Consider the following 137,086-nt stretch of genomic DNA (forward strand, 5'->3'; position numbering starts at 1 on the left):
TGGCACAGCACGATCTTGGCTCACTGCAACCTCCGCCTCCCAGGTTCAAGCAATTCTCCTGCCTCAGCCTCCTGAGTACCTGGGACAGGCATGCACCACCACGTGCAGCTAATTTTTGTATTTTTAGTAGAGACAGGGTTTCTCCATGTTGGTCAGGCTGGTCTCGAACTCCCGACCTCAGGTGATTCACCCACCTCAGTCTCCCAAAGTGCTGGGATTACAGGCATGAGCCACTGTGCCTGGAGGGAGTCTCTTTTTTAAAAAAGAAATTTTGCAATAATGCAGAGTTTAACAATTACCGTTTTAAATAGCCTTGCCTGTCTCAAGTTTACTCCACTCTACTTTCTCCTTAACTTCATGCTTCGAAGAAATAGGCTTCAGGGGCTTCAGCCTTTGCTTCCAACTCATCATCATCCTCTGGGGACCTACATCTAATATCTTTCAGTCCATCTTTTTTTCATTGCTTTGAGAAATAAGTGACTGTTACCCTTCCAATAGAAATTAACTTTAATAGAAATGCAGACTTAAGCTAGAAGAGTTGTAAACATTGGCCAATGGGGGTGAGAGTTTTCAAGGGTTTTTAAATACCCAGCTAAGGCCAAATGACACCTTTTGTGCAAGGTAGACAGCCAAGCACCTTGAGCACAAAGACTTCATCTTTGTAACAGTTGCTCACAAAGACATAGTACTTATTATATGCTGGATTCTGTTCCCTATGCTTTCCATGTGTTAACTTGTTCTTACAATAAGCCTAAGATAAAGGCATAATTATCCCCGTTTCACAGATGGGAAAACCAAGGTACAGAAAGTATCATTAGCTCAGGTTGCCATAACAAATACCATAGACTGGGAGGCTTAACAACAGAAATTTATTTCTCATAGTTCTAGAGGCTGGAAAGTTCAAGATTATGGTATGGCATTGTTCGGTTTCTGATGAGGGCTCTCTTCTGGGCTTGCAGATGGCTGCCTTGCCACTGTGTCTTCGTATGACAGAGAGATAGCTAGCTTTGGTTTCCCTTCTTCTTATAAGGGCACGAATCCTATTGGATTAGGGCTCCATCCTAATGACTTCATGTAATCTTAATACCTCCTAGAGACTCTGTCTCCAAATACAGTCTTATTGGGGATTAGGCTCTCAATATATGAATTTTGGGTGAACATATGCTGTTCATAACATTCTGCCCCTAGCCCTTCCCCCAAATTCATTTTCTTATCACATGCAAAATATATGCATTCCACCCCAACAGCCCCCAGAATCTAAACTCATTCTCACATTAAAGTAGAAAGTCTCATCTAAATATCTTCTAAATCAGGTATGGGTGAGACGAGCTATGATTCCTATCTTTCTCTAGCTGTAAACCTCTGAAACCAGACAAGTTATATGTGTCCCAAACACAGTAGTGAGACAGGTGTAGGATTGACATTCCTATTCCAAAAAGGAAAAATAGGAAACAAAGGGTTGATGGGTCCCAAGCAAGTCCAAAACCTATTGAAGCAAATCCCATTATATCTTAAGCCTCAAGAATAAATCCTCTTTGCTTTGATGTAGTGTCATCCTTGTGGCTTGGCAGGGTGACCTGCCCTCAGAAACTGAGGAGGAGCTCAGCTCTTCTCCTCCCCGTGTCCCCCCGCCCCGGCCTCACCAAAACACACACACACGCACTGAGTGGCAGCCCTGATCTCTGAATTGCCTTTGGGGTCATTTCTTTCTTTTGCTTAAATAGTGCATGTTTATAGCCAAAGAGTGATATGGTCTAGTCCTATAGAATCTGAGAAGGCTGACAGCTTACCTTTATTCTTTCCCACTTTCTCTGTCCTCTTTCTTTCCAGGTATCAGTGTCTTTCTGGTATAATCCTGTCGGTATTCCTGGCTTCAGCTGAGATGGCTAATTAGGTATACGAGTCACACTCATGATCTGTTTATCAAATGGTTGCTCAGCCACACCCTTAGTGATCTCTTAGAGTAAGCTTTCTCAATTTTTGCAATATGGATAGGTTAAGAAATTTTCCAAGTCCCCAAGTTCTGTTTATTTTATTTTATTTTATTTTTTATTTTTTATTTTTAAGACAGTCTCTATCACCCAGGCTGGAGTGCAGTGGCACAGTCCTGGCTCTCTGCAACCTCCACCTCCTGGGTTCAAGTGATTCTCATGCCTCAGCCTCCCAAGTAGCTGCGATTGCAGGCATGCATCACCACACCCAGCTAATTTTTGTATTTTTAGTACAGATAGGGTCTCAGCTGGTCTTGAACTTCTGGCCTCAAGTGATCCACCCACCTCAGCCTCTCAAAGTGCTGGGATTGCAGGCATGATCCACCACACTCAGCCTCTGATTCCTTTTTGCTTTTGATTTCTTCAGTTCATCTCATGTCTCCTGAATTTTACTATAAGCAGTAAGGAGGACCCAAATCTCACCTTTAATACTTTGTTTAGAAATCACTTCTGCTAAATATTTAATTTTATCACTTGCAAATTCTACCTTCCCAAAAGTGCTAGAATGCTATTCAGCCAGATTGTTTGCCACTTTATAGCAGGATCACTTTTTTTTTTTTTTTTTTTTTGAGATGGAGCCTCAATCTGTCACCCAGGCTGGAGTGCAATGGCACAATCTTAGTGCACTATAACTTCTGCCTCCCAAGTTCAAGCAATTCTCATGCCTCAGCCTTATTTCTACCAACATTCTGTTCCTGATTATTCTCTGAGAAGATGAATGCTTCTCTCCAGCTCTCCTGTTTTCTTTCTGAATGCTTACCAGAAATATCTTTAACATCCATATTTCTACCAACAGTCCCTTTATGGCAATCTAGGCTTTTTCTAGCATAAATCTTAAAACTCTTCCATTTTCTATCAATTACCCAGTTCCAAAGCCACTTCTAGATTGTTAGGTATTTCTTACAGCAATATCCCACCCTTGGTACCAAAATCTGTATTGGTGGTCTCCAGAGAAAAAGAACCAACAAGAGATTATATATTTATTGTAAGAAATTGGCTAATGCCTTTATGGAAGCTGAGAAGTATCGAGATCTGCAGTGAGCAAGTTGGAGATTCAGGAGAGCCAATGGGATGGTTGCAGCTTGAGTCCAAAGGTCTGAAAACCAGGAGAGCCAATGGTTTAAGTTGGAGTCCAGAAGCTGCCCACATTAGGGAGGACAATCTGCCTTACTTGGTCTGCTCAGTCAAATGTTAATCTCATCCAGAAATAACCTCACAGATACACTGGGATATTTGATCACAGCCTTTTCCTTTCCCCCACCTTAAAGAGTAGCTTTGTTGGCTTGTCTACTGGGCTTTGGGTCCCTTGTCTTCATCGGGGGAATGGTGTAAATGAAGAGAAGGAAGGAGAACAGAAGGCGAGACTAGCTGTATTAGTTTGTTCTCATGCTGCTAATAAAGACATACCCAAGACTGGGTAATTTATAAAGGAAAAGAGGTTTAATGGACTCACAGTCCTGGCCCAAAATGGAGGAAGAGCAAAGGGACGTTTTACGTGGTAGCAGGCAAGAAAAGAATGAGAACCAAGCAAAGGGGGAAACCCGTTATAAAACCATCAGATCTCATGGGACTTATTTACTACCACGAGAACAGTATTGGGGAAACCACTCTCATGATTCAATTATCTCCCATTGGGTCTCTCCCACAACACGTGGCAATTATGGGAGCTACAATTCAGGATGAGATTTGGGTGGGGACACAGCCAAACCATATCACCATCTTTATTAGAGAGGAAAGAGAGCTACCTACAGAAGAAAAGCTCTGGAAGGTAGGAGAAGGGTTAGGAATTCCTAGGATAACTTCCACTGGTGTAGGACTACATTGAACAAAGAGGATGAGAGAGAATTTCCCCTGCTCCCTCTCCTTTCCATCTATTCAGTGACTTGCAGAACTTTTCAAGGCATTGGCAGTGGGATTATTTCTTTTGAATGTGGCATTGTATGGAACTGGGTCTTGGGGTAAGGATGAGGAAGCCCTTACTGATGTGAGTTGTACACGCCCTAAGCGGAATTCCTCAGAATCAGAATGAGAGCCATCTACTGGTCTAGTTGCCTGAGGGGCATTGGGTAGTAAGAGAGTCATGGTACCAGAAACAAATCCCTGGGTCTATCTGAGGTATCAGCTTCAAGTTTCAAGACAGACTCTGAAAGCTTTAGCACATTCTAGGAATAACAACTCCAGAATAATAAGTCCTGCTGGGCAAGTGGCGATCATAAAAAAAATTGTGGGCTGGTAGGAGGAACTAGTGCACTTAACATCTGGGTCCATGAAGTCCTGCCCCAGAGGGACTTACTTGTTATCAGGGCTCAGCATGGTTCTATCCACAGCTCTCCAGGTCTGGACTTAATGTGATGGTGGGAACTGGAGTCTGGGGCTCTCTGTCTCTGGAACTACTCTGGTTATTTTCTGGTGTGGCTGGGGTTACACTGTCTGGTTGTCTCAATAAGTAATAAGACCATAAGTGCTTTCACTTGACGTCCCATTTTGTCTACATGACAACCTTGGCCACGTGGAGGATGTATTAGTTTTCTGGGGCTCCCATAACAAAGCATCCCAGATGGTAATGGTAAACCAGAGAAATGTGTGGTCTTACCATTCTAGAGGCTCAAAGTCTGAGATTAAGGTGTAGGCAGATATGATTTCTTCTTGGAGTGTAGATGGCTGCCTTCTTGCTGTGTCCTCATATGGTCATCCCTTTATGCCAGTTTGTGTCCAAATTTCTTACAAGGACATCAATCATACTGGATTAGGGCCCACACATATGACATCATTTTACCTTAATTACTTTTTTAAAGGACTTAGCTCCAAATCCAGTCACATTGTGAAGCACTGGGGGTTAGGGCTTCAACACATAAATTTGAGGGGGATGCGATTCAGCCCATAACAGAGGGCAAGTGCTGTTACCCTCACTTTATAGCTGGGTAAGGGAGAATAAGGGGTCAGGGTCTTTCCTAAGTCCACATGCTCCCTGGGACTGAGATTGGAGCCCCAGGCCCTGGACTTCCAATTCAGTTCTCTTTCCAGAGCAGCATCAGCCATAGAGGTGAACTTTCATTTATTGGGTATCTTCAGAACATCTAGACTTACGATTTATCAGTGGTCTTCCTTTGAAAGCACTATCTTCCCTTCCCTGCCCCATCTTAAAGTGGGTTCCCCTAAAAGTAGATTACGATTTGAGTGTAAGTTGGGAAGCAAGCCCGGGAAGCACCTGAAAGGGAGTGGGAAAGTGATATAGGGAAGAAAAGTCCACAAAAGATGCATGAGTGAGCAGGTAAGTTGCTGTTGTGGGCAGCTGGGGCTCAATCCTGCTGAGGCTCTCTGGGAGACAATGGAGACCATTGAGGTATTCTCCCAACTCTCAGGGATGAGTGAGCCAGGCTGTTTATCCACAAACTCCTAATGGTCATTGGTTGAGGGCTGATCCCAGGGGTGTTAATTTCTCCAGTATTTCCAGCATGCCCTAGAAAAGGTCACTGATAAGCATGCCTGGGCCTATAGAGTGCTAAGCTCCCGTATTAGTTATCTATTGCTGTGTAACAAATTAATGCAAACCAAGCAACTTAAAACAACACATTTATTATCTCATGGTTTCTGTGGCCAGGAGTTGAGTCTGGTTTTACTTAACTGAGTCCTCTGCTTCAGTGTCTCTCACAAGGCAGAAATCAAGGTGTCAGCAGGGCTGGGTTCTCAGTGGAAGGCTTAACTGGGGAAGGATCTGCCTCTAAACTTATGTGATGGTTAGTGGAATTCATTTCCTCTAGGACTTTTTTGGACTGAGGGTCTCAGTTTCCAGCTGGCTATTGGCTGGATGTCACCCTCAGTTCCTTGCCATGTAGATCTTCCAAACATGGCTACTAATGAAAGCATGCAGGTCAAGAAGCCAACTGAGGCAGTCTGCTAGCAAGACAAAGAATCTTATGTGATATAATCACAGAAGTGAACATCCCATTACCTTTGGCTTATCCTGTTGGTAAGAAGTGAGCCACAGTCGTGCCAGCACCTAAGGAGAGGGTAATACACAGGGCATGGATACCAAGAGGTAGGGCTCACTGGGGCACTGCCAGTGTCTGTTGCACTGCCAGCTTCTCTGTCTACTAGTTATTCTTGGCCAGCTTCTCTCTCTACTAGTTATTCTACATTTTTGTCAGAAGACTTGGAAGATGAGAAATTTTACTGCAAATCAGTCAGAAAGTCTAATTTTAAACTATCTGGCCATGGAAGGTTAGCCAGCTGTGATTTTCCTGGGTCTGACATGGGGGTCTCATGTTTTTCTGGCCCCAGTTAAGGGCCAGGCATCTTGGGCTTGTTGCAGTGGAAGCTCTGAAGTCTCGTGGTCTTCCAGTGAGAGTTGGAGCCAATTACAGTTGTGATTCCTTTTCTTGGATTTTGAAGTGAATTTGAAATTTAGAATTTCTGGAACTTCAATTAAAATTTCTTATAGGCTATGAATGTGGGAATTAATGAAGTCTTATTTCCTGTCTGACATTTGGACAATTCCGAAGTCCCAGGATGGCACCACTTTCTCAGTATGCAGTATCAGATGGACCCTGGGAGAGGCCAGACATATATATATAAATATATGTAATATATAATATATATTGTGTATATATAATATATAACATACATGTATAGTGTATATGTCATATATAATATACACATATATAGTGTATGTCATACATAATATATACCTATATAGTGTATATTTCATATATAATATATACCTATATAGTGTATATGTCATATAATACATACCTATATTGTGTATATGTCATATATAATATATACCTATATTGTACACGTCATATATAATATATACATATATTGTACATGTCATATATAATATATACATATATTGTATATATTTCATATGTAATATATACATATATTGTGTATATGTCATATATAATATATACATATATTGTGTATATGTCATATATTATACATAATATATACATACATATATACACACATACATATATGTATGTCATATATACATACATATATGTATATATATGATATATATATATATAAATACAAGGCAGTTTATTTTCGGCCTGGCGTGGTGGCTCATGCCTGTAATCCCAGCACTTTGGGAGGCCGAGACGGGCAGATCACCTGAGGTCAGGAGTTCCAGACCAGCCTGGCCAACATGGTGAAAACCCATCTCTACTAAAAATACAGAAATCAGCTGGGTGTGGTGGTGCATGCCTATAATCCTGGCTACTCGGGAGGCTGAGGCAGGAGAATCGCTTGAACCTACGGAGAGGAGGTTGCAGTGAGCCGAGATTGTGCCACTGCACTCCAGCCTGGGTGACAGAATGAGACTCTGTTTCAAAAGAAAAAAAAGTTTCTTTTCTTGTCCCCTCTGGGAGGCCATGCAGTGTAGTGTTTAGGGCCCACAAACTCTGGAGTCACAGCACTTGAGTTTGATTCCTTGCTCAGTCACCTATTAGCTGTGTGACCTAGGGCAAGCGACTTAACATCTCTGGGCCTCAGTCTCTTCATCTATAAAATGGGGATGATAATAGTACCGCCCTCACAGAGGTTTTGTAAGGATTATGTGAAAATGCATGTAAAGCCCTCAGAACAGTGCCAGGAACCAACAAGGGTTTGCTAGGATTCGTGTGAGAAAACAAAATAACACACTAGGAAGAGAAATTTGGAGGGATGGAAACGACTGGGATGACTTATGAAACCTGCTATTTCTAACAAAAATTCTCCATTCTCTTTGGGGGTTCTATTAAGATACGTATTATCTATTAAGATATAGAGCCCACCTTACCTGTGACTTCTGAGCTCTGGAGAAGGGGTTCCCTGTTTCTCAGATCTCATCACCCATTGGCACCAAAAGAGCTATGGCTGCCAGGAATGTCTCAATAAACATAACACTTCCTGGCTTCCTTGACCAGACAGACCTAGGACCTGGGGTGAGGAGGGGAAGGGGTTTCATCTTGTGTGGCTGAGCTTGTTACAATTCTTCTAGCAGGTTTTGACAGGAGAATGGGGAGAAGGCTTGTGGCATCAGTGATTCTGAATGAGAATGAGTGAGAAGCTCTGAGTATGGAAGGAGGGTGCAGGGACCAGGTGTGCATGTGTGTTTCTTGTAAGGGAAGAGGGGCTGGAGCAGAAAGACAAGTTTATCCTGGCATCTGAAACAGAAGTTCTAGGGTTGTCATGGGCATTTTCTTTTCTAAATCAGTAGTATCTCTCAGAGTGGTGTTTCTGAAGTGTTAGTATGCAAAGGAATCACTAGGGTTGCTTGTTAAAATTACCAAATCCTGAGCCTACCTCCAGAGATTCTGGTTCCACAGCAGCACTGTGATGGGGGCCAGTGACTTTTGTGAGGGTGTCTGAGGGCTGTGGTGCCCCAGAACCTGGAAGGGCAGAGGGGCCATGATTAGGTTTTGGATCAGTGGCCAGAGGCTTTTCTGGAAGCTGTACGTTTTCACAAGCACATTTTCAAAAGCCCTTGGAGAGGATGTTGATTGAGGGGAGTTTTGGGGACTGGTGGAGATTATGGGGATGAAAAGTCCAGAGCTACCTCTTAATACCCCTACTCTCTGAGGGCCAGGCCTTGAAAGTATTGGAAATGCGAGGTGCCTTAGGTACACTGTCATTTTACAGAGGAAGACGACGAGGCCCAGAGAGGTTAAGTGGGTTGATTAAGGTCACACAGCTGATTAAGAGCAGCTCTAAGACGGCAACCGAAGTATTCTGGTTCCCTATCAGTTCCCCACTCACTACACACCTGTTCCTTCTGGGGCCGGAGACCTGAGGAAGGAAAGGAGTGGGAGGAGAATGTAGTGAGAGTTGGAGAGAGTTGGGTCCACAGCCCCCAAGGGCAGGGCCACAACAAAAATTTTGTCCTAGTTGAAAAGGAAGTGAGAATCAGGACAGAGAGAATTTTGGTTTGGAATTCAGTCAAATAATTGCTATTAAAATCACTAACAGAATTATCTTCCGAAGGCTAGTTGTCCTTTCCAGACGAAAAGAAATATTCCAAGTGTAAGACTTTTGCTTTCTCCCTTCCAGGGAGGATACATTCCCCCAAGAGAGCTCTGTTTCAGATTTTCTCCCTAGTAACAGACTCCCCTGCTGAGCTCTGGCCATCCCGGGCAGTAAGTGGTGTGGGGCCAGGGTGGAAGGAGGCTGGAAGCCTGGCTAGGGGGGTCTGCGGCGGCGCTGCGGCGAGGGGGCGCTGCCGGGCGGAGGGGGGCGCTGCGGGGCGGGGCCGCTGCGGGACGGTGGGGGGCGCTGCGGGCGGGGGCACTGCAGCACCGCGGCCCTCGGGCGGCCGGCTCGGCCCGCTGGAGGGGGCGCTGTGGGCACCGCGCAGCGGCCTTTTGTCAGCGCGCAGGGCCGGGAGAGCTCTCATTTCCTCCCAGCCTCGTGCGGGAAATGGCTTTAATTCTGACGGCAGGGCTGTGAGGAACTAGCGGGAACCCGAGCCTTTTGTCAAGGAACTGCGGCGTCCGTGGCCAGTCATCCCCGCCGCCGCGGAGCCGCTGCACTGCTGGGTTATCTCCCAGCAGCTCTGACGAGCGCGGGCTGCAGCATGGGCAGAAAACGCTGCTCTGCAAATTAGCTGGGTGGATTTTTTAAGCGCAACCCCCCCGCCCCCAAACCCATAAAATAACAAAACCAACCCGCAGTGGCCGACTGGAGAGAGCTAAGATGCCACTCAGGAGGTAAGGGTCTGGGGAGTGGGCTTGGTGGGCTGCCTGGGGTCGCTGGTGTCCTGGCGCGGAGACCCTGGCATCCCTCGGCCGGGCGGGAGCCGCTCGGCCCAGGTGGGGCGCTCTGTTGCCGAGCGCGTCGGTGCTGCAGCCCTGGCCGGCGCCAGTGTGTTTTGCGCCTAAAGGTTTCTGGTGATGATGTAGCATCGGAGGCTCCTAGGAAATCGGGGCTGCAAGCACTGGCCCCTGCTTGGGGATGGTGGGACCCTCGCCTGGAGCGTAACGCCTGACAGGTGGGGCTTTCTTTTGGGTCCGAATGGAACGGCGGCGAGCCTTGCCTCGCCTAGCCGGGCGGGGCCGCCCCTCCTCTCCCCTCTCTTTCCTTCCCGCTCGGCCGCCGCCCTCCGGGAGAGCCGTGCGGGGCGGGCTTGGCGGGGCTGGGCGCGTCCCCCGGGGCCTCGCGATCGCCGGCGGCGCGGCGCTCAGCCGCATTGGCGGGCCGAGCAGGTGCGGCGTCGGCAGCCGCCCACATTGAGATCGGGGCAACCGGCACGTGAGCGGGCCTCGTGGGTTTGGATTTTATGCGGCTCCACCACTTTGGAGGGAAAAAACCCCCACTGTCCCCGAGGGGATCTTGCCAGTCTGTTCCCCTCTTCCATCTTCCCTCTCCTCTCCCTGCCTTCCCTCCCTTTCTGTTGCCGGGGCGGAGGCCATCCCGGTCCTAGAGGCGGGAGTCGGCGTCTGCTTGTTTTGAAATCACACCACAGCCTACCTGGTGTTGGGGGGAAGGGAGGGAGGGGCAGACTGCTTTAGGATGCAGATCAGGCTCTCGGGTCTGGCCTATTGTCTTGCCTTTTCTCTTCCTTCCTTTTCTCACCCCTAATCTCCATCTCCTGCCCAAAAATAAAAATAGAGAATAGGAAACAGAAATAGAAAATAAAAAAGCAAGCTCCAGCCCACACCCTATAAAATTCTTTAAAAAACTGTCATTTATCTCTGACACACGGTTATTACCCATCTGTTTCCTTACACCCACTCTTCCCTCTTGCCGTTTGTCGTCCAAGATTCAACGGACTCATATGAGCTTTATCGATAATAGAAATCGAATCTCAGTTTCCTAAATGCACATTTCGTGCTTTCTGAGTAACCCAAAAGGAGTGGTTGGTCTGGCATCCTGGCGGAAGCAAAGGGATTGGATAGGGTGCAAGCAACTGCTTTCACTTCTAGTTTGTGGGTCTAGCTGGGATTCCTGAGATGTTTAACTTGTTCAGTGAGGGGTGTTCTCATTAATGGGATTAGAAAATTATGTTCTGTTTTTTTAAGAGAAAAATAGCAAGTCAGCATTTTAAGTGCTTTAAATGAATCTGACCAAAGACGAGAACTATGACGTTTCAGACTTGCAAATAATATCTCCATTAGCATATGAATAATATATGTTAGAGACTTAAAAGGGGGGTTTAGACCATTTAATATTTTTACTTTATAATGTTCTACTTGTGTAAGGTGATCAAACTTTTCTTTGTAGAGACTTTTCTCCTATAGATCAGGATCTTGCCCAGCCCTCCTCCCCCACTCCTCCGTGCATAGGGCACAAGTAAAAGCAAAGTTTTCATTATTAGTATGATGTCAACACATTTTGAAAAACCACTAAAGATGAATTATTCTTTGATCCAAAATCCATAAGAATTTTGTAGTAAGCCCTATGTTCTTTCTTGTCCACAAGAAAGTAGCCTTATTAGAAACATGCTTGTCACATACACAACGTACAACAATGCCTGACATGATATGCTGTGGTTTCTAGGCTTGGGTTGAATTTGTTTTAAATATTAGTATAGTGCTGGAATTAGCAGATCTCAGCTATTCTTAAGGTTAACAGATGAGCAAATGTGTTTGCTGGCAGCGGGTTTAGCGTTAAGATTTTAAATACATATAAAAAAGACTAGCAGATATATTTATTTATTACCACCTGTTCCACAAGGGATTTAAGATAGTTTACAGGGATTCGTAAATATGGCAAGGCAGCCTAACTTGGAAGTAGTTGGGAAAGAAAAAAGGACACTAAGGGTGGAGTCATAAAATGGTCTTAAGCATGAGGCTTATACAAAAACATGAGCATGATACCTTCTACAATGGCTACAGGCAGGAAACAAATCCAGCTCTAAACTTTCTTGCAGCATAAGGAAAAAAGAAATTGATGAACCCATGGCTTATATGTTTTATTCATTTGTTAAACTCATTCACACACTTCACTCAACAAACATTCAGTGAGGACTTACTACGTGCCGGGTGCTGTGAGACGTACTGGGAACAAAGGGATAAAGCAGATAGACGTGGTCTCTGCCCTGATGGGCACTTAAAGACAAATGTAAGAAATGGACATTCGTCAAGAAATCTCTCAGATGAATATATAATTACAAATTGTGATAACAGCTGTGTGGGAAAAACACAAAACACAAAATAATATATGGCCAGAACATAAAAACACAACAATTATTTTTTTATTTTTTACGTTTTGTATTTTTTTGAGACACAATCTCACTCTGTCGCCCAGGCTGGAGTGCAGTGGCATGATCTCAGCTCACTGCAACATCCACCTCCTGGGTTCGAGTGATTCTCATGCCTCAGCCTCCCAAATAGCATGCCACCACACCCGGCTAATTTTTGTATTTTTAGTAGAGACAGGGTTTCACCATGTTGGCCAGGCTGGTCTCAAACTCTTGGCCTCAAGTGATCCACCTGCTTCTGCCTACCGGAGTGCTGGGATTACAGGTGTGAGCCACTTTGCCCAGCCGACAGTTCTTGATTCCCAGACCAGAAAGGAACTTTTTCCTAATATGACATAGTGTTTGAAATGATGCCTTCAATCACCTCCTCGCCAGACACAAGGACAAATTTCACAGGGTTGTTTTTTTACAGGGGCCCTCAGCGTGAGCTAATGATACCAGGCCACAGGTCTCTCAGCCCCCTGGGGTTCTGAAGATATCTTGAAGGCTCTGTGTATTCTCTGACATTAGTGGTTTTATTCCAGTGATAATCTTTGTTTTTGCAGAGTCTCGCTCTGTCACCCAGACTGTTTGAGTAGGGATCTTGCTCTGTTGCCCAGGCTGGAATGCAGTGGCATGATCATAGTTCACTGCAACCTGGACCTCCTGGGCTCAAGTGGTTCTCCCACCTCTCCCTCCTGAGTAGCTGTGACTACAGGCAGGAGCCACCATGCCTGGCATATTCCAGTGCTAATCATAAATAATTAGCAATAAAAACGTGTTCTGGATCATCTTGATGGCAAGGCTGAAACCGATGCTGGAGTCTGTGTTTGCCTTTGTATCTTTCCATTGGAGCCATGGACAGGACTGATGGCTCCAGCCACAGCCCATGGGAAGGGAAGGGGAGTTTGAATAGTGGAGAGAGTGAGTCTACACAGGGCACACACAGCTTGCCAACTCCAAAAGAACAGCTCCTGGCGACCACTGCTCTATTGGCAGGGATTGAAGATCTCATGCCAGTTCTACCTGTGTGTGGATCAAGTGTGCAGCAATTTATTAGCAGCAGATGTAGTAAAAACACAACAGAAAAGTAGCTGTTGTGGATTTTAACAATATTTGAATTAGATCTTCATTTAATGCATATTTAGTAACTCTCCAATAGGTACCTTACATCTAAGAAAATGAGACGGGGCCGGGCACTGTGGCTCACGCCTGTAATTCCAGCACTTTGGGAGGCTGAGGCAGGTGGATCACCTGAGGTCAGGAGTTCGAGACCAGGCTGACCAACATAGTGAAACCCCGTCTCTACTAAAAATACAAAAATTAGCTGGGCATGGTGGTGGGCAACTGTAATCTCAGCTACTCAGGAGGCTGAGGCAGGAGAATCACTTGAACCCTGGAGGCAGAGGTTGCAGTGAGCCGAGATCACGCCACTGCACTCCAGCCTGGGCAACAGAGCGAGACTCCATCTCAAAAAAAAAAAAAAAAAAAGAAAATGAGACGGGTAATTTGTTCTGATGGTTGAGTGATAGCAGACTGTCTGACTTCAAAAATTATTTTTCTACTTACTAGCTGTGAGACTTTAGGCAAGTTACTCAACCTCTCTGCTGCTCAGTTTCTTATGATAATATAGGAATAAATATATGGCATTGATTGCATGGCGATATTATAAGAATGAGTTGTTACATGTGAAAGACTTACCTATTGCAACAAATTAATTTTACTAATTTGATATTTTAAAGTTGATGGTTGTGTTTATATATTGTTTTGGCATTTTAATAATATAAAGCTGTAAAGCATAGGTGCTTAGAACTGGTATTTATGAGTATACATATTTAACTTACATTTTAATAAAAGTGACTTAGGTCAACCACGAGGTCTATGAGAAATTTTTTCCTCCAAAAGGGATTTTTATATAGTTTAAGCATTTTGAACTATGTACAGGGACACACATAGATTCTTGGAATAGAATTTGAATCTTTAGAAGAGATTGCAGCCACAATATTTGACTCCATATACCTTGGCTGCTACAGTTTTAGCCTGAAAGAATTTTAAAGCAGTAATACAAAAAACTGCCTGTCTTCAATGACAACCACCACTAAATCTTCCAAACTCGAAGAGCACTCATGGAATGGCAAGCTTCTAGTAAAGATTCCATCCTGGTCTGTCTTCCAAGATAAACTACATAGGAAAGCTTTGCCAATGTTACTGAAAGAGATGAAGAGAAAGTATATCCTCTGTGGAGGCTAAACTTCAGTTGTATAGATTTAAACAAATTTATTGATTACATTATTCAAATTTATTTTACACTTTTCTTTGTACCTAAGTAATCTGTCAAAGAATACAAAAGATGTTAGTCTCAAATGATATTTTTGGCTGGGTGCGGTGGCTTACGCCTATAATCCCAGCACTTTGGGAGGCCGAGGCAGGGTGGATCACCTGAGGTCAGGAGTTCCAGACCAGCCTGGCCAACATTGTGAAACCCTGTTTCTACTAAAAATACAAAAATTAGCTGGGTGTGGTGGCGGGCGCCTGTAATCCCAGCTACTCTAGAGGCTGAGGCAGGAGAATTGCTTGAACCCAGGAGGTGGAGGTTGCAGTGAGCCGAGATCACGGCAACAAGAGTGAAACTCCATCTCCAAAAAAAGAAAATGATATTTTTGACCGCTTTCCTTTTGCTATGTCCTTTAGCATATCCCTACACCTTTAAATCCATATATATTATATACAGTTATATTTATATATTTATTTGATATATAATTATGTAATTATATGCTATAGATATGTATTCGTGTATATTTTATGTGTTTTTACATAGTTACATTTGATGCTGTATTACTTAGGGCCCTGATTGCCTAGGACTGATGGGTTTTCTGGGATGAGGGATTTTCAGTGCTGAAGCTAGGACAGTGCCAGGCAAATGGGGATGACTGGTTATCCTCTGTGACACAGACGTTGTGACCCTTGACTCTCCATTGTGGGGTGAATCTTCCGTATTTCCAGACCTTCTTTGTCTCGTTGTATTTTCATTTTTGTCTTAAATTTTACTGTGTGATAAGAAATCTGGTCCTGCCTTCTTTCTGTTTTCATTTCCCTGGTGTGATGCTCATTCTCTTTCTTCTTAAGCTTTCTTCTTTTATGTCATTTTGATTTTTGTCTATTTTAAGCATCATAATTGGATGTTTAATCCAATTGTGACTAAATTTACATTTATTGTATGTGATACAGTCACAGATCTTCTAAAATTTTATTTTACATTAAAAAAATTCCAAGCTATTTTCCCATCCCGTTTCTTAACTTAAATGTAGTGTAAGAGTCCCTTGTTCTTTAGATAAAAGGGAAATTTTCTGCCCATTTTTTCTACTTGTCTTCATTAACATTAAAAAATATAGTTGTGTCTATTTGTTCTTTCATAAATAATGAGAGATTTAGTATACTTTAATTCCTTCCTTCTTTTTTTCTGTCACCCAGGCTGGAGTTCAGTGGTACGATCTTATCTCACTGCAACCTCTGTCTCCTGGGTTCAAGTGATTCTCATGCCTCAGCCTCCCAAGTAGCTGGGATTACAGGCACCAGACCATGCCCGGCTAATTTTGTATTTTTAGTAGAGACTGGGTTTCACCACGTTGGCCAGGCTGGTCTCAAACTCCTGATCTCAGGTGATCCACCCGCCTAGGCCTCCCAGAGTACTGGGATTACAGGTGTAAGCCACCATGCCCAGCTTTAATTTCTTTTTTGTTGCCCATCTATTGCCACTAACTTTTTGCCTTAAAAACATTTTGGCTTGCCAGGTGTGGTGGCTTACGCCTGTAATCCCAGCACTTGGGGAGGCTGAGATGGGTGGATCACGAGGTCAGGAGATCGAGATAATCTTGGCTAACGCGGTGAAACCCCGTCTCTACTAAAAATACAAAACATTAGCCGGGCGTGGAGGCGGGTGCCTGTAGTCCCAGCTACTCGTCTGAGGCTGAGGCAGGTGTATGGCGAGAACCCAGGAGGCGGAGCTTGCAGTGAGCCGGAATCGCGCCACTGCACTCCATCCAGCCTGGGCGACAGAGCGAGAGACTTCGTTTCAAAAAAAAAAAAAAATTTGGCTTTTAGATCCAGATTATTTTCTTAAAAAAAAAAAAGCAGTGCATGCTTTTGCTTTCCAGAATTATTTTTGACATTTATATTATGTTTCCTAACCATACTAACAGCTGCTATCTAGACTGAGAGTTATATAGGTTACAACACTCAGTCCATTTCCTATGCTCAATCTTCATTTTCACTTATTCCTTGATTAGCTGGAATCTTTTTCAGGAAAGGTAGTATGTTCCGGTAGTTCTTGCTTGCCCTCTAACTTCTTTATGTTGCCCTCTCACGGTAACATCATCCTTTTGGGGCATACACTTCTTCATCATAATCTTTTTACCTAAAAACTCCAAATATTCTTCTTTTGTCTTCTGGCATTTTGTATGATGGAAGATAAGTTTGTTGCCAACTTTATCAAAATAACTGTATGAAAGCCCACGGAAGTTTTGTTTCTTTCCCTTGTAGTGACTACTTTATTTTAAAAAACCTTAAAATATATAAAACATAACAGATATAAGAAACGACATGAAACAAATGTGCAGTTTAGCAAAATATAAAGTGAATGCCTGTGTGACCACCATGCAGATCGAGAAGCAGGACACAGCCAGCTCCCGGAGCCCAGTGTACCCTCGGACCACACCCTGCTTCCCCCTGGAGGTACACTCACCTTCCTTTTATGGTGACCATTTTCTTGCTTTCTTTTTATAATTTTATAATCTAAATTTGTATCCTCAAACAAAGTACATCAGACTTGTTTCTCAGAAACTTTAAAAAATTAGAATTGTACCATTTGTATCTTATTCATTGTTATAACATCTCCATGGTGACTACTTTGATGCTTCAAAAAATATACATCAAATTTATTCCAAGAGTATTTGGAGCCCTGCTTTGCTTGGTGCTCTAAGACTCACTTTGTCTGATTATTGGGGAATCCAGCACAGCCAAGAAGGAAGTGGTTTGTGCAAGACAGTGGTCAGTTTTAGACAAGATGAGTTTGAGGTGGGGATGGCCAGTAGAGAGGCAGATGTATGCATGTGTCAGGGCTGGGACCCAAGGTCCGAGTTGCAGGTACAGGGTTATAAACACACATATGTAGGTTTCAAGATGGCACCATTGGCCTAAATATTTGCCTTCCTTTTCTTCAAAATGAACAAAGACAAATATAGTAAGGAAAACATCGATTTGAGTTTTAGAGAAGAGAACAAACACTGGGCCTAGATTCTTTAAGGACTCTGTAAAAGTTAGAGTACAGATGGTGCCAGCCAATATCAACCAGCCCATGAGCATCAAGGGGCTTTCGTGGGAAGAAGCAGTGATGTCCTCTCAGCTGAGTGCTAGTATCCCCAGGCTTAATGCAATAGGGCTAGGTGGGCTGTGGTATGGTTAGTGGGGTGGGGATGAGGGATATAAATCCAAGGGCCCTGGGAAATCTATCAGCACTGCCACCTTGAGTGGCAGACCCCCATCTTAGTCTGCCTGTGTTGCTATGAAGGCATATCCAAGGCTAGGTAATTTATAGAGAAAAGGTTTACTTGGCTCATGATTCTACTGGCTGGAAGACTGGGCAGCTTGTGGAAGCCTCAGGCTGCTTCCACTCCTGACAGAAAGCAAAGGGGAGCTGGTGTGTGCAGAGATCACATGGCAAGAGAGGAAGCAAGAGAGAGGGGAGGGAGATGCCAGGCTCTTCTTAACAACCAGCTGTCATGGGAATGAAAAGAGTGAGATCTCACTCACTACTGCAAGAATGGCTCCAAGCCATTCATGAGGGATCCACCACCGTGACCCAAACACCTCCCAAGAGGCACCCCCTCCTTCAACATGAGCTTTGGAGGGATCAAATATCCAAATCATAGCACCCTCAGTTCCTCAGACATGTGCTGAGGGAGCTCCCAGTAAAGTGGGGATATAATATATCCAGCTTCAATCAAGATTGATTCTGATCACTTCACCAGATGCAGCTAAAAATGAAGATACAAAATTACGTAAATAAATGCTACTCCACCCAGCAGTAAATACCCGTAATGTATAGGGCCTCATCCTGCAAGCTTCCAGGGCAGAATCTGGAGGCCAGAGAGCTTAGGATCTAGGTACCTGAAAACAAATTTCTCTGCTCCATTTAATATCAGGAATGTTTATCTGTGCCTTTTTTCCTGTCTTGAAGTGGCTTCAAAAACTTACTAGGCCAAGTAGTAAATCCCTGTGGCTTCTATCAGTAGCAGCTCTAAGGACCATTTGACATCCTTCACCCCATCCCCATGGCTCCCTGAATTGATTACAATTCTAGTAGTTTCCATGAGTCCAGGCTAGACTTTGGTTTCCATGTCGATGTTGCCTTCCATTCTGCCTGGGCTACTTTGCTTGGGTTTCTGTTTCATATGAACACACTGCTCCTGGCTGAAACCCTGGATTACTTTAGAGTCCCCCCACCTTCTTCCCTGCTTCCAGTCCAGTCTTCCTCCATCCATAGTTTATCTTTTTTTTTTTTTTTTTGAGACAGGGTCTTGCTCTGTTGCTCAGGCTGGAGTGCAGCGGTGCAGTCACGGCTCACTGCAGCCTTGACCTCCTGGGCTCAAGCAATCCTCCCATCTCAACTTCCCAAGCAGCTGGGACTACAGTGTATGCCAACATGCCTGGCTAATTTTTTTTTATATCTAGTAGAGATGAGGTCTCACTGTGTTGCATAGATGATCTCTTTAAAACAAAAATCTAATCTCATTATTTCTCTACCTTCTGGATAAAGCCCAAACTCCTTACCTGCCTCAACTGCTTTTCTTCTTCTTCCTTTATGCTCTACCCCCTAGGTAGGCTGAACCATTCCATCTTTCTGAACATGCTTTCCCACCCTCCCAACACTTCCAAAAGCAACTCTTTCTACCTCCTTATATGCCCTCTCCCCACCTTTTATCTAGCCAGTTAGTTCTTTTAGAAAGCCAATAAAATAGACAAACTTCCAGAAAGCCTAATTAAGATGAAAAGGCAAAAAACATTCACAAAGCTAGAAATGACATATGGAAGAGCATGGAGAAAAGATGTGAAATCTCAAGAACACTGTGCATTATTGCATCCCAACATCTGTGAAAATCTTGATGAAATGGACTATTTCCACAGAAAATATGCATTACCAATATTTACTCAAGAAATAGAATGTCATGTTCCCGGATGGGAAGAACCAGTGTTATAAAGATGTCGATCCCTCACAGTTCCTGCCGCGTGGATGGCAGCCTCCCTGGTAACCAAAAGTGATGGAGATTTGTTCCTATTTTTACATTCCTTTGGTAATTTTCTGTGGAATTTTGAAAGGGTTGTTAAATGTTTGTGCTTGATTGTGAATCATTTTATTGAAGGCAAAATCAATACAAGGGCATTTGAATGTTATTTTTAAATTGTTTTTCTCAAAGAACAAATGAAGTTATTAAACTTTGAAATGCATGGAGGCTTTATGAAACACAATTTCATTTAACAATGGACGTGATTTTCTGCCTGTGTTATTTTATTGAGTATGAATTTTATCTTGTTTGCTTTCTTTACTCGGCATGGAGTCCCCATAAGAATATCTAGGGGTTTACTTTGAAAAATCTACTGTGAAAAGACAGGAAAAGTGAGGGCGGATTCGGTTCTTTCCTCCTTTCCTCATGTCAGATGGCATAGCATCCATACTGATTATCTCAGCATCCCTTTTTTTAGAATTTATTCTCCTTCCCTCTTAACACCATATTTCTCTTAGATCTTTCCAACACCCTCATTTGTGTCTTAAATTAGCTACATCTGTTACCATAGTTATGCAGTATCCAGCTTAACCGTTCCACACTCTTTCCTACCATACTGTGTGTGACTTCCTCTCTCTTATTTCATAAAATATACCACTATTTTTCTTTATTCTTCTCCTGTCCCCAAACTTTTAGTTTTTAAGGCAACACTTGTTCATACTTAATGAATCAAATAGGACTGAAGGCCTTCTAATAAAAGGCAACAATCCCTGCCCAAATCCCGCCCCAAATCCCTTATCCACAGGCAAACCAATTTTAGCTGTGCTTTTTTGTTCTGCTGTAGATATCTCTGTATCTCAAAATAATATGCATGTACTGCTGTTTCTGAATGTATCAACTGTGATCGTTGTCTAGTGACTTTCTGCCATAAATATTAAGGTTGAATCAGCCAGGCGCGGTGGCTTATGCTTGTAATCCCAGCACTTTGGGAGGCTGAGGCAGGTGGATCACTTGAGGTCAGGAATTCAAGATCAGCCTGACCAACACGGTGAAACCCTGTCTCTACTAAAAGTACAAAATTAGCCAGGTGTGGTGGGGCATGCCTGTAACCCCAGCTGCTTGGGAGGCTGAGGCAGGAGAATCACTTGAACCTGGGAAGTGGAGTTTGCAGTGAGCCAAGATCGCGCCGTTGCACTCCAGCCTGGGTAACAAGAGCTAAACTCTGTCACAGAAAAAAAAAAAAAAAACAACTCAAGGTTGAAGCTTACTTGCACCACACCTCCATTTCCTCACCTCTCTTCTAGACATCCGGCAACTCCAGACAATACATTCATTACAACCAGATTTCCCATTCCATTCACCGTTGATCGTGTCACCTGACTCTCTACACCATAAATAAGGCTATTACCACCACATCTGCTTGCCCGCTCCCTCCTTCTCTAGCTGTACACTTACTTTTGTACTATCAAAGTTGATAAAATATTCTGTTCCCTAGCCATGGTTGGTTTCTATGATTTGTCAATAAGGTAATTAAAACAGCTGAAAACTCTTAAAAGTGTTCAGTGTCTGACTGGGTTGATATTGTTTACTGCATAATAAGTAGCGTGCTAGGATTTCATCTTTCCTTTTTTTTTTTTTGTCTTTTTTTTTTTTTTTTTCCTTTTTGTGGAGAACGGGGTCTCGCTATATTACCCAGGCAGGTCTCGAACTCCTGGGCTCAAGCTATCCTCCCGCCTCTGCCTCCCTGAGAGCTGGGATTACAGGCATGAGCCACCGCGCCTGGCCTAGGATTTCATCTTCTTAGGACTCCAGTGTCTCAATCCAGGGAGGAGTTCACATGAATTGTTATCTGGGGCCCCGTAAGTGACCCCCTGAGATGGGCTTTACTCTGGGGGCACCAATACCATCATAGTATGGCTCTAGCTCTCTCCTGCAGTGTGTGCAGTTTCTCTAAGAAGACCCATCTAGTGATTGAGGCTAATAAATCCAGCAAGAACAGTTTATGCATGCTATTTTGAGATAAAGAGATAACTGAGTGACTGGCTGGGGACCGCTGTATGTTGGGGGAGGAGAAGGGATGGGCAGGATCTGCTGCTCTTTATGGAGACCTGCAGTTTACCCCATGTTCAGCCTCTTTTCTTTTCTCTTTCTTTTTTTTTTTTTTTTTTTTTTTTCTGAGACGGAGTTTCACTCTTGTTGCCCAGGCTGGAGTGCAACAGTGCAATCTCGGCTCACTGCAACCTCCACCTCCCAGGTTCAAGCAATTCTCCTACCTCAGTCTCCCAAGTAGCTGGGGTTATAGGCATGTGCCACCATGCCCAGCTAATTTTTGTATTTTTAGTAGAGACAGAGTTTCACCATGTTGGCCAGGCTGGTCTCGAACTCCTGACCTCAGGTGATCCACCCACCTTGGCCTCCCAAAGTGCTGGGATTACAGGCATGAGCCACCATGCCCAGCCCAGCCTCTTTTTCTCTTTTTTTTCCTGCCCTCCACAGTACTTGCCATCTCAGAGTCCAGGACGTCTTTGGGGCTCTGCTAGACAACTTGGCTGCCTCCCTGCCTTAGTTACCTCTGCCTGAAATCTAGGGTGTGGTTTCTTTCATCCTCAAACGTTAATCACCAGTCCCCCACTAGCTTTTTGTCTTCCAGAAATTTGTTGAAATCTGTCCTCTGGTTATGACCTGATTTACTTTGTCCTTGTGGGGTAATATATTTTTCTTTCCTTATTAGTATGGCCACAATTTATATTCAAAGTCTGGTGAACTTTGCTTTTCTTTGTTACAAAAATGCCTTCAAGTAGCTGCAGTCCTTATCCACTCAATTCCAGTATCTTCTCCCATCTAGAACGGTCCAGACAGATGAAAACATGCTTCCTCCCTACTAAAAGATGATTGACTTTTAGTTTACAAACCATTCTAACAAGTTCAGTTATTTCTCCTCAAGAGACTCAGAAAACTAGAAGTGGCATTAGAAAGAATAGTTTGGCTAATAGTTTGAAAGGGATTAGGATAAAAATGAGGACTAAGAGAAGATGTAAACTTTCCTTAGGAACCTGGGTGCCAGTTATTTTCCAAGTGCTGTGGAAGGTTACTGGTCAGGGTCGCCAGTATATACTTGACTTAGACCTGGAAAGTAAGGAAGTAACTAAGTGAACTAACAGAGTAGATCCTCACAGAGGAAGGTGCTGCTGGCTTTTTTTCACCTGGGTGAGAAGGAGGGATTTGTGGGTGCCAAGGCTCTTGTTCAGCAGTAAATATGGAGTTACAATGCATACAACATTTCAATTGCCATTATGTTTTCATCTCTTTGGAGAGTATTGCCTCATTTTTCAGTCTTAGCGATGATCATGAAGACAGTTTTTGGAATCCTGCTGTGTATCTTAACTGTTGAAGTTACAAGTTGTAAAGTTACAGTTGGAACCTGTAGTTGTGGGTTCAAGCGATTCTCCTGCCTCAGCCTCCTGAGTAGCTGAGATTACAGGCACGTGCCACCATGCCCAGCTAATTTTTTGTATCTTTGGTAGAGATGAGGCTGGCCAGGCTGGTCTCGAACTCCTGACCTTGTGATCCGCCCGCCTCGGCCTCCCAAGGCCGATTACAGGCATCAGCCACCGCGCCTGGCTGTAAACATTTTTTAAAATAGATAAATTTGACCTGGATAGCAGCCCCACTGTTCATTTTTATGAGGAGAGGGAGGGAGGGCTAAATAAAAAATGTTTAAGAAAATGTGCATTTACATTTGCTGGAGGTGTACTAGATGATGTGTAGTTGGTCACAGTGGTAGGTAAGTGTGTGGTTCAACCCAGTTCATCAGTCAGTCAACAGGTGTTTACTGAACACCTTCTATGTGTGGTTACTGTGCAGTGCTGGGGATGCCACGAGCCAGGAGTTTACACTGTAGTGAGTAGAGACAGACACTAAGCATAAAAACAAACAGTGTCAAGCATTGATACCTATTATGCAGAAGGTAAACTCATTTTAACATGAGGGAGGAGGCTGCTTTTGCCAGAGTGGTCAGAGAGGCTCTTTTGGGGAGGTAGCAGTGAGCTGTTTCAGGTGGGTTCGTGAGACTGGATCAGAGGATGAGCTAGTGCTGGCTGACTGCAGGTATTTTCATTATGCCATTTGAGGCCACATTCTTGGCTGAGAGTGGAGTGAAGAGGGAGTCAGGGAGATTTGAGATGAGAAGGTGGGAAATAATCCTGTTGAAGAGTCTGTACTTTGAGGGAAGGGCAGGTTGCTTGGCAATGTTAAGAAATTTGAAAGGTGTAGAGGGTAATTTGAAGTGAGTCCAGTCTGCAGAGTTTTGTGCAAGGGTCAATGGCTCAGATGCAGGCAGGGGCAAGGTCACATAGGGTTTAACTAAGGGTGGGGCTCTGTGAGGCAGAAACAGTGGTGGGTGAGAGGGCAGAGGAGTTAGAGGTGTTTTGCAGGGGAATGGTTACTTACACAGCTGGATGGTTTAATTTAAGCTACACTAGAAGATATGGGAAAAGTAGAGTTTGGAGGTAGATAATTAAAAAGTGATTAGCAGGTATCAGAGATGTTGGAGAATTGCTAGGAGGTGGGGTGCCAGAGTAGGTGAGCTGGAAGGGGATGGTCAAAGAGCAGGATGTTGACATCCACACATTGAAGGTTGTGATCTTGGTGGCGGCAAGATCTAGGGTATGACCATGGGAGAGGGTGACTGAGGCTGGGGTGGAAGGAGAGATAAGTGGCATTGGAGGCCATGAAGATGTGATGGTGGGTGTCAGGTAGATCACTGTGTAGATGTCAACATCAACAGGAATGAGTAAGGAGAGTGGTGGAGGGGAAGATGGTTAGCCAGGAGCTGGAGTCCTCGGAGAATGAGGGGAGTGGCTGGGAGAGCAGTAGAGGAGAGTCAGTCACAAGGAGGAGTGACAGGAAGTCAAGTTGGAAGACTGTGCTTCCAAGGTGATGGGGTTTTTGAAGGAGTGGAAATAGTTGGAGGTGACTATAGGGCTCGAGGAGATGTGCACCCAGGCCTTAAGTACCTGGGGTGTAGAAGAGAGGGCTGTGGGGCAACAGTGTGCTGGGGGAGAGCCACACTTTAGCTTCTTGGTTTGTGGATCACAGAAGTGGGCTTTATGTAGCTGAATTTGGAAGTGCTGCGAAGAATTATGTGATTGTTCAATTCGATTGGTTTCCAAGCAGGAAGGAAGGTAACCAAGGAGGGATTATTGACTTTGGGCTTGTTCAAAACTCAATTAAAGGCAATTAACAGTACTTGGTGTTGTTTACCAAAGCACTTGTCTCAGGAGGGATCTCCTAGCAGTTCTTGTGAATTGTAAGAACTCCCTCCCTTGAGGCATCTTGTGTTTTCATGTCATTAATTCCAGCCTCACCCTTCAGCCATAAATCTCATGGAGGGGACAGAAGGCTTCTGTCCTTTTGTGTCATCATCTTGCTGTGGCTCTATGATGACTCCCTTGTCTAGCCTTGTTCTGCTGACGGTGACCTTTAATGTAATAAAATGCTTACAGGAATAATGAGAATTGATGGGGAAGATGCACTTTCTTGTGATTTATGCCTCTATGCATTAGAATATGAGGACATGTTGGAAGAATGAAGCATTTTGTGGGAGAGCGTAGGGTTTTTCAAATGCATGGCCGAAAATCTCAAAAAAGCATCCTGTGCTACCTGGCAATTCTAAGGCATTTACTTTCCCACTTTCCAGAATGACGAATTCACTCTTCTTTTCTCTAAATTTCCTTTCCTCTCCACCCCACCCACCTTTCTAGGTGCCTCCAACTTCATTGAGAAACACAAACAGTGAGCCCGGAGCTCCGCCATCTTCTCACCCCCCAGCCCCCGACACACATCCCTGACATGCTGCTATGGGTTGAGTGGCCCCTGCTTCTATCAGAGGCCATCTTTCCTTCTGGGCTCTGGGACTTTTTCCCTCTCGCCATCTCAAAAACACCACCATAGCAATTGGCCTTTCTCTTTTCTGCATCATCAGGCTCTTTCTTCCCTCCTCCCTCCTCCCATTTCTCCCTTTATGTTCTCCTTGAAAAAGTTGCCTTTGCTCCATATCTCTTCCTGTTCCCCACTGTTTATACTTGTCCTCTTATGGCACTGAGGCTATTCTTGTCAAGGTCATTGAAGATGACCTCCATATTGCCAAATCTAATAGCCTCTTCTCTGTTCTTATCTTACTTGACATGTCAGCAGCATTCAACACAGTTGACCAGTTCTTGAAACATTTGGATTATCTGGCCTGGAATACTACCCTTTCCTGGTTTTCCCTTGCCTTTCTTCTGTGCAGTTCCTTTTCCTCCACCAGACCTCTAAGTGTGAGAGAGCTTTGCCTTGCGCCACTTTGTCTTCCTTATACACTCTCTGGTGAGCTCTTTTGGGCCTTGGCTTTAGACTTCATTTATGTGCTGATGAATCCAAAGTCCCTATCTCCCCAGAACTCTAATTCATTGCTTCTGGAACTTTACTGTGCACACTGATCACCTGGGGATCCTGTTCAAATGTAGATTCCAGTCTTATTTGTCTGGAGTGGGGCCAGAGACTTTGCATTTCCAATAGGCTCCCAGCAATGCTAATGTTGCTGGTCTCCAGATCTTGCTTTGGGTAGTGAGGCTGAAAACCTGTATACCTAAGTGCTCCCCTGACATTTCTGCATGCATGTCTTACAGGCATCTCAGACCAAACCTAAATGACCCTGTTAGAGCTCTTTATTTCTTTACTCAAACCCATTTCTCTCTGCATTTTCCTTATGTCATCATCCCAGTTGCACAAGCCAAAGATTTTGGAGTTGTCTTTGGTTTCTCTTTCCTTCACTTTTTCATTCATTCTATCAGCAAATTCTGTTGGCTCAATCCTCCAAAACATATCCCAAATCTTTCTACTTGGCTCCATTATAATAGTAGTAGCTGATATTTATCCAGTACTTCCTACATACCAGGCTGTGTTAATGACATATATTTATATTTATAAATATTTAAAGTCTAATCATCACAATAACCCTATGAGGTAGATGGTATTATTATTCTCATTTCTTGGATAAGAAAAGTGGACACATAAAAGGCAATAAATAATTGTTTGCGGATTGAATACATGAATATACTTTATAACTTATAACTAGGTAACCCTACGTAGACCTGCAGTTTATGACCTAAAAAACCCCAATTTATTCTCTTGGTTATTTTTCTCCCTTGTTGTAAATATAATACTCAATAATGCTATTGATATGCTTAGAGAATTAGGGTTTCTGTGTCCTTGGTAGGCACCAGTGACATTGCAAATGTCCATTGGCAAATGTCCAAAGGGTGTGTGTGTTACAGAATTTGTAGCGTCTTTGGCTTTAAACCATTTTTGACAAAGGCTATATGCATTTAAGGTACTAAAAATGTTTATGGCTAATAATTACAATGTCATGATGTGCCTTTCTAAGATATTTTGTCTTGTGTGTCCTTGTGAAAAGCGGGGACTCTTATATTTCCCATCATATCTTCGCATTTTCTGGAACTTCGCATCTTGAGAGAATGACTTCAAGCTCCAAGATGTGTTCCTTTTCATAAGTTTCCTTTGTCTTGATTGATTTTGAGAATATTGTGCTCTGTGCTGGTTATCACAGTTACAGTGTATGATGATAAATGATTGGTGCTCTGGATAAAACAACCAAAATAGTCAAGTAGATGGAAACAAGCTCGTATGACCAAAGCCTAAAAGAATCGAGTTGTTTAGATTAGAGAAGAGCAGTTAAGCAACTACTTTGTTATGACATTTATTGTAAAGGAAATCTTTAGTAAGCTTGTTCATAAAATAAAGACGTCTTTTGTAATGTGAATAATTAACCTAGTTTTAGGAGTGTAAGTTTCTTTTAAGAATCGGAAAGGGAGATAAATTCATTTTTGTCCTAGTAATTTCTATCACAGCCCTCTAAAAGAATCTTCTCTTTTAGGACTTTTAAGACGCTAAGGCAAACATAACACCAAACATAATACTGTATTCCTTTTTCTAGTTTAGTTCAAAGAGACATCCTAGGAAGTAAGATTTTTCTGTATAAGTGAACTCAGAAAAGCTAACAAGGTACCCTAAGTGTTAGTAAGGGCCTGCTGCTCCGACCTCATCTCATCCAGCCCTGCCTGTCTTTAGGTTTCTGAGTAACAAGCGTCAACTGTTATACATCTGAAACATTCCCACTGGAATTCCAGGGTGTCAAAGTGGAAGAGATCAAACAGATCTTCCAGTCTAAGCTCTTCATTATAGAAATCAGACACATGAAGCCGAGAAAAGATAAGGCACTGATCCAAAGTGAGGCAGATAATTAATGGCAAATTCAAGGTTCCTGAAAAGTTTTTCTTTAGGGCATTTCTATTCAAATGTCAGCGTCTCCTCCCATTTTTAATGTCAGAGTTTTCAAGATGCTATTTGATTTCAAGGAAAAGTGACAGGAAGAATATCAATTTTTTATAGGAATGTAAAATATGGTAGAGGAGCTGGGGGTGCAGGGAGGCAGTTTCTCTACATGGCCAGGTCTCAGTGTTGACCCTTAATTCTCATCCCTAGACACAGGAAAACCGTAATTTAGACATGGTTATAATGCTATAGAGTATATTAGTTTCCCAGGGCTGCCTTTACAAAGTACCACAAATGGAGATGGCTTGACATAACAGAAATGTATTCTCTCTCAATTCTGAAGGCTAGAGGTCTGAAATCAAACTGCTGACAAGGCCGTGCTCCCTCTGAAGGCTCTAGGGTACTCCTTCCCTGTTTCTTCCTACCTTTGGATGGTGGCAGTAATTCTTGGCATTCCTTGGCTTGCAGCTACATCAATCCAGTCTCTGCCTCTGCCATCACATGGTCTTTCCTCTCTGTGTGTGTCTTCTCTATGACTTTGATGACTAAATTTTCCCATTCCTTATAAGGATGCTGACTGTTGGATTTAGGACCTACCCTAATCCACTATGACTTCATCTTCACTTGATTGCATCTGCAAAGATCCTGTTTCTGAATAAAGACAAATTCACAGGTTTCAGGTGGATGTGAATTGTTGGGAGACACTTTGGGGACATGAATTTTGGGAGACTTTTCTGTTTCAACATTTGCTAAGAATCTATGTTTGTACCTCTTGGAAAGGTATGATGTTTCCCTGGTTGAGAGAAAGAAAAAGAAAGAGCAAGCTTGAGCATGTGCACACCTGGAGCATTGTTTCCTAAGATATATTTGGTGGAACATTATTCCCAAGAGATGTAACATGAAATAAAAGTGTCCATGGCCAATAGAATTTGGGAGACACTGTACTCTGCCCCCCTCTCAAGAGCATCATCCGGCACCTACGATATAAAAGGCTCAGAAATGTCCTGTAACAAGGATCTGTGTTTACCCTACTGATCCCCAAACTGATTGGACAGGAAAATCTTTTGTCTGTGTAACACTCTATTGGTTAAGAATTGCCTCCAGCTGCATGAAGCAGAAACCTAGCCATCGTGGCTTAGCCAAATAGGGACTTATTTCCATTCCCTAGAAAGTCCAGAGGTTGGCAAACCAGGGCTGGTGCAGTGACTCCTTATGGCACCAACATGCCAGGCTCCCGTCAGTCTGCTCTGCCATGCTTAGCAGGTGGTATTTTTTATCCTGAAAGTTTGCAGCTACTCCATTTCCAGCCTTTTAACTACCTTCTAGAAAGGGAGAAGGAGGAGGAAGAGGTGAGAGAAAAGGATAGTATTTCCATCAGGAAATTAGACTCTCTTAGAAATTCCCAGAAGAGTTCTGCTAACACATTATTGACCAGGGCTGTATCAAATGGTGGTTTCTAGCTTCGGGGAAGACTGGGAAATGCGTTTTTTTTTTGTTTTTTTGTTTTTTTTTAGCTGGCCATATTGTTTCCTGATAGGGAGGAAGAAGGGGAGGTAAATATTGCCTAACTAGCAGTGACTGCCACACATATAACTTCCCCTGGCATTAGTGACCAGGAAGTTGCCCTTGTTAAACATTTGTCCTAACTGTCCTTCACAAGAGAGTGCTTCCTATGCAATTCTAGGTTTTTAGCATTAGCCTCTGATGTGGTTTGGCTTTGTGTCCCCACCCAAATCTCATCTTGAATTATAATCCGCTGTTCCCCATGTGTCATGGGAGGGATCCCGTGGGAGGTAATTGAATCATGGAGGTGGTTTCCCCCACGCTATTCTCCTGACAGTGAGTGAATTCTCACGAGATCTAATGGTTTTATAAGCGCCTGGCATTTCCCCTGCTGGCTCTCATTCTCTCTCCTGCTGCCTTGTGAAGAGGTGTCTTCTGCCATGATTGTAAGTTTCCTGAGGCCTCACCACCCATGCAGAACTGTGAGTTGGTTAAACCTCTTATCTCTATAAATTACCCAGTCTCAGGTATTCCTTCATAGCAACATGAGAATGGACTACTGCAGCCTCCAAGTTTGATCCTGCCAAACAGGATCTGTACTGAGTTAGTTCAGTACAGCTCAAGCAGTTTAAGTGTGCCCATACTCATATAGCTCAGTGCTGCACTAAGTGCCTTTTACATTATTTAATGGCTTGAACTGTGTTGCACTCCTAAGCTAATTTCATTTTCTTTAATGTGCTATAATGGCATTTGGGACTTACCTCTCTACAAACCTCCAAAATCCTTTGGACATATAGCTGCCACGTTTAAAGTAATATACTTGAAATGCATTGTAGAAGCAATGCTTTCTTCTGGCCAGCATTTTAAGTGGTGAAAAGACAGAAGCTTTCACCTTCTCAAAGACAATGGATGCTATAGAGTGGCTCAGAGGACCTTGTCAGTGGCAGCGGTTTTCAATGATCACTTCTGTGGTCACACATTCTAGTCACCAGGGGAGCCAGAGAAAGCCTCCATTCCCAGGTAGGAAGTGCTCTGCTTTGGATCCGGATAAAATGGACCTGCTTTGAGGAGCCTATTGTGGCAGGAGAAGCCATAAAGATCTTTGTCTTTTAGTTCTCCTTGTTTTATTTACCTTAAGTGGTCAGAGAGGCCACACAAGACCAGAGGGAAGGAGTCTAGTTACTTCAGCATAACTCAGCTTACTTTGATGAATAATAATGTCAATGATAGTTATACAGAGACACAGAATAGATTCCAAAAAAGGATTCCTTTTTTATCAGTGTTTGAATATGTGACATTCTAATTTTACCTCTAAATACTTGGAGTGAGGAGGAGGGCAGGACCCATATGATAAGGCAATCATGTCTTCAAACTTAAGAACAGAAATTTTCTTCACAAGTGAGGGCATGGTGTCCCAGGAGAAAAACTATATGGAGGTTGTGCCATCTCCATACCCTGCTGTGACCACAGACTCTTTTTTTCGTTCTGGGTGCAAAGATTTAAAAAAACATTTGTTTTTCCTATCAGCAATAATATGTAAAGATTAAAAAAAAAACATTAAAAATGTATGCCATTATACATTTTCAAGGAAGTACAGGTCACATAAAGCCTCATATCCAAAGGTGGCAGTTGAAAAGAGCAAATGCCTTTGTACCATTTCGATTGTTGACCTACTATACAAAAAACAATTGAATTTCAAATTATAATCCCATTGGGTGCAAAGGAAACAGTTTGTTTTCAAATTTCCACTGAGTAATGTTTCAGAAAGGTCAATCTGAGATTATAAGTGACTCCCAAGTCACTGGCCCATAAAAAGAAACTGTCCCTGGACACAAAATGTGTGCAGAAGATGTAAAGAAAAGGGTAATGTAGCAGAAGACAGGATGGGTTTCTCTTGCCTGAGTGACTATGCTGTGGCATGATGGGAAAGCATGATGCGTAATGGGTGAACACATAGCATGATAGGAAGGCACATAGCATGATGGGAGAGCATGTGGCATGATAGAGCATGTGGCATGATGGGAGAACACATGGCATGATGGGAGAGCATGCGGCATGATGGGAGAGCATATGAAATCATGGGAGAGCACATGCATGATGGGAAAGCATGTGGCATGATGGGAGAGCATGTGACATGATGGGAGAGCACATGGTCTGATGGGAGAGCATGTGGCATGATGGGAGAACACTTATCATACAACTCTGGATTGTAATCTTGAGGTTCAGCTTTCTTGTTTAAATCCATATTGGACTCTTAGGCTGGGCGCGGTGGCTCATGCCTGTAATCCCAGCACTTTGGGAGGCCAAGGCAGGCGGATCGCGAGGTCAGGAGATCAAGACCATCCTGGCTAACATGTTGAAACCCTGTCTCTACTAAAATATACAAAAAAATTAGCCAGGCGTGGTGGTGGGCGCCTGTAGTCCCAGCTACTCAGGAGGCTGAGGCAGGAGAATGGCATAGACTCGGGAAGCGGAGCTTATACAGTGAGTCAAGATCGGCGCCACTGCACTCCAGCCTGGGCAACAGAGCGAGACTCCATCTCAAAAAAAAAAAGAAAAAATCCATATTGGACTCAGCTCCTGGAGTGCAGGGACCATTTGCTAAATCTTTGCTGTCTCTCAGCACTTAGCCCAGTTTTCAAAAACTGTGAGAAGAGTAGACATTTGGAGAACAATGATGCTTAAGTAAATCTATCCAAAAATATTTGTCCCATCAAAAACATTTGGCTCAGATGCTAGCCTGGCAGGCCCAGGCTGTGGGTCAGTGGTGGGAAGGCCAGGCATGGGGGCTGTTGCTATCTTGCCAAAGTGTGGAGCAGACTTGAATTCTGAGGCGGCAGAGAAATCCCAGAGGCCAGTGGACTCAGTGAGTATCCTAGGGCTACACAGCTGACAAACTAATAAATACAAACTTGACTCCAAGTGTTTTCTCTCCCGGCCCAGTGTTTTCCCATCCTACCCTATTGGGGAAGTGGTAGAGTCAGACTCCGTGAGTTAGAATCCTAATTGCCTCCAATTACTAGCAATGGGAACTTGCGCATGTTTACTCACCTCTCCTACTGTTTCCTCATCTTGGTGGTACCTACTTCATTAAGGTTATTGTGGGGACTAAAGGGTTAATGCTTGGAGTTAGTGCCTGGTCCCATGAATGTTCCATAAGTATTAGCAGCTGCAAGCTGTACTACTGCTGATGCTTTTAATGTTTTCATTTTCTTTAAAGCTCCAAAAAGAAAAGGAAGCTGAGTAGTATGCTAGGTACTGTAATCAAAGAGAACTATTCGAGAGAGTTTTATCATGGTAAATAATTCCACCCCCCACTGATGAGCGCCCTCAGAGCTCATAGGAGAGGCCTATTAATTCTGCTCCAGAGATCAGAGAAAAATCTCACAAAGGGGTTGACATTTGAGCTGGGCCTTACAAAGCAAGTTGGAATATTCTTGCTTGGTTCGATTCCTTCTTGGAAGAATCCCTTTAATCACAAAAGCTATTTTATTTATTGGGTGCTATTATACAAGTCATTATCACAACGACAGTCTCACTAGCTCATTATTGAGTTCTGAAAAAGGGATATCTATTATTTACAACTTTTCCCTATCATTTACATAACCTGTAGGTTTTAAAAATAGATTTGTTTCGCAGTGAATTTAGATAAAAACAGTCCTTATTTTAACAATAACTCACATTGAATGATATTTATGTAATATACACAGTTAATCTGTTTCTCTAACTATTGGCTACAGGGCTTGGACTCAATTTATCTCCTCTCTGCAGGGTCTTTTGTTGCCCTTGGATACCATTTCACATATGTCCCTGAGTATATAAACTGATTAATCATAAAGATGGTGACATTTCTTGGAGTAATTGGACATTATATAAAAAGCATCTGCTGCGCTTTCTCGAGAAAGAGCGGCAAGCAATCTACTGTTTCCAGCTGCTCTCCTGGGAGGGTTTTGGTAAGGCTGTGTAGTCTGGCTTTGGATGGAGATCTCCTGCCCCTCCCGCTCTCCCAGCACATGCCATTTTTCTGTTTTGTGTGGGGATGTTAGAAACACTGTGAACTTCAGAAAGGCGGCCTGCGTCTCAGGAGGAGACCAACCCTTTCACATCTGAGTACAACGTTCACACTCTGAAGGCCTCCTCTCACATCTTAACTTGTTCCATCTCCTCTGATTCTGTACTTTGTGGCACTGTCCAGAAAGGAGTGTGGGAATAAGAAACAAAACCAACAACAACCCTGCAGCAAGAATGGGGTTGGGGCACTTCAAAAATAGTTCACCTTGAAATCTTAAGTTTAGTTCCATTAACTGATCCAATGCTCGAAAGAAGACAACTAGAGGTACATTCAGGTCACCACCAAGTCCTGTGTTTTGTTTTGTTTTGTCTCCTAAACATCCCAAGCCTATCCACTGTTCTCCAGCTCCCCCAGGCCCTGAGCTCAAGCCCCATCTTCCCCACCTGAACATCTGCTGCTGCCTCTAACTGACCCCCACACTCCCACTAGTGACCCATCCCCTATTCTATTTTTCAGTGTGAGCATTCAATATGCAAATGGGTCCTTGCTATCCTCCAATTTAAAGCCCATTAATGCTTCCCATTATTCTTAGAAAAAAGGCAGAATTCCTCTGTGCTTGAATCTCATACCCTTTGCCACTCAGCTTCAGCCACAATGGACTTCTTTCTACTCCTTCAACTCATCAAGTGCTGTCTGGCCTTCAAGCCTTAGCATTAGCTGTTCCCTGCACTAGCAGTGCCCTTTCATGTCATTTATATCTCAACCTTTGACTTCTTCAGAGGGCATTTTCCCTTTTTCTCCCTGTCCTAGTATGTCTATATGTATTGTACATACATACAGCTATACAAACACATACACACAATTTAGTTCAGAACCGTTTGAATAAAGTACAGATATAATGCTATAATAAATACTTCAATGTGTGTTTCCTGAAAACAAAGACATTCTGTTACATAATAACCCAATACAATTTTTGGTAATTGTAAACTATACAATTAACCTCGACAAACCCTTCATAAACCAGGCAATTAACATTGATACAATCCTATTATCTAATCTATAGGGTTTATTCAAATTTTGCCACTTCCAATTATTTCCATGGTGGTTACCAAATGGTGAATATGTTGCCCTATTTTAATTCTCTTCATAGTTCTTATTACTCTGAGTTTTAAGAGTGTGGGATGTATTATCCGTTTAGGATGTAAACACTAAAAATAAGCTCCTTACCTGGCCTGTTTACTACTGTATCTCCCCTGGCACCAGGAAGAGTGTCTGACACATAGAAGGTAAATATTTGATTGATGAACGAATGAGTAAATGGCTGACTGGATGGCTATGACCTAGCATGATTTGGCTGCCATGTGTCATCCCTGCTGCCCCCTCTAGGCTTTTCAGCTCTGCTCTAGCCACACTAGCCTTCCTTTAATTCCTCATGCTCGCTATGCTCTGATCTACCACAGGACCTTTGTATATGCTATAGTACTCTGGCCTGGAACACTTTTTTCTTCCTATTTCATTGTTGACTCTTATTTTTCCTTACAAGACTTGATGACTTTAAATATGGTATAGCCACAGCTTCCAGGAAGCCTCTACTCTGGGTTTTTCAAACCAAATTTATTTTAAAATAGACCTGGCAAGTATCTCAGAATTTTACAAACTTCTTTGAAATGTTACACACTTGTCGAGAAGAAAGAAGCATTTTCTTCTCTTCTTCTACCAGTGTTAAGTATTTTGAAGCAGATATTGTCCCTTATAAATTACCTAACTGATTGTAACATACAAAGCAGCCTGGAGAGAGGAGACAGCCATAAGATGCCACCTCTTCCTCTGTGAAATGCTGAACTTTTCCTTTAGACCAGAGGTGCCTTATGCTCACATTTCTTTCATGGTAATCCAGCTCCCAGAGAAGTGGAGTAAAAATACGACCAAATTATATTTTGCACATGTCCTTTTATGAGTCATATGCTACTGTATGTATTATCCAATTACACATGCATAGTACTGTGTGGGGTGATATATGGAGAACCACGCCCTATTCCTGACATCCGCTAAGGAGATGTTCGAGGATAATTTTGACTCCAGCCAATATTGAGCGTACTGACAGACTATGGACTCTGACCCATCTGTCATAAGATGTGACTTTGCTGTGATAATGTTGACCTCCTTAGCTAATTCATTAAATAGTCTTGGATTCTTGAGTGCACTGTGCTATCCAACAGCAGTACTAATATTTTTGAAGCAAGATTCTTACTTAACACATCTATAACATAGGATCCATAGGATAGGATTTAATAAGATTTTCAAAGAGAGTGTATGTTTTTCTCTCGTGGACAAAGTTAAACTTACTTTGACAAAATTAAATAATATCACATAACTTAAAAAAAATAACATTAAGATGTATGTAAGTATAGCCAGGGACCTCGTTTGTAGGCTCCCTAGGTGCTGTTCAAATGATGTTCTATGACAGGGAACACAGAACTCTTTTGCCAGATTTATACATACAGAGCACATCAAGGACTTGAGTGGACTGTACTGCCCTAAAAGGTCAGCCCCAAAGATAGATAATGGCTACTGTACTTTGTTTTCTTTGCGGCATTCCTCTTATTTCATTCACTGTTGTTCTTTTTTTTTTTTTTTTTGAGATGGAGTCTCGCTCGGTCGCCTAGGCTGGAGTGCAGTGGCACGATCTCGGCTCACTGCAAGCTCTGCCTCCCGGGTTCACGCCATTCTCCTGCCTCAGCCTCCCGAGTAGCTGGGACTGCAGGCGCCCGCCACCTCGTTCGGCTAATTTTTTTTTTTTTTTGTATTTTCGGTAGAAACAGGGTTTCACCGTGTTAGCCAGGATGGTCTCGATCTCCTGACCTCGTGATCCGCCCGTCTCAGCCTCCCAAAGTGCTAGGATTACAGGCGTGAGCCACTGCACCCGGCCCATTCACTGTTGTTCTATAGGCAACAAGAGTTGAAGAATCAATAGGTACCAGTTGAGCCTGACTTGATGTTTCACCTTGAACTCCATCACTTTGATTGCAGACATCGTCATATTTTCTTTTAAAATTCCCTCTCTTCAACCAGCAGTCCATTTCTTTTTTTAAGGGAAATGATTTCACTTCATCTAAAATAAATAATATGTTTAAATATTAAAATTTAGCTAAGAACACCTACAACTTAGTTCTGCCTTGTCAAGAGCTGATTCTAAGCAGCTGTAGCTGAGCTGTTTCTGGTGTCACTGGGCCCAGTGAATATTTTCTCTGGTGATGTACTTGATTATACATTTTCATGTGAGCAGACATAAATGGGCTTTACTCTCTGAAAAATAACTAGCTCAGAAATAGCACTTTCTTAACTAAAAACATGTTTTGGGTAGTTCTTAAATCCGCACAGGCAGGGAAGCTTTATTCTGAAGTCAGGGAAAAGAAGAATTAGCACAAGGTATTGGTAGTCTCAGATGTATTTGAATTAGGAACATTAAAGGTGTAGTGTATAATGGTCTTTTAAATAGTTAAAACAGATTGGATCAAATGCTTGGAGAACCCCTGATGTACCTCTTGGAAACTTCCAGGTTCTTGGAACACAGTTTGAAAACTTCCAATCCAGTCCAACATCTTCATTTTATTGTTGATTAGATAAATGTCAAAATTGGTTAATGGATTTGCCTGGGAGCCCACAGCTGGGTGGGATGTGTAGCGGGGGGAGCTGGTATTATGACGAAAGCTGCGATCACAACAGGCCAAGCTACACCGCAGTACCAAGACACCATATGATTTCAGTGGCTGAACACAACAGAAATTTATCTCTTGCTCCTGTTGCATGTCCATTCAGTTTCAGTGGGTGTGTGGATCCTGTCCCATGTCTTCCTTACTCAGAGATTTAGCTGATGGAGTTGTCATCATCTGGAAATTGCTGGTGACTGCAGCAGGAGGAAGACTTTAACATGCTCTTCCCAAAAGAACGTGTGTTCATATTTTATTGACTAGAAAAAGACATATGGGAATGCTGACCTGGAATATGGTGGGGAAATGCCATCTTCTCCTGTACGCCAAAGCAGAGAGGAAACACGTACTGGTGAACAATAGCATCCATCACACTTAAAAGCTTGACTCCCAAAGGAGCTGCCCTCTTTGTTAATACATTTGCCCTCACTGTCCTTTCTCCTTTATTCTCCCAAAGCACCACTAACACAAAGCTCTTCTGCACGTCAGACTCTTAATCAAAGGATTGGGCATATCAGAAGGTAATTATAGTGTAAGACTATAAACAACTTTTAAATTCAGTGTCAGATGTCAGTGATTCTCAAAATTTATTGATCATTCACCGTTACAGGGAGTTTCTCACTGGCTGTTTCTTTCTATGAGCCACTGTTCTTTGCCGTGTTCTTGTCTTGATGCTCCTGACTCTCTTTCCGTCTCCCATTATTTTCCCACTGCTGATCTTTGGCAACTTTCTCTGCAGGGCAATTTCTCTTTTTTTTTTTTTTTTTTTTTTTTTTTTGAGACGGAGTCTCGCTCTGTCGCCCAGGCTGGAGTGCAGTGGCCGGATCTCAGCTCACTGCAAGCTCCGCCTCCCGGGTTCACGCCATTCTCCGGCCTCAGCCTCCCGAGTAGCTGGGACTACAGGCGCCCGCCACCTCGCCCGGCTAGTTTTTTGTATTTCTTAATAGAGACGGGGTTTCACCGTGTTAGCCAGGATGGTTTCGATCTCCTGACCTCGTGATCCGCCCGTCTCGGCCTCCCAAAGTGCTGGGATTACAGGCTTGAGCCACCGCGCCCGGCCTTTTTTTTTTTTTTTTTTTTTTTTTTTTTTTTTTTTTATCATCCTCTCCCACATCAAGATTTGTGAAATTTGACAAAGGAGGCAGGAACTCACTTTTCACATTTTAAAGGACCCTTCAAAAAATTTCTTAGAGCAAGGCCGGGTGCAGTGGCTCACACCTATAATCCCAGCACTCTGGGAGGCCAAGGAGGGTGGATCACTTGAGGCCAGGAGTTCGAGACCAGCCTGGCCAACATGGTGAAACCCCATCTCTACTGAAAATACAAAGATTAGCCAGGCATAGTGGCCTGTACTCCCAGCTACTTAGGAGGTTGAGGTGGGAGAATCACTTGAACCCGGGAGGCAGAGGTTGCAGTGAGCTGTGATTGTGCCAGTGCACTCCAGCCTAGGCAACAGAGTGAGACCCTGTATCAATAAAATAAATAAATAAAAATAAAAATAAAAAAATTCTTAGACAAAAAAAAAAAAAAAGCAAGCAAACAAAAAAACCCCCACGAAAAACAAGACAACAAAAACTCTGCCATCTCCCTGAGGATAAATGATGCTTCTCCTAGAATGAAGAAATTGTTAGCTGAGGTGTTTTGTTTTTAACTAGCATTTTACTCTGTTCTGCATACTTGCAGTGAAATTGCTTACTGTAATGTAATTTTTGCCACCCAAATGTATTAGGTTTCTGAGTTTGTATTGTGAGATTGTGGATAGTGAGGAGGGATACCTTTAAGTCTAATTTAGTCAACTGATTCAGGTTTCTGGTATTTTCCTATCCTCTTTTTTAAGCATCTTTGTCAAGGACTGAAAAGCATATTAAGATAATCCATTATTATTATGATCCTGTTATTTTCTTACTGATTCTTAACAGTTTTTGCTTTACATATATAGTCCAGCGCTATGTTATTTAGTGCATAATAGTTCAATATGATAGTTTCATTATGGGATTTACTTTTTTCAAATATAAAAATATTTTGAATCATTTAGCGCTTTTAACTTTGACTTTTGTTGTCTCTGATATAAATACCATAAGCCATAATTTGTTTATTTTTTTCCTGGGGCATATTTATTGAGCTAATGATTTTATTATTTATTTATTTTAGTTTTTTTTTTTTAACTTTTATTTTAGGTTCAAGGGTACATGTGCAGGTTTGTGACATAGGTAAAGTTGTTTCATGGGGATTTATTGTGCAGATTATTCCACCACCCAGGTACTAGACCTAGTATGCAATAGTTATTTTTTCTGATCTCTCCCTTCTCCCACTCTCCACCCTCAAGTAGGCCCCAGTGTTTGTTCTTCCTTTCTTTGTGTCTATGTGTTCTCATCATTTAGCTCCCACTTATAAGTGAGAACGTGCAGTATTTGGTTTTCTGTTCCTGTGTTAGTTTGCTAAGGATAATGGCCTCCAGCTTCATCCATGTCCCTGTGAAGGACGTGAGCTTATTCTTTTTCATGGCCACATAGTATTCCATAGTGTATATATGCCACATTTTCTTTGTCCAATCTGCCATTGATGGGGATTTAGGTCTTTGCTATCGTGAAAAGTGCTGCAATGAACATATGTGTGCATGTGTCTTTATGGTAGAATGATTTATGTTCCTTTGGGTACATACCAGTAATAAGATTGCTGGGTCAAATGGTAATTCTGCTTTTAGCTCTTTGAGGAATCACCACACTGCTTTCCACAATGGTTGGACAAATTTACACTTCCACCAACACTGTATAAGTGTTTTCTTTTTTTCTGCAACCTTGCCAGTATCTGTAATTTTTTTGACTTCTTAATAATAACCATTCTGACCTGGTGTGAGATGGTATCTCATTGTGGTTTTGATTTGCATCTCTCTAATGATCAGTAATATTGAGCTTTTTTTCATATGCTTGTTGGCCACATGTATATTTTCTTTTTAAAAGTGTCTTCATGTTCTTTGCTCACTTTTTAATTTTTTTTTTCTTGTAAATTTGTTTAAGTTTCTTATAGATGCTGGATATTAGACCTTTGTCAGATACACTGTTTGCAAATATTTCTGCCCATTCTGTAGGTTGTCTGTTTACTCTCCTAATAGTTTCTTTGGTTGTGCAGAAGCTCTTAAGTTTAATTAGATCCCATTTGTCAATTTTTGCTTTTGTTGCAATTGCTCTTGGTGCCTTTGTCATGAAATCTTTGCCTATTCCTATGTCCAGCATGGTATTACCTAGGTCGTCTTCCAGGGTTTTTTTTAATAGTTTTGTGTTTTACATTTAAGTCTTTAATGCATCTTGAGTTGATTTTTGTATATGGCATAAGGAAGGGGTCCAGTTTCAATCTTCTGCTTATGGCTTAGCTAATTATTTTAAGTAATATTTTATGACTTCATCATAGATATATCTCTTTACCAGTAGCCTAGAGGGGGATTTTGTCTGACTCCCACACCCATCCTGTCACAGGCACTTTTTATGTGTCTCTCCAAATCTCTGGCTGCAATACAGCATTGGAATCCACATCTGTCCCTGGCCATGTTGCATGACCAGCACTGCAGTCCTGGTACAGATTAAGCATGAGGCAATACGTGTGTGAAATGGCTCTGGCCTCTCAAGGAGTAGCTTCCATATCACAGTGGGAAGATTGCTCAGTTTTCTGGAGGGTACAGACCCTGAGCTAGCAGGCAGGCAATGAGGGTGGAATAAAGCTTTATTATCTTTCAGCTGATTAGCTTTCTGTCCTCCAAGTAGCAAAGACAAGTGCCTATATCAATCCCTCTTCATGCTTCTCTTTTCAGTCTCATTGGTCTCGATGAGTAAATGATCATCCATCATTCTGGTCCTAGGCTAATTGTCAGTTTTCATTTTTGTAGTTCTTATGGGTTATGATCTAATTTTGTGTGTGAACTGACACTAGTTTTTAGTGAAAAGTTAGGCGAGGTTGACTCACGGATCACTAACCAGACAGCATCTTAAACAGGAATTTCTTAGGATATTTGTAATCATTTGAACATTCTGTTCTTCCCTTATTGGATTTTTGTTTTGTTTATAGATATGTCTCCCAAGTAGTGTTTAATTTATTTTAAAAATTAAACAAGCTGCAGAAACAACAGGAGACCTCATAGTGTACTGGGCTTTGGAATCAGATGAACCCAGATCCAGTGTTCAGCTCTGCCACTTATTGGCTGTGTGCTCCTGAGCAAGTTGCTGAAACTCACTGGGTCTCAGTTTGCTTTTCTATAAAAGGGGGATAGTAATTTCCACTCTAAAGAGTGGTAGTGAAGATCAGAGGCAGGCTGTAGTGTTTTACACTGGATTCGCGCTCCTTTGGCCTCATGTGAATGTGAGAAGCTGAATCACAATCAGAAGAATTTTTCAGGAGATGGAATCAGGACAGGGGGACTTGGATGAATTGAATGTTTCAAAATGGTATCAAGCCTTTTTATAATAGATGCTCCCTCCTTCTCTCCTGGACTAATGATTCTGCTTACCTCCAAGCTCATATTATTTGAGCATTCATTCAACTTAAACAACAACAACAACAACAACAACACAGCAACACAGTGGGGAGAAATAGATTCACATTATGTCCCATACAGTGTGAGGAAAAATAGATTTCTCTTCAGAAACTATTACTAAGATTTTCTGAACTAGGCAGCTTCTTGAAAAGTATATGAAAAGTTCTAGAAGTTATATAGTAAGCTAAATAACTTATCTCAGTACATAGCACTGTGTCCTGTGTCATGTCTTATTTGGTTTAGAAATTTCAACTGAATGTTGTTGCAGACTTCAGGGGACTTTCATGCTTATACCATGAAACCTGGAGGGTCATTTTGCAAAAATACTTAAAAATTCTAAGTCAGTACAGGTGAGGAGCTATTAAAAGTTTTCTGTCTATTCAATAGGAACAGAACCAGTTTAAATGTCACCACTATGTGAGGAGTCATATCCAGAAATTCAAGTTAACCGGTGCTGTGTTTCTCCTTTATGCTGATGACATTTTAACACTACTTGATGATTAGGATAGGACTCTAGGCATCTGCCCGGCTGGCTCAGCCCTTAATCTAGTGCCAATCCAACTAGTACCTCTTTGACTCTCTCCTTTATGCCATCATACCTGTCCAGTTCTCCTTCGTGACATAGTCTTTATGTGATGGGAGACAAATCATACCCTCTATCTGATTGTTCTCAGCCTTTCTGCCCCTCTGGCAGTTAGAGACTCTGGTTTTGAATATAGGGCTTCTTCCCTTGCCCTGTCATGCCCTCCTGATGGGGGAAAGGCACGACTGCCTGGTCAGGCTTGTGCGATGGAAAGTGGGGGAATATGGGCTGGGCGTGGCGGCTCATGCCTGTAATCCCAGCACTTTGGGAGGCCAGGGTGGGCAGATTATGTGAGGTCAGGAGTTCAAAACCAGCCTGGCCAACGTGGTAAAACCCCATCTCTACTTAAAAAAAAAAAAATATATATATATATATATATAAAAGCCGGGCGTGGCTGCGGGCGCCTGAGGCAGAATTGTTTGACCCAGGAGGCCGGGTTGCAGTGAGCCCAGATCACGCCACTGCACTCCAGCCTGGGTGACAGAGTGAGATTCCATCTCAAAAAAAAAAAAAAAAAAAAAAAAAAAAAAAAAAAAAAAAAAGAAAGAAAGAAAGCGGGGTAATAGAGACTGGACTTGGAAGGAGAGGTGAGCAGGGGCGTGGGGATCAAGGAAGGATATGTGGAATGAGGTTTTACATTTGCACAATGACACTGAGTTTGTTGGGAAAGAGGGAGGAGGGAAAGAAGGCAGAGCAAGTGGGCTAGGGCAGAGGAAATTTTAGGGGTGGGGAGGTCGATGTTTGAGGAAAAAGGCACGGAGGTAGCTGTGTATGTGGGTGCAGCAAATCAGAGAGGAAAAGGGAAAATTTTAAAAGCTCCTTTGGGGACTCTATTCTTCACAGTGTTTGAGAAATTCTAGCAAAACATTTGAGATATTTTAAATTTGGGTTGTGTGGACTGTGCCCCCCATGCCTGTGATATCCCTCCAGGGCCGACCCAGGTGTGTGATGGAATTTTGATACACTAATACACTGTCAGGTTAACATCTAGTCCGAGTGGCTGAGGAGTCATTTTCTTTTCAGTTAATCATTATGCAAATCTCTGCCCCCAAACATCCTGTGTGTTCTCAGGGTTTCATTCAGAGGGCACTCTTTTGTTTTCCCTTCTTTTCTCTGTTTGGGTGTCTCACTGTACCTTTCCTGTGCTGACAAGAAATGATCACCATCATCATTAATAATAATAAGGCAATCATAATAACTGCGACAGTTGGAAAAAACACTAGGAGAAGTAAAAATCGAACTAATATTGTTTGAAATTTTAGAGATAACAGTTTAACATTTTTTCTCATAATTATTTCAAAATTCTGAACCCTTTCTGTAGGTGATTTCACAGTGTCTAAAATAAGGATTCACTCATGAAGGCAAATCCTCACTAGCCCCTAGTACACGCAGGTTCTTCCAGGGCTATGGGAAATAGAAAGATGGGTCAGAACTTGATCTTTCAGGGCTCTTGGTTTAAACAGACAGATCACACAGTTACTCAAATGGGTGCAATGCAAGCTAGATGCTGCTAAATTCAGAAAGGGTACAGACATGGTTGGCTTGGGGAATTCAGAGAATTAAGCACATGGTTGCTTCCTGGGTAAGACTGTCCTGAATGGGTATCATGTCCGAGCTTTCTTTAATTTTGTACCCACCCTTTTCCACAGAGCATATATCCAAAGATACTGGTCATCCTTTCTCCTCTCCTGCCAGTGGCTGGTTCACTCCTCTGTCTTTCTGTTTCCTTTCCATTTCAGTTTTCCCTTCCTCGGTAGTAGTGACATTGGGGTCCTGTCTTCCCTCCTTCCAGACCAGTGTGCTACCCCTGACTCTCTAAGTGCCCTGACCTGGGAGCATTTTACCAACACCTTTTACCCCAAAAGGCTTCCCTGGGGCAGTCCAGAGTGCCAGGTCTGGTCCACTGGTGATGCCAGTGGGCTACCTGTGTCATCTAGAGCAACATGTGTGTGTGAGGGGGTGAGGGGTGGGGGTAGATGCTTTAGAGGGAGAAAGTGCTGGGCCAGCACTGAGTGGCCACTCCTGCTTCCCTAAGCCATTCCATATAACATGGCTCAATCACTTGGCGGTTGTCCTAGATCCTTGCCAATTGTCCTTTCCTTTTCTATGTAGATAAACTCATTTTACCCCCATGTGTCTGTTCATCTGGCCTGTGCACCCACCCGATGGTTGATTTGAGCTGCTAATAGAGCCCCCAACTCCAGTGATGTGCTAGAGATTTTGCTAGAGAAAGGGTCTTCAGTGTCCCCGGGGAGAGGGGGGTAGAGATAGCAGGTCCCGGCAGGAGAAGTGGGTGGAAGGCACTGCTGAGGCCAGACCCAGGCTTTCTAATTCTAGAGCTAAGAACAGACTGGTTTCCTTGACAACAGAGATGAAGTCTGCTCATCTGCTGCCGGGGGTGGGCTTTTGTGTGTCTGTGGAAAGCACTGGGACTTGGGGACAAGAAAGGCAATCCTTTCTTTATCAATACAGCAAGCCATTTCTGAAAACTCGCCAGCTCTTACTGTATTATTAACAATATTAAAACCCTCCCAGGTGGCACAGTGACATCAGTTATGTAATCTGCAAATTGGGAATCCAGATATAGAATCTTCCGTTCCCTTCTACCACATTGATATATTTTACCAGACCCAGAACACCTTTTTGATAACATGTTTTGTTAGCCAACATGTTCAGCCAAATCTGCATTCACCCTTACCACTTTCAATGGCTACATCAAAAGCATTCCTTCCTTCCTTCCTTCCTTCCTCAAGCAATGATTTGTGTGGCCTGGCTGCTGCGAGGAAATTAAACTCAGCACTTGATAAGCTGATGTTGGCTCAAACCTGCACTTGTCAGATGGCATCTTCAGGAAAGGCTCTGCAATCCAAACCCTCATGCTTGGTGCAAACCAGAAAACTTCCTCTAAAAACTGGCCCATTTTCTTTAACCACCAGGCCTGATTTCAAGGCAGCACGTCCTGATAGTGGCATGGCGTTTTATGCATGCACCGCCTTTCCTTCCTATGCATTATTAAAGCCTCCTTAAAAAGCAGCCGAGGGATCACTGGGGAGAAGACGAGCCAGCAGTGATTTCGCATCTCTCTGCAAGAGGCAACATCTGCCACCAGAAAAACTCAGGGAAAACATTCTGCAAAATTGTAGCCTATGCCAAATCTAATAGAGATGGCCCTTGGACGCCGGGCTTATAAAAGTAGCTAATTTACTCAAACGTGGCTAATTTTTGTAGCATGTAATCCTTGAATGCTAAATAACCTAGATGGGAAACTGTGAGAGAGACTTATGAGCCAAGAGTGGCTGTGATGAGATGGGAATTAATTAGCAGGGTAAGGCGGATCAAACAGATGTGTGAACAGACAGATGGAGGCCAGAACCCTACACTGTTTCCCCCAGGCGTTTCGGCAACTCTTTCCCCTTGTGAAGTTCACAGCACTGGGGCTCAAATTTAGCTCCTGCACATCCCCCTTCCCCAATAACCTGCGGTGAGCTGTGGCATTCTAAAACCCTCTGAAAAGTTCCTTTGTCTCCCTCATCTCCGCAAAGGAAAGACACTGACTTCCCCAGGCAAGCAGTGGGTTTGGTTCAGAGGAAACATTAGCTGGCCGAGTTCTTTGTGTAGAGGCAAAAACCTCCCAGCCCCCGGGGACCTTACTGCTTTGGCTCTAGACAGACAGGATCCTCGTCTCCATGCCCACCTCTGACATCCCTGAAGGCCATCTGAGGATGGCTCAGGGAGATCTGGGACCAGACCCTGGTCTCGTAGTCTGTCCAGTGCTTTTCCCTCATGATGCAGTGCCCAGGATGCCAGCTTAGTGCCTTGCCTTCTCTGTATAGTGCAGGGGTCAAGTCCATACCCAGGAATTGGGAGAAGCTTTCTATTTCACATATATGTGATCTCAGTTGGTGCAGATATCATTGCATTCAAATGTTTCTCAGTTGGACAGGAATTAGTTGATGACTTACTGTAAGCTCAGCATTCAGCAAGGGGCATACATCTGGATCTGTGTAGATGAACTTTAGGAAGGAGTGTCGCTGGCTACATCCAGAGCTGTTTTTGGTTGATTGACAAAATGGTTTTGCAAACTGTGAAGACCCAAATGCTTCATACTATATATTTTCGTACAACTTCATGCCGTGGTTCCAGCCCATTCACTTTGTCCTGCCTTCCTTCAGAATCATGGCTGGGTTCTCCCCTGCTGCCTGTGCCACTTCATCCTCTCAACTCAATGAGAAGGGAGGGGAAAATTGAAAATATGACCATAAACATTACCTTGGGGCATCAGGTCCCACAGAATATCAGCGGTTTCATTTTTCTTGTGGTGCCTCAAAAATGAAAGGTGGGAGGTACCCCAAAGAATTTCCGTTTGTTGTCTTCTGGTGCAGACACTGTCACTCATTGGAAGATTTGGTTAAGGGAAACTTAAGGCTGGTTGGTGCAGTGTCTACCTCCTCTTGTGGGACTGCCTGACATGATACATATGGGCTGGCCATATAGCAGGTGCTGCCTAATGAAGGCTGTGTCCCTGGGGAACAGCAGAACTCAGCAGTGCATCTCTGTGGGGTCTGTAGAGGGATTTGTCTTTTCTCAAGCAGCCCATTTATAACTCCAGCAAGAGACCGTGCAGCCACACATGGTCACTGGGCCTTGAGAAATGAGGGGATTAGAAGGGTCTTGAGGTGTCCTCTGCTTGCACTTTGGTGTGTACCATCTCATGCGCTGAACCAATTCCCGCTGAGCGCACCTTTTAATGAACGCTATTCTGGGTGCTGGGGATATGGTGGTGTGCAAAGTCAGACAAGGCTCTGTCTGCTTAAAACTTCCAGTCTAGTGACAGGTGAAAGCACAGTCTAGTTCTTTGCTATTTTTAGGATTTCAATAAAGAAGTTTCCGCAGTGAACTTTCTCCTAATTGCACATAGTCTTTGCCATTACCTTTGTCCTCTGCTTTAGTGTCAGCTTTCTGCTCATGTCTCCTTTACCTTAAAGAGGAAGCAATCCTGAGACAGTAGTAGGTGTGGACAGTGGCGTCCTGTCCAGGCAAGGTAGTCCTGGGCAGAGCCTGGGTAAGCAGACATTTCTTCCTCCTTTTCTCTTTGGTGCCCCATCAATTTCTAAATACCCCTTTTCCCCACTTGCCCAGGTGTCCAGGACCCCCCATTACAATAAAGCAAGGCAGCCTGTATCCTCCTAGTATATTCCCCTAAGCACTCCATATTTTCTTTGGGTTCTCCAACCTGTCAGCCCCTGATGTCTGCAAAGCACCAGGAAGAAAGCTGTCTCATTCGGCCACATTGATGTATGAAGGATTAAAAATTTAATCACATGTTGCTTAATGACAGGACTGTGTTCTGAGAAATGCATTATGAGGTGATTTCATCATTGTGGGAAAATCAGAGAGTGTATTATACAAACCTAGCCTGCTACACACCTAGGCAATATGGTCTAGCCTATTGCTCCTAGGCTACAAACCTTGCAGTGTGTGACCGTACTGAATACTGTAGGCAATTACAACACAATGGTAAGTATTTGTGTATCTAGACATAGAAAAAGTACAGTAAAAATATAGTGTTATAATCTTATGGGACCACCATCATATATGTGGTCTGTCATTGACCAAATCATGCAGCATGTGACTGTATCTGATCAACTCTTCCAGGAGCACTGACTTTTAAAAAGAGGAGACATATTAGTCAAATCAATCTTTAAATGATTGAACTTCAGGCAAAGAGGAGTAGGGGAGGATATGTAAGTGGCCTGGTGAGATTTGGGGCAGAGAGGCCAGCCTCACTTCATGCCCGTACATTAGCTTGCCTTGCCTCTCAGGCTCACGTAGACTGTGGCTATTTTGTCCTCCAAACACAGGACACAACAGGTGTGTGTAAATGTGTGCATGTGTATCCATGTCTTCTTGTTAGGTCGCTGTTTAACTTGCATGCGTCTGTGTAACTAATTTTGGCCCATAAGCCCATGACGGGCGGAGGGGATCTGCCTTTTGAAGAACCTCTGTGTGCAGAGGCCCGATGTGGTATCACGTTCACATGTTCCCAGCATCCAACTCCAGAGCAGTCACTTTCATCTTCTCACCCCTCCATTAACACAGTGGGGAAGGGCTGAGACATCTCACGTAAACCCTCCCAGGGCTGCAATTTGGGAGCAAAATAGGATTCATTTTCTTGACACTATATTTCACCATTTACAAATGGTAACTATTGCCTGTGGGACTCTTGAGAAATCATGAAGTGTTAATTAGCAGAAGCACTGTGTATTTAAAATATATGGCACGCTTAAATAACTATTACTTTAAACCTACTTTGCAGAGTTGAGAAACCATCTGGTCCAAAAATGTGTGGATTTGAATTTTGCTGCACATATTAAAAGAAAGTTTTAAATACTTTTAGAAATGGTCATTTTGTATTACGTTAGTTTCCTTAAGTATGAAAATAGAGGCTGGAAACGGAAGCGTGGAAGCGGGCAGTGACCTGGCTGTGGTCACAGTCTGGGCTACTCTAGTTGACGTCTCCATCTCTCAGAAACAAGGTTTAAATAGCTCCTGATAGTCCAAGGGGGTATTTAGAAAGTGAAAGGACTGGAACTGCAACTGTGGTTGTTCCTTAGAAGCCACACATTTCAAAACTGTTGACCCCAATAACTCTGGATTCTTTTGGATTAAAACTAAAAAGGAAGCATGTCCTGCCATATTTTGCAGAGGTGTGGAGTACAGAAACTGAGAAACCCAGGCCAGTCACTGACAACTAAGTGTCCATGAGTCTTTTTTGGACAAAGCACACCGCTCTTGGCCTTGGTTTCTTCATAAGTTCCATGAAGGGGTGGGGAGAGGTTGGGCCATGTTTCAGTCAGGGCCTAACAAGGTAAATAGAAATTTCTTCAAGTGTTTCAACAGAGGAAATTTAATGCAGAAAATTTACACAGGTAATGAAGGAGCTGAAAACCAACCAACCAACAAACAAGGCTTGGGGAGGTGACCCAGAGACCTACCCTGAGGCAGAGGGAGGAAGGAGATAGTGTTATTCCAGCCCAGGGGCCAGGGTCACCCTGCAGAAACTAGAAGAAACATGGTGGGCCTCTGGCAGAAGCTGGGGCCATGGAGGAGATATTTCTTGAGACAGTGCGTGAGGGGAGGAATGCCCTGGCATCTTCTCTCATCTTCAGGCAGTGGCTCTAATCGCCCCCAACCCAGCATGGAGCCAGCTGCCATGGGAGCCTGCAGGGGTCAGCAGGAAAGGCTGAGGAATGGGTAGGCCAGTGAAGGCCCAGCCCAGGCTGCCTTCAAAGTCTCTGTAACTCTGACATTCAATGAGAGCTGGAAGCTCAGCGTATCTTTGAGAGTATGCCAGTGGAAAACCATGCCGACAGGCCCGAGTGATCTTCATGAGGCTTCCCTACTTCCCCACCATCAAAAATAAACATTGCCAAGGTGACTTTTCTGCACTGGACTTGCCTGTGTGGGAGTAAAACAAGGCAAGTCCTCAAGGAACGTGTCTGTGTGTGGGTAGGAGGAGGATGAGAAGGAGGAGTTAGAAGAGGGTTTATGCCTGTGGGTGGAAAGGGACACACGAAGCCAGACCCAAAGGCACAGACATCAAAGGGCTTCTCCCATGAGCGGGGATGGTTACTGTCTGTGCAAAAAGTATATATCCCATCATAAACTAACTCACAAAAGGGCAATATCCATAGCATGTTTTTCTAGAACGTTTAATGTATTTTCACACACAATACCTTTTCAGAGAGTGTCTTCAATCAATACCTGTCAAACTGGATTGATTTGGTATCCACTCACCTAATGCACCTCTTCTCAAAGGAGGACAAGTGGTATTGGCAGGCACACTCTGACATCAGCCCAGGACTGACTCCTCACACATGTGTCTCAGCCGTGGTGAAATTTGAGGTGCAGACTGACCCCCACTGTGGGCTTCAGGCTCTTTATCTGTAAAGCGAGGGAGTCGGGTATATGCTAAGGGCCATCTCGACTCTGTCACACTAGAGCCCAGCCCAGAAACCCTGGCAGACAGATACTGGAAATGGCCCTTTAAGGCACTGGGAAAGAGAGCACATACAGGCCATGCCCTATGAGGTCCAGACAGAGGGCACTGCAGTGGCCTCAGGGACAGACAAGAGTGACCAGCAGAAGCTCCAGGCATTTACTTGCCTTTCTTGAATATGACATGGGAAGAATGCAGAGCACAGCAGTGTTTCTTCTGAATTCGCTTTTCTCTGCTATGCCCTTGCCCTTGAACCTCACAAAGCTTCTCCTCTCTCAGCAAAAGGCCCCTACAAATCCACGGACGTCCTCGAAGGTCCCATCCTCCTGTTCTTATCCTGTCTCCCTTGCCTGGCAATTCTGCATTCTATAGAGACAGAGTCTCCCTCTGTCGCCCAGGCTGGAGTACAGTGGCACGATCTCGGCTTGCTGCAACCTCCACCTCCTGGGTTCAAGCAATTCTCCTGCTTCAGCCTCCCGAGTAGCTGGGATTACAGGCGTGCATCACCACGCCCAGCTAACTTTTGTATATTTTAGTAGACAGGGTTTCACCATGTTGGCCAGGCTGGTCTCGAACTCCTGACTGCAAGTGATCTGCCCGCCTCAGCGTCCCAAAGTGCGGGGATTATAGGCATGAGCCACCACACCTGGCCAATTCTGCATTCTAAAGATCCAAGGAGCCAGTGAGTCAAGGCAGGCTTTTCTGGGAGTTCAGGGAAGAAAAGGGTCTGAGGGAGTGGAAAATCTGGGAATACTCATACAGGAGTCATTTTTGTCCTGACTCATCTACAGAGATGAGTAATAGCAGGAAAAGAAGGCAGTTTAGTGATAAATGGGAGGCACTAGAGCCCAGGAGAGGGAGAGGGAATTAGGCGTTGGGGATTGGAGGGATGGATGAGGAAGGGGAAAGTTCTGCTGGACCCCAGCCACAAAGGGGAGTGTTATCACATATTGGGGAGTGTTGGGCTGGTGTGGGCTTTGTCTGGAGTGAGCATTTCATGTAAAAGAGTGGGAGATGATTTAATGGTAGCCCAAGGAGCTTGAAAGCCATGAGATAACTTTATCCTATTGTCCTGAAAGAAACGGCAGGGTCCCAGTCTTCCTGCTCTGAGTCTATGGCAGACACTGGAAATCAATCCTAGCATTCTTCCCACGGAGTGAAGAAGGACTGAAGCCCTTCAAAGGTAGCCACTACCGGTTGATCAGAGCCTGTACGTGGTATAAAGCTTTGTGACCATTTGGCTGTGGACCACAAGAAGTCACAGATGGTTTTTCTGGAGCATTTTGAAATATAACCCTGTGTGTGGGATGCATTGTGGGGTGGGGGCTGGAGAGAGAGCAGTGGGAGAATCCAGTGAGAATGTAGGCTAAGGGCTGTCTGTATCTCCTACCGATTCCTGTGTTGGGTTTGGTAGACCAGCTTTTTTAAAATGTTGTTGACGTAGGCTTTTTTAGTGGGTAAAGCTACCTCCCCCATCCTGGGGCATGCATGCCAGGGGCCTCTCCTCTCTTGTCTACCAAAATGAGCGTCTCAGTACCCAGTCACAGAAGAGCACAAGCTACATTAGAGGTGAGCTCTTGTCTTCTTTTTGGATCAAGTGTTTTTTGCCCATAAAAGCATTAACACAAAAGTCTTGATTTATACATTTCCATCAAGTTCATTGAAATTAGGAAACTGGAATTCTGTCACCAACATTTCCATTCTCCCAGGAATTATTCTGGGTCCTCCATAAGGCAGGGATCATAAAACCTTTTTCCCCCGCCCTAGCAAAAAGGATGCGACTACTTCTTGGTTGACCCTGTTAGGGAGTGATGAACTAGAGCAGTCAAAACCCATTAGCATTGCCCGGGTGAGCTGCTATTCAATTCAGAAGCATTGATTGAGCCCAGGGACAAATGCCACTAAAGGTCAATGGCTTGCTTCTGCTCTTTATCCCGCAGCTGAAAGCTGGGCTCTCATATGCTGTCACAGGGGCCCAGCATTGTTGTGGCTCACTGGATCTACAACCTCTGCCCCTTTGTTTCCAGTGGTTTCGTTTGTCATCATGGTACTGCTGATGACAATACATTCTTAAACCTTGCTACTCAAAGTGTGGTTTGTGGACCAGCAACATGGGCATCACTGGGGGCCTTTGAGACATGCAAACTCTCAGCCCTCATCCCAGACCTGCTGAATCCGAGTCTGCAGGTTAGCAAAATCCTCAGGTGGTTTGCATGTACATCGTGGTTGGAGAAGCGCCATGACAGTTTTGGAGGCCAGAAGTCCAAAATTATGGTGTCAGCAGGGCTGTGCTCCATCCAGAAGTTCTGGGGGAGAATCTTTCCATGCCTCTCCCAGCTTCTGATGGCTCCTGGTGTTCCTTGGCTTGTGGCTGCCTCACTCCATTCTCTACCTCCATCTTCACATGGCCATCTCCTCTGTGTCTGTGTCTTATAAGGATACTTGTGAAGGGATTTAGGGCTTACCTGGATGATCCAGGATGATTTCATCTTCAGATGCTTAACTTTATTATGTCTGTGAAGATCCATTTTCTAAATAAGATCACATTCACAGGGTCTGGGAGTTAGAACACACACACACATATATATTTTTGGCAGGGAGTTGGGGAGGAATATTCAACCCAATACAGATTCCCTTGGAACATTCCCAGGCAACATTCTTCCCAGGTCCTCACTTGTACTCACCTTCTTCAGCTAGTGCAACCGAGTTTTCTGATTTACCCACACTGACTGTAAACTGTCAGATAAGACCAGCATTATTGAATGCTTCTTCTGTGACAGGCATTATCCTAAGTGTTTTACATGGATGAACCCATTTAATTGCAACAGCCCCTTGGGGTGGCTACCATAATTACCACTCTACTTTACAGATGAGGAAACTGAGGTACAGGGTGGTTCAGTAACGCTTGCAGCTTGTGAAAGTACACCCAAGATATAAACTAGGCAGACTGCACCGTCTTTGTTCTTCACCCTTATGGGATAATGCTTCTGAGATTACAAAGGGTTTAAAAGGTTATCTTCCCAACAGAAAGAAGAGGCAATAGAGGAGAGAGATGACATCAGAGGACTTTGTTCCACTTTCTGGAGAGACTTGGGCACAAAGAAAGCCAAGATACAGTGTGGACGTCTGTCCTGTCCACACCCAACACTGCATAAAGTTTGGGGCCCCCCAGCTGTTGGCACGTGGAGGATGTAGAGCACATCTCCCTCACCACTGAGTGGCTGGCACCTAGTACAGTGCCTCGCTTCTGTCAGAGGAGCACAAGCACGGCTGTGGCCGGCAGCAACCCTGAGTCCTGCAGCCTTGAGGGGGGCCCAAGTCAAGGAGACCCCAAAGCAAAAGCAGAGAGCCTGGCAGGGGGGCCAAAAGCCACAAGAGAGATGACAGCAGGCCTCCTTGTGGGGAGCTTGGGGGAGCAGCCCAGGGAGCCATGCAACCTGGCCTGAGCTCCAGAAAACCCACATGCATGGTATGTGTGGGGGAGCAGTGTGGGGCTAGGTGAGGGTAGAGACATACCTGCCCTGGGCAGGTGCACTGCTTCATTAGGAAGCTGGCAGCTGAGCCAAGTTCTGAAGCCCTCATGAAGAGGCTACCCAGAAATGCAGGGGGAACATTTTTATGGCAGAGGTACTGCAATGGCCGCCATTTAGAAATGAGCACACAGTGGTGGAGGGGCTCACCCAAGGCAGCACAGCTGCTGAGGCCCTCATTCCACAGCATGGGGTGGGCCCTGGAATGACAGGCGCATGGCAGAACAGTGCCTGGCACAGTGCTTGGACAGAGAAGGCACTTGAAAGTATGTATATTGAGTCCACCCCAACACCTTTTTCATTTAATACCACGAAGGTACATGTTTCCACAAGACAGCTTTTAAGGCCTATGCCATGTGTACATCATGCAAGGAGGTCTTTAGGTGGATATTCACTGTGGCCTCATCACTGGGCACTTTTGGTCCATACGCTGCCTTGGGCTAATATATTCCATTTGTTTGCTAACCAGTATATGAATCCTCATTGAATGTGCTTGAAATGCCTTAAGTGGTGAGAGGTGGGGTCTCCCCTTGCATTTACCCTCCTTATACCATTCATGATTTTTGGCCTTTGTTTGTAGCCCTTTGCCATTTTTTTCCCTCCAGGCCAAAAATCTGACCCCATTCTTTGAGTTCCAAGCTCAAAGAAGATCCTCCTGAGGTGCAAGTGTGTCAGGAGACGGCTGGGCACAGCATTTTGTGCTTGTAATTAATGGCTGTGTCAAGGGGGTCAGGGAATTAGCTGAAAAAACCTGTAACCCAGTCCAGACATTCTCACCAGGCATGCAAGCAGTGTTGTCACCAACACCGTGGGCTGCAGATTACCTGCTCAGATGGAAAAGCAGAGCCCACCATTTAGAGTGCGTATCAGCTAAAAATCTACCTATGTCTTGTAGTGCAGAAATTCAGCAGCAGACATAACCTGCCTGATTTTATTCAGCTCGTTTCAGATTCGTTGATGTTCCCTTGAGAACATTTGATGGAGCAGTCAGCCCAGATGTGTGCTTGCTGACTAGATAAAATCCAGACTGTGATAAAGAAAAAAAAAAATTCAGTTGTTGCAGTGTTAAGAGTAGCACCTAACATTTATGGAGTCCTTAGTATTTGTCAGACCCTGTGCAAAGCCTGTGCTTTCATATATTATCTTATATAATCCTCTGAGGAGGGACTGTTCTTCTCCACATTGGACAAAGAACCTGGGGTTTAGAAAAATTAAGCAACTTGTTCAAGGTCACAGAACTAGAAACAGGCAGAGCTGGGATTCATTCCTAGGCCCTTCGTGCCATTCAGAGCCTGGATTTGTAGCCATGGTGCTATATGGTGGAACCAATTCCCTGGGTCCTTCATGTAGAGAAATAGTTTGGGGCCTCTATGGAGTTATTTACCCCCTCCCCACCATAGTTCTTAATTTTCTCTCTACTCCCAACTTTGGAAAAACACAGGGCAGAATCAAATGGCAGATTTGGGAATGTTCTTGTAGAGAGAATATAGGGGATGGGAACTAGCATTGATCGAGCACCTACTATGTGCTATGTCCCTCTGGAGAACAAAAGCCCTTGTGGTTTTCATGGACTGAGCCTAATCAGAAATATAGGTGGTGGGTCAATTGCCATTTTTATCTCATCTTGTTGCCTCTCATCTTAGTCTGGTCTTGCCTTATGACATTAAGCTCTTATTTCACAGTAGAAGAAGATGCTTCCTCAGCAGATGTACTGAGATATACACTGAGTGAAAACCTGTTTGGGGGCCATGCACATCAGTGCCTTGTCGTAGCTCTCAGGACACTGTACTGGGCAGAAGCATGGATTGACAGCCAACAAATCTGGTCTACTGATAAGCCCTGAATCCACGTGTCAAGGGGCTCTCCCAAGGCCCTCATGGCCTGTTTCTCTTGTCTCATCCTTCAGCTCCCTGACCCAGTAGATGATATGCCATCCACCATGTAAAAGGCAGTCCCAAAGTAGTGACACCAGTTTCTAAGTTGAGTTCCTTACTTCATTGATTCTAAGACACACATTTTCCCCCACATTTCAACATCTTTGAAGTTGGGATGTGTCCCCCAATCAATGATGACTTATAATTATAGTTAGCAATGTTTTTTTTTCTTTCTCAGTAATATTTAAAATAATTGGTGTGCCAATCAATCAAGGATGTCTTATAATTGAAGAATACAGTCATGCCAATGCTCATTTTATTTTTACCCCTCTATCAAATCAACACCTGGGCTTCGATCTCTCAGCCTTCACTTCTGAGACCTACATCAAAGAAAGGTGTTCTTTATGCTCATCTGTGTGACTCACCTCCCATGCCATTCCTTTAAGCAGGAGATGTCCTAGAAGTGAGGCTGGCCTGGGTCTCCAGGATCTGATAGTCCTGTTATTAAATTGCTATCATGATGTTTATTTTTCATTCCCTCCTTCCTCTATCTTATTAATAGTTTTATGGCATGACAGGAAATTGCAAAGCAGGGGGTCATATTTTAAGATTTGTGGGCTCACCTAAGTATTTATTTCCTTGAGTCTGATGTTAGTCACCAATCACTCCACCATCCAGAAATGAGTTTGATTGAATTTTAAGTTTTCTCTAAATGGACTACCCATTTAAAAAATCTGCATGTGGGAATGGGCTGGTTTCCTTGATAATTGTCCTTTTGTATCTCTAATTTTAATTGGACTAATCATTAAGGTAATTTCTTTGTTCATGTTAGTACAGAAATTGCCTGGACATATTAAAAGTCACTATTAATTATGTGTGCATCACACTTGATTTCCAGAAAACATGTGGCTTTCTCATCACATTTTGCCAGAAGCTATTTTCCCTGAAGGTTGTATCTTAGGGGACTTGATTTCACCTTATTTGAGAATAAAGGAAAACAATTAGAAATATCTTGAGAAAATACATTTCAGGGGAAGATAAATTATCTGGAGGACTCAAAAGGAGCATTTACCTCTTATAATAACCTGCTATAGGAACCAGAAGAATGTTAGAAAGCTGGTATCCTTAGTATATATGGCTCAAAAAGACATGGTTTCTAAGAAATAGAGTCATGGGGGGAGAATAGACTAAGATGAAAGATTTGAGGTGAAAATGGAGATAAAGTAAGGATAGTATGCAAAATGATAAAATGTTTAATATCAGCATTAAAATCCACATGAATTTTGCTGAATTAAAATCAGTGAAGTGGGAAATACCGACAGACCGTCAGAATGTAAGGAAAATTTCAACAACAGAATCAGTGAGACGATAACAATAGATTTAGAGAGCAGAGATCCAACATATGGATAACTGGTGATCCTGCAGGAGACACTAGAATAAGACTATTCTGACCTAAAGGCAGGTGGGAATGTGTTTTTCAGGGTAGGTGACCTGCCATAACAACAGCCTCAGAAACTCCAATCAAATAGATGCTCAGTGGGCTGCTTGCAGTGACTTCCCGTTTTCTTCCATTTGGTGGCTGCGTCATTTCCTAGAGCCTGGAAGTTTCCACTGCATCCTCTGCCTCCAGCAGGGAGGCAAGGGAGGAGTAAGGGAGTGGAGAAGGCATCTCTGCTCTTAATTGCCTTGGCTTGGCTGCTGGGGATGACATTATTTCTGCTTACTTTCCACTGGCTTACATTCCCTAGGGTCCTGTCCAGACAGAAGCGGGGCTGGGAAACATGGGCTCCCAGGAAGAAGAGGAAATGGGTTTGGGGAGCACATAGCATTGTCTCTGACACATGGATACGCAAACATACACACAGAAATATACAGAAGGTGAAATAGCTCTTTCCTTAATATCCCCATAATAAAATCCAATAAGTGAAGTGGAAAATACTGACAAACTGTCAGAATGTAAGGAAAATGTCAACAACAGAATCAGTGAGACGATAACAATAGATTTAGAGAACAGAGATCCAACATATGGATAACTGGTGATCCTGCAGGAGACACTTAGAATACAGAATCATCAGAGAGAGGAGTGAACAGTCAAACAACATCTCTCCTATTTTCGCTATCCTAGGAATGGACAGTCAACATCTCTCCTATTTTTGCCATCCTATTCTTAACACCCTGTCATGGCCTGAGCCTCACTGCTCAGGCTTTTGAGATGTCTCCACATGGATGTTCCAGAGGCCAGCAGTTCCCCATGTGAGCCTTTTGACCTCCTACCCTTAACATACTCCCTCTGCTTCCCACCATCTCCTCTCTCTGGGCCTACTAACTTTCCTCCTTCCCCTCCTCCACACCAGCACTCCCAAGTCTCATTTCAGTTTTGAATGTTCACAGCTTCCCCAGTCTGGAGAGGGGAGAGATAGTGCAGGATTACCCTCCAGTTTAGATGCAAAATGTTCCTATTTTCTCTTGCCCAAACAGTGGGGGGAAATGCCCAATAAAAAGAACCCACAAAACAACTTCAACCTTAATGTGCCAAATGAGCATTTATTCCCACCTCTTATGGCTTAGGATATGGCTTATTCTATTAGACAAAAAAGGATACATACCCGATAGCTGTTTCCTGGATTTCTTGACGGGGGGTGGTTGGGGATGGGGACAAGACAATCCTGTCACATGATCCAATGAGTTACACTTTACCTTCCTATTGAAGGACAGGTGCTCTCAGATTGGGCCAAGGAGCAGAATCAACTGTTTCATGTTTGAATTTGATTGAGGTGAAACTTTTCAAAATATAGCTCCACTGAGTTGCCTGAAGGCAAAAGGCAGGCAAGGTGACTGCTTAAAAGTATCTGTGACTGGATTCCAGGACAGCCTGAGGTGCAACAGTAAATCAGGACAGTCAGCTCAATTAGACAGCCTTTTTGATGGGCTTTTATCTGCATAGTCTCCCAGTTCGACCTTTTTACTGAAGGCACTGAGTATGGGAAGACTGAGCCCAGCCATCCTGCTAGCTCAGCACTGTCTCTGCATCACCAGGGCTTTCCCAACAACCCTTTCTTTACTTTCATGAAGGCATGAGGTCCACATGGTTTTGTGATCAGTGGCACAGGCTGCTGATGAGTGAGTTAAAGCCCAGTGCTGGAGCCTCGAGGTTAGGACCCCCTGGTCACTTTCATGAACCTCCACCAGATCACTGTGCCCCAGTATTGTAATCATCTCTCTGTGAGCCGCCCCCCACGCCCCTGTCCTGGGCCTTTTGAGAAATGGGATTGCAGTTGCATCCCTTTGTGTCCCCAGTGGCGAGCCAGGTCCTGACCCATGGCAGATCTTTTAGTGGAAGGATTGTATTGAGTCCATATGAAGCAAGTCTCATAGGTGGCTGTACCCACACTGCAGTGACTGGCAGCCCTGGAAGTGCAGGTGGGTGACCCACCACCAGCTGTCACCACTGCAGCCCATCTGTCCTCTTGAGGGGCCAGTGGATCTTCTATACCTAAAAGCTCAGCTCACTTTGTCAGAGCGAGTCCCAGAGGTGCCTACTCTCTCCCTTGCCTCCTAATCCCCATTGCTGTGCTGGGAAAGAGCTTGGTTCTGAGCCCTGCATGCCAGAAATAGGAAGTAGAATCATCTTTTCTGGTGCTGGCCAAGTCCTCAGGGCTTCCACCAGGAATATAGAACTTGGGCTCTGGCCATTTGCTGATGTCCATTCCCCTCCCCGCCCCACTTCCTACCAGGCCCCTGGCATCTGCTCACCTTTGTTTGAATGAGGGGCAGAAAGTGTGGTGAAGTAAAAGGAGAACAGGCTCTGGAACTAGAGGGGTTCAAACCCAAGCTCTGTCGTTCACCAACTCTGCAGCCTGAATCAAGTCACCCAGGTTCCTGCAGTCTCAATTTCCTCTCCCGAAAAACCGGGATGCTGGGTCCTTCACTGCAGGGCTGGGCATAGCACTGGGCACTTATTGGAGTTTCACAGCTTTTGTGGATGGAATAATGTCTTTCTTCAGGATCTAACTCAGGACCTTGGTCCTCATAATGTGCACCCAAGGTTTCCAGTCTCCCTTCCCAAAAAGCGTTGAACCCATTCATTTCTGATCACCTCGGCGTTCATTGTCAGGGCCCTGTAGTGTGTTGGCCTTAATAGTGAATTACATATCTGCGTATATGTGCATGTATCTGTGCATGTTTCATTTACGTGCATGTTTTTCATGAATACAAACATGACTGTGGGCCTCTAGCAGGCAGGGCCATGTCTCGTTTCTCCCAGCCATCTTCCCTCTCACATCAATTCCAGTTCTTGCTCATTCCTGGGCAACAACAGATACTTGACAAATTAACTGTTGATTTAGTTAGCGGGTATGGGAATGATTCCAAGTCTGTAAGAAAGAATACTCAGTCCATTCATTCCCCAACAGTCTAATTCCTGGATAGAAGAACAGAAAAACATTGCCTACCGACTATTAGGTTTGAGGCTGTTTGCTGGAGGGCTTTTAAAATTCACTGGACTTCACTAGGAATGTTTGCACCAGGGATGCCCAGAAATAAGTAACTTACGGGGCCTGCAGCAGTGAAGGGGTTAAAGGATTCTTCCAACTAAGATGGACATAGACTTTACCCTCGCTGTCCTGCCTCTTTCTTTCTTCTTTACAACTATTTTTGGCTTAAATGATCACAGCAGTTAATACATAATTTAGAACTTTGTAAAACTCAGAAGTATTTGAAGAAATGATGATAAGCTTTCCCTATAATCCCACTGGCCAGAGGCATGAGCTTTCTCTCTATCTGAACACATCAGGCAGGGTGTGGTCCAGTCCCTTATTCAACCGTCTTCATTTATTCTGCAAAAGTAGCAGCAGCTCAGCCCTGAGCGTCTCCTGTCTCACTTGTGGGAGTCTCATTCAGGGATCGGTGAGTCTGGCTTCTGACTTCAAGCCTAAGTCCTGGAACAAATGCTACACTGTCCTTGTTGGGAGCTGACCCGTAGGACCAGGGCCTGGGGCTTTCAGAGGCCAGGACAGCTGACAGACCCATAGCCATGGCTGTTGGGGAGCACCTGGGAAGTGGCAGCTTGCGTCTTTCCACTTTGAGCTCTGGGTGCTGAGCCACACAGACTGTCTCTTCCTGTCTGGAGACTCCCCCACTGAAGTGGCAGGAGACAGCGCCTGCCTCTGCTCAGGGCACATGAAGCTTAAGTTGATTTTAACAAAAAGTCAGACAACTCGGGCATCTGTTACTCCCCTTATAGACCTTTGTTTCTCTTATAGCCACAAGGAACGATCCATAGAAATGCGATTTCATACTCCAGTGGTTACATGTACTTGGTCTTCAGTGGGACGGGGAAGAAGATGCTTGGTGACAGGAAGCGCGTCTCATGATGTGTAGTCTCCAGCTGCCATCCTACCAGGGCGAATCCCAAGCAGGGACCCTGCTGAGAGGCTGCAGAGGTGTGAGGAAGTGAGCTGGCCAGGCTGAGAGGGAGCTCCTGGGCTCCTCTGTGCACAGAGGAGGGTCCCAGGCAAGAGAGGTGAGGGGGTGCTCAAGGGAGGAGGTGAGAGAGAGAGAGAGAGGGCAGGGCTGAACATGGGAGAGCCAAAGGGGTTGCTGTGTGTGTTGTATGGTATGTAATATTACCTTCTTCTCTTCTCTCCATAATTAATGTCGGATTTGTTAATGTAAGAGTTGCAATCTGTTGCTGGGTTCTGCCTCAAGTTAGGCAAGAAGGGTGGCTGAGGGGCCAGCCACTGGGTTATATACCAAGACAAGAGGTGATCTGGGCACTGAGGCACCTGCCATGCACTCCTCCATGAACACTCAGCACCTTAGCCTTCAGGGTCTGTCTCCTCACACTGTATCATGAGCTCCCCTCAGGCCTCACTTGCTGCTGGGACCTCAGGGCTGGACAGGGCTGCTTTGTTAAGCGGGCCCAGCTCTTCCCAATTTACCTTCAACTAACATTTGTTCAGCACCTAACTGGCACCAGGCTTTATTGCAACAGGGAGGATAGAGAAATGCAGAGACACAGGCCGCCTACCAGGAGCTCACGGTAATAGATTGTTGCTGCTGGGCTGCAAGTGGAATGGAAGAGGCAAGTAAAAGTGATGTGAGAGCCCAGGGCGGGGGTGTAGGGGACAGGCTTCCAGAGGAGAGGACACCTGAGCTGCAGGGAGGAGGTGAAGAGAGGAGGGTGTTCCTGGCAGACTCCAGCCCCAACCAAGAATCTGCTTTGTGCCTCTTGGGTCCTGGGAATAGCCCCTGGAGAGCGAGGCAAATGCAGAGAGGTCAGGGGGCTGGGAGTAGAGGTGTCATCTGAGTCTCAGCCTCATCCTACAGGGTAGCTGTCCTCAAGGAGAAGGGGCTGGGCAGAGGGAAAAATGCACAGCTCCCAGCTGGGCATCAATGGGCTTGGATTGTTAACATGGGGTGTGCATTTGGTTTGACAAAGCCCGTTCAGATTTAACATTTTATATTTGGAAAATGTGAAAAGTATACCTGCCATTTTGGTAATAAAGGCTAAATTTGATTAGGTTTTGGTTGGAAAAGCAGGGCTTTAAAGAACAACAACAAAAAAAAGTTCAGGAACACTGCCCCTGGCGACAGAGATGGATTTTTAGCAGGGCAGTGTCAGGCATGGGCCAGGAAAGACTGTGGGCCAGAGATCATTAAAGGATGGAGAGATGGAGGCATGATTCAGGGCCTGGCACTGTGGGTGGAGAGATATTTAGGACATAAAACCAGAGACCTTAGTGACCAATTAAATGTGCAGGGCAAATTGAGGGAGTCAAGGTGGGATCCCATGGTGGGATGCCTGGTTGGTAGGGGGCAGAGAGGAGGGGGTGGGGGAGGCTGTGGTGTGGGGTGGGCAGGAGTGATGGTCCGTTTGCAGGTTGACTTTTAAAGAGGCTGCAGGACACAGGAGTAGGCAAAGTTCCCTGAGTGTTTTATGTCCGGGCTTACAATCCAGAGCAGCCAACAAGGACTAGAATGCACTGCCCTAACTCCTGCTGCCTCACAGCCCAGCGTGATTGCACACCAAGAGCAGGGGGCCGGTGGCTCTGAGGGGGCTGTGCCTCTGGTGCTCTCTGAACCACCCAGGGGATGTCAGGCATCTGTTTTCACTACATGGGGCACCGTGGCTCACACTGTCCCTTGCATCTCCGCTCTGCCTGAGGGATGTGGGGGCTGGAAGCTGGAGAGAGCTAGGTTCTCAAAGCATGTGCTGGGAAGCTGAAGGCTGCACAAGGGGTGATGCTGTGCTTGGTACAGCAGCTTCAGCAGGCTCAGAGGGTTCTGTCTGGCCAGGATTATCTAAATTCCCCCAGGACAGCAGCTGGGGCCTCACTAGAGCAGCCCTGGCATTAGGCCTCTTTCTCTTCCTTCTCTCATTAAAGCTTGCTGATCTGGTGCCTGTCTTGCCTGCTCAGCCCAACTCCACGATCAGAGATTTGACAGTTTCATTGCCACAGGACAATGGTTTCTAGATAATACACTTGCCTCAAATACCTCTCAGGACTATTTTCATTTTAATCAGGGGCATAACACCATAACCCAAGGAATGTGCTCTGATGGGGAATTTCAGCAGCAGTGGGGGTTGGGGTGGGAATTATTTTGTTCACTGGATATTTACGTTGGGGATAAATGTTTGCTTTCTTACAGGAATGGTGCAGGCTACTTCTGGGGGCAAAGGATTAATTCTATTAGTAAACACAAAAAATAGCTGAGATTCTGAAAATTCAAATCTTAGCAGGTTATGGCCACAGGGCAGCCTCAGACCTTCTGGGGAAGGGGAGGAAGCTGGTGCTTGAGGCTGCAAGATTGGTCCTTAAGGAGGGCAGTGGAGATACATCAGCAAACCCCACCATTGGAGAGAGGCAGCATCAAGTGGTGGCTGGGACCCTGTTCTAGTTAAAAATAGAACCTTTGGGAGAAAGACCTTAGTCGGCACTGGATGTGCAGCGCGCAGAGTCTCGCTCTTAGAAGCAACTTACAAGTTCCTAAGTAGAATCATGAGCATCAGGACTGGGCTCAGGGACCATCCAGGCACTGAAACACTGAGCCCCAGGCCCCCTGGCTGGATTGAGGAGGAGGCTGAGCCTTAGTGGGTGTGCAGGTGTCCTGGATTCCCACAGGCACATTGTACCTACCAAGATGAGTTTTCCTTGTCCCTCATTGGTGGGACGAGTCTCTCCGAATGGCTCCACTCTGGACAGCACTGGGTCAGGGATGGACCTGAGCTGCCAGTGAGCCAGAGCCATGGGCAGGCAGCAGTAGGGTGGGGGTGGTCAGGGATGCTGCCAGCCCTGGATGAGACAGCCCCCAGCAGCTCTGGGTCAGAACAACAGGATGTCCAAGTGAAAATGGAAAATGATCACTTGTCATCACTTGTCTTTATTTTTAAACATTTTGACAATTAATGCTTTGAAGACCTTGATTCCTAGGAGTTTTAGACTAGTAACTCACCCTAGTTTGTAAGGTATTAACAACTTTATATTCCTCCTTAGTAGTACTTTAGGATCTATTATGCAGGTATTCGCTGGGGCCTTTCTTCCCCTCGAACTCTAGGTGAAATGGCCTTGAATTCACCCATGGACAGCCTGTGCAAATCTAAAACTCTCCCATTTTCCTGGGATGCAGTATTCTTCAGGCTGCTTCTGCGTCTTGGGCTGCATCCAAACATCACTCACATTAGCATCTGTGAGTTTAGCAGCTGTTAGTGAAGTGTTTTGGGGGTCTTAAGAATGGAGATCCTCCCAGCTCAGCAACTAGCAACCCCGTCTGGGCTCGTGCAGGAGTTCCACATTCTGCACCCTCCACTAGGCCAGCGCAACTACTGTCCCTGGAGGCCTTGCCAGCCAGGACTCAGCAAAGAGATTATCCAATTCTTTTCTTTAAAAGGAATTTTTATCCCAATTGTAAAGATAATGCAGCTTTCTTTACCTTTTTTTTTGAGACAGAGTCTCTCTCTGTCCCCCAGGCTGGAGTGTAGTGGCGTGATCTCGGCTCACTGCAACCTCCACCTCCCGGGTTCAAGCAATTCTCCTGCCTCAGCCTCCTGAGTAGCTGGGAGTATAGGCACCCACCACGATGCCCGACTAATTTTTGTACTTTTGGTAGAATGGGGTTTCACCATGTTGGCCAGGATGGTCCCGATCTCTTGACCTCGTGATCCCCCCACCTTGGCCTCCCAAAGTGCTGGGATTACAGACATGAGCTACTGCACCCGGCCTCTTTACCTTTTTAAAGGCATAATTTGCTTTTAAAATAAAAATTCGTTTCAAGTTCATTTTAAGGAATTTCCCAGAAGCTCTTATAAATCAGGTAAAGAGTCATGGTGGTGCAGGCAAGGCCCTGACACTTGTCGTGTTTGTGTGTTGCAGTTTCCACCTGGATGTTTGAGGTTGTGTAGATGTGGCCGGCACCCTTGAGAGTGGAACTGGGGGGTGCAGACTGAACACTGAACGGAAGGAGCCTTGGACAGGGCTGGGCCAGTCTCCCGGTAAGTAAGCAGCAGTTTCTGGCGGTGATGGGGGTGACGCACACTTTTTGGTTGGGCCCATCACATGAGGTGCAGACAAGGCCCTTTGCATGAGGATGAGCTTCCAGACACTCAGGTCATTGCCATGAACTCCCCTTATCCTGCTGACTCAAGACCTACCACAGAACCTGAAGGACCTTAGAAGTCACTAGTCCTCCCCCTGCCTGTGACTCAGCAAAGACAGAAGCCCCTTTACAGCATCCTGTGCTCACTCTGACTCCCAGCAGAGACAACTCCCCACCTGACAAGACAGCCTGTTCCACCTTCCCATTACTGAGCAGCTCCTGCCCTTAGGAAGTTCTCCCCTGTGCCCTCAGCTGCAATCTGCCTGTCTGTAAAAACCACCTGGTTTCCTAGTTCTGGCCTCTGAGGTTCTAGAGAACCAGCCTAATCCTTCTTCCACATGGCAGCCCAGCAGATGTTCTGGGGCAGAATGATGGAGTGGAGAAGTACAGGATGTGGGGCTAGAGACAAACCTGGTTGAAATCCTGACTCCACTGTTATCTGTGTGACCTTGAGCAAGTTTGTTCATCACTTTGTGATTCAGTTTCTTTATCTTTATCTTTTTTTTTTTTTTGAGACAGGGTCTCCCTCTTTCACCTAGGTTGGAGTGCAGTGGTGTGATCTCAGCTCATTGCAACCTCTGCCTCCCAGGTTCTCCTGCCTCAGCCTCCCGAGTAGCTGGGACTACAGATGCACATGACCACGCCCAGTTAATTTTTGTATTTTTAATAGAGATGGGGTTTCACCATGTTGGCCAGGCTGGTCTCCCACTCCTGACCTCAGATGATCCACCTGCCTCGGCCTCCCAAAATGCTGGGATTACAGACATGAGCCACTGCGCCCGGCCTATCTTTATTTTGTTTAAGCAAAACTGGAACAATAATATCGACCTCATAGATTGGTCCTGGGGGCGAAAATACATCATGAATAAAAAGTTGCTTGGTAATATTATGTCACCAATTCCCTGTCATCAGCTGGCTGTCCTACAATTCAATTCAATTCTGACATGCACTACCCCAAGTTGAAGGGCACACAAGCTAACTACTACAAGGTAAAGGACAAGGTCACGAATATGACCATCCCCACCTCAGGCACCAGCCACAAGTGGGGTCCCCAGGTCACCCACACTTCCAACTGACTTGGCTGTAAATTTAGGAGTTCCCGTGACCCCTCTTCAGGTTCAATAATTCATTAGAATGAGTCACAGAACTCACCGAAAGCATGGTACTTGCAATCATATTTCAAAGGGTCCAACTCTGGAACACCCACATGGAAGAGATGCATCCATAGGTCAGGGTGTAAGGTGAGGCGTACAGAGCTTCTGTGCTCTCTCCTGTGGAATCCAGGCACACCACTTGCCCAGCACATCAATGTGTTCACCAACCAGGAAGTTCCCCAACACCTTGGAGTCCAGAGATTTTTTTTAAAAATCAAGGGGCGTTTGTTACAGAGGCATGAGTGGTTAAATCATTTGCCACTTGTCTGGACTCAATCTCTAGCCCCTCTCCCTGCTTTGGAAGTGGTGGGGTGGGGGGGCAGTGGGGGTGGAGCTGATGCTACAGGCTTCTAATCATGTGCTTGGATTTTCTGAGGTGGCTAGACACTTCCTTGAAACTAAGGGCCTATTATACGTCACCTTATTAGTATAAACTCAGGTTCAGTTGAAAGGCGCTCGTGATGAATAACAAAAGACATTCCTACTGTCTTTTGGGCATTTTAGGAATTCCAAAGGTTTTTGAATCTCTGTGCCAGGAACCAGGGACAAAGACCAGATATAGTCTTTCTTATATCACACCTGGCTCATCACACACTGGTCTCTGATCTCCAGCATCCTGCTTAGCTTCTTTTTTGTGATACCGAGGTTGACCTGTTCCCACTATCTGGTTGGGAAACTGGACATTCTCAGTCTTTTTCTGAATGTTCTTCTTTTTGTCAATATAGCTCAAGATTGAATTAGTTTTTTAGACTAAAACACATAATTACAGTTATTTAGTGTGCACCTGTTTATAATTGAATCACAAGCCTCTCATTACTTGAATTCCTAATGCTAAGATGACTTAAGCCCTGAAATCACACATAATAAGAGTAAATAGTTAATAGCACTTGCTATATGTATCAAGCCCTGTTTTAAATACTCTACATACCTTAAGTTCACTAATCCTCACAAGTACCTTTCAAGGTAGTTAATTTACTACAGTCCCCATTTTATATGTGGGGAAACAGAGGCACAGAGCAGTTAAGTAACTAGCTCAGGATTACACAGATAATAAGTGGCACAGCTGAGATTTGAACCCAGATGGTCTTGTTCCAGAGTCTCTGCTTTTAATTGCTAAGCCATTCTGCACATAACTTTGTGGAGACAGAAGGAAGGAGCACAAGAGGATGCCTCTGATTCACAAAGCCAAAGGCTTGACCCAGGCCCCTGTTGTGATGGTGATGGAGTCAGGGCTTCCATGTCCTACACCACCCCCATCGGAGTACCTCTGGAGCAACCCTCTGGGGCTGGGCTCTAAGAAGGGAAGGCAGGCCCTGGGGCATAGTGGTGTGAGCTCCTGTCCATCAGGCCCGGAGCTTCTTGGTTGTTTGCACTTCAGAGAGGGCAGAGCTACTTCACAGCCTTCACAGACCAGTTGCTGGGAAATGGAACCGCTCCATGGGGAAGGGGAGATGGTCAACCTTTTCCTGCCTGGATGAAAAAGGGTTTATGCCAGGAAGGCTCAGTACAAGGCTGTGCTGGCCAAAATGATCCCAGTCCCAGAGAAGCTGAGAGTTCAGTTGGCTTGGAGCCTGGAGTCCTAGGGAGCTCAGGGGGCTCACATGCCTATGCTCACATCCAGTGTACTCGCTGGGGAAGGGGAGTTGCTTGTTGCTGTTTTAAAAATAACATCAAAGGTTCAGGGCTTTGAAAGCGCCAGAGAGAATTAATTTACTATGATGAGTCAGTAAACAGAGAAGGAATGGGGTTCGATGAGGTGATGTCTCTGGAAGAGTTTTGTTCTGCAGTACTGCCTGCCCAGAAGAATCTGGGTGGGGGCCACATGTCTGTGTGGCTCCGATGCAGTCCCATTATGTTTGACTTTGTCATCCCTTCTTATCTTCAAGGTCCAGGGATGAGGTTGGGTGTGAGCATGAGAGAGGTGAAATATTCTTAACTAACCCCATGCACATGGGATTGACTGGAATCCACAAAGCCAATGTGCGTTCTTTTCTGATGTTTCTCTATTGGCATCTGACTTGTGGGAGAGGCTCTGGGGGAAAGCAGGAAGGTCTCTTGCTCCAGGAAACCCAGATCCTCCATCCTTCTGCCTTTATTACATGAATGTATCTGTCTCCAACTCAGATAAATCATAGTGTCAGAGCTGGAAGGGACCCCAGAGGTTATTCGGTTCATTTTCTCATTTAGAGCTGGGCAAAGTGAGACCCAGAGAGAGGCAATGACTTGCCCAAGCCCATGCAGCTACTGAGTGACACATAGGGGCAAGACTGTGGGTCCCTGGACTTCTAGTCTAGAGCTCAGTCCACCAGCAACATCCCTGACTCAATCACTCTTTTTCCATTCAGATGAAAGGAAAGGGTCTGGATTTAAATGTTGCTAAGTATAACAACTATTCTAGCAGCCTGCCAAATCTGTTCCAAAATCTTTCTTTACAGAATCTTTTTTTTTTTTGGCTGCCACTCCCAGCAGACCCCTTCCCCTACCTCCAACCCTTCATCTCCATCTCCTATTACCAAATATTTTGTCAACACTGCTGGTAAGTGTGGTGCTGGTTGGGGGAAATCAGGTAAGGGCTTTCATAAGAAGATGACTAACTAGTGGAATGATTAAGATCATAGGTCCTGGTTTGGCAGCTTTGCAGAAGCGGGCCATGGTGGCATTTGGAGCACTCCCACTGCCTGTTAAGAGAAAAATTTTAGGCAAATTAAACTTAACAGAGTTTGAGCAAAGCATGATTCAGGAACTGGGGAGCCCTCAGAACCAGAATGGTTTCTGAGTGCCTCTGAGACTGCCACATGATTGGATACATTTATGGACAGAAAAAGGAAAGTGACCTACAGAAAATGGAAGTGAGATACAGACATGGCTGGATTGGTTCAGACATGGCTGGATTGGTTACGGCTCTGTGTTTGCTTTATTGGAACAGTGTTTGAATAGTTGGCTACCTGTGATTGGTGGAAACTCAGCTGCTGTGGTTGGCTGAGACTCAGCTACTTGTCACAAGAGTAGGTTACAGTCTATTACACATCAGTTTATTATACGTGGAAAAGCCCTTAGGCTACACTTAAAATATGTAAGGAGGCAGCTTTAGGCCAAACTTAATGTAACATGTTCCAGGCCAAGTGTATCATGGGAGGTGGTGGTTTGAATGAGAGGAGGGGCCAAGACAGCTATGGGAAGTGGCCTGTGGTGTGGCAGTCAGACATGTGAGGTTTTGTGCCATCTTATGTCCAACTGGCTAGAAATGGCCAACACCTGGAATGGACACCTTCCATTACATGTTGCAACCAGTAACATCTAAACTATAGCTATTTCAACCCTGGCTGCTCATTAGGGATTAGGGAGCTTCTGAAAATCCTGATGTCCAGGTCACACCTCAGACTAATTATATTAGAATATCTGGTATCAATAGTTTTTAAAGTTCCCAAGGTGATGCTATTGTGCACTCTAGGTTGAGAACCACTGCTCTAGGCTGAGGGCTCAGGCCATCAGCTGATCCTTGAGGAACTCTGTCCATGTGCCTTCCCTTGAATGAACTTTTTGCCTTTTCCCTAAAGGAAGAATGCAAACAAGAACAACAAAAACCATCTGTGTATTCTGGGCTGATGGAATGGCCTCCCACTGTCCTCCAAGCTTATCTATGGCATCATTCTCCCCTCACCCCACCCAGAGAGATTGCAAGGGTAGAGGGTGGAGTTCTGATAGAATATGGAAGAAGAGGTTACAGGCAGCTCAGGGACAACAAGAATATGCTTTACTGGACATCAGCAAAGTCTCCTTTGTAATGAGTTTCTGACCAGAATCAAGGGTAGGCTGGGGCCAATAGGACTGCTGGAGCAAGGCTGGAGGGAGTCAGGACCGGCCAGCCACAGGCAAAGGGCAGATCAGGACCCGGGAGGCCAGGAGCCTTCTCCCAAAGAACAAGAGAGCACGCCATCTCCTCATGGAATGGGAGCCCATGGAGGTAAAGCAAGGGAGTGGCAGGTTATGGATGAGAACCCAGGTGTCCTGGTCCCTTGTAATGCTCTTTTATTTGTATCTCCACATGTATGTTAAAAAGCTAATTATTGTTCAGCCAAAGTACATGCTGCCTTCTGCTGAGAAGAGAATCGGCCAGCAGGGAGAAGGCCAACGCTCTATAAGGCCACCCTGTGTGTTGAAGGGGCAGAGCACTGACTTAAAGGCCTTGCAGTGCTGACACAGGAAGGGAGATGGGCTTGACCAAACTCCCACAGCCGGGAAGTGAAGCCCGGAACTGCAGGCTTACTCTTCAGAAGGGCTCCAAGATAGCAACAGAAAACATTTCTTCATTCATCATTCACACATTTTAAAAAGCATGCTTGATTAGAAAAAATCCACGGCTTTCCCGCAGCTTGACTCTCCAGAGGCTGTCATCGTCCGTGCTCTGGGGAGTAGGTTTACACACAGCATGTGGGGATCTGGCAGCCGGGCAGCACGGCACCCTGCAAACCTTAGTTGTTGTTTCTCAACGTGAGTTGAGTGGGATTGAAGAGAAAATAATTTTCCATTAATAAAGTTGCATACCTCTTTTTAAACTTGAAATGAGAATCTGATTCTGCATTAAGACAAGTTTCACAGAAACAGATTCACCGATAAATTCCTTTCCAGGGGCCAGAGCGAAGTTTAAGTTGTAAAGAAAAGCACTGGGCGAAGTGCTTCCCACATGTTAGTAGTTCCCATGCTCTTGTAGTAGTAGTCTCAGTAGGCCCTGTTTAATACTAATGTTCTTTTGTGAATTTCCCACCATAACTTTTTTTCTTTTTAGTTCTGGGGTACGTGTGCAGGATGTGCAGGTTTGATACATAGGTAAATGTGTGCCACGGTGGTTTGCTGCGCCTGTCAACCCATCACCTAGGTATTAAGCCCAGCATGCAGTAGCTATTTCCACCATAATTTTTGAGGGGCCTTCTTAGAGGGTTTCCATTTTAGATGAAGTACTAATTTCCAGTAAGTAGCTTACCACTACATAGGTGTGCATCACAGAAATGCTCAACAAGGTCTGCAGGTCATGTTTGCATTCGGGGAACTCTCTACTCCAAGCCAAGTGGAACCATTTAAGCGCTGGCTAGTTGGGGAAGGGAGTGGATACCTGAACCCATGTTTTTGCTTAGTCTCATGGCACAGCAGCGCTCCTATAGATGGATATATGGGGCCGCTGCCGGCGTCCTGCCCTCCTCCCCAGGCTCTGCCTCTACTATCCTGGGAATAGCCGCACCCCACTGAGAATCCAACCGAACCCAGTCCTGTTCTCTGGGAAGCGGGTACCCCGATGGGGAGCACCAACCAACTGCATACCCTCTCTGCTTCTCTGTAGGGTTCCAGGAGCGGATTGCAAACCCACCGGGAAAATGAGCGAAGAGACGGTCCCTGAGGCTGCCTCGCCGCCGCCCCCGCAGGGGCAGCCTTACTTTGACCGCTTCTCAGAGGATGACCCCGAGTACATGCGTCTTCGCAACCAGGCAGCAGACCTGCGGCAGGACTTCAACCTAATGGAGCAGAAGAAGCGCGTCACCATGATCCTGCAGAGTCCCGTGAGTGGGGCTGACCCGGACGGGAGAGGGCGCAGGGGGCGCTGGCTCTTCAGGGCATATACCTACGCGAAAGATGAGTAACTCCTCTTCCCCTTGCTCAGGGTCGGTAGAAATGTAAGCCCACTGAGCAAGACGGATCTGGTCACCAGGGGCCTTGAATTTCCCTTGTGGATGACAGAAACTGGCTTGTATGCGGCAGTTTGGCTGTGTGCGGGGCGGGGGGGGGGGCCGGGGGGCAGGGGGAGGTGGGACGGAGACAGAAGTCCCCCTCAGTTTCCTGTGCCCCTTCGGAGCCTCAGTTCCCAGTCTTCCCTCCTCACTGAAAGCTATGACAGTGAATGGAAAAATCCATGTAAATTGGAGACCAGCAGGGTACCAGAAGGAGGGGTTGGGGCTCCCTTTACTGAACACCACAAAGTAAGAACTTTCTGTCGGGACAAATGAAGCTTTGACATGAATGGGATGGGGCTGAGGAGGGCCTGGAAGCCCCAGGAGGTGGGGAGAGTGGAGGACTCAGCAGGGCTATGGGATGTGGTGTGGGAAGGGAAGGCAAGTTGAGATCACTCACCTCCCTCCTTACTTGGGGCCTGTTGATTCCTGCCTGGCGTGGACACAGAGCTCCTCCTTGAGACAGGTAGTGCCTTTTGAGAAGGCAGAAGCATGGGCCCTGTGGACCACTGAAGACAGAGGGAGATCAGTGTGGAGGAGGCAAGAGGGATCTGACTGTGTAGAGTTTGGGGGTCCTCAGGAATCAGCCCATGATCCTAAGGATCGGGAAGCCCAGGGACAGAGTTGGCGTCTCCAGTTGCTTGCCAGGATGGGCTCAGGAGGTGGGAGCCGCTCTGCCTTGGCCTTCTGGGCTCCAGAGAGCCAGGGCCTGTGCAGGGGCTGTGTGAGGCCCTGGCTGGGAGCCATGGTGCCTACTCAGGCTTCACAGAGCAGCTCCAGGGAATGGACCCAGGTCTGGGTGATATTGTGTTGGGGAGCCTGGAGAAATATGGCAGATGCTGAAAGCACTGGGGTGAGGAGCCCCTGGGAAAACCCCAGAGTGTGGCTAGGAGGGGTGACAAGGGGGTTAGGAGAGGTGGCAGAGTTAGCACCAGTCCAGATTTCAGGGCTCAGGCAGGAAATAGGGATTGGAGGAGGGTCTGCTTCCTTCTGTCCTTTTATAGGTTGGCCAACACACCTAAGTGGCCCCCCATTTCCTCTTGAGTGTTTTCTCCTGCCACCTGGTGGGCGGGATTCCTTGCTTATGGCCCCATGGTCTGAAAAGCCAGGCTTGGAGTTGAACATCAGGAGTGGAAGCGACCTCAGAGGCCATCAAATCCTCCTGTTCTGGCTCCTACCCTTTCATTAAGCACATGAGGAAACTGAGGCCGGAAAGAATCACAGGCATCGCTAATGGAGAGGGATGGTGGCTCTCTCCATTCAGTTCTGCCTAAAAAAATGTCCTTCATTACTAAAGTGAAGTCCTACCATGTCTGATGGTGGGGAGGGGTCTTGGCCCTCATTTAGACACAGAAAGGATCTGGAATCTGGATTACTGCCCAGAGGGCAAGGGAACACAAGATCCATTCCCAGCATTTCTTTGTTGCTTCCCATACAGCAATTCCTGAGGTCCTAGTGGAACTGCTCCGTGTCCCTTGTGGCCAGGGATCCTGAGCATGGCCCTGACCTAGCTGACCCAGGGGCAAGGGGTGGGCACTTGGAAGAGCTCATTGTTCGGCAGCTGTGTGAGAGGCTATGGGGAGACCAGCACCTCGGGGCCTACTTTAGTCTTTCAGGGAGGAGCTGGAAGGCCTCATCCAGGAGCAGATGAAGAAGGGGAACAACTCCTCCAACATCTGGGCCCTGCGGCAGATCGCGGACTTCATGGCCAGCACCTCCCACGCAGTCTTCCCAACATCTTCCATGAGTATGTGGTGTCTGGGGAGCTGCCAGGAGCAGAGGTGGAGGGGAGGGTGGGGTGGGGAAGAGAGGGAGGAGCAGCAAGAAGCATCTGGTTGCCAGGCAATGGAGCAAGCAGCCTATTGTGTTATCAGGCCTTGGGGAGCTCAGCAGCAGCCAGAGAGGTACCTGGCTCTGCTTCTGATGTTGATACAAATTAAACATCCACAGAAGAATTACCCCTGATGCCAGGAATGAGAAGGCGGAGGTGACTTCAGCGGATGGGAGGAGACCACTGAAGCGTGTGTTTCCATGCCCCACTAGACAGGCCCACCTGACTCCACAGATGAGGGCTGAGAGGAGCCAGCCAGGGCTATGCAGGAAGCCACCCTCCTGGGCTGTTATGGTCTGCCCATAACGTTTAAAAAACAAGCATAAAAAAATACTCCCCCTCAATAAGATTATTGCAGGATTATGGCTGAAAACTGTGAAAATAACCAAGAAAGGGAAACAGAAATCATTCTACTGTGTTCTTAAAGCCCTCAAATTACTATTCTTAATATTTTGGTACACATATATCCTTCCAGTCCTTTTTTTCTTAACATATGTAGATTATGCAAACACAAATGTAATTACATAAAATATGGTTCTATAATATAATTTTTGGTGGATACATGCTATTTAATCAATTTCCCATTGTTGGACTTTTAGGTTATTTCCAACTTTTTCTATTAGGAACAACAATGCAATAAACATCCTTGTAAATAAACCTGAGATTATATCCATGATTATTTTCTTAAGATAAATTACTAGTAGAATTGCTGAATTGAAGTACATGCATGCATGTTTTAAAGATTTTAATGCATAATGGCAGATTACATCCTTTCTCCAAATGGATCCAATTTACGTTCCCAACAGCAATTCGGTAGAGTGCCCATTTCCTCTACCCTGGTCCATAGTGTATATTACCATTTGTTTCATCCTTCCAATTCAGTAGGTGACAAATAATACCTTATTTGTGTTTTAATGTGCATTTATTTGACTACTGATGAGGTTGGATATATTATGTATTTTCACATACATATTGGACATGATTTTCTTTCCTTCCTTCCTTCCTTCCTTCCTTCCTTCCTTCCTTCCTTTCCTCCCGCCCTCCCTCCCGCCCTCCTTCCTTCCTTCCTTCCTTCCTTCCTTTCTCTTTCTCTCTTTCCTTTTCTTCTTCCTTTCCTTTCCTTCTTCTTTTCTTCTTCCTTTCCTTTTCCTTTTCTTTCCTTTTCTTTCTTCTTCCTTTCCTTTCCTTCTTCTTTTCTTCTTCCTTTCCTTTTCCTTTCTTTCTCACAGAATCTCACTCTGTTGCCCAGGCTAGAGTGCAATGGTGCAATCTCAGCCCACTGCAACCTTCCAGGCTCAAGTGATCCTCCCACTTCAGCCTGCCAAGTAGCTGGGACCACAGGCATGCACCACACGCCCAGCTAATTTTTGTGTTTTTTGTGGAGACAGGGTTTCACCATGTTGCCCAGGCTGGTTTGGAACTTCTGGGTTCAAGTGATCCGCCCACCTTGGCCTCCCAAAGTGTTAGCATTACAGACGTGAGCCACTGTGCCCGGCCCTGACTTTCTTTTTATAGTAAATTGCCTTTTTAAATCCTTTGCCTATTTTCCTGTTAGTGTGTTATTTTCTTATAGATTTTTACATTTTTATAAAGTAAAGCTATTTCTCTATTATAGTCAAATATATTGCATTTTTTTTCCCAGTTTCTCCTTTGTCTTTTAGTTTTGTTCATGGCATTTTTTTTTTTTTTTTTTTTTTGTCGTATAGAATTCTTTAGTTTCTGTGTAGTGGAAACCATTGTAATTTTCCTTTGTGTGTTCTGCATTTGATTGCATGCTTAGAAATATCTTTCCCATGTTTTATCATCCGATGGAACAAATACACTTAATTATGCATTTGTCAATTTTTCTCAACTGTTTGTACAAGTTTATTCTTTACAATAACTTTAGGCCAGGTACAATGGTTCATGCCTGTAATTCCAACATTTTGGGAGGCCAAACCAGGTGGATCACCTGAGGTCAGGAGTTTGAGACCAGCCCGGCCAACATGGTGAAACCCTGGCTTCACTAAAAATATAAAAATTAGCCAGGCATGGTGGTACAAGCCTGTAATCCCAACTGCTTGGGAGACTGAGGCGGGAGAATTGTTTGAACCCCAGAGGTGGAGGGTGCAGTGAGCCGAGATCGCACCACTGCACTCCAGCCTGAGTGACAGAGCAAGATTCCATCTCAAATAAGCAAAAACAAAAATCAAACAAACTTTAGAATTATTTTGTCAAGTCCCCCCATTGACCTTAAAAATTCCTTTTGGGATTTGATTGGGATTACATTAAATGAATAAGTTGATTTGGTGAAGAATTTATAAATTTATAATTTTATATTAGAATGTAAGCTCTGTAGGGGAAATTTGTATGTTTGGTTCACCGCTATATCCTTTGATTTAGAATGTATCTGGCACATAGTAGGTACTTAAAAATATTTACATGAGTGAATTGTAAATCTTTTCAGAAATGAGATATGTCTTTTATTTATTTAAGTCTTCTTTCATATTCATCAGAAAAGTTTAGTAATTAGTTTCATGTAGTTCTTACTAATTTCTTATGAAGTTTATTCTGGAATTTTTAAATAACTTTGTTATTTTAAATGAATCTTTATCCATTCTATTTTCTTTCTGGTTATAGTTCTCATTTAAGATAAATTGTTAGATATATATATATACATAAAAGTGTGTGTATGCGTGTGTGTGTATACATTAGCCCCTTATTGAACTCTTATTTAAATTTTAATATCATCTCAGTTAATTCTTTTGGGTGTTGTATATACAAAAATCACATAATCTGCAAATCATAATCATTTTGTTTCCTTCATTTTAACATTTACCCATTGGTTTATTTTTCCAGTTTTCTCTTTGAATCTGTTAGAACTTTCAGAACAATGTTTAATAATAGATTATAGTTATCCTTGTCTTATTTCTGACTTTAATGAAAGTTGTTTCACCACAAGAGTTTGAGATAATTATTTTTTGTCATGTTGAGGAAGTATTTTTTTATTCTAGTTCACTACGAGTTTTTCTCAGGAATGGATGCTGAATGTCATAAAATACATTGTGGCCATTTATTGATTTTTTTTTTCCTTGAACTATTGACGTGATGAGTTATAGTAACAGATTTCTGAATATTGAACTCCTTTTTCATTACTGAAATAAATCATTCCTGGTCTTGATGCATTCTTTTAAAAATACCCTTCTGGATTTGATTTTCCAGAATTTTATTAAAGATTTTTGCATTCATATTCACATATGAGATTGGTTAGCAGTTCACTTTTTGGGCAGTCTTTACCTAGTATTGACATTACGGCTGTAATTTCATAACATGAATCAAGGTGATTTCACTCTCTTTTTTACCCTGATATAGTTTAAATAAGATAGGAAATCTCTGTTCCTTGAGATTTATTATTCACTTAGAAAGTCATCTAGATCTGGAGTATTTTTAGGGATTTTTGATGTTTTTGTCTTCAGTTTCATCTGGAGTTTTAAAATTTATTTTGCTGCTTCTTGGTTAAATTTTGGTCATATATTTTGTGTAAAATAATACATTTCATGGAGCTTTTCAAAATTATTAGAGTCATTTACAATATTATTTTTATCATTTAAATTTCCTGCTAAAGTAGATGAGATAACATCCCATTCTCATTCCTGGTGCTATGTAAATTTTTACTTTCTCTTTATTGACCAATCTAGGTATTTGTTTATTCATCGATCTTCTCATATAAGCCAATTCTTGGATTTACTTATTGGTCCTGTTATTCTTTCTGCTTCTTGATTCATTACTTTTGTTTCTATATTCATTAATTCTTTTCCATAATTCTGTTTATTTTGTTGTTTATGTATTTTCTAGAGTAGCATAAAATTGATTTTTTAAAAAATTAATTCAATAATAAAGATATTTAAGGCTATACATTTTTTTCTATGAGTATGTGTTTGGCCTTATCTCAGGAATGTGACACATAGTGTTTCTTTTATTGTTAATTTCTAAATAGCTTGCAGTTGCTGTTTGGACTTTATTTTTCTTCTAAGAGCTATCTGGGAGTGTTTTCTCATTTCCAAGTGGTCGAATGCTTAGTCTTTTACAGGTTTGCTAATAGCATTGGATTTTATTGCATTATGTTTAGAAAATGTAGCCTATTTAATTTCTGTGTTGGAGATTTATTGAGATATTCTTTGTGGCCTAATATCATTTTAGAATGATAATGGGTATACACCATCTCTATAGCATGGTATTTAATCTATATTTTTGTTTTAATTTGATTTTGTCAAAAATTTTCTCCCATTATATTTGATTTCTCTTCATTTCTCTTGGTATTTATGATAGTTTTTGCTTTCTCTATCTTGAAATATTCACGGCATAAGCATGACTGATAGTTACAGCTTCACTATTGATTGTACGTTTAATTCATATAAAATGACCTACAAAAATAGCTTCTTTGTATAAGAGAATATTGTTTTGCCCAACTTCTGTTTTGATAATAATGTGATGACCTCTGCTTAGTTTTTGTTTATATTTGCCTGGTGTACTTTTGTACTTCCTTTTATTTTTACCTCTTTTGGGCCACTTTATTTTAGTGGGGTTTTTTTTGTTTTGTTTTGTTTTTGAGACAGGGTCTTGCTCTGTCTCCTAGGCTGGACAGCAGTGGTGCAAACACAGCTCACTGCAGCCTCAACCTCCTGGGCTCAATGATCTTCCTAACTTAGCCTCCCAAGTAGCTGGGACTACAGGCATGTGCCACCATGCCTGGGCAATTTTTAAATTTTTTATAGAGACGAGGTCTCACTATGTTGCCCAGGCTGGTCTCAAACTCCTAGGCTCAGGCAATTTTTCTGCATTAGCTTCCCAGAGTGCTGGGATTACAATTGTGAGCCACTGTGCCTGGCCTGTATTTATTTTTTGTAAACTTCCTATAGCATTGCCATCTGACATTCTGTGGCTGTAACAGAGAAATCAGCCAATTTTTTTTGTTTCCTTTTTAGGTAGCCAAATATTTTTTTTTTCTAGATGCTTATGGATATTTTCCCCTTATCCCTATATTTCAGAAATGTTACCAGGAAGCATATAATTGTAGGTTTTTTTCTTTATATGAACTTTTCCCATAATCAATGAGTACTCGCATATCTATAGCCTTGCTCTTTGGTTTTTGTCTCCCAAATCTGTCATATTCTCTACCATCCTTTCCATGTCTGTCCTTATACTCTTCCTCCTGAGAAAGGAATAGGGCTGACCAGCATTCCCATTGCCTCACCAATCAGCATCTGTCAGGAAGACAGATGGATGCCTGGAAATCTGCTTAGTACACATCCGGGATATCTGAGTCCGGGATGTGGAGAGGGGAAGTTTCAAGTATCAGAAGTTCAAGCCCAGATAGGTTGTTATCTGTCTAGCTCCATTTGCCTTAGAAATTGGAGTTTTGCACATCAGTGTGCCCTTAAGTCTTAGCTTTCAGGGACCGTGGTGAGTTTTCATCTTTTTCTGTGTTTTCTTAGTTACTTTGACTTAATGGCTCAGTTAGATCTGATTTATAAACGTGACATTTAGCCATCCTAACCTTTGTGAGGCCATTTAGAATAAGCTTTTAAAAACTTGTTGTAATATTATTTTATTTTAAAAATGGATACATAATAGTTGTACATATTTATGGGGTACATGTGACTTTTTATATATAAATATAATGTAATGATCAAATCAGGGTGATTGGAATAACCATCACCTCAAACACTTATTTCTTTATTGGGAACATTCCACATCTTTTCTTCTAGCTGTTTTGAAATGCACTATGAATTCTTGTTAACTGTAGTTGCCCTATTGTATTTTCAAATTCCAGAATTTCTTCAGTCTGTCTGTGTTTTTGTACTCATTAATCAACCTCTCTTCATCCCCCTTCTCTTGAGACTCAGAGCAGGGGATCGGGAGCTCCTTTTGAGCCCTCCTGTTCTCTTCTTCTTCTGCCACTTGTACCTGTGGGTGAGGTAATCCTCTTAGTTGAACCTCCAAGGGGTTGGGGAGGGAGACTGTCTTTGATACAGACACAGAGGATGTGATGGGGTGAGTGTTTTCAGACCTATTCTGGCCCCCTGGCCATCACTGGGGCCCCATGGTTATTTGTGGGAGAAGTATTCAAAGAACTGTGGTATAGACTGTATAGACCTCCCAACATCAGCCCCACCTGCCCGCCTTTGCCTGGAGCCCTGTGCTTTTGACATGCCCTCCTTACTGCTAGACATGAAGCAGAGAGGTAATTTCTTGTCTGGGGAACTCACAGAGGGAGGAGGCAATCCCAGACGGGTCAATTTGAATTAGAAATCCTTAACTTTGGAAGTTTGTTGTTGTCCTTGGCAGTTAACTAGGCTTTTGGACCACTGCTGTCCCCGCTATCTGTGTTTGCAGGGCACCTGCCCTGGAGGTGTATCACCTCTGGTTGGCACAGGCCCTTGTGTGCGTTTCCTGACATGGATGATTCAAGGCCTGCTCTGCTCGCTGGATGTTGGCCCAGCACCCAGTCCGCCCTCACTTTTGTAGACCACGTCATCACTTCCACTAATAGCACACTCGATGCAGGACATACATTGTACCGCAGCAAGGTTCACAGAGGTGGTAAAAGCTTCCAAAGAGCATCCCGATCCATTAAAATCTTTGGTGGGAGCTGGGAGAGGCAGCATCAGGAGGCTCCCAGCCAGAAACCATTTTAAGCCAGAACCTTTCCTATTGATTCTCTTATTGGTTCCTAGATGCTGATTCAGGCGCTAGAGTTCAGATGCCCTCTGCTCCCTTCCTGAGGCATGTAGGCAGTGGTCATCATAGTTAACGGGATAGACTGGATGTCATCTCCTAGACCCTTGCATGCCCTGAGGACAAGACTATCAAACCCTCTAGGCCCATTTCCAAATCCCTTCCACATCCCCCCAGATTCCCAGAAAGAACCACCATATAGCTAAGGGACTGCATGCCCAGAGAGGAGCCTAGGTATCCTGCCTGAGCCAGCCTTTCAGCCAGCCACAGCTGCACCCACTTCCAGAAGTTTATGACTTTTTAGAAAAACTTGAAGAAGTTACTTCCAGGCTGATCTGGCTTTCTTTTCTTTTTTTTTTTTTTTTGAGATGGAGTCTTACTCTGTCCCCAGGCTGGTGTGCAGTGGTGCACTGCAACCTCCACCTCCCAGGTTCAAGCGATTCTCCTGCCTCAGCCTCCTGAGTAGCTGGGATTACAGGCATGTGCCACCACGCCTAGCTAATTTTTGTATTTTTAGTAGAGACGGGGTTCGACTGTGTTGGCCAGGATGGTCTCGATCTCTTGACCTTGTGATCCGCCGGCCTTGACCTCCCAAAATGCTGGGAGCCACCGCACCCATCCCTGATCTGGCTTTCTATTTTCCCTGTTTCTAAATCACAGAAAATGTTATTACATGGTGTCGTTAAAAACAATGTAATAGTTGGTTTAATGACTAGTAACTTCTTCATTAATAATAACTGATGAAATATACCCCTGTTTCCACTCAGATTTACTCTTGCTTTGATTCAGTGCCCATCTTCAGAGTTTATGGTAAGCTTGGCATTCCCAGAACCTGTGCGGCATTTCCAGAACCCTTCATTCTGTGGCCTTGAGACTTGCCATGATTTTTGAGCAAAAGCTTATCTGAATGAGCAGACTTTATTGGGCACAAATGTCAATTTTGTGGACTCCTTCCCCAGGTAAGGGTCAAAGAATGTTTAATTCCCTGCCTGGGGAAGTCTCCTGTGCAGTTTTAGTGCCAGTGAGAATTTGGAGAACACTGGAGCAAGGAAGGGGAGGGCAGATGGGCCCTGGCCCTGAGAGAACTGCACTGTTCCTGCAGATGTCTCCATGATGACACCCATTAATGACCTCCACACCGCTGACTCCCTGAACCTGGCCAAAGGGGAGCGGCTCATGCGGTGCAAGATCAGCAGTGTCTACCGACTCCTGGACCTCTATGGCTGGGCCCAGCTGAGCGACACCTATGTCACGGTGAGCAGAACACCCTGGAGTTGGGTGGGGCACCGCGTGTGGTCCCACAAAACTCAAAGGGAGAACTCCTGACCCTTGGCATGGCCATGGCACTGCTGGTGACCTTTGGCCAAAATGCACTGAGCCCTGCCGAGGTTTTTAGCCACTGTGGTCATTGGTAAGGCAGCCTGCCCAGCGGGCACTTCTTTGGATGGGAAGGAACTCCTGGATCGTATACTAGAGTTACCCTTGATCATAGTAAGTTTCCTTTTGTAGCTTCCTTTCCCCTGCTCCAAATAAAGGCTGAGTCCTTTTTATCTCTCATGGCTAGGGGGAGAGATAAGAGTTCATTAGAGGAAGACTTGGGTGCAGTGGATTCAGGGGAAGAGGGGATTCAAGCACAGTGTCCTTGGAAATGTCCCCTCTCCCTCCTTGCCTCCTGAGAACGTGTGTCTTTCCTCCAGTTGAGAGTCAGCAAGGAGCAGGACCACTTCCTGATCAGCCCTAAGGGAGTTTCTTGCAGTGAAGTCACAGCGTCCAGCCTGGTGAGTACAGTCCAGCATCACTGCCCACTCCTTATTGAAATGACAGCACTCTGTCTGTTCCCACAGTGCTAGGTCATCTCCAAATTGGTCACTATTGCGCTGTGGAGCTCACAATCTGGTAGGGCAGAGAAGACACATGGAACAAACTAAGTGCCAGAGCATGATGCGACCAAGAGACCAATTGCCAGGAGGAGGCGGCAAGTGCAGTGAGAGGGAGGAGGGAGCAGAGATGGGCCTGGCATCCTCTCAGCAGACTCATGGGATGGCTACGCCTGGGATTAGACCGCAATAGTTGGGAGTGGGGGGCCTTTCTGGATAGGGGGTACATTAGAGTAAGAACCAAAGCAGCACGAGATTTGTCCAGCACTGGCACCATTAGAGATGCTTCTGGGTCCCCTTTCAGTGTTGCTCCTTTTAGATGAGGTAGAGGCTTTCAAAAGTTACTTTAGTTCAGGAAATATTTCTGGATGGGAGGAGGAAAGTGTAGAAAGGACTGTCTTAGAAGCAGAAAAGGCCCAATCCTTCTCAGATACATGGGCTGCGGCTGCTGTGCCATGTACCTCGGAGAGGAGGATACCACCTTGGGGGCCTCTGCCAGGCTTGAGACATGCTTAGGTGTAGAGCCCAGCTACTCAGTCAAAAGTCCAGGCTCAGCAAGTCATAGAATATCTAGGTAGGGTAGGACTTCTACCATGGCCAAGGCCACTTGAGAGGCAGGAACGGAAACTGGTGCCCAGGGAGGGTAAGCAACGTGCACAAGGCTACCCAAGGAGGTGATGGCCAAGTCAGAGCTGGAACCACAGAGACAAGGATGACACAGGCTCTGTCTGTAACGTGTTCATGGTCTGGTTGGAGGAGAGAGGCGAGGTAATCAGCTATTTAAGCTCAGGGTAGAGAGTGTTCCAGTAGAGGTGAAGGAAGCTTGGGGAGCCTGGAAAGGGGCACCCTACCCCACCAGGAGCTGTAGGAGGAGGAGGGAATGAGGGAGGAGGCTTCTAGCTGAAACCATGGTACAGGAGTGGAGTCAGTGGGATGTGAACCAGTGGGGTAAGCAGACTTAGACCATGGTGGCAAGGAGAGGTTTGGCGGAGGTGACTCTGTCCTCAGCAGGAGTGCAGCATGCATCAAGCCCAGGTGCATATAAGAGCCCTGTGCATGCATTTGGGAGGACAGGTGAGTGGCCGAGTCTGACTCAAGTGTTCAGTATCTGGAGGTGATCTTGGAAGGGGATAGGGTCCAGGTGATAAATGGCATGGAAGATCTTGTTATGGTGTTTTGGCTTTATTCTGCTGGACACGCAGAGCCACTGAAGTGCAAGCAGGGGAGTAATGCAAGCAGGTTTCTATTGTAGAAAGATCACTCTGAAAGCTGTGTGGAGGCCAACTGACACCTAGGTGGGGTTATTACAGCAAGCTGGGAAGGAAATTCCAGGCTTCTGTGCTTAGTAGGCCTGGTGATCAGTTGGGTTGGGAGTATGGAATTGAATTTGAGGAGCTGGTGGGACATTCAAGAGATGTCAGTTGGCATTTGGTTATTCTAGGTTCAGAAGAGATGCAGGCTAGAGATACAGGTTTGAGGCATGGGCATGAGATGTTTATGGAGCGTGTGTAGACGTAGGGCTGCTGTGTGTGGTTGTACAGTTTGTGCACTGCACAAGGGAGCCTGGCTAATAAGAGAAGAGAGAGTGAAATCCAACCTGTACTCCACTCACTAAGTGTGTCCTAGCATTGGGCTTCTGTTTTGAATTTGCACAAAGGCAATACCCACACATCAAGCCCTATGTCCCTGGGCTGTCCTCAAGAAGGAGTACCTGCTTTCCCATTTGTACAAAGGCACTATATGGGAGGGTGGCTGTTGTATTAGGCTGTGGAGATTCTTGAGTGACAACAGATCACACATCCAATGATGAGATATAAAATATGTAAGATCAGAGAGAAATCATCTGAGAGAGGGAATTCTAAACAGGCCACATGTCCGAGGAAGTAGGGGAGCTGGGCTAAAGGAAACTGGAGGCCAGCACTCCATACTCGGGTTTAAATACCTGAGGTGGGAGAGTTGCTGCAGCTTTTAGGGGTCATGCTGCCTTGACGTCTGTGAGATTCACTTAAAATAGGATATTGTAAGTGAAGATTTGTTGAACATCTTCCTGATGCTTCTGTATAAGCAAACGCCAGCAGCACATCCCTCCGCCCACATTAGTGTCGGTCTCCCTGCTTTGATGCCCATCTTGTCTGCCTGGGCTTTCTGGAGTGGGAGTGATGGGCAATTTGAGGAACTGCTCTGTGTGCCACATTCAGAATGTCATGGCTGCCTCAGTTTTAAGGGCTAAATTTGTGGTGAGTTTTAGAGACTATCATCTGACTTGTTAACAGGTCCAGGGAACAACTGCAGTCAGTGAAGTTAGGTTAACTCCTAGCTGCCGGGAGATTGCACTCTGGGAAGCTGGGGAGGTGTTCAGTGAGAGTGCACTGGGAGGGGCTGGCTTCAGGATTTGGATTTGTGCTGGGTGATTTGAGAGAGAGTTCTGTTTACCTTGGATTGTGGGCTTTCAGGACATGGGAAATTCTGTGATTAAATATTTTACTGCTTTTTATCCAGGAGGCAGGGGAGTGAGGGCGCAGAGTGAGGCTAGAGCTGTCATTGGTAAAGCAGCCGCAGCCTCTTTGCGCCTTATTGAGAAAGGGCTCAATGTAGACATTACTCCCCCGGAAGGCCTCTCAGATGCTCTGCTGGGATGAAAGACTCCCCCTGTCTCTGTCTAGAGAATTCTGTGCATGACTCTTTTCTAGCACTTTGCTACCACATGTGTGGTCTGTGGATCACTTGAGAACTTGTTAGAAATGCAGGCTCTCAGGCCCCTCTCAGCCTCTGAATCAGAACCTGCATTTGACTGGGCTTTGGGTGATTCTCATGCACAGTCAAACCTGAGAAACTCTGCTCTCGCATTTCTCCTGCTGAATTACAATCGTCTGTGTTCCTGTTAGACTATGCGCTCACTGAGGGCAGGAACTGGTTTGTTTTCTTCCAACACCAAGTCCATCATTGCTCATGGTGTTTGGAATGTGTGAAGATAGGTGGGTGGCACATGCTGGGCCCACCAGCTGGGAGAGGAGTGAGGGGCCTCCGCCACCCTGTTGCCATAAGTCTCTCTTCTTCCCTGGCGCAGATTAAGGTGAACATTCTGGGAGAGGTGGTGGAGAAGGGCAGCAGCTGCTTCCCAGTGGACACCACGGGCTTCTGTCTGCACTCGGCCATCTATGCAGCCAGGCCCGACGTGCGCTGCATCATCCACCTGCACACACCGGCCACAGCAGCGGTGAGTGGGCTCCTTCTCAGCCACCCAGGGAAAGACATAAGGCAGCCGAGGTTGTAGCAATCTCGTCACTTTAAACAGTCTGCAAAGATCTAGAACTCAGGCCAAGGTGAAGCGAGAGACCTCCCAACGTGGAAACGCCCAGCCTCTCCCCCTTTCTGACTACTAAAGTCATAGCATAACGTGAAGATGTGGAATGTCTGTTCCATTGTGTCCCCACCCTGCTGCATACACAAGCTGGGACCCCTTGCCCAGGGGACAGTGCCTTCTAAGTTTCTACTCAGGTCAGTCCTGTTGGACCAAGGGGTGGGGCCTGCCCCCACGAAGCCAGGCTCTGGTGAGGAGATATATTGACAGAGGACAACCAGTTGGTGGGAACCTGGACTGTGTCCACTTTCCCATAGCTCAGCGTAGGCTGAGAGTAGGGGACATTGCAAACAAAACTGAGAGGGAATAGAAAGAAGAGCCTCAAGGAGCAGGTTGTCCCCCCCGGTCATTTCTCCATGTGTGCCTAAGGCACTGCGATGTCACTTAGAAAGACGGCAGACAACCAGTTCTGGGCACTCCCCCCGAACCACACCCTACCCTGCTGACCCCTAGGCCACACACCTACAGGGACAGAGTAGGCTGACTTGTTATCAGCCCGTTTTCTCAGCAAAGTACACTGGTTATGAGCACTCAGACCTTCCAGAATTTGGACTAAGATGTGAAGATGTATTTGTGCCGAGTATGCATCTTTGCAGAGCTCAGGGCTGAGTCAGGGCAGAATGAGTGAAGGAGGGCAAGGGTTCTTCTAAACCCCTCCATGCTCCTTGCTTAAAAAAAAAATATTGCACACTCTATCCACCATGAGCAGCTCACTTTTAATAAGTGGTGGGGCAATGGGTTACAACCTGTGTTTCAACCCTGGTCCCCAGCACTTGTATTATCCCAGTCCCAGGAGCAAGAGATTGCTTTTGAGGTGGGACCTTTGTATTGGGTAGCTAATAATTTCATTCCTTTTAACATGGGACTTTTCAGTGGGCCTCTCTCTTTGTCAAAAGTCATAATCTTGTCTGCACTGAAACCAAAGCTGAGGGTCTCCAGCCTACCCCAAGAGATCTGGGCTCTGCTTACCCTAGCCTGGTGCAAACTCCACCACAGCCTACCCCTTCCCAGAGTTATATGACAAAAGCAAAGCTGTGTGAGGCAGGGGAAGTGGGAGGGGCAGCAATAGGTCTCTGGAGTGCATTCTTTCTAGCAGTTCTAAAAGGTGATATGTTGACGTGGCGCTGTGAAAGCAGTGATGGAAAGATGCTAGAGCAAGCCACGTGACAGCACACCCAAGCCAGGTGGTGGAGGAGCCCAGGCCTTTCTTGTGCCTCCTCCCCACCCTCACCCTTCACCAGCCCCCAGAGTGGAGCTGGACCGTGCTGCTCTGAGGAAAGGGCTGGGAGGGCTGCAGGTGCTAACCACGCCATTGTCTCTCTAAGGTGTCGGCCATGAAGTGGGGCCTCCTGCCTGTCTCCCACAACGCCCTGCTGGTGGGGGACATGGCCTATTATGACTTCAATGGGGAAATGGAGCAGGAAGCCGATCGGATCAACCTGCAGAAGTGCCTTGGACCCACCTGCAAGGTTAGCTTAGCTCTTCTGGGACAATAATCTGGAGTGGCATTATCAAAAGCCATCATCACAAAAGTGACATGTGTTCATTGGACAATAAGGGAGGAAGAGAGGGGGGAAAAAAAGAAAGATCTCCCTATCCCACTACCCTGAGATTTTGCTGTGCACCCCAAATATATTCAAATTTATATTTGCAAAACTAGGATCATAAAATAAGTTGTTTTTCCCTCAGCAATATATAGTAATTACCTGGGTATGTTATTAAATATTTTCTCTAACACCATTTTAAATTATTAAATTTAATTAAATTATAGTACAACTACTCACAGACTTCATTATGTGAATAGTTGTGCTATACTTTACCTGAATACTCTTCTGTGGTTGAAGATGAGAAGGTATTTTCCAGCTAGGTGCAGGGCTCACACCTGTAATCCCAACACTTTGGGAGGCCAAGGCGGGTGGATCACCTGAGCCTAGGAGTTCAAGACAAGCCTGTGCAACATGGCCAAACCCTGTCTCAACAAAAAATACAAAAATGAGTGAGGCTTTGTGGTATGCACCTGTGGTCCCAGCTACTTAGGAGGCTGAGGTGGGAGGATTGATTGACCCCAGAAGGTGAAGGCTGCAGTGAGCTGTGATCACACTGCTATATTCCAGCCTTGGCAACAGAGTTAGACCCCGTCTAAAAAAAAAAAAAAAAAAAAAAAAAAAAAAAAAAAAAAGATTTTTTTCTTTCTGAGTTTCTTCTTTATAAAAACAACACATTGATGAAAATCCTCTCAGCTAAATCTTTGTGTGAGCTTGGGATGAGTTTCTTAGGACAAGTTCCTAGGGCTGCACGGGCTAGAACTCTTACTTCATGTCGCCAAATTGCCTCACATGGTTTGTTCACTGTCCCACCCCATGTCTAGGATATGAGAGTGCCACTTCCCTGCAGTCTCCCCAAACTTGAGTGTTGTTGCCTTTATTTTTCCACCAACTTGCAAGAGAAAAATGGAATCTTATTGTTGCTTGACTGAACTCTTGAGCCCAGTTTTATAACAGCACATAATTGGGGGTGGTTAGCTCAGTATGGCACAGCCATGGAGCTAGTCTGGGTTGATGGGTGCTTTGCCACTGTCCTGGCAAGGAATGCACTGCCCGAGTCATTTCCCACGAGTCCCTGTCTTCTCTAACACAGTGAGGCATCCCGCCTCTGTCTTCTGACGTCCTCCAGAGCGTTATTTAGAGTGTGGGGAGAGGGATGAAATGTTCACATCTACGAAGTGCTACAAGAATTTGAGAGATGGGGTATTCATTGTTTGTAGTACTTTTTGTGGGCCACAGTCATCGTCTCTTTCTGTTTCTCTGGCACTTCAGAGGAAAAAATACCAGCTGTTTTCAACAAGAGAGGATGTGATGTTGAGAGCCACGAGGCTTCAGCCCAGGCTCTGCCTGGAGACAGATCTGACACATGGATCTGTGTCCCAGCTCCCAGGCTGGTGTCATCTCATTCCAGAGAGTTCTTGAGAGTAAAACCAACGAAGAAAAGTTTCTGGCAGGGAAGACGCAGTTGGACTTTAGGGAGTTGTGCTCTTGGTACAAATTCAGTTTGGGTTCCCCAACTTTTACCTACCTTTCCCTGACTGAGTCTAAAACATTGCACTAATAGTGAGAACCCCTGGCTTCTAGTTCAGATGCTTCCCCTAATTAGCTAAGAGACTTTCAGTTTTTGTTTTTTTGTTTTTTTCTTGAGATGGAGTTTTGCTCTGTCACTGACTAGGGTGCAAATGGTGCGATCTTGGCTCACTGCAGCCTCCACCTCCCAGGTTCAAGTGATCCTCCCACCTCACCTTCCCGAGTAGCTGGGACTACAGGCAGGCATCATCACACCCAGCTAATTTTTAGGTTTTTGTATTTTTAGTAGAGATGAGGTTTCACCATGTTGGCCAGGCTGGTCTCGAACTCCTGACCTCAAGTGATCCGCCCACCTTAGCCTCCCAAAGTGCTAGGATTACAGGTGTGACCCACCACACCCGCCTGAGACTTTTAGTCTTTTCAGGCTTTTATTTTCTTCTCTGTAAAACCCATGAGTTAGATTAGAAGGTCACTGTGGCCTCTTTCTAGAGCTGTGAGATCTCAGAGCTGACAGGGCCTCATTGAGTTTATGGTGCAGAAACCTAAGGCCCAGAGCGGTGATGTGGCTCACCTGTTTCTGCAGGGCCACCGCTCAGAGAACTGCCCCCTGGGGCTTTGACTCCCACATCGACTAAGTCACAGGAGCAAGAGATGGCTTTTGAGGTGGGAACTTTGTATTGGACAACAAATAATTTTGTTCACTTTAATACGCACACCAGTTTTTCAAACTTCTAAGCTTTCTAAGGCCTAAAAGCCCAAGCATTGCCTAAAGAAATGACCAAGCTATTTAGTCTGTTTTAAAATGCCTTTTCAATTTCAATTTTTAAAATGCCTAAAAACCCAGGCTTTGCCTAAAGAAATTGATCAAGCTATTTAGTCCCAGTTTTAAAATGCCTTTTCAGTTTCTCAGGGTAGATGCTTTGAGTTAAAATCCCGTATCGGGTAGCTTTCGGGTATTTGATTAGAGAACATAAACAAGGAGTTGGGAGAAGGGGCCCTGGGATTGGTTGTGGAAGTTGATCTAAATAAAATGAAAAACCTCTCCCTCTTAACTAAAGTTTAGAAGACTTAAGGTTTTAATTGACTGTTTATTCCTCTACAGATCCTGGTGCTAAGAAACCATGGAGTGGTTGCTCTGGGTGACACCGTAGAGGAAGCATTTTACAAGATCTTTCACCTGCAGGCTGCATGTGAGATACAGGTGAGCACATTCTCCTGGGAAGTGGGCCCAGGAGTGAGCTCTGACAGGGGCCTGTGGGCATATGTGGTGACCCTGTTGGCTGTGATTCAGGGAGTCTTTTGATGCCAGCCTTCTAAAGGCCTTGCCCTATTTCTCTGCCTTGGCACCACCTTATCCTGAAGTTTCACACTTAGGATTAGTTCTGTGGCTTTGAAAAATGTATCAGCATTGTCCAACAACCAATAAATACCCACTTCTTGGGAGTCAGTGCCCAGTCTGGGGAGCTGCCTGGGCTCATCAACTGGACAGTGGGAGAAACTGTAATAAGGCATAGAAATTTTTTACCATGCTCATATGTTACATGGGGTATAGCCTGTTTGCACCTATGCCCAGCGGACACACAGATAGGTTTTTTTTTTTTTTTTTTGAGGGGAGGGGGTTGGTTCGCAAAGGCCAGGAACATGGTCAAGTCCAGAAAGAGAAGCGGAAAGCAGGCCAATCGGAGTGTTGATGTGGCAGCCTTAATAGCCAGGGCAACCCCAAATGATGTCCAGGAAGCTGTCATGGAATCCCTAACTGGGAAGGAATGGAGATGACAGGCGTGTCAGTGATCAGGGAACCCCTTAGAGGAGTTGGTGGAGAAGCAGTAGGAAAACAGACAAACCTGTAGTTGTTTTTTGTTTTTGTTTTTTTTGTTTTTGTTTTTGTTTTTGAGACGTGGTTTCGCTCTGTCACTCAGGCTGGAGTGCAGTAGCACGATCTTGGCTCACTACAAGCTCCACCTCCCGGGTTCACCCCGTTCTCCTGCCTCAGCCTCCCTAGTAGCTGGGACTACAGGCATCTGCCACCAGGCCCGGCTAATTTTTTGTATTTTTAGTAGAGACGGGGTTTCACTGTGTTAACCAGGATGGTCTTGATCTCCTGACCTCGTGATCCACCTGCCTCGGCCTCCCAAAGTGCTGGGATTACAGGCGTGAGCCACCACGCCCGGCCACAAACCTGTAGCTGTATAGACAACAAGGTGGTGTTGGATAAGCCAACCACACACTTTTCAATGTGGCAAGTTGGTCAGGAGCAGGTAGGGGGCCTTGCACAACCCTGAAAAGACCTTATTAACCAGACCAGGCTGACCGGGCTCCATTCTCCCCACTCTGGGCTGTGTGCCCTTGGATAGAGGACTTGCCTTGCTTGAGCCTCTGTCTCCTCAACTGTAGACGTGGGGCCCAGCGAGTTGCTGTGAGGACGCAAAGAGGGGTGTTGCTGATGATATTTTTAGGACTCAACTGACATATAGAGGCCCGTTGCTCCTGGATGAGTCAGCTCTTCGCCCAACCCCTTGGTGTCCTGTCCGCCCTCTCCTGGCCGGCCTAGGCAGAGCACCACCCAGAGGAAGAGGTCTTTCTCTTGGAGGTACTCTGGGGAGATTGAGATCTGCCTGGAAACGTCACTGGTGGAGGCTCTGCAGTGGGACCTTTTCAGTCATTTTTAGAGGATATGTGGTGAGGACAGCTGTGAAGATAATGATGAGGAAGTGTTAGAGGCAGTGGTCAGAACAGGAGCAGGTGGACACAGACCCAGCTGGTGCCTTTCTGATGTGATGTGGTGCCCCCGCCTGCTGCCCAACCAAAGATTCTGGCCCTGAGCTCTGACCACTGACTGGTGGAAGAATCTGGTGGAGCCTCTGGGATACAGGGAAGCTACTCTCCCTTTCCCACATCTGAACTCTTAAGAGCTCCCTATCTTCCTTCGGGAGAAGAGTCTTCAATAAGAAAATATCTCCTGTAAAAACATCATCTCTGCAAAGATAGCTCAGCCCTAAAAATGAATGGAGAGGGATGCCCACGTGTCGCACCACCCCACATGGTAAAGTACGCCTCTCCCAGGGTGCAGGCCCCCAGAAACAGTTTCTGGACAGTGTAAAGGGCAGAACTGCGGGCTTCTGTACCTCACAGCCCCACTCCCCCAGTTGCTGTCACTTTCTTTTCAGGACTGGTTTGCTGAGACCTTGTTACAGGACCTCAGGCAATGCAGACGGATAGCCCCGGGAAAGCTCCAGTGACCTTTTTTTTCCTCCCTGCTGGTAGAGCAGAGAGGCTTCTAGAGGCGGGAATAGAGCTGGAAGATGTGGAAGAAAAAAGCAGGAAAACCTAGAGGAGGCGTGGGCGGATCAGGGCATGAAGAGCCTAGGTAACAGTGACTGCAGGTGCCGCTGGGAGCACAGCCCTGGCCAGGTCATTTTTGGGTGAAGCGGCCAGCACTGAAGCTCTGTTTCCATTGTGGGCCAAGTTTTCTCCCTTGGTGACCTTGGCAAACAAGCGAACGTGGCTATGGTCATGTTAGCAGTTCAAGGCTGAGAGCCTATTTATTTCTCCTGGGGATAGTGTTCTCTCTGCTCCCCATCAATTTGGGGTTCCGGGAAACTGGGTCATCCCCCACTGAGAATGGCAGCTCCCTGCTCTGCCGACAGGCAGATGGGAAGAAGCTCAGGCAGTTCTTTTCCATCTGCTACCCATCACCATGGAAACCGGGGGAGGAAGAGGGAGGTGGGAGGAGGCAGCTCTTACAAGGTTGTGGGCAGTCTCTCCCTCTCTTCTTCTCCGTTAAGTATGGGTCCCCAGGGAATAGCGCTTCTCAAAATTCATTCATCAGAACATTTATATGGCACCCCATATGTACCAGGTGCTACACTAAGTGCTTTAGATGTATTACCTTAAAGACTTCTCATAAGGTAGGTACTGCTATTTTCATTTTAGAGGAAACTGAGGCACACAGATGGTAAATAGCTGCTAAAAGTCACATAGTTGGTAAGTGGCAGAGCCAGGATTCAAACCCAGGCAGCCTGGTGCCTAGGTCCGTGCCCTTAAACATTACCTGGAGAAGCGCTGCCTCACCAGGCTGTGAGGGGCAGTGGGAGAGGTCTGTCTGTCCTCCGCTAGACGCATGGCTTGGATGAGAAGGGCGTAGATAATATTCTTGCTTCCTTCTCTTCACAGGGTGACAGGGGTCACCTGGGAAGGCTGTCTGGCTGACCTCAGAGAAGTAGCACAGGGGCATTTGTTAAATGATGAATTTAACACACTCTAAGGTCTGTCCCTGATCCTCTTGGGTTCATAGACCTGTATTTGTCAGCAGGTTAAACTGGATTTTTTCATTTCCAGTAAAAAGTAACTGTCATAAAAGTACTGAAAGTTTGTGTAATTAAAGCAGTTTCCCATAACAAGCAGGCTAACACGGGATATCATATCTTATTCGGAATGCTAACATAATAATGTGCAGTGCAAAACACCTGTCTCACCACCTGGAATATTCACAAGCCACTGTCCCTTTATGTAGCTGGATTTATCATCCAGGAAGCCAGACCCTAACCAATTATATCTGAGTAGTAGATACATGAGGGTAAATAGAATGTACCATTAGATGAGCATGGAATTAAAAAAATAAGAGGATTTGTTAGATTAATGAATGTTTTTTAGGATCATTCTAAAATTGCCTACTGTATACACACACCTCTTATCCTAATACTCAGAGTCCATTGCCTACAACCACTTGCATTGCCCTCCCCATGTAGCCTTGACAATGGGACAGACAATCTAAGTCCATGAGTGAGAACTCTCACCCCTGCACAGCGCTTGGCTGTAGGCATTTTATCTGTCTCCTTTTTCTGGGCTTCCTTGACTGACTAACCCCATTGTGGAGAATGTATTCTTCCTTTGGACCTGTGAATTCATCCCATGAGGTTACAAATAAATTTCATTGGCTTGGGAGCCAGCCTATTTCTTTCAGGTGACTTTTAAAAAAATATAGGAGAGGTCAGCCATGGTGGTTCATGCCTGTAATCTCAGCACATTGGGAGGCCAAGGCAGGTAGATTGCTTGAGCCCAGGGGTTCGAGACCAGCCTGGGCAACAGGGCAAGACCCCATCTCTACTAAAAATACAAAAATTAGCTGGGTGTGGTGGTGTACATCTGTAGTCCCAGCTACTCAGGAGGCTGAGGTGAGAGGATAACTTAAGCCTGGGAGGTTAAGGCTGCAGTGAGCTGAGATTGTGACACTGCCCTCCAGCCTGGGCAACAGAGACCCTGTCTCAAAATAAAAATAAAAAACATCGGAGATATTTCAAACATACAGAAAAATGCAGAGACTAACATAATAGACACCCATACTTACCACTCAGATCAAACATATTCATAACCTCTGGCTTCAAATCTTGAAGAAACAAAATACTACAAACAAGAACTGAAGTCCCCTTTGAAGTCCTTTCCAGTCTCATCTTCCCTCCCTCCCTAGATATAATCATAATTCTAGGTTAATCTGTATCCCAGGTAACTTTAAGTCCTCTGTTTTGTTTGAGTCTTAAGGTTTAACGCTTGCTATTTCATTCTTTATAATCTCTAAGAACTGGCATCAGGAAATAAACTAATAGCTCTTTTCTTGGAAATGGGTGCATGCCTATCAAATGTGGGTGGCTCTTTCTCAGTTTGGCCTCTAAGTTCTCCTCTGTGACTCCCCACTCTCTCATCACATATAGGAGCATACGTAAGTGCAAGGTACTCGTGTGCACATGGGCTGAGGGCTCTCTGCTCTTTGCTACAGGTGTCGGCTCTGTCCAGTGCTGGGGGAGTGGAGAACCTCATCCTCCTGGAGCAGGAGAAGCACCGGCCCCACGAGGTGGGCTCTGTGCAGTGGGCCGGGAGCACCTTTGGGCCTATGCAGAAGAGCCGACTGGGGGAGCATGAGTTTGAGGCCCTCATGAGGATGCTGGACAACCTGGTGAGTCTGCTGACATTGCCCTTCCAGACCAGTCCATTGAGGCTTAGCCCCCTGGAACTAGGAATTACAAGGCATCAGGTGGGCACAAGAACGGCCAGCATCACAGTTAGGTTGTTGAAGCCTCGTTGATGGGAAATTTGATTTAGAATGTGTGGTTATTCTAATAGTAGTTGAATTTTTGTAAACTGTGGACTTTGCCACCACCAACTAAGTGCTGTGGATGTTGTCATATCTGCAGAGTCCTCTATGAAAAGTTGTAGTCTAGGCCGGGCGCAGTGGCTCACACCTGTAATCCCAGCACTTTGGGAGGCCGAGGCAGGCAGATCACGAGGTCGGGAGATTGAGACCAGCCTGACTAATGCAATGAAACCCCGGCTCTACTAAAGAAAAAAAAAAAAAACAAAAAAACAAAAAATTAGCTGGGCTTGGTGGCACACACCTGTAGTCCCAGCTGCTCGGGAGGCTGAGGCAGGAGAATTGCTTGAACCCGGGAGGTGAAGGTTGCAGTGAGCTGAGATTGTGCCACTGCACTCTAGTCCAGGTGACAGAGTGAGACTCCATCTCAAAAAACAAAAAAGCATAAGAGGTATAAATATTTTCACGCCTGTAATCCCAGCACTTTGGGAGGCTGAGGCGGGTGGATCACGAGGTCAGGAGATCAAGACCATCCTGGCTAACATGGTGAAACCCTGTCTCTACTAAAAATACAAAAAATTAGCCGGGCGTGGTGGTGGGCACCTGTAGTCCCAGCTACTAGGGAGGCTGAGGCAGGATAATGGCGTGAACCTGGGAGGCAGAGCTTGCAGTGAGCTGAAATCGCACCACTGCACTCCAGCCTGGGCAGCAGAGCGAGACTCCGTCTCAAGAAAAAAAAAAAAAGAGGTATAAATCTTTTAAAGGAAAGGAAATTATTATTTACAGATAATGTGGTTATATGCTTATAAAGTCCAAAAAAAAATCAACTGAAAAAAATATTAGAAATAATGAGAATACTTTTATAACCACCTGATGGGTTCTTCCTGCCCATTACACAAGCAAAATCATTTCACAGAGACCATGGCATTACAGTAAAGAAAGAGTTTAACTGATGCGAGCCTGGCCACACCATGCAGGAGATAGACTCAAATCAATCTCACTGAAGCCTCAGAGGTTAGGGATTTTTCAAAGGGGGTTTTTCAAAGATTCCTGGTCTTAAACTCTTGGGCTCAAGTGATCCACCTGTCTCAGCCTCCCAAGGTGCTGAAATTACAGGTGTGAGCCACTGTGCCAGGAAGATTCAAAGATAGTTTAGTGGGTAGAGGGCTAAGGTATGGGTACTGCTGATTGGTTGGGGATACAGTTATAGGAGTGTGGAATATGGTGCTTGTGCACTGAGTCTGCCTATGGGTGGGGACACAGGACTGACCGAGTCCCAGTTGTCAGAAATGCAAAAGCCTGAAAAGATATCTCCAAAGGCCAATCTTAGGTTCTACAATAGTGATATTATTTACAGGAGTAACTGGGGAAGTTGTAAATCGTGTGACCTCTGGAATAATGGCTGGTAATTATTTAACTATGCCTACATCTTAGAAAATTCAGGCCCCTTTCCTCTTCCTAACTTGGTGGTCTTTCATTAGTTTTACAAGGGCAATTTAGTTTTTGGGAAGGGCTGTCATCGTTTACACTATAAACTAAATTTCTCCTGAAGTTGGCTTGGCTCACATCCAGGAATGGGCAAAGCCAGCCAGCTTGTGAGGCTAGAAGCAAGACAGAGTCAGCCGTGTCATATCTTACTTATCTTACTGTCATAATTTTGCAAAGGTGATTTCAGTTTAAGGTGGTCAATTATGCAAATATGTACAAAAATCAGAAGTTTTTGTGTCTTAACATTAACTACTTTGAAAATATAATAATGGGAGAAAATAATCCTATTTGCAAATGGAGTACAATCATAAAATATTAAAAAGCAGAATCCATTTTTTAAAACCATAAAACTTTATTAATAGACATCAGAGAAAACCCGAAGTCAGTGAAGAGCTATAATTTATTCTTGGTTAGAAAGCTTCAATAGGGTAAAGACGTTACTTCCCCAAAATTAATCAGTAAACTCAATGGATTTCTTTCAAAAATGAGGGAAGATACAAGGACTTGACAAAATGCCCTTCCATGTGAAATTCAGGATGGCTAGGACAATGTTACAAAAATAAAAGTAATTAGGAATACTAATTCCACCATGACAAAGTGTGATAAAACTTTAGCAACTAAATAGCATGGCACTAGCAGAATGGACGTGCAAAACAACGCAACAGCTTAGAGAATCCAGAAATAGATCCAAAATATATGAGAATTTAACACAGGAAAAACAGGCACTTTATAAATCAGTAGGGGAAAGATAGACTACTTGCCATCTGGGAAAGAAAACTGAGGCAGATTGCTACTTCATTTATTTCAACAAGATAAATTCCTGGTTTATCAAAATGGTAAACATAAAAAGTGAACTCATAGGGATATTAAAAAACATAGATTTATGTTTTTGATACCCTTGTGTTAGGGAAGACCTATCAAGCACAGCAGAAAAGTCTGCAATCATGACAAATATTGATAGATACGATATTAAACAATTCAAAATGTGCATTTCTATAAACCACTCCCCCGCCATAAACAAGGTAAAAGACAAAGTATGGAGGCAAATATTTTCACCATCTATGATAGTGAAAAAATTAATATTCTTAATTTACAGAGCTTACAAATCAATGTGAAAAAGAGAAACATCAATAGAAAAATGGGCTGAGGCCGGGCACAGTGGCTCAAGCCTGTCATCCCAGCACTTTGGGAGGCCAAGACGGGCGTATCACGAGGTCAGGAGATGGAGACCATCCTGACTAACACGGTGAAACCCCGTCTCCACTGAAAAAAAATACAAAAAAACTAGCCGGGCGAGGTGGCGGGCACCTGTAGTCCCAGCTACTCGGGAGGCTGAGGCAGGAGAATGGCATAAACCCAGGAGGCAGAGCTTGCAGTGAGCCAAGATCCGGCCACTGCACTCCAGTCTGGGCGACAGAGCGAGACTCCATCTCAACCAAAAAAAAAAAAAAAAAAAAGAAAAATGGGCTGAGAACATAAACAAATTTACAAAGGAAAATAGTTAAGTAGCCATTATATGTAATTGGAAATATCATTTTACTAGTATCAAACATACATGGACACACATGCGTATGCATAGAGATAAGACTGGAAAGGTTTTTAGTGGTTGTCTCTGGAGTGGGAGTTTGCATAAAATTCAGTTTTTTCTTTATTTCTTTATTTCCCTTAATTTTTCTACATGGATCTGTGTTTCCTTTATAATCAGAAAGATACCTTAATGCCATTTTAATTTAAAAATAAAAGAAGACAAGGAGAGTTGAATATTGCTCCAACAGCTGCCAGGATTCCAGAATGTTTGTTCTCTCCAAGAAGCAGTCAGCTCCAGCTTTGAGGGACGTGGCCTTGCTTAGGAGACAGGAATGTTCTTGAGTCTGCTTTCAGGGTTCTTAGAAGGAAATTGTTAAGAAGCTTCAGAGTCAAGGAAAGGAGGGGTGACTGGTAAATCATCTGGGAAGTTTTTAAAGATCCTGTAGCCCAGGCCACGCCGTGATCTGATTAAATGGGCAACTCTGCATCAGGGCCCAGACGTCAGTGTTTGTGTGAAGCTCCCCCAGTGATTCCAGTGTGCGGCCAGGGCTGGGAGCCACTGGACCAGAGGAAATCTATGGCTCCATTTGGATGAGGAGCTCTGTCTGTCTGGTCCACAAAGGTCTAGGGATTTTCTCAGCCCAGATCAGAGGACTTTTTGGGGCAGAGAAAGAGAGGGGTTAGGGGACCAGGAAGAGGGAACAGTTCTGAAATATACCAGAAGAGTGGAAAGCCTAGATTGTTTAATGGAGATTTGGGTTTACATGAAGAGTCCTTTAAGCAGATGGAAGGAAAGGTGTGTGTGCGTGTATGTGCATGTACAGGCCTTTTTTCTCACCCCATAAGTGGTTCTGTTTTTGTCCTTTTTAGGGCTACAGAACGGGCTACACGTACCGCCACCCCTTTGTTCAAGAGAAAACCAAACACAAAAGTGAGGTGGAGATTCCAGCCACGGTCACAGCCTTCGTGTTTGAGGAGGATGGTGCCCCAGTGCCCGCCCTGCGACAGCATGCCCAGAAGCAGCAGAAGGAGAAGACCCGCTGGCTCAACACGCCCAACACCTACCTGCGGGTCAATGTGGCTGATGAGGTCCAGAGGAGCATGGGCAGCCCCCGACCCAAGACCACGGTAAGGGGGAGCCCAGGACACACCCGGGCAGAGAGGGGCAGGCTGCATTTGCAGGATGAAGCAGCTTTAAAACAGGAACAGAACAAACCTCTCCTGCCCCAGGTTAGTAGCATCCTCTTTGGGCTTCCTATTTGGCCTCTGGGAGCAGCTGCTCAGGCCCACTGAGCCCCTGACCGCTTCCTCCTTGACCTCTGCCTGAGTTTTTGGATCTAAGGAGCAGATTTCTCCAGAAGGCAGTTGGGCCAGGCACATGACGCAGAACCAGTTGGTTTGTGTTTCTTTCTCCCACATCCAAAGGGGGCTTCTGGGAAATTCAAGGGAGGAGCATTTAACATTGGGACTTCAGATCTGATGCAAGTCCAGGAGGCGGGCTGCACAGCCACTTCTATGAAGTTACCTTTTCTCTCCCTCTCCCCACCCACAGGCTGTCAATTTCTCTTTAACATAAAAGTAGCCAATAGCCAAACAGAATAGCTCTTCATAAAACAATATGAAGCTCTCCACGGTGGCTCATGCCTGTAATCCCAGCACTTTGGGAGGCTGAGGCAGGCAGATCACGAGGTCAGGAGATCGAGACCATCCTGGCTAACACGGTGAAACCCCATCTCTACTAAAAATACAAAAAAATTAGCCGGGCGTGGTGGTGGGCACCTGTAGTCCTAGCTACTCAGGAGGCTGAGGCAGGAGAATGACGTGAACCCGGGAGGCGGAGCTTGCAGTGAGCCGAGATCGCGCCACTGCACTCCAGCCTGGGCAACAGAGGGAGACTCCGTCTCAAAAAACAAACAAACAAACAAACAATATGAAGCTCTCCAAACTCAAATCAAGTTACCTAATACTGAAGCCCAAATGTTTGCCTGTGTGTCAAAGCTATTTCCCAAGGTTCTGACCCCGACTCTTGGACGTTCTTTATAGCCGACCTTTGGCCTGAGGGCCTTCATTGGTAACTGGGTCATCTGTTGCCCTTCTCTGCTCCTGGAGACAGACATCAAAGATGCCGAAGAAGAGAGAGTGTCTATGAGTAGGCTTGCTGACCTTCCACGCAGGCCGTTGGGCCCAGATCTCATGGGTGGACCACCAGGGAGGATGCATGGGCCTGTTCCCTCACCTCAGCCCCATGGCCTTGTGTTTGTACAGTGGATGAAGGCTGACGAGGTGGAGAAATCCAGCAGTGGCATGCCGATTCGCATCGAAAACCCAAACCAATTTGTGCCTCTCTATACCGACCCCCAGGAAGTGCTGGAGATGAGGAACAAGGTAAGTGGAGGCCGTTTATCCCACTCTTTCTTCTCCCACATTGGGGGTCTCAAGTCCCGCAAACGGGAGCTGAGTTCCCAGGATGTGCCTGACTTGCTGACATCTCACAATCTCACATGCCTCACAGGAGAGGGAAACTACCATTGACTGACCATGGCCCAGGTGTCGTGCTAAGCGCCGTACTCATGTGGTCCCGTAACCCTTTACCTAGAGCGGGGCTTGGTTTACACATCTGCTGTGTCTGAAAGGCCTGCCCACAAACTGAGTTTTAATGAATTTTATACCATTTTCCTTTTGGTTTATTTGCAATATTTCAAGATCACTGTGTTTGTTTCCGGACCTTTGCCTGACAGTTCACTTGAGTATATTTTTAATGTTACTTTAAAACTGCAGTTGTAGCAGGCACCTCTAACAGGTCAGATCACTCACAGGATAGTGTTGCAGTGTGTGGGCCTGGATACCTACAGCACTTGTTGAAAGTTTAGATTCCTGGGTCACCCTCCTCTACCACCCTCCTTCCCTCTCCCCTCTCCCCAGACATTCAGATTCAATGGTGGGAGGCGGTGGATGCCTAGAATCTGTATTTAAAACAAATTCCTCATGGGCTTCTTAGGATCAACTATGCCTCATTTTACTTTTCATAGTTTACAGCTCCTTCTGGTTTCATGAAAATCTGGTGCTTTACATAAATTGCTAATTCACCCTAGAACAGACTTGGAGGCCCCCCCTTAGACTGCAAGGATTGCATTATGATAGAAGACAGGCTCCCACACCGCTGGAGGACCTTTCCAGAACCCAGGCACACCAGTATGCCCCCTCCCAAACTCCACACTGATCCCGAACAGCCAGCTCACTCTCCCTCTCCCCTTTCCACACAGATTCGAGAACAAAACCGACAAGATGTGAAGTCAGCGGGACCTCAGTCCCAGCTCCTGGCGAGTGTCATTGCCGAGAAGAGCCGAAGCCCGGTACAGCAGAGGCTGCCCCTGACTGGCGGGGAAACATGTTTGCCTTCGGGGTCTTCTGTGCCTGGGGCTGGGCTGCAGGACCCTTGAGTCCTCATAACCACCTTCCCCTGTGATCTTGGGTGCTGGTGCTCTTGCTGCAGAATGAAGGCCCACCTCACAGGGGTGCTGTGAGGACCAGGGAGGACAATGTCTGATGGCCCTGGTGGGCACTGGGCAGGGGAACAGCAGCCCAGCCTGCCCACAGGAGTGATGCGGCCAGCTTCCGTACCTCCTGCCATGGAACTCCACTCTGTCCTCCCTTACTACCCCATGAAGTGGGGACTCACAGGCTTGGGGCTGGAGACTCCCAGGTGTGCCCAGCCCTGAGTGTCTCTGACCTCTGTGCCTGGTATGATGTCATCCAGCCAGAGCTCTGGGAAAATGATCATGTACCCATAGAGAGGGGGCATGAAGACAAGACCTATGCTCCTATAGGATGGGAAGGGACAAGATTGCCCACACAAACCCACATTGAGTTAGAAAGTATTGTCATTGTTTTTGTGCTTGAGATAGAACAGTGTTTTGTCTAGTGCTTAGCAAAATGGGTGAAGTTCAGAATTCTGGCATGTGTTTGAAATCACCGCTGCTCCTTGCAAGGTAGCAATGGACATGACATTTTCCTTAGCAGTAAAACTCGGGGAAATACAGGAAATGTTCCTCTCTACAGGGCAAATTGTGGTGATGCAGTGATTTCAGATCAAGACTGCAGCCCACAGGGTGGGTGCCCGTTGGCAGGAGAAGTGCGAAAGTTGCATCATCACACCTTCCTCCCCTCAACCCCAACTCAGCCAAGATGGGGAACACTGAACATCCCGTAGGGTCAAGGACAGAAATAGCCATGTTCTGGGGGGAGGTGAGAGTTTAGTACAATAAGCAAAACTTAAAAAACAAACAAAAATCTCCCCTGCCATGTATACCAAGTGCTCTTCTCAGAGTCCCTCTTCTTGGGTTTTTGGTCTTGGATTCTCGGTTGACTCCGTGATTCCCTACATTAGGCCTGCTGTGGCCTCCCTTTTGGAAGGGGCCCAGGGGCCAGAAGACCTGGCGGGCCAGGGCAGGGAGGACTGGCAGGCTCCAGGCTCACCTCCCTTTGGCTTCACTCTCTTTGCTCCTCAGCTTCAGAGTGCTGCGTCCTCAAAGGCCAAGATGAGGATGCCAAATTAGGAGAAAGGGCTGTGGAGTCTGAATTTTAGTCCCTGTCTTGGGCTGGAGGGGTCAAAGAATTCCCGAAGCTTATGCAAGGGCCGGCTGGTCAGCTCCTTGGAGCCAGGGGCTCCACAGAGGTGGCAAAACCCAGTGATTTTGCCACTATCCCTGCAGGGACCTGCGGTACAGGCAGGTTGAAGATCTGAGACTCAGGAACCTTGGCCCTTTTGTCACTTACGACTGTGTGCGAAACAGGACTAACAGTTTGGACTAAGAGCACTGAAGCTGCTGTGTGTTGTGCATATAACTTAATGCTGTGTGTTGTGGCTTGCACTGCTGTGGGGGCGGGCGGGGAGGGCAGTGATGGGGAATGGCTGGCATGAAGCTTGCTTGAGCCAATGCTATGCTTGCTGGGCTTTGGCTGACTGCCTTTGGGCCACCAACTGTATTTGCATAGCGATGGCTTGGAAGTGTCCATAGAAGGGATTGCAATAAAGGTGTGTCTTCCTTCTGCTTGGGAGCATCCTTTGATTTTATTTCAGGGGCAGACTGTGGACCCCCTATATTCATCCAGCCAGTTGCAAAAATCTGGGTCTAGGGGTGAGGTAGCAATGGGGAGGAATGAACAACCCCTACCCCGAGGCCCTGAGCTGTTTCCAAGGAGCTGCATGCCATGCTGTCCCTAGCAAGACCGCTTGCAGCCACATGAATCTAAAAGGAAGCTGGGGCCTGTGCCCCAACTGCGGCGTTCAGAGAGCGACACACCCTCTGTGGTTAACTTTCAGTCTACAGAGAGCCAGCTGATGTCCAAGGGCGACGAGGATACCAAAGATGATTCAGAGGAGACGGTGCCCAACCCCTTCAGCCAACTCACTGACCAGGAGTTGGAGGAGTACAAGAAAGAGGTGGAGAGGAAGAAACTAGAACTTGATGGTAAATGACCCTGAGGCACCCTTGCTTCTAAGTCCCCAGGGTGGAGGGGAGAGCTCAGGACCACCATGAGAGGACCTTCCTGCTTATCATCAAAGAATATATCTACCGTAGTTCCATTAATTGCAAAAATGCTCTTCATTGCTCTGTTCCTGACAGTTACTCGATTCCTTCATGACGTCACTTGACCCTCTCATAAAGGAGTTAATACTTGTAATGTGCTTAGAGAAGTGCCTAGAAATATGGCTTAGGCCAGTAAACACCAGATCAGTTTTAGCTATAATAATGATCATAGTCATCATTATTATTTCCCACCAGGTCTAGTATAAGCCTTTTAGCCTGGCAATCAAAACCCTCCACCAGCTGACACCTTTATGTCTTTTTCTCACTCCTTTATTTCAAAATCTTGAGTGAAGCCCATCTCTCCGTGTTGACTCCCAAATATTCACTCACAGTAGCTCATGTGCCCTTGTTCCTACCTTTGTCTCTTCCTGGCATGGTTCCCCTTCCTGGCTAACCTGGTCAGTCATCCACACTTCTGGCTTCCTCTCAAACCCCTCTCCAGCTAGGAAGGCCACCCTGTCACCCTCTCTATTCCACCCAAATTGAGCTGCCCCTTCTCTTTGCTTCCTGACCACTTGGGGTCTGAGACACATAATTCAGCTTTTGGTTGTGTCCACCGGGCTAGACTGTCACGCCCTCAGGGCAGGGTCTTCCACCATCTCCCCTCCTCATCCCAAGTCAGCCACCTTCCTGGACACAAAGCAGGCACTTAAAAAAACCCTTGCTGGCCAGGCATGGCCTGTAGTCCCAGCACTTTGGGAGGCTGAGGCGGGTGGATCACTTGAGGTCAGGAGTTCGAGACCAGTCTGGCCAACATGGTGAAACCCCGTCTCTACTAAAAATACAAAAATTAGCCAGGCATGGTGGTGCGCGCCTGTAATCTCAGCCACTCAGGAGGCTGTGGCAGGAGAATTGCTTGAACCCAGATGGCAGAGGTTACGGTGAGCTGAGATCATACCACTGCACTCCAGCCTGGATGACAGAGGGAGTCTCCGTCTCAAACAACAACAACAAAAACAAAAAATCCCTTGCTGGCTCGCTTGGAGCTCTAATGTGCCAACTGAAAAGCAAATAGAAGAACATGGCACTTTATATCCCTAGGGATTGCTTGGACAGAAAATGTAAATTTGATGAATTAAACAATAGTTACATGCAAAGAAATCATGGGTGTTTTTAAGGGGAGTCAGCAAAAAATAAATAAAGGGAGTTGGTGGTTGTGGGTCCACCTCTTACCTGTTGATGTGCTCTGTGCTCACAACATAAAGCTCCTGGCTGGTTCTCTTCAGAGACAGGACAGGAATGAGAGCCAGGCTCTGGTCCGGCCGTGTGCAAGTTCTCCTGCAGTGTTGTCCTCCACATCTGGAGTAACATATTGGTAGGTGTGTTTCGATGAAGGAAACATGACTCCACCCTCTCCCATTGGCCTTCCCAGGGAAGTAGCAGAAATCTAAAAAGGTTAGGGGGAGCAGCTTACTTCAGCCAGAAGGTTCATTATCAGCCAGAAGGATTGATGACCACATAGAAAACAGTAATTTTTAGAAGGCTTTATTTCCTTGATTATCTCTTCTCTATTTGACCTCTATCCTGAGGTGGTTTTCTGTTTTTTTCAGGAGAGAAAGAAACTGCCCCAGAAGAGCCTGGCTCACCTGCAAAGTCTGCACCTGCTTCTCCGGTGCAGAGCCCAGCGAAGGAGGCAGAGACGAAAAGCCCTTTAGTCTCTCCTTCCAAGTCTTTAGAGGGTGAGTCCAGCTGAGCAGGCTGGGAGGGAGGGAGAGGGGTGCATCTGCAGGCTGGGAAGGTGCCCTGCCTTCCACCCGTGTTGCTCCTAATCTGAAAATCATTCCTCTCTGCTATTTCTAGGGAATCAGAAATAGGGGTTATCGAGTTTCACGTTGTTTCACTCACAAGCTGTAACACTGCACCTTGCAGCTTAAACCCAGTGTAAGCAATGAAGAATAAGTGGCCCCTGGCTCCTTGCCTCAACTCAGACCTGGCTGGGGCTGTTAGGCCTTTCCAGATGCACTAGCCCCTTTCTCAGACTTTAACGTGTATGGGGACCGTGTGGGGATCTTGTGAAACTGAAGATTCCGCTCATTAAGTCTGGGAGGTGGCCTGAGAGGCTGAATTTCCCAGGTGAGGGTAATGATGTCATACTCAACCTTAGCGGTACATTGGAATCACCTGGGGAGCTTTAACAGGCTTGATCCCACTCCCAGCTTTTCTGAGTTAAGGAAAACTCAGAAAAGTCTTCAGTCAGGTGGATTGAGGAGTACAGCCTGGAGTTTTCACATCTCTAAAGTGTGGTCCAGGTTGAAAACAGCTTCAGTAGAGAGATACTAGCTTAAAGAACTGAGTTCTAGGCCCAACTGAACTGCTAACTAGTAATAACTGCTAATTTTAGCAAATCAGATAGCATCTCTGTGCCTCAGTTTCATTGACTGTCAGATGGGGCTCCTAATATATTCCCTTTTCATACATGTATAAGGGAAATGTAGGTGAAAACATACTTTGAAAGAGTAAAAGCAGGACTTAAATAATTTAAGATGCTATTATGGTTATGGTTAATAATATACATAAAGTGGATAAGAATTATAGTTCCTGGCCACCTAAATCGTAAAAGTATCTTTACTGAGCTCCTGGAATCACTCCAGGGCATGAACACTCCATCCCAGGTCCCCTGGACACCCCCACCAGACAGAGCCGTCCTACTCTCCAGAGAGCAGCAATATGGTGGCCTATTGGAATCTTCTCCCTCTGGGGTAGAACGGCCACATATGTGGATTCCAGTAGAATCCCCAACCCTGAGCTCCCTCCACAAGCAAACTACTGCCTCATGTGCAGCGTTGCCAGAGGAAACCCATCTGCTTGAGGCCAGAGCCCAAGCGGATGTCCCCCAACTGTTGTGTTCATTGTGTCTCACCGTGGTGTTGTCAACCTGTCTCCACAATGTCTTCCTTTCTCTTCCCATTTGTGCCTTCATCAAAGGAGTTTCCTCCGATTCTGAATACTTGTCTCTGTAGTAAGTATAGACAGGCTGTTTACTAACTCACCGCAACCCTTGCAATGGGGGAGGGAGGATTTTTTTTTTTTTTTTCCCAAAAGAAATAGATTTCTCCCCATGTTTTTCTTTTGCGACTCACAACTCTGCCTTTGGGAAGTTTCCTGGCTGTAAAATTCATGGCCAATTCCACATGCACTATGCATGGATTAGGCTTCTCTATGGGAGATGTGGATATACACACATAGGCCACACACATACACAAACACACAGGCACACACGCCCAGAAGCAATAAGCTCCCAAGAGTTTGCAGGCAGTAGGGCCAGCTCGCAGGCACTCCCGGCGGTAGAGTGCTTATGGCTGTCAGGCGCCCACTCTTCCTAATGCACGGGCACCTTGAAGGAGCCTGTTGCCTCATCTAGGTTTTGGGCTAGAGCCTGAACTGCGTTATAAGGATGCATAGAGGGCCTGGTCTGCTAGGGTCTTTAGGACATGTGTTCCAGCCGCAGGAAGGAAATCCAGGGCTGGAGAGGAGGCTCATGGAGGAGTGGGACAAGGGCCAGGAGGGGCGTGCAGTGGGTGGGATAGCTGTTTACCCACTGCCTGACATTTTACACCCTATAGCAGGATTTTTCATTCTTCCCCTGGAGGGGCCCACTGTTGAGTAGTTAGAAGAGTTGTCTTGAAGACACTTCCCATAACCCACTTCCTGTAACAGACAGAGCTAGGGAGCATGGCACCTTGGAGCAGACCCTGCATGACGAGGACACAAGCTGTAGTTGGGTGGGGAGCCTGGTGCGAAGCCTTGGCCGGGCTGCTCACAGGCTTGCCCAGCTCCTAGGCAGACAGAGCTGACCTGCCATGCAAGTCTCTGCTGTTTCACATCTAGCCCACCCATCAGATCGGGGATGGCTTTTTCCAACCATTTGCTACCATGACCTCAAATCCTCTTACGCTGAGTCACTTCAGTGTCACTCCTCATCTGTCTACCTGATTCCTACCCCATCAGCCTCTTTGAAGGCTCGCCATCAAAGAGAGCCTCTGCATCTGGCCATCTGTGCTATAACCTTCTCTTTAGCTCCTGTCGGACCTTGTCCCAGCTCACCTTATCCTCTGCTGAACCCTCAGGGCAACTGGCTATGCCTGCAAAGAAATAGCCCTGTATTTGATATCACATGATCAGTTCTGCCACTAACTAATGTAGCCATCTCAAAGAAGTCATTTAAAAACACTGCTGGACGGGAATAACATGAATCTTTGCCTTTCCTAACCCACAGCATGTTGTCAGGATAAAATGAGCTACTGAATATAAAAGTACTTTGTAACATGCTTTACGTAAGTTAGTCCTTTTTATCTACCATGTTCTCCAAATTGTAAGAGCTAATACAGCACTTGATGTTTTAAGCCACTAAGTTTTAGGGTGGTTTGTGATGCAGCAATAATATTTGGTTAAGTCATGGTGAAGAATAAGAACTAGTATTACGGAAACTGGTTCTTTTGTGGGTTGACTGGGGTTGATGGGGCTTAGCTGGATGATTTCTGATTGATGTGATATCCGCGGAGGGCTACAGTCAGTAGGGAGCTTGACTAAGCTGGAACTTCCAAGATGGTGCACTTACATGCCTGGTACCTCAGCAGCGGCAGCTAGAAGGCTGGGCTCAGCTGGGACACTGAGATGACTGGGTGTCTGTCTGTCTGTCTGTGTGTCTCTCTCTCTCTCTCTCTCTCTCTCCCTCTGTGTGGTCTCAGGGCCCACCCATGCGGCCTCTCTACATGTTTTCCATCAGGGTAGTTGGACTTTATACATGTTTGGTATAAGGCTCCCAAAACTGTGAAAATAGAAGTTGCTAGGCCTTCTTAAGTCTTTGGCCTGAGGCCTGCTCTGTGGCACTTCTACTGCATTCTATTGGTTTTGCCAGCCACAGGGCCAGCCCAGATTCAGTGTGGATACCCGGAGGGATAGTTCATTAGGGTCATATGTGCACACAAGCTGTACCAGATACTGAAAGTATATTTGAGTACTTAGAGGAACATTTATATCCCAGCTGTGGTGAGTGGATGGGAGGCACAGAGTCCACTGCATCCATTTATGAGAAGCTCTACTTTCTTTTTTATCAGCAGTACTCTAGGTTTGGGGGTAAGTAAAAGTCGCAGAAAACATAGCATTCTAAACTTACGTTTCTCAATGTGTGGCCAATGGGCCTTTTGTATCAGAATTACCTGGGGACTTGTTAAAAATATCTATTTCTTGGCCCACCTTCTGTTTCAGTTTATTGTGAGGACAACACTAGGAAGCTGCATTTTTACAAGCTCTCTGGGTGATTCTTTCAGACACTGATGTTTGAGAATTTAAACCCAGACAGAAACTCTGTTGCAAACCTCTCTGCATGGCCAGCATCCAGCTCAATGGTCAGCCATGGGCAGCTCAGCTTGTTGCTCTTCTTCCTTTGTGCTCTGTTCTTTGAGCACCTTTGGGCCTTTTTGACTGTTGCTGCATGAGTGCTCAGCCTTTGTGTCAACATAGAACATGTTTTTTTTTTTTTTCAAGGTCTTTAATGAATCTCTCTATGACCTCTCTATGCAATGGTATGGCACTACCGTTTCAACAGGGAAATAAAAGCAGTACATGGCAGCGACCAATTCTCCATGCATTTGGAATATAGGTCAGGATCTGTCAGATTGACCTTGTGTTCAGAAGTGCATCAGCAAATCCTGTTTCTAGGCCCTCCACTGGTGTCTTCTCTGCTGCAAAGAGAAGACTTCTCAAAGCTGGGGGGCTTGAGGCAAGAGGTCATGTGTTTGAGCCTGAGATGTCAGCAGGCCAGGGAGGAAAGGCAGCCTTGCTCCTTCAGTTACGCAAGGTCCATATTCCTTCTCCATGTCTTTATCGCAGTGCACGGCCACAGAAGAGCCCAGCTGCTGAGCTGATGCAAGGCACCCTCTGTTGAGCCTTCAATCTGGCCTCACTTGACAAACGTCAGCAGCAGTAAACATGGCTTGAACATGTTGTCACTGAGCTGCATGATGATTGTCAGAGAAGTAAAAGACAGAGTTTCTGTCATGAACAGTGTACTTGGGTGATGAATAGACTCTCAAAAGAAAAAAAGATAAATGACACATGCAAGTGTAAAATGAATATATGAGCAGTGGGTTTAGAGGAAGGCGAGCTCATTGTCCAATGTCAGGGGAGGCTGTCCAGATACAGTGTGGCTTGAGCCAGACCTTGGATAGGGACATGCTTGGAGCGGCAGAGAGGAGTGGAATGGGTTGTGCAGGGGTGGTGCCTAGGAAGCTGGGAGAGCTGGCATTCCTGGAAGGGGACTGTATTAGGCTTCTCCAGAGAAACAGAACCAACAGGATATGTAGAGGGATAAGAAGAGACTCCCTAGGGGAATTGCCTCATGTGATGGTGGAGGCTGAAGAGTATGTTGTCTCTAAGCTGGAGAACAGGACAGCCAGTGGTGTAACTCAGTCTGAGTCTGAGGCCTGAGAACCAGGAGCTCTAAGCCTGAGGGCAGGAGAAGATGGGTGTCCCGGCTCAAGAACAGAGAGAATTTGCCCTTCTTCCACCTTTTTGTTCTATGTGAGAGGGCCCTAAACAGATTGGATGGTGTCCAAACATGTTGGTGAGGGCAGATCTTCTATATTCAGACTTCTGATTCAAATGCTAATCCTGGACCGGCGCGATGGCTCATGTCTATAATCCCAGCACTTTGGGAGGCTGAGGCTTATGGATCGCCTGAGGTCAGGAGTTTGAGATAAGCCTGGCCAACATGGTGAAACTCTGTCTGTACTAAAAATACAAAAATTTGCTGAGCAAGGTGGCATGCGCCTGTAATCCCAGCTACTCGGGAGGCTGAGGCAGGAGAATCGCTTGAACCTAGGAGGCAGAGGTTGAGCGAAATTCCATCCCCCCCCCCCCAAAACATGCTAATCTCTTCTAGAAGCACCCTCACAGACACACCCAGAAATATTATTTTACCAACTATGTGGGCATCCCTTAGCCAGTCAAGTTGACGCATTAAAATTAACCACCACATGTTCATTGGTGGCCAAGAGACAGCCAGTGGTTGGAGGCTGTGGGCTAGTGAGAAATCAAGTTGGAGAGGCAGAGTGTCCAAACCAGCTCTGCACCTCCCACAGAAGCCCCCTTCCTCTTCCAGCCTCTAGAAGCCTTTTAGTCCTTTGTCTCCCAACCCACAGGGTCTGGGTGTGGGCCCTGACTTCTGAGTCTAGTCTTGCTCCTGCCACCTGTTCTCCCAATGCCTCCTGTCTCTCCCCCAGCTTTCCAGTCACCATCGTTGGACACAGCCCCCATTTTCCAACTTCTGCCCCACTCTACTCACTCCCAGAATATCCCCTATTCCCAGAGCTCCAAGTTCCCCCCATTCAGGAGACAAAGTCAGAGGTTCTTCTTAGAAGAGGCTAGAAGGTGAGTTCCCATCTGACCCTAGTTCCTGGGGCCTCTCCCAGCCTGGTCTTCAACCTGTTGACAGAGGAGGGGTCTAGGCTATCAGAGCCTGTCCTCAGTACTTTCCAGGGGCCTAACACATGTTGATTTCTGGAGCCCTGTCCCTTCTCTTGGCCAGTGGAACCCTCCAGTGGTCTCTGACTCTGTAGTTGAGGGAGTAATGACCTTAGTTAGGAACCTGGCTCCTCTAATCCCCATTTTCCATGTGTCATGACTCCTCAAACAATTCATGATGTGGAACCTCTCTGAATCATGGCAGATGCACTATCTGTCGCCCCCACTTTCTACATGGTGAGAAGAACCTTGAGTGTTGCTCTCCTAAACTAGACACACACCAGGGACTGAGGCTGTTGCTTAGGTTGACAGCAGAGCAGGTATGGGCAAAGGGACACGGATGAGGGGCATGGTTGAAGGATGCCATTGGAGCGAGGATACTTGTTGCTACCAGGCAGGAAATGACACTTGGACAGAAAGTGGGAGCCCCTCTTATCCATAGTTGTCTTCATGGAGCTAGAAGGCAAGTGCCCAAACCATCTCAGAGGACAGCGCCAAGGGTCAAGCTTGAGAAATGCATCCTAATGTGTCATTCAAGTGAAGGCCCTGCAGTGAGGGTCTAGGTTGAAGTTGCAGAGCCATGGAGAGCCAAGGAAGATGAGAGGGAAGACCAGAGCAGTAGGTACAGGAGACAAAGGCTAGCACTCAAGGCTGGTGCTCATTTACATGAATGGATCCAGTTCAGCTTAGAAGGTTCAGGCTGGGATAGACAAGAAAAGATTAGGTGATGTTATTAGCTTGGTTAGAATAAATCTATCCACATATTCATTTATTTGCTCATGCCTTCAACCATTCATGGATTCCACAGACCTTTTCTAGTGCCTTCTGTGAGCTAGTAACATAGGTCATTAGACACAGTTTTGCCCTAATTTATTTCAGTTTAGAAGGGGGAGGAGATAGGCATAAAAAACAAGTGTGGGCTGGACGCAGTGACTCACGCGTGTAATCCTAGCACTTTGGGAGGCCGAGGTGGGCGGATCAAGAGGTCAGGAGCTTGAGACCATCCTGGCCAACATGACAAAACCCCATCTGTACTAAAAATACAAAAATTAGCTGGGCGTGGTGGTGGCCGCCTGTAATCCCAGCTACTTGGGAGGCTGAGGCAGGAGAATTGCTTGAACCTGGGAGGCAGAGATTGCAGTGATCTGAGATCCCGCCATTGCACTCCAGCTCTGGGTGACAGAGCAAGACTCCGTCTCAGGGGAAAAAAAAAAAAAAAAGTGCGTGATCATTTTGAAGTTGCTAGGATGGAAGTTTAGAAAGCAGAGGCAGAAAGAAAGGAGTGTTAACTACCTGGAAGTGGGAATGAGGATCAGGAGAGACTTGAAGGAAGAAGTAACACTCAAGCTGATTCATTATATGGAGTGAAGGCTGGGGACACAGAGGAGAGTGAAGGGCCTTCCAGAGGGGAACGGGCTGGGATGACAGTGAGAGGTCCAGGGACCGGCAGCTTGATATGGCAAAAAGCAGGCGAAGTGGGAATAGGAGAGTGGACAGAGAGATGGTTGTGTCCAGCCTGGTTTATGGCACTCAAGAGTACTGCCAGGTGATGGCCACAGGATTACGTGGCAGAACGGGAGAAGAGGCTGGATGAGGATGACAGGACATGGGCTGGGCAGTGGGAAGACTGGGAGCAATGGCCAAAGTCTTTGGTACCAATAGGGAGCTGGTGCTCCACAGTGGTCTGGAGGGGCACTTTGACTTGCCTAGCAGCATCAGGAGTTACGAAGGCTTTGTTACAGGGAGATCTGGCCCAGGTAGTTCACTCGTCCACTCTAACTGTCCGCAAGTTACCCCACTCTGTCCCATCCTCCATATAACCATGCACTTCCCCAGACTTCACCCCTGTTAGGATCCCAGGCTTTTCCTAATACCGAGTCCTTCACTCACTCTCTCTGTAACACTGACTATACCTTCCGCATCACCCACGATCTCATACATCCCAGCACGCCGGGTTCCTTCTTGTGATGTGGCAACACACACACACTGCATTCATATGTGCCCATCACACACGCACCACACAGGTGTGTCACATGCTTACTCACATTCACACCCTTGCATATGCTCATGTGTACTCACACACACTTGCACACACAAGGACATTTGTAGACGCTCACTCCCACAATCATATACCACTCACTGTCAGACACACTGGTTTGCACATGCTCACACCACACACATCACACACTCATGCTCAGTCACACACACTCATGGCAAACAAACTCACTTGCATACTCAAACTTACACACACACACCACACACAACCTGCCCACTCACACACACACACAAACACACTTGCACACCCTCACACACGCTCACTCACACATATACTTGCACACCCTCACACACACACTTGCACACCCTCACACATGCTCACTCACACACACTCCTTTCAGTTCCCATGGTGAGAAGAAACTGAACCGGAAGTTGGTAAGCCGAGGTATACCCACCATGGTACTGTGTTCTTCAGCCTTCTTAGCTGTACAGCGGGGAGGAGGGGCATCAGATGATATTTACCTTGCTCTCTACTTTTCAGTCTGTGGTTTTACAATCTCCCTGACTCTCACCCCATCCAGGCATCTGAAAGGTTGCGTGGAAGCAAGGTTGAGTGAGAGTGGGGAGGGGGAGAAAGGGTGGAAGGAGGGTTTGGTTTCTGGGGCCTGAGCAACTCTGGCCTTGAATATGCCAGCGATCCCAACAGATTCCCAGGTGGAATAAAGACCTGGGAGCCCCAGTGGCTGCTAGAATGGGCTGACCAGGGGTCTTCCCGTTTTGACTAACATGTCTGGGAAATACGGGGTCCATGTTATGTAAGGAATTCCACTCTCCCTCTGCCTACTGGGAAGATATTCTCCTTATTTCTTGGAGTTCCTCACTGGTGTAGAAAATGAAATGGGTTTGAGAACATGTAATTTCCATATTTTTATTGGTGAATCTGAACTGGTTACAACAAGTCTTAGATGTCTCCACCAAGCTGTACACCTTACCGCCTTCTCCTTCCTCTGTGTCTGTTTCTTCTTTCTTGCCTACAAAAACTGAGCTGGACCCCAGCTGGGCCCCCTGCCACATTCAGACATTAATATCCATCTAAATTTATAGACAAGAGCCCAGAGCTGCCGGCCTGCAAGGGGGTGTTCCCAGGACAGGCCACATGGAAGAGGGTGCAGATCAGAACCCAGTCCTTCCATCTGTCTCTGGAAGCCATCCCTCAACATCAGGCTGGCCCTCCCCTCGCTCTGGATTGACTTTATAGAATTCCCTAGAAATGGTTCTGTTAGCCCCAGGTGGAAGCTGTCACCTGAATGAAATCTTACGGTCATATCTTCTGATCTTTTTCTAGAAGGTACTAAGAAGACAGAAACAAGCAAAGCCACCACCACAGAGCCCGAAACAACCCAGCCGGAAGGGGTGGTGGTCAACGGGAGGGAGGAGGAGCAGACGGCAGAGGAAATCCTCAGCAAAGGCCTGAGCCAGATGACCACCAGTGCTGACACGGATGTTGATACCTCTAAGGACAAAACCGAGTCGGTCACCAGCGGCCCCATGTCCCCAGAAGGCTCACCTTCCAAGTCTCCCTCAAAGAAGAAAAAGAAATTCCGAACCCCCTCCTTCCTGAAAAAGAGCAAAAAGAAGGAGAAAGTGGAGTCCTGATTCACGACACTTGTGGGCTCCCTCCTGCCTCCTCTCTCTCCTCCCCTTCCCTTCTCCCATCTCTGTCCCTGCAAGCACAGGGCCAAGGAGGGATAGAGTAGGACCCTGGACCACACTCGGAAGGGGAACTTAGAGATCACCCGACCAACCCTTCGTTTTACCGTTGCCCCAGAGAAATCAGGTGACTTGCCAAAGGTCACACAGCTAGTTAGCGGCAGAGCCTGCACTCGAATTCAGGTCTCCTGACTTCCAGTCCAGTGCTCCTTCTGCTACACAACACTGCCTAGTTGTGGGCCGCCTTTGTTTGGATGCTGCCCACTAATCTGAGCCTAGGGCAAGAAGGCCAGAAATGGGCCGTGATCTCTTACAGGCTCAGACTAAATCAGACAGGTCGAGGCTTCCCCTGAGTAAGGTCCATTTCTTCGCAGGAATACAATCTCCTGCAGATGGAGCTATCTCTACATTTAAAAATCTCTTCTCTTTTCCACTTTGGGTCCCTGCCCTGCTGCTCAAAGCAACCAGCCAAATTGACCCCTCCAACAGAAAATAATCTTTGTTCCCAAGGGCTGATGGCTTAGCTTGTACTTCCCCACACATTAACCCTGAGCTTTCTTCATGGAACCTCTTGAATGATGGATGGAAGAGCTGTAAGAGGTGGCAGGCATAAGGGCAAGCCATGTAAGCTGAGGACTGGGGATGGTTTCATCCACATAAGAGGCCAGGAACCTGACCCCTTTGTATTGTGCGTCTCAGGCACTTCAAAACTAAAACCAAATTTAGCATAGGAAAAAGTTGTTTAATGCTCAGGGTAGAAATTTGGGGAAGTTGAAATCCTCTGTTGGCTTTGGGTTGTATAAGGAGGATCAAAACAACAGAGGGAATGCTATGACTTTCTAGCTTTGCATGACACCTGGAGCAATGCACTGTACCTGCCTCACTCCTGTCCAGCAGTAAGGTGTCCCCTGACCTTCCCTCACCCCCAGAAACACTTGCTTACAGACCGAAACTGGCATCTTACTCTTGGCACCTTGATTTGCACCCTCTGAGGTTCCAACTCTGAGTCACTCTAGGTCCAGCAGAGGAGAATCAGAAATGAGCCCTTCAGGATTAATCCTCTTACACCAGCTCTCAGAGAAATGCTGGGTGTCCCTGTCCCTGTCCCTTTCTGTCCATCCTGGGGCCTGGTAATGGCCACAGTTATCGTTTTAAATGCCACCACTGTCTTCTCATGTTCTTCTGTGGGGCATTGATTAATGAGCATTGTTGGCTCCTAAAAATTAGACAATCCATTCTCTTAAAAGCACAGTGTCTTGAAAGAATATTTTTCCTTTTCATCTGACTATTGTGAAAATATTTTTGAAAGTTCTTAATCATAGTTTCCCACTTTTGAGCACTTACTATCTATAGACACTGTGTAGGCTTCACATACATTACATCCTTTAACCCTCACAGTAATCCTTTGAGGTGGGTAAGATCATTCCCATTTTGTGGGTGAGGAAATTGACCCCCTAAAAAGATCATTGACTTGTCCCAGCTGACTTGGCTAGAAAGATCTGGATTCTGGATTTGAATCCAGGTCAATCTGAGTCCAGAGCCTTTGCTCTGAACAGCTATGGTGACCAGACAACTTTCATCCTCAGGGGAGGTGGTTTTCATCCAGGACTTGTCTCTATGACTGGTCTCCATTGCATAATGCTAGCACTTGAAGCAAAGGTAGGGAACCCCCTCTGCTCATCGTCATCAGTGCACTTGAAGTTCCTGGTCAATGTGGACTGTGGTGATGCTACTGTGTGCCTCTGACAAAGGATAGGCAAGAGCCTTTTGGTTGGGGCAGGAAATACCATCCATAGTTGGCTATTTCTTGAGAAGGAAGGAAACTGACCTAGTACCAAGGTAAACCCGACACTGTGTCTCTCTAGTGCAGATTCCTAACTGCTACCCCAGGCTCCATCTGTGTTCTACTTCCTGATTGGGTCAGATTTTAGGAGGGACAACCCACTGATGCCTCAGAAAAATCTGTCATATGGGCAATGCCTTTAAAAGCCAATCCCTTGATGCCTTCTTTTAAAAAGTATATTTCACATTCATTTATCCTCTCGTGGCATTTGTTAAGGATCCACCGAGCACCAGGCATTATGCTGACATTGAAAGAGAGCCATCATTATGACTAGAATAATAAGTGGCAAACAATGTTGTGAGAATGGTGAACACGACCTCTGATGCAGCAGTTCGTGTGCGAGTTGTACTTCAGGAGTGATGTTGATTGCTTCTGCATTCAACACACTCTCTTTATTCCCTTGACAATGAGGCCTCACTTAGTGAAAATGTTGGATGGAGTCTTGCTGCAGCATTATTTTTGGAATTTATGCCATGGCCCACTTTCTATTGATAGATGAAACCTATCAGTTGGTTCATTCCTCATGCATTCCAAAAACATGCATTGAGCTTGGGTCAAGCCAAGGGCCAGGCATGAGGATAGGCATAGTTCCTGCCCTCAAGAAGTTCATGAGCATAGGAGATGTATAGACAAATTGCAAAACAGGCAAGGGTACCAAGGTGGCATAAGGAAGCAACAATTAACTATCTTGGGGACCAGATAAACCCTGAGAGAAGCAATGGCTGTTAGGGTTTTAAAACAAAGAGAAATTTTCCAGTAGAATGAAAGGGTTGGCAGGGCATGCCACGATGAGGGAAGAATGTGTGCAAAGGTGTGGATGCATGAAATGCCATGATGGGTTCCACTGAGCAATGTGGCATTGCCAGAGCATGACGTGGAAGCTCGGGGGTTGAGGGGTCCCTTCACAGGTAGGCAGGGCTGAATCCTAAGGAAACTGGTAGGAAGTGTGGAGGAGTTAGACTTGTCATGTAAGGGATTTGGAGCCCCTGAAGCCTTTAAATCAGGATAGAGTCAGCATCAGAATTGCATTTTAGGAAAATCCCTTTGGTGGCTGAATGGAGACTGTGGACTGGATGGGCATGGGATGGTGGCATGGGAGCTATGAGACCTTTTTGAAATGTCAATACTAAAACATAGTTGATGGCCTGCTTTACACAATGTTTCCTCTACAGCAAATAGTAAGTTTCCAACACAAAATTTATTTCCATAAAAATCTTTGGATAAAACACCTTAAGAGAGATTTTCAACAAGGAGAGGGGAGCATTCAAAGAGCTTATGTTTCCAGTTTTATTTTGTCTTAGTGCAGAATTGCTGGGAGAAGTGTCCAGCCATCCTGCCGTTTCTTCCCTTGCGTAGAATGTGGCACACTTAGCTCCAGGCTTGAGGACATGCACCAAATGCTACAGAAACAGACATGTGGTCCAAACAAATCTACAGGCTATTAGAAAGGAAAGGCCATTTTCTTCAGCTCTGGATAAGAGTTGGCTGAAAACTTTGACCAATATCTGACTGGAGAAAATGTGTATTCAAGAACTCAGATTTGGCGGGCAGTAGGTTCATGTCTGGTTGAGCCACTGTGCCTGGATATGCCAGAGGAAAGGGTAACATTTGAACCAGTGTGCTGCTCTGTGGCTGGCTGAGCTGGGAAGTGGAGAGGTTTCTGAGCTTATTTCCATCGGAAGGCAGGCAGGAGGAGAGAGGACAAGAAGGATTAGTGGTTTCACAGAGACAGGCTTGCCTCCAATGACTCCCTGCACAGTGTTGGCTGCACCCAACAGTGGCATGGGAGAGCCATCCATACCATGTGACCTTCCCCCCCAAATAGCAGAAAGAGACACCTTCTAGCCCAGATCTGAACTCCCTAAGAGCCTCCTGGCCTGCATGCGATCCAAGTAACTGTCCTACTTTGGCCAGTTGACCCCCCTCAACTCTCCTATAACTAAAACAGGGTTCTTCCTCTGTGAACAGATAAGTTCTTTTTAAAGGACTTGGGGGAAATTGGATGAAGAGCAGTAAGTTCTTATAGTAAGAACCCCACTGTAAAGCACTGTGCTCTGCCACTGGTGCATGTAGACTGAACTTGAATCCCATTCCCTGTGGATGACACTGTCACTTGCTTATGGTGACATGGCAAGACAGTCATTCAGATGTTTGGCATTGTTGTAGCAGGGCTACTGCCAGTGTGGGGGAAAATGCTATAAATCCACTTCTTTGATTGCCATGGATTTGAAAGAACCATTTCCCCAACAGCATGATTAGCCTCTGAAAGTCTAAAAATAATTTTCAATTTTTCCGTGAAGGTATGTGTAGGATAGACACACAGCCTTACCCATAGGTCTGAATGACATGTTTTTTCTTGTTTTTGTTTGTTTGTTTGTTTGTTTTTTTGAGACGGAGCTTTGCTGTTTGTTGCCCAGGCTGGAGTGCAGTAGTGCAGTCTCAGCTCACTGCAACCTCTGCCTCCCGGTTTTTCAAGCAATTCTCCTGTCTCAGCCTCCCGAGTAGCTGGGATTACAGGCGCCTGCCACCACACCCAGCTGATTTTTGTGTTTTTGGTAGAGACGGGGTTTCACCATGTTGGCCAGGCTGGTCTTGAACTCCTGACCTCAGGTGATCTACCTGCCTCGGCCTCCCAAAGTGCTGGGATTACAGGTGTGAGCCACCATGCTGGCTAACATGTTTTTTCTTATGTATGAATTTTATGTTCTAGTTTTGGAACAAGGGTAATCAGTTCTTGACTGCTGAACAAATGAGAGAACATTTGCCCCTTACTCATTTTACACATGCGGGTCAGCAGAAACTCTAGAGTTGGTTGGCACAGTTGCAGTTGACTCTGAGTGTAGAGGAAACAGGTCTTTTTACATTCTCTCTCATCACTTGAGCTCAGTTGAACTCTCTAAGATCTTAGCACTCAAAAAGTCTGAGAAGAAATGAGGGAGAGGCTCAATTTAAGTTCTCCACTCCCACAGAAAGGACAGGGCACCCTACAATTTGAAAGCCAATGGGGCAGCCTATCATCTGTTTCACATCTGTTCTGAAAGGGATAGTTTAATGCAAGAAGTAAGAGGCCTGTAAGTGACTCTAAACTCATGAAATGTGCACATTGGTTATCTGTGCACATTTCCACTTGCAGCATAATATAAGAAAGCATACACAGAGTGTAATTACTTCCAGAAGCCGTGTCTCACTAACCTATTCAGATGTGGCACACTTTCTGTCATAAATGAGAGGCCACACACAGCTCGGTTACCAAGGCATGCCCAACATCCCTTTACCTCTCACAGTGAGCAGCCACACTCACCGGGAAGAAGTGTGGGGACTTCAGTGGGGTGTCCTTTAGTGGAGAACACCTTTCATCATTTTTATAGAGACAGTTCCCTTGAGAATGTAGGCGTTTCGTCTTAGGAACAATTAGGAAGAATCTCCAGTTGGAAGTGTTCTTATATACACAGAAACAATGGGCCGCACTGGTTCATTCTTAGGTGATAATTAGGTTTGGCTATATTGATATTTGGTGCCGCTTACCTTCTAGATTTTTCAAAAGCTGCATCATTGCTACGGGAAATTGTGGCCTAAAGATGGGGGAGAAATGATCACTACTGATGCAGGGGAGGGGTTCACGCAGAGCTGGAGTCCGAGGCTCAGTGTGAGAAAGCACTGGCGGTTTTCTAATAGAGTCAGGTCCTGGGCTCCTCTCCTCACCCACTGTGTCCCGAACTGAGGCCAGCTGTGATTGGCAAATTACTTATCTCTAGGTAGTTTAAAGAAAATGTAAGAGTTTGGGGAGTGGTGGGAGAATAACTGTAGAAAGATCCTAAACTCTTCTCTCCCCCAGCAAATTATCCTATATAATGTTTAAAAACCCAAAGGCCAGATCTCCCCTTTTAAAGTGAATCAGAAGGAGGATGGCAATTGGACCAAGGGCAGAGGGGCCACACTTAAAACACATTATAAAATGGGAATATATTTCAGGGAACCCCACCCCCACACTTCCACTCCACCTCACACCTGTTGGTCCTGCTTTGTGGGTGATTGATTGATACCCGAGGACTGCTCCACCTTTAAATTCCTGCAATTTATGCTGCAACCCAGAGTGTTTGCCCTCTCTGGGAAGAGGCCAAGTGGGGGAGAATATACGTTCCAGAGCCTGAGATTGCCTGGCTGGGGTCTAGGCTAGCAGGAACCCAGTCTAGATAGAGTGCAGTGTTCTCTAAAGCTATGGATGGTTTCAGTGAAATGTCTGTGTCTGACAATCGTCACTCAAGAGTACTACTTACTGTCTTCCCTTGTACATACATTGTCTGTGTTTAGCTTTTCCTAGTATTGTGAGGTTTCAAATAGGGGTTCCATGTAAATACTCTTTCTGCTACTGAAATGCCGTCCCCCTGGAGTATGCATCACCCCCACAAATGGTTTTGCCTTTCTCTATGCTAACACTTTTTGAGCCACTGACGTGCAGATTGATGGTTAGTTTCTTGGGCTTTTATTTTGCAATTTTATATATATACACATATAATATATATATATTTAAGGGTTGGTTTTGTATAGTTTTCTGTTTGAATCTCTGAGCACCAAAGCTGCCCTTTGATTTTTCACGAGAACTTTCCAAAGCCACTTCCTGAGCCCTCCTGCTGCTTTGGTGTCTGACGGTGATGCTGGGGTGGCATCTCTGCCCGTGAATTTCTGTATGTGTGTGCTGTTACCTCACCTGCAGATATGACCCGAGTAAATCTAATGTGCTTGGCTTCCCAGTGTGTGTGCCCCATCTCTGTCGGCTCCTCAGCTCTCCTGGCTTCCAGGGGAGAAGTCAGAAAGGGGGCCCTGTGGAAACATGGACCGTGCAAGAAAATTGTACCCTTGAGGCCATTTCTCACACGTGGAAAGCTGAACATGTGTCTACTTGTATTCTGATTTGGGAAGGGTGGTTATAAAATACTAGACTCCCCTGAAAAGGAAAAGGCCATGTGAATTTGAAACAGGTCTGTGGAGGAAGTTAAGTTTAGGTGGGTTAGGATAGGGGAGGAGCATTGCACAAACATACATGTGGATGGCCCTGCAGGGCAGCAGCAGTGGCAGATCTATAGGCTGGAATGGAAAAGGGTGTTGAACCAGAGTGAGAGTCTTGGAGAGGGCTAAGAAGTCACCCCAAGGGGTGAAAGGGGAATACAGAGACTAGGTGGGGAGAAAGGAAGAGAGAAAAGAGGAAAGAGAGCATTTGGCTCCTCTTTATTCAAAAACTACTTCAGGAGCTCAGTATTCCTTGAGCATCCACACATACGTGGCAGGTGCTGTTTAAGTATCTCATGCATCGCACCCCACTGAACCCCCATAAAACCCAGAGGGTGATTCTGTTATTACTACTTACTTTACAGATGAATTAAGGAGACTTTTCTTGGCCACAGGTTAATATGTGGTGAAGCTCAAGTTCAGCTAAAGTCTTGTAGGTAACCAGGCCCTGGCTGTTTCCACCGCTGCTCACTGCCGGGTGCCCTGAGCCCAAGAGCAGTCCCCGCCAGCACTCTGAGGCCCACTGTTCTGGGCAGGTCTGCTTTCCAGACTGCCTGTATCCAAGGGTAGAGCCCCTCTTCCTCCTCTTGCATCCAGGTATCCTGAAGTTTCCAAGGCTCCTGTAAACTTGGAAACAAGGAACCCAGCCCCTCGGGTGCCCCCAAGCCATCAGTTTCTCCCTTGCTGCAGTCACCCAGGAATCCACCTGTAAGAAACAAGACTTCTCTGTGCTGTCACAGCTGTGTGCATTGATCAGGTCAAGGACAATAGTCAATCTGCTGACACCACTTTATAAAGCTTGCTACAGGTTAAGATTGTCACGCCAAGACCAGCGTGACCAACATGGAGAAACCTCGTCTCTATTTAAAATACAAAATTAGCCGGGTGTGGTGATGGGTGCCTGTAATCCCAGCTACTTGGGAGGCTGAGGCAGGAGAATTGCTTGAACCCAGGAGGCGGAGGTTGCGGTGAGCTGAGATCGCGCCGTTCACGCAAACCCACAAGCTGAACTCTAAGTTTGCACTATGACTAAAGGGAAACAAACATAGGAGCAGAGTGCCCTCTATCTGCCAGAAACATTAAGAAATTTCTCCAGCTCATATACAGCAGTCCCCCCATATCTGCTTGGGATACTTTCCAAGACCCCCCCCACCCCGTGGGTGCCTGAAACCTTAAATAGCACTGACCCCTATACACACTATGATTTTTCCTATACATATATACCTCTGAGAAAATTTATGAATTAGGAACAGTAAGAGAGTCACAATAATAATAAATTAGAACAATTATAACAATGTGCTGTAATAAAAGTACAATAAGCATTACTTGAACACAAGCATGGTGATACTGTTACAGCCAATCTGATAACCAAGACGGCTACTGAGTGACTAATGGGCAGGTAGTGTAGACAGCGTGAATACACTGACAAAGGGTTATTCATGCCCCAGGTGGATAACACTGAACAAAGTGGGATGATGAGAGATTGCAACACACTACTCAGAACAAACACGCAATTTAAGGCGTGGTGGCTCACGCCTGTAATCCCAGCACTTTGGGAGGCCGAGGCGAGTGGATCACCTGAGGTCAGGAGTTCAAAACCAGCCTGACCAATATGGTGAAACCCCATCTCTACTAAAAATACAAAAATTAACCAGGTGTGGTGGTGGGTGCCTGTAGTCTTGGGAGGTTACTCAGGAGGCTGAGGCAGGAGAATTGCTTGAACCTGGAAGGCAGAGGTTGTCGTGAACTAAGATTGTGCCACTGCACTCCAGCCTGCGTGACAGAGTAAGACTCCATCTCAAAAACAACAACAACAACAAAAGCTTATGAATTGTTTATTTCTGGAATTTTTCATTTAATTTTCTTGGACCCCGGTTGGCCACAGGTAACGGAAACTGCAGGAAGTGAAACCCACAAGTCACTACATGTGAAAGGAAAGTCGGGCTGGAGAAGAAGTGGGAAGGACCCATAGCTGAGGCAGCTCCTACTTGGAGGGAGCAGTGAGACTGGCAGAGAGACCATGAGGAAAGTGTGGTGGAGGCCCCTTCTGGTTTCAAGAACAGTGAGCAGAGTGCTGGGGTTCACACTGCCAGACCCTGTTTGCAAGATCTAAGTAATGAGGAAGTGAGGAAGAGTCAGCGATGTGAAGCACCAGAATCCACATAGGATCAAGGAAGGGCGCTGTGGCCCCCCTAATCCCGGCTACCTGGATAAACATGAAAAAAGAAACTTTCAGCCAAGTTATTGTGGTTTCCACCACTGCCACCCAGATAGCTAGATCTCAAATCTGGCAAAATGTAACCGTAAGAAATAGAAAATGTTCCTTTTCTCTTCATTTGTGCCTTTGCACAGGGGGATGCACATCTCTGAGAGGAGCCAACTCTAATCTGGATAGGGATCTCATTGTGTTAAGAGTAAGCATGGAGAAAAATCACATCACAATTTAGTAGCTTAAAAGAAGACCAAGCTGAGAAAGTAGAACACATTGTCCTCAATGCCACTGAGTTACTGCAAGAAGCAGGAGAAGGGTTAAGGAAATCTCTATTAATATACCATTTATCAAAAAGATCAGTCAGTTATGAAAAGGGAGCACTTTAAGTCAAGAAACCTTTTTTGTTAGTGATGAAAAACACTGCCATATGTAAACACGAGGCATAAACCATCAATAGCAGGTTGAATGTTATTTATCATAGATGAGAACATAAAGACATGTCTAAACATGGAAGGATCCCAAGCCCACCCCTTGAAAAAAATTAGACAATCATGTGTCCAGTGGATTGGAAAATGTATATAAGTGAATCACTCAAGAAGGAGAAAGACATGTGACTAGAATAAGGTAGCAAGCAATGAAACCAAATAAATGTATTGCTAAGTGTAATTTTTCATTAATTTAACCAACTCAATGCAAATGTTTAAAAAGTAGTTATTAGAATATATGTATATTATAAACAATAATTTGGAGCAGCAGTGAGTTAAACATGCTAAGTTTCTCGTTATTGACAAAAGAGATTTAATGGATTATTTATTTATTTATTTATTTATTTATTTTTGGAGACAGAGTCTTGCTCTGTTGCCCAGGCTGGAGTGCAGTGGACGGATCTCAGCTCACTGCAAGCTCCGCCTCCCGGGTTTACGCCATTCTCCTGCCTCAGCCTCCCGAGTAACTGGGACTACAGGCGCCCGCCACCTCGCCCGGCTAGTTTTTTGTATTTTTTAGTAGAGACAGGGTTTCACCGTGTTAGCCAGGATGGTCTCGATCTCCTGACCTCGTGATCCGCCCGTCTCGGCCTCCCAAAGTGCTGGGATTACAGGCTTGAGCCACCGCACCCGGCCGATTATTTTTTAAATTGTTGGAAGAATATTGGCTCAATTACATATAAAACTGTTGTATTAGTTCAGGCTGCTGTAACAAATGGCCAGGGATGGGGTTGATCAGACACCAAACATTTATTTTTCATAATTCTGGAGACTCAAAGTCCAAGATCAGGACGTCAGCGTGGTTGAGTTCTGGTGAGGGTCATTTTCCAGGCTGTAGATTACCGGTTTCTCCTTGTATCTCCACATAGTGGAATGATAGTGAGAGAGTTCTCGCCATGTTTTGTAAGGCACTAATCCCATTCATGAGGGCTCCATGCTCATAATTTAACTTCCTCCCAAATTAGGAGGTCCCACCTCCTAATTCAATCACATTGGGGATTAGGATTTCAACATAGGAATTTGAGGAGGCATAAACATTCAGTCCACAGCAATTGTGAACTTAGAGATGGTTTATAAGAATTTAAAAGATAATCTTTATTAAAAGGTTCTATATCTTCCAAATCACTAAAGAGAAAAATAACAATAGGAATCCAGCTAAGATAGAGTAATGGACTAAATTTACCATCCTGCCTACAATAACCAAAAAATGAATAAAATATAAGAAACAATGGTCTTCAAACCACTTCACATCTAGTAGTAAAGAACAATGATGCTGGAGAGTTGAAAAATCCATGAAGTGACCCCTATCTATGATTGTCCCAGCTTACTGCCTTAACAGAATTTCTAGGCCATGGCACAGGAAAGGTGAATCCAGGCAGAGCCTGGCAAACTCAGTTAAGGAGATGGAGCTGAGGGTCCTGGGAGAACAAGCTAGCTAGAGTTTGCGGGATAGGGTAGCAGAAAGGAGAGACTGTACATAGATGCAGATGTGCCCCTCTGAGGGTTCAGATGAATACCAATCAGTATATGTATGTGAGGAAACTACCCAAGACTGAAAACCAAAACAAAACAAAACAGCCTACCCAAAGGATTAGAAGTAACAGTGCCCAGTACCAACATGGGGGTCAGGAATAGTGTCTGTCCCTTCCAGGCTGACTGAAAAACTTCATGATTCATGGGTCATTGGATGGAGTACACTTGAGAGAATCAGTCTTGCCTCAGTAGTGGGAAATAATTAGCACTAGAATAAAGACTGCTCTGGTCCTGTCTAGCAAATCTTAAACACAAGACCTGACAGGATCAAACTGTTTCTAAATAATTGCATGCCAGAACTAAGGTCAAGATTATTGACAAGAGTACAGAAATATGTAGCACCCAACAAGAAGAATGTACATTTGGTATCTAATAAGAAATTACCAGACTTGCAAAGAGACAGGAAAACGTGACTAATAATGAAGACAAAATATGTATTAATCAAAGCTGACCTAGAACTAATTCAGATGTTGGATTTGGCAGACGTATTATTATAGCTACGTTCCATATGTTCAAAAAGTTAAGTAGAGACATGGAAGATATTCAAAAAACACAAACTTCTGGAGATGAAAACTACAATATGTGAGATGAAAAATACACTCAATGGGATTAACAGCAGATTAGACATTGCAGAAGAAAAGGTTAGTGAACTTGAAGACATAGCCATACAAACTATCCAAAATGAAACACAGAGAAAGAGAATTTTTAAAAATTAACAGAGCATCAGTGAGTTCTTGGACAATTTCAAGCCACATAATATATGTGTGTTTTCAGTTTCTGAAAGAGAGAAGAAGGCAGAGAAACAAATTGAAGAAACAATGGCCAACATTTCCCCAAATTTCATTAAAACTATAAACCTACAGATCCAGGAAGCTCAATGAACCCAAGCACAAGAAACATGAAGATAATCACACCAAGGCACGTCATTAACAAATTGCTCAAAACGGGTGATAATGAGAAAATGTTAAGAGCAATCAAAAGAAAAAAACTATGCGCAGAGGAACAAATACGAAGATAAAAGCAGATTTCTTCTCAGAAACACTGCAAGTGAGAAGACAATAGAATGACACCTTTAAAGTACTGAACAAAGAAACTGTCAATGTAGAATTCCATGTCCAGTACAAATCTCTTTCAAAAGTGAAGACGATTACACGGCTGGGCTTTTAACAACAAAAAAGTGAAGATGAAATACTTTTTAAGATTTATAAAAGCTGAAAAAAAAAATCCATCATCAGAAGAAGCACCTTCAAGAAATCTTAATGTTCTTCATGTAGAAGGAAAATATTCAATGGAAATGTGAATCCGCACCAAGGAGGAAGAACATCAGAAATGGTAACTACAGGAGGAAAGATGTAAGATTTGGGAGGCTATTTACATTTCTCTCTCTCTCCTTTTTTTCTTTTCTTTTCTTTTCTTTTCTTTCTTTCTTCTTTCTTTTTTCTTTTTTTTTGACAGAGTCTTACTCTGTTGCCCAGGCTGGAATGCAGTGGCACCATCATGGCTCACCGCAGCCTCAACCTCCTGGGCTCAAGCGATTCTTCCACCTCAGCCTCCTAAGTAGATGGGACTACAGGTGCACACCACTGTACCTGGCTAAGTTTTGTATTTTTTTTTTGTAAAGACAGCATCCCATATGTTGCCCAAGATGGTTTTGAACTCCTGGGCTCAAGTGATCCTCCCATCTTGGCCTCCCAAAGTGTGGGGGTTACAGGTGTGAGCCACCATGCCCACTCTAAATTTATTTAAAGAACAACTGACTGTATAAACAAAAATTACATTGTGGCATGCATGGGGTTTATAACTTGTAAAAACAAAATGTCTGACAACAATAGTATAAATATTGGGAGAGGGAAATTGAAGTGTATTACTGCAATGTTCTGCTATATATGAAGTAATGTCAGTTGAAGGTGAAGGTATGTTGTGATAAGTTAAAGATATAAATCTTATAAACCCTAAAATTGTCAGTAAAATTATAAAACAGTTACAGCGAAGTTTTTCATACTCAGCACTATTAATATTTTGGGCTGAATATTTCATACTGGGAGAAAATATTTGCAAAGCATATATCTGAGAAATAACTTGTATCCAGAATGTATAATAAACTCTGAACAGGGGATACTCAATTATATCACAATAAAAACCCAATTAAAATGGCAAAAGATTTTCATATACACTTTACTAAAAAAGACAGATGAATAGCAAATAAGAACATGAAAGGATTATCAAATGAAAATGAAAGCCACATGGGATACCACTACCCACCCATTAAAATGGCTAAACTTAAGAGCAAAGACTATACTAAGTGTTGGCAAGGATGTGGGGAAACTGGAAGTCTCATACACTGCTGTTGGTAACGTAGGCAGTACAACTTTGAAAAACAGTTTACTAGTTTCTTAAAAAAAATTAAGCCTATATCTACTAAATGATCTAGCCATTCCACTTGTAGGTGTTTACCCAAGGGAAATAAAAGCATATGTTCATACAAAGACTTGTGCACAAATGTTCATAGCAGTTTCATTTGTAATAACTAAAAACTTGAAGCGACTCAAATTCCCATCAACTGGTGAATCAACTGTGATATACCTGTATATTGGAATAACACTCCATAATAGAAGGAATACATTCTTGATGCATGCTACAATATAGGTGAATCTCAAAATAATAATGCTCAGAGAAAGAAGCCAAAGAAAATGTATACTGTATGGTTCCATTTACATAAAATCCTAGAAAATGTAGACTAATCTAGAGTGACAGAAAATAGATCAGTGATGACAGGGGTGGGTGTCATGTGGGGCAGAAGGATTACTAAGGGACACACAAAAGCCTTTGGAGGTGATGGAGATGTGCGTTACCTGTGGTGATAGTTTCATGGGTGTATACGTATATCAGAAATTGTTATATACATTGATATACATAAACATGTGCTATTTATTGCATGTCAACTGTACCTCCATAAAGCTCTTAAAAATTAATTTATACACCAAAAGTTCGAAAAAAGGGGGGAAAAGCAAGGGAACATTTTAAAAATGAAAAGCAGAACACCAAATAGAAGCATGACTAGGCCGAGCGTGGTGGCTCACGCCTGTAATCCCAGCACTTTGGGAGGCCAAGGCAGGAGGATCACTTGAGGTCAGGAGTTAGAGGCCAGCCTCACCAACATGATGAAATCCCATCTGTACTAAAAATACAAAATTAGCCGAGTGTGGTGGCATGCTTCTGTAATCCAAGCTACTCCGGAGGCTGAGGCAGGAAAATCACTTGAACCCAGGAGGCGGAGGTTGCAGTGAGCCAAGGTGGTGCCATTGCACAACAGTGAAACTCCGTCTTGAAAAAAAAAAAGAAAAGAAATATGACTAAATATATGTTTTCAGCATAAATATGAATGGACTAAACTATTATAATTTTTAAGGGAGGGTTTCAGATTGGGTCAAAAAATGAAATCCATTGTCTGCTGTACAAAAGATACATATCAAATAGCAGAAATGTAAATGATAAAGGAACGAATGTGCAAAGAAACAATTAAGCAAATGTAACGGAAGGAAGAACAGGAGATGTTATATGATATATCAGATAGCAGGGTCAAAGGTTTAGGGGCCTGGTTTACACAAAAGCCCAATCCACAGTGAAGACATCACAGTAGAAAATTTTTTTGTGTGTTGAGTAACATACTGTACACTGCAAACAGTAACACCGTATTTGGGAATGTATTTAAATGTCTAAAGCAAAAACAGCTGGGGGACTCTTAGTCTGTTTTTTCTGCTAAACAGATTACATGAGACTGGGTCATTTATAATGAACACAGATTTATTTCTCTCACGTCTGGAAGCTGGGAAGTCCAAGATCAAGGCACCAGCATTTGGTGAAGTCTTCTTTCTGCATCATCCCATGGCAGAAGACAGAAGGGCAAGAGAGGGTGAGAAAGAAAAGGAGGTCTTTCTTCACCCTTTTATAGCGAAACTATTCCCATGATAGCAGCACTAATCCATTCGAGACAATGGAGTCCTCATGGCCTAATTATCTCTTAAAGATTCCACCTCTCAGTACTGTTACAATGGCAATTAAATTTCAACATGGGTTTTGGAGGGGATGTTCAAACCGTAGCAGTGTATGAAGGAAAATAGACAAATAACAATTATAGCCAGGAGATTTTAACATGTCTCTCTGCCTGTTCATAATTGACACAAGAAATATATACATACATGAATATAGACTGTGTATGTGAATTTAGACTATATATTCGTATATTTTAATATGCATGAATTTATATATGAATATAGAGGATTTGAAGAATGTAACAATAAAAACATCTTGATTTAATAGACACATATATATCCTTTAGGCAGAATGCACATTCCTTTTAAATGGCCATGGGATAGTTACAACATGATCATTCACCAGGACGTGAGAAACCTCCTTGCCATCGTCCTCATACCTAACGCTGGTCAACTTCCTACTGCCGCTACCAACGATGCCCACCAGGGGACGACGTTTCCTTTCTCGCCTTCCTCTGCAGAAACCAGGCCAAGCGGGATGCCTTCCTTTTTCTGGCAGGCAGTCCCCAGCAGTACCATCACAAACCTTGGTCTCTTCTTGTCACCAGCAAAGGGATGAAGGATAAGTGGTGAGTCTCGTTACATTCAAGACCTTAGAACTCATTTGATTACTATGTCTGAGCAGCTATTGACATCTATTAATAATATCTAGTGCTCGCTGCCCAACTTCCTAAGTCCTTATCTTCTGGGCATCCAGAGTGATGGCCCCAGTCCACCTGGGTCTGTTCTCCAGGCCAAGAGATCATACAGAACAGTGTACAGGAGCCAGGGGCCCGAGAGCCACACTGTTTGGTGTGAACCCTGATTCCGGTTCATGAGCTCTGTGCCCTTGGGTCTCCAAGCCACTGTTTTCTCATCTGCAAAACAGGGAAATAATCAATACGGAAAAAAATCAGAATCTAGGGGATTAATTTTTGATGATTTAAGATTATTGTAATTTTGAATTTTTCAGTGGGGACATCATAAAATTTTGCACTGATTCAGACCTCTAGACATTGGTTTCTACTGTTCTTAAAACTAATGCATGCACATACACACAAACACATGTGCACACACATACACACATAGACACACAACCACACACATCCAAATATGCATGCACACACACACAGCCACACTCACATCATTGGCATCATTCTAAAATAAAATTGATTATCTCCGTTTACATTGTTTTACCTGTTCAAAATATCCTGACTTCAGAGCTAGGAACAGGAGTGCTTCTCTAGAGGTGGGTCTTTGCTTTGTACAATCTCAGCATACAACAAAGATCAGTTCTGACCAACACAACTGCTCTGAACCTTTGGTGGTGCAGGGTTTGCATATCATTGGAGGCTTAATACTCTAGACATCGAAGAGTTTTACGTCAAGCTAAACATTTTAATTTAAGTATATTCTATCCTCCTACTTTTACAAATTCATCATGAGCTAGAAAGCTAGGTTCAAATGTAGAGTTCAGACTTGCTGGAGCCCCCCAGAGGAAAATAGCAGTGTGGGGAGAGGACCATTATCCTTCTGTTCCCAATGCTATGTCCACCCCATGCCACAGGTGGCCTTGTGTGCACCCATGTGGACACCCAGAGCTTCATCCCTACCCCCAGGGCAAATGGCTGCTTTCTGGACACCCTGTGAGTCCCTAGGAAAATGAACTCTGGGAAGAACCTGTGTAGACCCTAGAAGTAGGCTGCAGCTGTTTGGGCAGGGAATTTGGGGTCCTAGATCACCAGGGCACAGTGTAGCACCAGGTGAGTGTGTCTCCTTGGCCCTGCTCACTCTACCCTCATGAAAGACATGACCAAAGAAAGGGTCAGGCAGGGCCCTCTGAGGCACAGGATCCAAGCCCCTTTTATTGGGGTCTAAGGTCAGTATTGCTGCCTGAAGTCCCAAGGAGAGGTCAGGAAACAGTGGTGACTCTCTGTGACGTTCATGAGAAGGCAGTGTAATATCCTCGTTCCCATTCGTTAAAAAACAAAACCTGACCACAGGCTTGGGTGGGAAATGTTTTGTTATAAACAAGGCAAGACAAACACTTGCCAAGATTTGTCAGAGACAGCTGGTTGATTTGTCAGGTTAATGAGGGCTGGAAAAAGCAAAGCCTCCTTTTGCCTTCCCTGGGGTCTAAAGGCTGCAAGAATTTCCTCACGGTGATACTGATATGCAGTGACACCAGGAACCCTCTCGTGGTGTTAAAATCTTAATGATGAGCCATAGCAAACCTCTCCCTCCCATTCTTGGGCACTGGAGCATGATACACACAGGCAGGAAGTGCGCTGGCCTATTGTTAGGTCACTGTCATTCTGGCTTTCCTCCTTGTAGGGCTAGAAAACTGACTTTATCAGATCACCCAGAGGTGATCTGGCTCAGGATGACAACTTATTTTCCACAGATTGCACTTTTGGGTGGCTACTTCCTCAATGCATTTAGGGAGGTACCTTCATCGTATCTATTAGCCATCTCCCAAACACTGCCACTCCTGGGAGAAAACCATAGGTCTTGAATCCCAGCCTCTGTGTGACACTTCTTGTCACTGTCACTAGAGGTAGCAGCATTTGCTGACCTGGCCTTTTGCTCTGGGCTTTATCCTAGCTGTATTTTCTATAAATATCACCCATAACCCATGAACCAGCTTGGGAGGCAGATGGGACCATGTCTCTTACTTTCTTTCCACTCACTGTTCCGGCTCCATACAGCCATAGTGACAGAACAGCAAGCACTTCCCTCTTGAGGCCTCCCCCAGATGCATCTAGAGTTCTGCTAATACCCAAGGGGTGACTGGGTCCAAAACCCAGCTCACAGCAATCTGAGGCCAAGGTTTCTGCCACTCGCAGGCTTTGTGGTTCCCATTGTCCCAAGGGGGTGCTACCTCCATCGTTACCCCAGGGTGCTATCCCAACATCATGGTGCTGTTTCCTCCCTCAGCCCCCAGCTGTCCTTGAAGGAGACAAGACCTAGTGGCTGTTTTCCTGGACGAGAAGGCAAGCTCCTCTGAGGGGCAGGGTGCTCTTCTTCCTCCTTGTCACTCCAGGACCTAGCAAAGTGCCTTGGCTTATGCAGGGTAGAGGCTCAGACATTTATAGAACTAATTCAGAGCTATAGAACGTTAGAGCTGGAAGAAGTTGTTGAGATCACGCAATTTACTGCTCCTCCTCCATTCTACAGATGAGGAGACTGAAGCACAGAGGTGAAGCAGCTTGCCCAAGGTCACACTGCTGCTTAGTGATACAGCCAGGGCTAGACCAACCCCAGGGCTCCCAACTGTTACTGTTGGAGGCTCTTAACCCACTGGGATCAAGAAGGTGCCAAGAGCTAGACTCTCTCTCCAGGAAAATGAACACAGACATAAAACCTTGCATATATGCTTCCGGGTAAAGAACCAACCTGCATTTTGGTACCACTACCTGCTGGCCTGTCCTGGGCATGTTATACTATGAGAGGGCAGTTAAGTGGGGCTCTGGAGCCAGGCTGCTTGTGTTCAAGTCCCAGCTCTGCCACTGCTAGCTGTGCGGTTATTTAATGCCCTCACCGGTGGGATGCTCACGCCTGTAATCCCAGTACTTTGAGAGACCAAGGTGGGCGGATCACCTGAGGTCAGGAGTTCGAGACCAGCCTGGCCAACATGGCAAAACCCCGTCTCTACTAAAAATACAAAAATTAGCTGGGCATGGTGGCAGGCACCTGTAGTCCCAGTTGCTTGGGAGGCTGAGGCAGGACAATCACTTGAACCTGGGAGGCGGAGGCTGCAGTGAGCCAAAATCGCACCACTACACTCCAGCCTGGGTGACACGGCAAGACTCTGCCTCATAAAACAAAACAAAACAAAACAAACAAACAAAAAACCACTCGTGATGCCCAGCTCTTTGGGTTGTGGTAAACATGAAACAATTTGATCTGTTTAAAGCTCCTAGACTGGGCGTGGTGACCTGTAATCTCAGAATTTTGGGAGGCCAAAGGGGGAGGATTGCTGGAGCCCAGGAATCTGAGAACAGCCTGGGCAACATAGTGAAACCCCATCTCTACAAAAAAAATAAAATAAAAATTAGTTGGGCATGATGGTGTGCACCTGTGGTTCCAACTACTCGGGAGGCTGATGTGGGAAGATGACCTGAGCCCAGAAGGTCAAGGCTGCAGTGAGCCAAGATCGCACTACTGCACTCCAGCCTGGGGGACAGAGCAAGATCCTGTCTAAAATAAATAAATAAAGCCCCTAGAACCCAGCAGGACATGAAAGAAGTGCTCTGTGTCAGCTGTCATTATTATTATTATAACCACCAAGTGAGTCCCTAAATGAAGAACAACAAGCAGCCACAATTTGAAATAAGAAAAGGATTTTGAAATCCTGTGATGAATGTTTGATTTCATCTCCTCAAGTTCATACTCCAGCCCTGGACGGCAATCACAAAACAATGCCTATCTTTTGAGGAAATCTTGCTTTATGTTTTAAATTCTCACTAGCTACATAGAATATTCAATAGACAGTGGTTTCTTTTGCCGAAAGTTGAACAAAAAGCTTAAATATAACACGTGTCTATGTCTTCAGCCTCCCGGGGGTGCTCCTCTCGTACAGGAATCAACCAGGTTTTCTACATTCTTCTACATTCTTGCCTCAAATCCTTCTAGATTTAGCCTGGACCACATAGCGAAACCCTGTCTTAGCCAGGTGTGGTGGCCTGTACCTGTGGCTACTCAGAGGCTGAGGCAGGAAGATCACTTGAACCCAGAAGGTCAAGACCAGCCTGGCCAACATGGCAAAATCCCATCTCTACAAAAAGTACAAAAATTAGCTGTGCTTGGTGGTGCACGCCTGTAGTCCCAGCTACTTGGAAGGCTGAGGTGGTGGGAGGACTGCTTGAGCCAGGAAGGTCAAGGTTGCAGTGAGCCAAGATTGTGCCACTGCACTCCAGCCTGGGGAACAGAATGAGACCTTATCTCAAAAAAAAAAAAAAAAAAAAAAAACCTTCAAGATTGCCCATTCCTCACTGGGCACGCCACTCATTCAACACGACTTGCAAGGATACCTTTTGGATCTGGCCTTAACTATGCCTCCAGGCTCACCTCCTGGACTTGAGGACACCATCCCGTGTCCTGACCATCCTGCGTTCCTGTGCCCACCTCACCTACTCCTCACCTGGCCCTTCAGTGCAAGTGTGGTCCCCCATGGCTCACTGCCAGAAAGGGTGGTCTCACCATCCTCCACCCAGTGTAACTGTGGTGCTCAGCCCAGTGCCCAGCGAACCTGCGTAGAGGGAGAAAGCTCTGAAGCCACAGGCGCTCTGAGGGGCTGCCTTTCCTGGTGCAGAGGACACAAGGCCCTGGAGGGCTTTCTCTCCTGGCTGGTCATTCACAGGTACTAGAGCAAGGATCAGGCCATGGTGCTGTGGAATCTTGATGGCATTAATTTAAAGTGCATCATTGTTCATTACAAAATCAATCTCCTTTTCAATAGCAAAAGGAGAAAAGACACTTCCCCTCCCCACCCCCAGTTTTTTTTCCACCATCAAATAATGTTCCTCAAGCCCCGGGGAGGGGTAGAAAGCAACACCAGAGAAGAATGTTGTTAAAGTTTTCTTCCCCCTCTGGTGATTGCGTTCCCAGAACTGATTAAGGCTAGAACGGTTTGGCTTTCCTAGGCTGAAGGTTTAAGAAGCCATGTGAGGGGTTTGAAAGGAACAAGACAACATTTTAGTCTAGGACATGCTATGCTGCTCCTTCCACATCATCAAGTCCCTAGAAATCTGACTAAATCTTGTACAAGCACCAGCAGCAGGGAAGTTGGCCCTGAGATGCCACAGCCTGACCTGGTGTGGAAGGCAGGATGGGCCCAGACTCTGGTCCCTCGCCTGCCTCTGATTTCTGTGTAAGGCAGAACTTTCTGAAGAACCTCCACTTACTAGACTTTCTTTTCAGCCTATCAGCCCTGCCTTTGCAGCCAGCAGACTTGCATTCATACACCAGCATCTCTACTTACTGGCAAGGTCAATCACTCTCTCAAGGACTTGGCTTTTTGATCTGCAGAATGGGCTCCATGGCCACCCTGGTCTCCTGAGGTACTGTGTGGGCCTCCCGGATAAGGTAGGTGCCACCCTCATACAATACCTGGAGCCAACTGCTTCGCAAAGGTTCCTGTTTGTTATTATTATTTCCTTTCCTTTTTTTTTTTTTTTTTGAGACGAAGTCTCGCACTGTCACCCAGGCTGGAGTGCAGTGGCTGGATCTCAGCTCACTGCAAGCTCCGCCTCCCGGGTTTAGCCATTCTCTTGCCTCAGCCTCCCGAGTAGCTGGGACTACAGGCGCCCACCACTTCGCCTGGCTATATTTCCATTTTTTAATACAACAAAACCAAAACTTAGGTTAAGGAATTTGCCTAAGAACCACTGCACTGACAGGGCTGAGGCTGGAAGCCCATGGAACTCCTGGCTCCTCTCTCCCAGGGACCTGAGATGTCCTGCCCCAGTGATAGCTGCACAATTCCTCCTCCCTTCGAAGGGAGGAAGGTGGAATGAATGTTTTCAGGACTCCAGATGCTGAGATGAAAGGAAGCTCCAGGATGTCATTACCCAGCGTGTCTGTCTTATCATTGCCTTTGAAGTTTATTTTGGTGGCAGCACATGATGGTTTCCCTGCATCTGGTCCCTGTGGCCACTTCACTGGGCCCTCGACCTGCCTTCGCCCTTGCCAGCCCCTAAGCCTCGCCCTTCAGGCCCTCCTCCGGCTGGCAGATGGGGCTCCTGGCAGGAAAGCCCACCACCCACATCAGTTCCGAGCAGAGATAGTGGAAGGCAGACTGGAAGCCATCCAACCTCAACCCCATCCTCAAATGGCCCTCTTCATACAAAAGGCACTGTCTTTCAGTGTCCCCTCACTGCTTTACTCTTTAACAGTGTGAAGACTCCTGGGAGGGGTGACACATTACCACAAAGGTGTGGGCCATTGCCTTTAGGATTGGTGCAACTTATGGCAATGGAGGGGAGAAGGGTAGGTAACCAGGAGGGAGACGTGGAGGCCACAAGACAAACCCCTCCTCCCTCACAATTATGGGGAAGGCTGAATCATTAAAGATATGAATCAGATTGATTCTCGTGGCTTTAAAAATAAACACCACAGAACCAGCGTGACCCGACAGCCTGTTCTTATCCACAGAGGCTTGTGGTCTCTGTTGAAAAAAAGCAAAGACAGCGTGTCCCAACTCAAAAGATTGTGTCATCCTAAAGGGTGAGACCATCATCCTTGTTCTTCCATATGAGAAAGAGACCCATGATCCTGGGCTCCTGT

The 137,086-nt window shown here is 45.3% G+C and overlaps 1 protein-coding gene across 2 annotated transcripts; it reads left to right on the plus strand.

Annotated features, from left to right (window-relative positions):
* Positions 1–9,328: 9,328 nt before the first annotated feature.
* On the plus strand, positions 9,329–121,276 carry ADD2 (adducin 2). Of its 2 annotated transcripts, XM_005575647.5 has the most exons (16): positions 9,329–9,679; positions 64,872–64,990; positions 71,584–71,800; positions 73,577–73,715; positions 81,619–81,770; positions 82,214–82,294; positions 85,461–85,610; positions 87,080–87,223; positions 89,931–90,029; positions 94,602–94,778; positions 98,799–99,056; positions 100,194–100,313; positions 101,192–101,281; positions 103,252–103,399; positions 105,070–105,198; positions 114,324–121,276. In XM_005575647.5, exons 3-16 carry the CDS (start codon positions 71,618–71,620, stop codon positions 114,632–114,634), a joined length of 2,181 nt encoding a protein of 726 aa, XP_005575704.3. In that variant the 5' UTR covers positions 9,329–9,679; positions 64,872–64,990; positions 71,584–71,617; the 3' UTR covers positions 114,635–121,276. The 2 variants fall into 2 exon arrangements, with proteins under 2 accessions (XP_005575704.3, XP_065383054.1); XM_065526982.2 differs by lacking the exon at positions 64,872–64,990.
* Positions 121,277–137,086: the final 15,810 nt, after the last annotated feature.

This window comes from Macaca fascicularis, chromosome 13 (genome assembly GCF_037993035.2).
Source record: "Macaca fascicularis isolate 582-1 chromosome 13, T2T-MFA8v1.1".
NCBI classification, from domain to species: domain Eukaryota; kingdom Metazoa; phylum Chordata; class Mammalia; order Primates; family Cercopithecidae; genus Macaca; species Macaca fascicularis.

Excerpts from the sequence above, each read along its gene's own strand:
- ADD2 (XM_065526982.2), top strand. Across the intron at positions 81,771-82,213 it reads TGAGCGACACCTATGTCACG|TTGAGAGTCAGCAAGGAGCA; the intron begins GTGAGCAGAACA and ends TCTTTCCTCCAG. Across the intron at positions 87,224-89,930 it reads GCCTTGGACCCACCTGCAAG|ATCCTGGTGCTAAGAAACCA; the intron begins GTTAGCTTAGCT and ends ATTCCTCTACAG.